We start from the raw sequence: 144179 nt of genomic DNA, 5'->3' as shown, positions 1-144179 counted from the left end.
GTGCTGTGTCTTCTCGGCGAGCCATGCTGTGCACCATAAACAAGCCACAAAGTGCAATAAATCCCAGACCAAGATGTATTTCCTTCACAGACGGCACAATCCTAATCTATCCTAATACACAATAACAATATCAGTACTGTGTAGTTTCAGTGTAATATAAAGCCGAGGGATGCAGCCTGAATGAAATGGCTAACAGTGTGTGTCTACAATATGAGAGTGCCTGCTGGGTTTTGAGTGACAGTGGACACTGGAAGGGGCTTGTTTGTGTTTCGTTTCTTGTTTTTTGGTTTTTAAATCTCAGCCTTTTTTGCAAAAGAGTAGCTCTCCCCCCAGCGTTTGCACAGTGTCGTCTCAGCTTAATGTTTGCTTCCAGCAATCCCACATCTTCAACACATGCTGCAAAGCACCAGGGGCTTCACAAAGTCATTTTCTGTTGCTTATGTTCCAAATTTTCAGGCGTGAGCATATTGTCTTGCTTCATAAGACACCAGTCAACCCGCATTTTCCAAGTGTCAGTAAAATAATTCAACTCATTAGGCTTCCAATTCTTATCAGTTGTTTATGGGATCGCAAGAAGCAGAACTTTATTGGTGGGTGATTCCCTCAGGCTCTCCCCTGGCTTTTTATCTGGGCCTGTATCTCTGTATCTTGTGTTCAGCTTACTGTCATCAAGGAGCCCTTTCTCATCTTCATCCACAGCAGTTATCACTGTCCCTATTAACACACAGCACTAGTGAAAGAAGCCAGCAGCATCCAAGTGATCTTATCAAGGTCATCCCCTGGATAGTGCTGAGGAAAATAAAACAGATAAGAGATCTTCCATAACTTAATTAGCTTTTTATCACACAATGCAATTACAAAATTGTCAAGCAGTCAGTATAAGAGGCCAGGAACACTTTGAAGGAACTAACAATAACAAAGTGGTCAATGCCACTGAGAGAGCGATGGCCCTTTTCATCTCCTCGGCAAAGGGGTTGTAACTCAGTACTGAAGGTAAATCAGAAGGAGCAATGTGGTTTACTTAGCATCTATTGAGTAATGGTAGCCCAATGCAGAACATACCATTCTGAGGCCAGAGCACCCACTGAGATGCTGATAAGAGAGATTAATGGTGTTGTCGGAGTGGCTGGCATACGATCAGTGCTTGAGCAACCCAAATGTGTCTGCTATCTAAAGCATCTGTATCCCTACGAAGCATTGAGCTGGATGAGGCAAAAGGACAAGATGTCACATGAATAAATAAAGCGCCGAGAACAGGGGGGGGTAAAACGGCCCCATGCCCCAACATTCTGGTCCATGCACAAAACCTGCATTAACACAACACATGAGGAAAGGGATACAAACGTGGGGAGAAGGGGGGGTGTATAAATGTATAAATAAATCAAAAGGTTAAGCAGAGAAAACACAGAGTTTGAATTGCAGTCATACTGAATATGGAAACCTTTTTGCAAGTGTGCTCAGAATTTGCATGGAAATTGCATTTTTGTCCCGTGCTCTGTGTGTGTGTGTGTGTGTGTGTGTGTGTGTGTGTGGGTGCGTGTGCGTGCGTGTGTGTGTGTGTGTGTGCGCATGTGCATGTGTGTGTGTGTGCGTGTGGTAGGTGGGCTTGAGGTCTATTATCGCCTTTGTAATCTCACCATTGCAGAGAATCAGGCACTGAGTTTTTGATGTGATCTGCCCTTTTTTTCCCCCTCACTATCATTGATCGTTCATGTTACCCCAGGCAGTTGTCTCATTGGCAGAAGCAACACCAAGTGAGGCATGATCAACTATTCTTATACACTAAAGAAGCATGGTGCGTTACACTATATGGCTGAAACTCACTTTTCATGTAAGATGAAAGAGAACCTCAACTTGCTTCTATGCATTAGTTCCTTCTGCACCATCAAGTGTAAGAGCAACTTCTTACAATTGATGAAAAACACGAACACTGTTTGTTCACCAAGAAGCCCTCTGTTTTCTGGTCATTGTATCCATCAGCTTAGCTTCCTGACTGACTACCTTTTGTAGTCAAACTATTGTTTTTCTCACACTGCTACGCTTTGAATTGATGTTTTCATCACGGTTAAAAGCAAACTTTCACTGGTTTGGAGGAGTGACCACCGACAACATCTGGGCCGACAGGAGAGCCATGTTCTTTCTCAGTGACAGTTTCAGAATGTCAGTACATTTTTACTAAACTTGACTTAGTGAGAACTTATTGTACTGCCACAACCAAATTTCTTAAGCGTAGCATCTCATAATGATTGCACATAATGGATTTAAGAGGATTTTCTTATTCTGAGAAAAGTGAAATAATTTAAATGTGTAAAGGATGAAATGTTTGATTCTATATTATGTCCACAAATGTATCAATTCGTAAATGAATGTAAGCAATATAGTACATGGAGTGTTCTTTGTAGTATGAGAAATATCACAGGTACTCACTCCTTATGTGGGCGTTTATGATCTCCCATGCCATTGCTATGGCTTTTGAGTTCCTGCACAAACAGACACGACAGCGGAGGAAGTGATGTCTGCTGCCATGTAAATGGACTGTGACAGCTGGTGAACAGAGTGACGTGAGCTCACTGTGCTCCACTGAGGAAGGTAGGTGGCAGTTGATTGATCCTTTTCAATTCTCATCTGTGGACTATGAGTGATGACGCCGTCAAGAAAACAGAAAAGAAACAACATTGCATTGGATTTGTGAAAAATGTCTCCCCTTCGTTTGCATAAACGAGTAAATGTTTGAATTATACAAAGTATCACAATATATACTCTTTTTTTTTAATGGCTAAATTTAAGTGAAAAAACACAACCCACTTTACACTGTGGTGCATTCAATGTTTAAGTGAAAGTATCATTCATTCATATGGCTTCTTTGACATGTGACTGGATTGGTGGGAAGATGGTTTGTTTCTTGGAAAATGACTTTGTCATACATGAATATTTGAATGGCGTTCCTACTTTGTGAAGAGATGATGGAGTTAACATAAGTAGGAACCAGTTCAAAGCATTGCATTGAATATTGGTTTGAAGATTTGCTGAAAACAGTTCATTTCGTGCTGCACAGTTATGGCTATAGAGAGAGTTGGTTTGATGGATAGCAGGTAACAGTGGCTTTATTTACTGAGAGAACCTGGGACTGAAATGCTTTGGCACCGTGTTTTAAAGCCCTTTCTTGTTTCTGGCGTTATCGTGTATCTGAGAGTTGGTCCTGTTATAACTGAAGTGTTAGTTGCACTGATAACAAAGTGTTCCACTGCAAGTAGCAGGAGGATGGGCTTTGTCTGTGATTGATCTTCAGTACAGAAACCTCCAATGTGCCTTTGGCACCCTGTGAATACTCTTGATTGATCACTTCCCAATGATAACAATACATTTTCTTCAGTACTGTAACTCCCAGCACATGTGGCGGGGTGTAATTTAATGTACATTAATAGCTCAGCTATTCTGTTGCCAATCTGCAGCCTATGGCAGCGATAGCAGATAGTTCAAAGTCAGAAAACTGTATGCTATCAATCTGAGCGAAGACTATAAGTGCTCTTTTCAATACATGAGACGTGCACTGCATTCAAGATGCTTCTATTTGCATTACTTAAAAGCTGCTTAATACACTTGACTGGTTGGATGGTTTCATAGTTTCCAGTGCTGTTTAAATTATTTCAGCTATGTTTTAAGCATACAGTATGCGGGAGCCAAATCTCTACCATATTTATCAACCCTTTCCATGCTCTGCGCATCCATTGAGAGGCCCTGATTACCCTGATGCATTATTCATAGTCAGCGGGTCTGGGATGACTGTGTAAAGAAACAGGGTATAATTTAAAGGGTGGGGAATAGAGGCTTGGCCTGTCTTGGAGTGCAGCCTGTCCCTCGGCTGAAACCAGCCTTTTTGTAATCTGCCTGGCATTTATCAGCAGGATTTGCTCTAATGGGGATGTCATTGGAGGATGAGAGGAACCGTCTCACTGGGCTTCAGAAGTGGGGCCATGATGGAGATGGAGAGTCATGTAAAGATTAACCATATCTACAAATGAGAACTCTAGTCACATTAGAAAAGGGAAATTGTTACTTAATTGGTGTCCTATTCATCATATTACACAAAAGAAGCCTATAGAGACCGAAGAGTTGTTGGCCTCACTTGCTAACTGATGCAGGATCACTCATTTTGAGTGTCCAGTGAATCAGCCCAGGATCACAGCTGGTATGTTACAGGGTGATGATGATGACAAATGGATTTGTGTTGGTGGTTAAAAAGAGGAAATAACACACACACACACACACACACACACACACACACACACACACACACACACACACACACACACACACACACACACACACACACACACACACACACACACACACACACACACACCAACTGATTGGTTGGTTTTAAATGGCTGGTGTTGCGACTCCTCCTCCATGCTGTACTTGGGACCCTGCAGTGGCTTCTGAACTTGGATCCTCTGGCCAGTTTTCATCAAAACTGAATTTTCAGGCTCAATTCTGGAGACATTTCAGACTTGGTCTTGTCCAGTTGTAGCCATCATGAATTAGAAAAAAACACGATGTTTGTAAAATATATGTAAAAGAGAAGAAAATAGGTAAAGAAATCATAGTGAAGCTTTCAGTTCACTGGAAATGGCCAAACATTCTGTTAGGCAGTCACAGATAATCCAAAGCTATATGCAACAAAGTCATCCATGGCAATATACAAACCAGTGAAAACACTCAGGTTAATCCTAGAAATGTCTACAACATAAATTAAAGGCCACTGTGAAATCTTTTGTTGGGAGATTAAAAAAACAGTGGCCTACTTCACGTGAATTAATTGAGGCGAAGCTTACACCTCTGGGCACATAAACAGTAGCTTCTCTACTTGGAAATAGGATTTTATGCTTAATACAAAAACACGCATAGAATCAAGCAAACACACGTGCTCTTAAATCCACACAAAATCACACACACGCACAAGCCTACAATATAGGCCTGCACAAACATAAGTAAACATCCCTGGGGCATATGGCAGACATTAAACTGTATGTTTTCTATGCAACTATTCAAAGGAGATATTGTGCCATGGCAGGTAAATCAATTCTTTCCACTTTGCCATGCAGTTACACCTCACCATGGTGTGTGCGCAAAAGTATATATATATGGCCTATATATATATATATATTAATGCTACAATACGTAAAATGTAAAATACAAAATTAGGGGATGTCCTAAAGTGCCCCCCCCCCCCTTTTTTTTTTTTCTAAATAACTTTATCCAAGTTAGTGTGAAGTCAGAACCTATTGCAGCCAACTCTTGGAAATTTGAAGGGCACACCTTGAACAGGTCACCAATCCATTAAAGGAAAAATACCAACATGCAGACTATCATTCCCACGTACACACTCACCCCTACAGGCCATTTAGACTCACTAGTTAAGTTAACAACCATGTCTTTGAATTGTGGGAGGAATCTGGAGTATTTAGGACAAACCACACAGGCACAAGGAGAATAGACTTGTTTAATGAATTTTCCTCACTTTTAAATTGTCTAAAGACACAATCTATCCATCTTCTTAACTGCTTTGTGCAGCTTAGGGTCACAGAGAGCTGGAGTTATTCCCAGCAGACGCTGGGCGAATGGCAGTGTAGTCCTTCGACGTGTCCCAAGCCTATCAGGCTCCTAACGCCAAGCGACATTCGCACACACTCACACTCTCATCCTACATGCAATTTAGAGTCACCAATTATCCTGTCTTCAGAGTGTGGAAGGAATTTGGAAAAACCTGGGTAAAAGCCAAGCACACACACACTGAGAGAACATGCAAACACTTAATGGACATTATAAATTAAACTGGCTACAGTGGTAACTCTTACAGTGAAAGGCGAAACACAACACTTGGAATTCAAGTCTGCAATGCCAGACAATTCTTTATGTGCAAATTAACACAGTTGAAGATGTATTTTCTATTGTCATCTATTTTAGCCTGATGATATTTCAGTTTTTTTAGAAATTAATCAGAATTTTGTGAATAATTTATCATCCGTTCTGACATTATTGTCTTGGTAGTGGCTGTCAGAGAGGATTTGTTCACTTCTCCCAAAGAAGAAATATTGTTGTAAATGAACAAACTGGAATTAAGATGAGAATTGCATCCCTGAAATTTTTAATTTTACTGACAGCCTGTTTAGTAGTCATTTAGGCAATCGTACAGTGCAGAAAGGCAAGCTGGGATTTGAATCATGTTAATATCACAAGATAAAGAAGTACAGTAATAATCTGCAGAAACAGCAGGCAGCTGCCGCCAAAGTTATGCCCCTATAGAGTGTACGAGCAAATGAGAGCAAGTCTGAAAACCCTGTTTGAAAAATGATCATATAGAAACTATAAGCAAACTGTGACAAGAGCTTAACAGTCATTAAGTGCTGACCACAACCACACTTAGGATGTCTTGATCTGTCTTAATCTGACACGGCTTGGTAATATCCCATCATTAGTACACTCCAAGTCCATCAGGCTTTTAAAAAAAAAAAAAAACCAACCCCCCCCCCCCCAAGAATTTCAGCCAGGCAAAAATATGCATGTTGCATTCTGAGTGAATCAGCTACTGTTGGTATGTGGATATGAAATAAAATGTATTAACATTTGTTCTGTTCTGTGCACATAAAAAAAGACAAATATTGTTGGATGGTTTTACTGTAATGAGGACTGCTGCACTGGTGATGCAGTCAAGGGCAATGTTGTGGAGCCAACAGACGGCTCCGTCGCTGGCAAGGGCCAAGTGACAAGAGTTTCTACACTGTTGGCTTGCATTTGGGCAGTGAACAGGACGAGCCTGAACGACAGAGGGAATTAATAAAAATCCCTCAAAGCGAGAGAGGATGCAGCAGAGAGGCTCTTGCTGAGAGGTGCTTCTGCAGAGGAGGATGCTCTACACATACTCAAAACACACGCACTCACGCACACACACACACACACACACACACACACACACACACACACACACACACACACACACACACACACACACACACACACACACACACACACACACACACACACACACACACACACACACACACACACACGCACATACACACAGACAAACGCATGTTGCGTGTGTTGTCTGTTTCTTTTGCTCATTTCAATGATGTGCATTTATTTCTTTTTTCCTGTCTTTTTTCCACCTCTCAATTATAGTCAACCGAAAAGGTAATGGCTTTTTTTTTTTTTGTGCACTTCAATTTTCAGCCTCAAGTTGATATGAATCCTCATTTTGTAAGTGAAAGCTTAGATCAGACTCCACAATAGTTGTTTCAGGACCCCACAAATAGAGAGATACAAAATCACACACGCTTTTATTTTGTATGGCATCTGTTATTTTCTTCGACATGGTCACTGAATGCGTGGACAGACGTTCAAAGGAACGCAAACTCAAACTCTATATGTTTCCGTGTCCACGGCATTATTTTCAAGATTCTACAACATGCACAATATACCTTCCATTACCATACTGTCTCGTTCAGGTACAACTTGACTGTTTTTCGACTGAAAAATATGTTAGTTTTTATCTTGTGGTACTTACTAATTATGAAAAATGGAAGCAATGCTCATATGTTGATGTATTGTATAACAGTGTTGACTATGAGGATTATTTGGTGAAACAAATAAATAGCTCATTTTCCATGGAGAGACTAATTGGAATTTACATTACCAGATTGTTTTGTGTCACTGCGTTTTCCATCATAATGGAAACCAGCCCATCCAACTCATGGTAATCATAGCTTTAATGTCTGGCAAACAGTTTTTTTTTGTTTTGTTTTGAGATTTCTTTGCTGAGCACTTTTTTTCTTTCTAATCCTGCTCTGTTGCTTCTGACCCCCAGTGCCAATCTGTCACAGCAGCCCACCTATCATTCCCTCATCTGATCTCCACGGCTTTGTCTGGCACACGGCCAGCAGGCTCTGTGATCACTGTCCTTTACTGTGGTTGTAAGAAAATCATGGTGCATCAACGGAGGATGAGCAGTTGTGCCTCAAACGCTCCCACATGAGTTGAAACGATCAAATTGTTATAAAAGTGCTTCACGTTTGACTTTGAATCGTATGTGTGGCACAATAAAGAACATTGATCTTGGCTGGCTTCCACCAAACTGCTACCTTGCGGTCAATTTCAGAAGAACCTATAACCAAAGGGCAGACATTGGCACTCGCTGATCTGCGATTCACATGTGGTCATCAATTACTTTGTGACCTGGGAGCCAATGCCGACAAATTATTAATTCATATGTGTTTGAATTGATAGAAATCACAAATTCCTGTATTACTGTGAGTATTTTATATAAAAGTAATGCATGCATGATTATTAACCCTTTGTCGGGCCCTCACTTTAAAGGGTATTTTTAACATGTCCTTAATGGTCCTTTTCTGCACAACACCTTTTAAAGTCACAAAAGTAATTAATTGGCATCATGTGGAATTTATTTGGAATAAATCTAGTGGGAAGAATACAAAGCTAACCCAAATTTACATAGTTCATCATTTCTAACTTACAAATGTGTTTAACTGAGAAATATTTGTTACTCTTTAAGACAAAGACAGTTACACATTCTCACTCGGCCCCACAGAGTGATGAGCTGTTCAGAACAAATGATGAGAAACATACACAGAATGTGACTATTGTCACTGTAGTCACGCATATCATGTTGTTCTTTATAGTTTATCACATTTTCAAAGTGCATGGACTCAGATTAAGAAAGGCAAAATATGCAAAATCACATCAGTGTTTACGTAAATGAATGACAAATTTCAAGCAGAAGCCTTTTGGTTTGTCATTATTTACAGAAATTATTTAAAAAAAAACAATACAAACAGCACTGATTTAATGTGTCACGCCACATTAAATTTCTATGATCATCATTAAGTCATCATTTTTAGTTAGAGAAACAAATTAAGAAGTTACCTATCATTTAGTTACCTATCACTTGCCTTATAAACAGTTACAATGGAAACATGCAATTTGTCCTTTTCTTTTCCTATAAACCCTTAAAGTCAATGTGCTCGATTAGAATGCAGCCCTCTGGAAGTGAGACGGACATATTTTGTCACAAGATGGTGTGTTTTAATTTTAAAAGGATGTGGAATTTATGCACACAATATCATTTTAATGGCTTAGCTTATTCATTCTTGCCACAAAAATCATCAACAAATCAGATGAAGGCCTGGTGCTCTCGAGGTTAACAGTTTTCTCCCATCTCATATCCCATTCCTGTAAGAAATTCACCCCAAATCCCTTCAGCAGCTGCAGCATCATTTTTTAGTCTCTGTCTTTATAAGTTTCTTAATTCTCTCTACATGAGAAACGAATCTCATATGTGGCCCTTTTTCTAAATCCTATTCACTCACTCTTTTGTGGCAGCTGCATCTATCTACTCTATTTGACTGCCTCGAGTTTGTCAGCCTCTTTCCAGCATATGTGACAGTCCTAATGTTGCTTTCAAGGCTCAGAACTTGGCAAATGCTGAAACAGATTTGCAGAGCACTGCGCTCGGCGATAGAGACGGATTATAAAGTTATGTTGCAGTCCAGAGCCTGACGATTGCATCTCAGGTCAACCTGATCTGAGAGCCAGCTCCTTGCCTACCCATCACTGCCAAGGAAGAGTTATGAACAACAAGCACCTGAGGCATAAAACATTGCGTCTTAACATAGTGGCTTGGCAGAGTGATTGAACCTCTTGTGCATTTAAAAAAAAAAAAAAAAACTAGAAGGAAAAAAAAACCAGCTGTTTGCTAAATCATCTATTAAAGAATCCATAGTGCCAAAATTCCATTTGAATACCAAGCTTTGATGCCTTTCATATTTAATCGCTCATTGAACAGATGCTGGCTCCTTTTAATTAAGTAACCTTTGAGTTTTGTTACTTCTCAGAGAGTGCGATTGCAATCTGCTTCACAAACCTGTAACTAGAAATGCTGAACATCCCATTTTCCACGTTGCTGAGCTGGTTCTAATGATCAGTAGATAATGGCCCATAACAATATAAGTCCTGGGGTGCTGTTATCACCAGTCAACAGGTTTATTCAACATTGGACTGCCAAAGTTTGTCATCTAAAACTTCAGTCGTTTGGTTTAACGTTTTCATGCTGCTACCACAATAACTCCTGTAAAATCGATTTACTACCCTTTCCTTTGTTCAAATATTTAGATATTTTAAAGAACACAAAATTCGTAATCACTAAATAGTGACAATGATCTCCAATTGGATCATAGTAGAAGAGTAAGAGTGTCTACTGAACCTCCCAATGTTTTCTTTGTAAAACAACTTGAGGTAATGGCATTTCTTTGGCATTTTAAGTTCCTGCACGGCTGCAGTGGCAGCACCTGTGGTCCGTGACATTGTTTGCAAGGTTTAATTAAGTCACAGCCATTTTTGATGGAGTTAGTTAAAGTCATGGGCCCCAGTTGACTTTGGAATGGCTGAGTGAAGCACATTCATCTTGCTGCTTGAGTTGTTTTTAGAAGTTAAATGACCGGGAGCTTTGAGAAGTTAAGAGAAGTTGTAGTGAATCCTGAAAACACAACAATTATCAGATCAATAGAAGCTGGATCTGAGCCCTGAGTTCAAAGTTGGAGTCGACTTTGCTTCTAAAATCCCATTCATGTTCATATTGTGAAAATTAATCTTTAATCTAAATGAAAATTCAAACACAAATGTCAAACGTTCACGAAACAACCATAAAGGAATGATGAATTAAAGTACAACATTACTGTGACCTCAATAAATTTGGTTGTGATTGATAATTTGACTCTTCTGCCATGAATTTAAACCACTGGCCTGATTTTAAATTACTTTCACCATACATACTCTTGCTGGCTGGTACATTAAACATTGTTCAGAACTGTTGTCAATCATGTTACTGTTCAACTAACCATCTTTATAGATTTATAGAGAGAATGCTTCATTATGCCTGCAATTAACCTTGACTTCAATATTTAAAAACAAAAAGTTGCCTGGAAAATACAAGCATTTTTAAATATACAGTAACTCATGATGTAATGCCACTACTTTATTTCAATAACTGGTAGTTGTAATAAACAACACTGTTCAATGAATAAACTGGGACTCCCCTCAAACTACCGGTAATTAATCAGACCTTCCCCAATATATAGCTTTTTTGATATGAGCAAGTTCATTAATGATCATGGTGTCCCAAAACAATGCTAAGCCAAATAAAATCTGCATTTTGTAATGCAGATTTTGTTACAGTCATGATATATTCAAACACAAAGAATAAACTGTCTCGAGTGACTTTTGTGACTTGACACCAGCAAAATGTGTCAGTGGTCTGGTTTTTTGGTTACCTCGCTTCCTTTTGAATATCCATCCTAAAAGTTTCTATGATTCCATGAGCCATCAGCTTCTATTGATTGTGACCCATTGTCACACAAAAAACCCAAACAAACAATGCAAGAAATAATCCTTTCATTGTGATGCTGAATAGGCTAACAGCTTAGCTAGTAAGAAGTGAAGCTCATGCCCAAGAAATGGCATGCAGGCATTGTGTGCAATTTTTGTGATTAAGGCCAAATCACATGACTATCATTTATACATTTATCATGTGATGTGTACTCATCCAAAAACATGTTTGTACTTACAGAGGTCTACATGCAAACCTTTATAACCTGCCCATTTTGTCTTTGAGCTTCACGATCAGTATGAAATGACTTTTCATCATCAAAGTTTAGATATCAGACTGAATCCAATAAAGATTTGACTAAGAAGGTTTGGAACAGCTGTGCAATCATATCAATTTCTCCCATTACTTTCAGCATGGAGCCCAAAGGAAAGCAGCCTGGCAGGCAGTGGTTTTGGATGCACGTGTTTTCAGCAAGCTCCACTGGAGAGAGATGCCGATGTTCAAGCTCCATGGGCCCCGAAAGTGCTTAAGTGTGAGGAAACCCTTTGGCAAGCATTGTTCGGCTTTCTGGCAGCTTACATGGAAATGATTTGGGTGCCATCTTTGAATGTGGAATCCAGTTTTATGAATATGTCCATGGCACTGCCAGCGAAACTTGTGAAAACCAGATTTTCATGGTTCTGTTTCAGAATTAAATTAACTTCTGTCAAAATCCTACTGATATTTGTAACTGCAACAATCCAATATCGTAACACACTTTTGCAATGTGCTCACAATATGTGTTCAGATACAGTAGTTTTTCTGCAGGAACATGCCTTTTGAGCTTGTGCTTCCCATCTTTCAGATCTTAGTGGCTGTGACAGGAAGTCTTTTTGTATCTAATGTCAACAACAGTGTGATTTCAGGGTAAAGTTACATTTCTGATCCCCTAAGAGGGACTGGGTAGCAAAGCTGAAAGATTCATGGTTTTGTCTCCTGCTGTGTCTTTTCCTATGTTTTATTTACATTTTGAGGACTAGATTAGGCAGATGGAAAGTTTCAATAATATTTTTTTTTTTCTCATACAGCATCTGCCTACCTTTTCAAACTGATGTTACAACGTGAGGCGAGTGGACCTAGACGTATAGGTCCTGTTCAGATCATTTCTGCTGTCAATTATGAATGCACAACAAGACTGTCACTGCATTCTGCTACTATTTTTCATCACTCCAGTGAATTCAACTGGGGAAAAATCCAAACCTTCAGGCCTACTATAATGGTTTAGTCCATAATAATGTTTTGGACCAGGCTCAATGGGATTACTATTGCAACAACACATCATCAGTAGGGTAAAACTAACCTGTCTCACGACAATTGAAACTCCAGCTCATTTTCCATATTAGTGGGTGAACAATCCAACACATGGTGAATCCTGCTTTATAATGATTGGAAGAGCTGACATCGAAGGATCAACAAGAAAGAGGGTTAAACATATCGTGACGTCTAATAGCCTTCCATTTCTACTGAAAGTACATGAATTCAGGTATTACGTACAGATACATTGTACTTTTTGCTTGAGAAACTGTGAAAACAGAACCAAGCATTGGCGTATTTCAAATTGCATAATTTATTCACATAATGCAATATATGTCATTTATATCACGGATGTTGGTGATAAATGTCATGAATATTCCAAGCTTAAAAAAAACTATCCTTTTGATCTGGTGTTTATTTGTTGTTACTTAATCTTTCACCAGAAGTTGTGGTTTTGATATCTGCACCAAGTGAAACTGTGACCATTAGATTAGGATTATTTCCATCACAACAAATATCTGATACAGCTGTCACTGGTGCGCTTTAACAAATCTGACTTTGATCATCTGGTACAAGGTTCAGCTGAACACGTCTGTGGTTGTGAAAATTAAACTTATAGTTTCATCATGTTTAGAGTGAACACAAAAGTACTACGAGTGTTTTTGCAGTTGATAAACCAACAAAGCGCTACTTACTATCATTGGGGTTTTCACGACTCAATTAGACGATATAGGAAGAACAAGGTTACACTGAAGTTGACAAACGTCCATATGAACTAAGTTTAGAAGAAACTATAACTTTATATAATGGAAGAAATACTGTCCAGCTAAAGATTTTGTGAGGCACATTTGTAATAAAGGAAGCAGTGTGGCTGCAGTATGAAAGTACGGTGGTAAAAAATGAACAACGTCCTGCCTTCCTCACAACAATCACTCTCTGTGCCGATACGCCCCAGCACAGCGGAGGCCAGTTGGGCTTTATTTGCAACACAAGCTCTTAATCCCTGGAGCTTCTCCTGTAGAGAGGGACATGAGGAGCATATGGAGGTCCTTTGATCCTTATTAGTACATGAAACAGAATTATATACAGTATATTTTAATATTTTTTGTCATAGGTAAATATAGAAAGGAGGACATTTTTCAAGCCTTTGTAGCTCATCACTATTTCTCGTCACACCTGCAGAAGTGTAAAATGTCTTTTCTTGTGTAAAAACCTCTTTACTGAGCAATTTGGTCAGATTTAACACGGGGAAAAAGGAACGATGAGAAACCCATTTACTCCACATTTCTCTAGTATTTCAAGTCAATCTTAAGCAATAACAATCGAAGTCTCATTTGTTCAAAGACATCTTCTGTGTATGTATTCCCATCTGGAAAAATGCCCTACTTTACTCCCACTGTTTATTCATGTGTTAGAACCGGCCACTAAGACCACAGTCTTTGACGGGAGGTCTCTAAATAGCTCCACTTAAGCTGTTGGGGTTAGGAAGAGAGGATTATTCATTCACTTTCAAAGCCCAGATTTTCTTGCTGGTGCACATTTTTGACCAAGCAACCTTCCAGCAACACATTTCCTGCCATCCAGTTCCTGGTCCATGATTTGACTTGCTCAGGCTTATAATGACAAAGCTGTAAAAATCTGAAACAAGAGACTGTCCAGCTTAGTGAGGCATTCTCCCAAACCACAAATTACTCCATCGTCTGGAATAAATCCTTCCACTCTGTCTGAGTGGATGGGGTGCAGCAGCCCAAACATCACCAATCTCTTTTCATACAGGCAATGTTGCATATTTCACCAGTAGCCCCACCTCACCTCTGAGAACAACAATCTGTGATTCATCAGGTTGGATTAATGCACTCCAGCCAGTAACAGAAGTGCTACCAACTGTGAGGTCTGATCACCAAGACTTACTCTGGCTGCATTCAAAGTCCTTAATGCCAGCACCTCTCAATTGTATTAGTTAAGTCAAACACTGAAAATTAAATGTCCCACGCCCCTCAAACACCTGTGAACACTTGGACTGATTAAACCACAGATGTATTTCTGATACGTAATGAAGTGTATTTATTCATTTAAAGTCATATTTCTTCTTGGTGAACACAAATCAAAAGACAATCCAATAATCATTGCAAGTAACAATGGTCAACGCTCTTATTTGTATGGGGGGAATTGTCATAACAGCTTTCTTTTAATACGATTTTTTTTTTTTTTTTTTTACATTTGAATGCAACAGTAGAACCATTTATTTCCCAGCACACCTTTTGGTCAGGTCTGCACGGTTTTGGTGATTCTGATCTTGCGAAGCTGCAGCAGTTTTGAATCAATACATATTTGGTCTACTTCTGAAGCAAGCAGTCATTTTACCACCCTGATCCTTACTGGGGGAAAAAAAGAAGCTTTACTGCAGCAGAATTGAGTACCGTGGTGTTTTGTGTTGACATACAATGTCCCAAGCCTCCCTGATCTTGGTGATATCCAACCCAACGAACCCCAGGATATATTGTGGTAATATGTTGTGCTGACATCCGTAGTCCCCACAGATTGAACTGTTATATGTTTGGTTTTTGCAACAAGGTTCTCCTTCATTTTTTTTAGTAATCTCTTGGTTGCACATATGCATGTTTCGCTTACAATTAATCCAAACAACTTTGAGAATTTTTTTCATCTAGGGCAGTCGTGAGGTTAAAATGCATTTCACCATTCATCTGGGATATGGTTTTTAATTCCATGAAAAGACTGGAGCAACAGAAGTAGTTTAATGTTCACATCGTATTACCAACGGTACAGGTTTACCATTCACCAGATTAATTTTTATAGCTGGCGAATGCACTTTTATAATCATCTTAATTCCCCATATGTACCCATTTTACTGGAATGGTGATTCAACTGACATCAATCATTTTCTCAAATTGATGCAGGTTTGAAATATTTCACAGGTCTATTATTATATGCTCTTTGAATTCATAGCTTAGATGTTTTCTGTTACACGGAAGCATTTTTCCAGCATCATTATTCTTTTTTTAATTTTGGAGGAGAAAAAAAACCAAGGAATCATAATATCATATTGTGGGGGGGGGGAAGAAGGTTGGCATTTAACTGGGATTAGGCAAAGTACGTGGAAAGGGCTGTAAGTTGAAAGTTGCTCTAAACAAAGGTATTAGAGATACATAGAACATTTCAGATGAGACTTTGTGTGTGTCGGCCGCTGACTAGTCTCACCCCCATTTTGTGTTTTTCACCAAAAAACCACTGACTTTGATTGGACAATTGTTTCCCGAAAACAGATTGCTGAATTGTTCACAAAACTCTTCGCAGACTATTCACAAATTTCCCACAGGTTTTGATGTTTTTTTCCCCACTGTACATACAATTCAGGAAGAATCCATTCATATCATGAAAAAAATATTACAGAATTACAGTACTTATATCTTCTTGTGACTCTCTGGGCTAAACCATGTGAACCCAATATATCTGCACACGCCTGATTTTATTCTAAATACACTCTGGTTCATATGGAGCAGATTGCGTTACCCAAAGTACATTTGTCAGTTAGAGTTTGTTGGAATAAATTGGATCGATTACTTAATTAGATTGAGATATGGCATTAAAAGGCTTTCTTTCTCCATAGTGTTTCCACCATGTTTTTTTTTTCTTATTAAACATTAAATAAAACATCTTGTCCCATGCATTCATAATTTCTGCACCCTCAGAACTTCCTAATGGGGGCAATGTATTTTTTTCCCCAGCGCTGTGATCATTTGCATAACTAATCTGGTATTTACATTCATCAATTGCTTCATTAATTAGGTCAGTGATCAAAGCAGAATTTTTCTATCACTCCAGAAGAGAGGGAAGAGAAGCACATTTTGGTGGCTGTCTGCTCGAGCTGTACCCAGTAACAAAAAAAAGAGAGAGAAATAAAAGCGGGGAGTTTGGGTAGAGATCTAACACATAATTTCTTATGGAGAGCCTGCTGAGAGATACTGCACTCTTATGTAACTCAGCAACATCATTATGAAGACAGTCACAGAAGGCAAAGTCTCCATCTTCAGCCACTGCCTCTGACAGAGCAGTCAGATCGCCCACGCCATCTACTGGCAGAGAGATGGAGGTATTTTTAACCACTACTAATGACCACCCAGGGGAGAGGGCTGGGGGCAGAGGAAAACTAAGCGTCCTTTCAGGGAGCGGATCCTCGGCTATTGAACACTGATGACACGTATGATCCACCATCGGCCGGTATCATTAGTCATGTGAGACAAATCCCGGCTCTGGGACTCACATTCCTGCTCTCCCTGCTCTTCTACTCCTTTGTCAGCAGTGATGTGTAATTTGTCTACCTTCTGCATTCATCTGACCTTCCTCTTGACAAGAGACCGTCTTGCAGACAGGTTTGTGTGTGCTGGGCATCGGCGGCATCTTGCTGACACACGCATTGTAACCATCGAGCAGTGCTTTAGGTCCCTGCTTCACTTCTCCAATCTCTCATCTGCTAGCAGCACTACATCATCATCTGGAGGCAGCAAGCACAAGACAGGAAAGGTACACAAATAGAAACTGCTGACCCATCTGGTTTGTACATGTGGAAAAAGGCAAGAATTATGAAATATGTACAAAATTGAAAAAGGCGTGATCAATTTGATAGGCCTGACTGCTTTGAAAAATGAGTGTTGCCTTGCTTTAATTGCACATATTGAAGTTTTTGCGCCTCACTGAGTTAAGTATCCTATTATTTCATGAATTCACTCACGATGTGCAACCTGCTTAAAATAAACCTTCAGCAATCGAGACTATAAGTTATATTAATTATATACAGCTCATGACGGCAAGCCATTAAAGGTAACTCACCAGCTGTCTAAATTAACTGCACACCAGTGGTTATCAATTTTTGTTTTTTTTTGTTTTTTCTATAAGTTACATAAAGGGAAATTTATTTAGCACCCACAAAAAAGTGCATAAATCATTTTACAAACCAATGTTTTGTTTTAATTTCTTCTAAATCTTTGTGTGCAACTCTTACCTAATTGTTCTTTTGCTTATCAGACACAACCAAACTCCCTAAAGGAAGCAGTTTTAGTAATTAGAGTGAGCAGCACAGTCTCTCCCTCATTTTCTCCAGAGCATATGGACCCCAGACATGAGCGAATTATTTAGCAGGCTGCCAGTTAATACATCCTGACCCCACAGAGTCACTCAGGTCTATTGCCGCTCGTCCAATAACCAGGCACCCTTGGCTTCTCCCTGAGGTCTTAACCTTCTTCGCATTCCTGGCCATTGTGATGTGAATGCTGACGAGACATGTGCATTGTATTGAAACACTGGAGGCAAAGCATAATGCAAACCGAATCTGCATGGCTTTGCTGAGTCAAGCTGAGGCCCTTGTTCACAAATGACCAACTTGTTAATTTTTAGCTGACCTTCCTCCTCTTTTCTCCTGAAAGGCATCCACGAATGCTTTCCAAAGTGTGAAATGTTCCTTACACATTATTATGATGAGCTTTGCAAACTGCACAGTCCTGCAGTGGTGAGCACTCACCTCGTAGCAGAATATATATACAGTTCCAAGTCCTGCAGGGTTTGCACATTCTCTCTGTGGAGTTTCCTCAGGGTTAACTTGTAAAGTCAATTATTTTTCCCCTTGGGAAGACTTCAATAGTATCTAGATATAATCTTTATCATTTAAACAATATTTGTTTTTCCACCACATTTCACATAAATTAACATTCAATCTGCTGTGTGCAGATGTGAAAAAAATATCTCCATAAGGTGGAAATTTTCCATTTCCCAGTTTAAAGTGATGGGAATGAGGCGTTATAAATGAGCACATTACTGTAATGACTCGGCAGTATAAACAAATTACTTTTAATTACTGATGTTTGATGGCTAATCTGTTGTATATGTAAATATATCGAGACCTGAAGAATTGCTGACTCTTTGTCCTGCTTGTTAAGTTGGATAAACGGTTACTGTTTCAATAAGCTCTTGTTGACTACAGTGAAACGAGCTCAGTCCATGTAACAGGAACAGAGATAGATTTCTGACAGTGAGACAAATTATAGGGGTCATATTATGCAAAATTAACTTTCTACGGGTTTTCAAACAGCAACAATTGTCCCCATACCTGGAATGATGCCCCAGACTTGCACTGAAAGGAAATACTTGAAATTTGAGCTTAATCTAATTCATTAAATCAAGTTAAGTTTAAGTTAAATAAGTTTGAATAACTTGATTCATTTAGATGTTACCAATTGAAACAATTAGTTAAGTTGGTCCAAGTATTTTCTTTTTTCAGTGTGAAGAACGTGTGTCCTCTCTCTCCCTGGTTTGTTTCAGTTTTTAAAAAGTGTGTTGCTCCAGCCAGCCAATCAGAAATCAAACCCTATATAGTGTCATCGGGGGTTTAGCCAATCACAATCAAGGAAGGCCCTCCCCTTTGACTCCTCCCACCATTAGGCAGCTCTGCTCAGGCACATGGCACCATGAGAGGAAGTACTTCCTCCTCTTCCTAAGATGGGCATGTGTGAGCGGAGCCAATCCAGCTCACACAGACACAGCAGATTCCGAATGCAGCTCCTATGATCCAATATCCAAATGGATGAAAATCGAGGAAAAGCTGGATTTGGGGCTCTAACCTTTAAATACAACGTTTTTGGACCAACTAGACCCATGGGAAAGTATTGAAAAGCTGTTTAATTTGACACTTTTAATACTATCATGCATCCATAGTGTATGTAAAGCACCCCAGGCCCTACAGAAACATGCGATTACCTTTATCAGAACCATGTCCTGCTGTCTGCACGCCTACACTTTATCACAGCTCTTTCAATGCTGCTGCTTCTTTTCGCCATCGCTTCATGGAGATGTTTCTTTCAAGATGAACATCCTCATTATAAAGCATTTCTCCCCAAATAACTGAGGTTACTTAAGCAGAATTCAATGAGTGAGTCAAGACACAGTTTGCAATTGTAATTTACAAATACTACAGCTTTTTTTCAGATTTATTAGACTCCATTTGAGAGATAAGTGTTACATCCCTAAATAACTGGTCACATATGGCAGTTATTAATTATTATTAGGTCACTCCACTTCTTTTCAAATAACAAGTAACTGCAATCAACCTCTAATTTAAAGTAACTTGCACAACACTGCTCTTTAACAAAGAATGACTTTTATGTTTCATGCAAAAGGAGTGCTTTTAAGAATTCTTCTAGTATTAATTTGTCATCAAAATATAATGTATCAAACTGTCTACGTATGTCATATGTTTTAGCTGCAGTAGCCATGACTAATCAAGATGAAATGAGCTGGATAGAGCCAAGTGTTAATACAGACACACTGAAACACCAAATATCTCCTTTAATTTTGTTATAAATCCCTCAATGATGCTCAAGATTCACAAGATGAAATCCAATCAATAGACAGTAAACTACACCTGCAGAATGATCTAATAATCTTTTTTGATGAAATACTTTTCAAAATAAAAAAAATAAAAAAATTTGGACAGGCTTCAATCGGTTTCTTTCGTATTGAGATTGTGGAAAAACTATTTGAAAGACAAAAAAAAAAACAAAAAAAAAAATCACAGATCAGGCGGCTTTGTCCATCACTGCAGATTTAGTGATGGCCTTGTCCCAACAGCATGCTACAGCGTCCAATTCTCTGGTGAGCTGCTGAACTGTAATTGCCTGCTGTTGCTCTTATCAAACCCCTGCCACTGTCATGTCGCGCCTCCTTTCGTTGCCCTTCTGCAACCCCCGAGGGACCTCCTCCGAGTAAACAAAAATTACATGAACAATGCTGGTCCTTGCCTGTGTGTGTGTGTGTGTGTGTGTGTGTGTGTGTGTGTGTGTGTGTGTGTGTGTGTGTGTGTGTGTGTGTGTGTGTGTGTGTGTGTGTGTGTGTGGCTTGTTTTTCTTTTTTCAGTTTTTTTTGGTCATACAATGGAAGAGACTTTTTGGAGCAGCTCCATGTGCAACCCATTACATTCATTCTGTTAGTATTGACTGTATTTCCACCTTTGGTGATGCAAGACAAGGTTCGGCGCCTGAGTGGAAGACAGCTCAGACAAAATATTCCAGCATGCATGTAAGTTAGAAATGCTTGGGATCATAATGCAGGTTTAGATGTACAAGCACTAAGTAAGGTGGGGGGGATTTGTGCTGGGAAAGAGGCAATATTGCAGAAATGGAAGTGAGTTTCGGGGGCATCCAGAGGGCCAAGGGAGTAAATAAGAGGGTGGATGACAGTGATGCACCTCACTGTAATAAGTAAACACATCACAACCCCATGTGATTTATTGTTGGGCCAGGATGACATTTTCAGCATCGGGACAAGGAGCTAGGGTCCTTTTTTTTTTTTTTTTCCCTTTAATGCGGAGGACAAATCCTGCATTCTTATTCTCACATTTCCCCGTGGAAGAAAGGCCAGTCTGCTTATCTCACAAGAAGGGGAGAATCCAGCTGCTTGGACTGAAAGAGGTGAGAGGTACGGTATTGGAAAATAGGGGTGGGAGGTTGCATACTGATAAAGACCCAAGAAGTCCACCATGACAAGAATAATAAACCATTCCTGTCATTGATTTTTTTTTTTTTGTATATTTATTGTTTGCTTCAGGATTGTATGTACAAAGAATTTAGATTTTGCTCAAGCGAGTGCACCAATAAATTCCTTCTTTCCCAGCTCTAAGTTGAGCTGAAATCAAGAGTCAAAGAGTCCGTAGCAGGTTGATCAAGTGAAAAGAGTCTTTTTTTTTTCATGGCACTCGTCCCACATAAACCAAATCAATGCAATATCCTTCTGATCTGGACACATGCTCATTGATACCAACAGATGTAAGAGCCATCTACAGAACATTTCAATTGTTTTTTTTAGGTTGTTTCTGACTTGATTTTGTGTTAAATTTTAATTTAATTTGATGGAACAATTCATGGTTGAATCAAATGTACATTACTGCATTTGCATCCAATATCACATTTTCTGAACACTGTTGCAACCGACTAGTACATTTCTAATGTTGCTCTTGGGCAGTTGTTCTTAACAGTGGATCTGAGACGTTGTCTTCTCTGATTCTGTCCAAATTTGATTTACTAAAATCAATGAAAACAACAATAAAACAGACATAATTCAACATAAAGGCAGCATACGCAGGAGATATAATACACAATTCACAAGTCCATCACAAGACAAACACAGAAATAGACGAACAATTACCCACATTTATATGCACGGATCACCATTGAAACAGGATTATTAAACAAATGTAACTTTGGATTTCCCCATGACCCTCAACAGGACAAAGCAGTACAAAAGATGGATAGATGAATGGACTTTGGATTTTGGTAGGACACTTGAGTACTATTAGAAAATTCACAAGCACAAGCACATAGAACTTTGCAAACTCCACACACAGCACAACTGCATCCCGGCCCAAAAGTGAATCTGGGCCGTCTCACTGTGAATTAAGAGCGATAAACAATACACCACCCTGTTGCCAAAATCAACTTGTTAATTGTACATTCTGGTAAGGGCAGCTATAACTTTCCAACTCGAATTCCTTAAGTAGTTCTGTAAATCTTGGCTAAATCTTGGCACTTAATCATGCGATTCAGTTGCAATGAGAAGATGTGAGCCTTTTGCGGATCAAAATTTTTACTGACACACTAAAACCTGGCTATGACATTTGCACATAATCTCTGAAACATCTGTTTCTTATCGTCCAAAGAATTTCACGAAAAGTAAACCATTTTGACACCTTGTCCAAATTGCGGTCATTTTGTGACCAATTTGGACTTTGGTAACAGCTCTAAAATGCTTTTCTCAAAAACTCTGACAATTTACCCTGCCACGAATCACATAGCTGCTCGGGTGTCTTCACAAAAATTGCTTTGAAGAAGCATCGAACCACCTTTTTATTTCAGTCTTTGAGATGAGAAGATTGTCTGGCGAAGGAGATCCCAAGTCAGCATTCCAGTGCTGTTATGCCTGGCAAGGGAAGCTCATATGCAGTAAAACCTCCAACATAAACAAGTTTGGAAGTGTGAAAGTAATGCACCATCTCCATGCTGAGATGTTTACATACAGTAGTAAACTGTAAACAACGTTTAGTAGCGAACACATAAAACCTGAGGGTTTAGTGATACTGAAGGAGCTCAGAGTGTACTGCGCTCCAGGCCACTGAGCCAGCACTTTGAAGCTGCACGCTATCGCCACATCGCAGCGACTTGTTACTGTCACGCCAACAAAAATCTGAGCGAGTCGTCTGTGAACATCAAGTGTGGCTTATAATGTCTATCAATTTATAGGACCCCTGCATTAGTGTTGTATTAAAGCCAGAATAACGCCAGTCTCCGTACATTCTGTATTTGCAAGAGCTCATGAGATTTGTGAATCTGTGTCTGCGTGAGAAACAAATGAGATTGACGTGTTATTAATAAACTAAAAATAAGCAATTGCCATCCTGCCATTCAGTTCTGTAAAATGCTGTAAAAAGATCAATGTCACTCAGACAACTTTACAACATCAAACACTCTTGGAAAACATGGAGGATTAGTGTCTTGATATGAACTTGCCCATTAACAGACCCACAAGGGGGCAGTAATTTGTCAATGTCCTTGTCAGTGTGTAACATGTGTCTTGAGGAGGAAGCTAATGCCCAGTTGCCTTTGACTCCGTCAGTAATGAGTAGAGACAGGAAACCATCATTGGACACTGATCGTTAGACCAGGCAGGTTATCGACATCTTGTGTCCTTGTCAATAAGCTTTTATCTGAAGCTCCACATTTCATACTGGAGGATTTGGCTCTGATCTATTGTATTCTCATGAGTGCATTAAGAAAGTCAATTATGTACTTTCACAACATACTTTCTTTGACTCGAGTTAGACTGTCCCACCTATCTAATTCTACAAGCATTTCAGACCACTGCTGCCAGCCTCAGTTACACACTGTGGTTGTATGAATTCTATAAGACCCTTGAGATCACACACAGTGGACGACAGGAGAGGAAAGAGCGTGACCTCATGGTTTCACTTCTATCAGGTCGCGCGATTAGGTCTGAATGGCAGCCAACATTTATCTGCCGACAATGTAATCGTCAGGAAATGCCTGGGAAGTGTTTTAACCTGCCCATCTTAATCCAAAATGCCAGAACACTAAATCAGGCACCACAGAAAAAACGTTCCAGTCGTTTTTTTGGCTTGGCCTCCTCAGTCGGTTTGCACAGCACTTTCCCTCTCTTTCTTCCTCTGTAGCAGTTTGGCATTGACCCTGCATACCAGCACACTTTACAGAAATACTCTTCCACTCCACCTGGCCAATGTAGCATGTATTTGTCAAATAGTTATTACATGCATATTTATCCCATGAGAAACTGCTTCAAGTTCCGTGCTCTTGAGCAAGTCACTTAACCCCCCCCCAGCTTGTGAAGCTGCACAGGGGTTTGTGTCTGGACTGAGCAATGTTTAGATATGACAGCATGTGACTGTGAGAGGTTATTGCAAAATGTTCTCAGCTCAACTCTCCCAGGATAAATAAAGGTTTGAAAAAACATGCTTAAACTTTGGCCCCTGACTGCAGAATGTGTAACAGAGATACTTTGTCATCCTTTTGGGACAATCCTGCATCTATTAGTTTTACATTTGTTCCACATGTTTGTATTTTCGGTCTAAAATCTGAAGTTTTCTGTGTATATTATGTGCTGATCACCCTGGAAACATTTGGTAGTTTAGGGTTTGGCCCGTGTTTATATGCTGAAGTTCAGTTCTTAGCAGTAAACCACAAGATGTCTTCAGTCACTTTTGGGGCGTTTCGGAATAAGATTCTGGATTCCTTCCAAAGGCTGAGAGTTAGGATGAAGCTCAGATTCCCACACGCACCATCCCAGCATGTGACTTTGAGCAAGGAGAAGGTTTTCAAGGTGGAATTTCAGGAAGAAGCTCCACATTCAACACTTGACCGCAGCGATTAGGATGCTTTAAATTTTTTAGCACTCCTGTAAACTGCATTCTAGAGGACACCCCCCACCCCACCCACCCCCAACCGCAGCATTATCTTTTTGAGAAAAAAGCAGAGCCAAAGCTTCAGCACTGACCACTGGTGTGAAATTTGTGAGCCTATAAAACGTAATCAGCGTACTCAAGGCCTCGGATCAAAATGAATAATGATATCTGGCCAAGGAGGCTAGTTCTCCTTTTAGAAACACAGCCTCTTAGAGGAGATAAGGGGAAAGAAAATAGTTGTTTCACTATTCTCTTATCAGTGAGAACTGCATAATGTAATCTGACTCAATGGCGTATCAGATCAATCACTCTGTCTCGGTGAGGCGGGGGTAGTAGAGAGAAAGGGGCAAAGAGACAAGGTAGTATAGATCTTGAGCCAATGTAAAAATAAAACTTTTTACAAATGGGAAAAGAATTGGGTACTTTTATTTGAATTTACTTATTCATTCCTCACTGAACAATGCAATATATTTTAATGCAGCCAAGTGAGAGTCGAATGAGTGACAGCCCTGATACTCCATATTAGACACAAATTATTGCAGCACTGGGCTGTATAGTGATGTAGGTATCACCACTGTCACCTCACAGTGAAAATGCAGGCTCAAGTCTAGGTTGGGCTTGAGGGTCTGTTATTTTTCCAGGTCCTCCAGTTTCCTCCCACAGTCCAAAAACATCTATTTGAGGACAATTGGTGACTCTAAATTGCCTGCAACTGCTGCGAGTGTCTGTTTCTCTCTGTGCTCTAATGACCTGTTCAGGCTGTACTCACCAATAGCAGGCTCCCTGTCAAACCGAGATGGATAAGTCCGTTAAGAAGATGAATGGATGTTCTCGTATATTGCATGACAAAAAAAATTGTGTTTCAGTTACAATTACTTGTGTTTGAAAGGCTCGTTGCCTGTTTTTTTGTTTGTTTGTGCATAAACACAGTGAGAGAGCCACAGAACTGCTGTCTCTCCTGGTTCTGGTTCCATGAGCTTTAGCGTAATCTGAAGTATTCTCTTGTGAAGAGACTCCTTTTTAGTGGCGGAGGAGCACCTCATTATTCTTGAACCACCTCTGTCCTTCTGACCAACTTTAAATGACTTACCATTAGCCTTATCTACAGTACCTGTGATGAATTAGCAGCTCCAAACAAACATTTCCTCAGCTCTTTAAGACTCTTCTGCTCATCTCTTCATTCTCATTACATGATAAATCCATCTCTTTTTAATTAACTGTCCATATCATGGAACATCTTCCTCGAACTGATGTAACTTCAGCTGAAATTAATTTTTAGATGGAACTTCTCTGTGCTGATAACTAAACTAATGTTTTACAACAGTACTTCAATAATACAGCAGTGTGCACTTCATTAACATTGGTCTGACCGAAGAAGACTCAGAAAGACACCAGAACTCTTTACTTTTTGCTTGCTCTCTTCCTTTATAAAGAAGTGACATGTAACTAAATATGATTATCATTAAACTGCAAAACACTGCACTGTGCAATGTTAGAATAATGTGAAACAACTGACTAGTTGACCAGAAAAATGAATCATGGTATGATATAGAATAACTCAATTTCAATTGGAAAAAAAATCTCGGTTTAGTGCTTGCATTAATTAGTTTTCTCAAGACTTACTATTTGAATAAAGCAAATATGGGACAATCCCTTTCATACCAGATGAAATGATAGTCAGCAAAGATCTTTTGTGATCTCAAGAATTGTACAGTTACGTCTGAGATAAAACAAAACAAAAAAAAAAAAAACACAATCGTGGTTACTTGAAGACATTGTTTACATGTGGCTCAGTTGTGCAGTACTGTGACAAATTATTGTTGAGTATTTCCTGTGTTCATACTAAACTGTTTTAAATAGTTTATATTAAAAAAATGTAACTTTTAAATATTATTGATAGCTGGTTGGAGCTAGAGAAAACACACCCTGGTTATATCACTACCAGCCCTGTTCAATCAAATCACAGCTTTGCTGGTTCATTTCCAAGGTAACCTTCAGTGTTCGAGAAAAACATGAATACTGTACAGAGATCCTGAAGAAGAATGTCAGATTATCAATGTATGAGTTGAAGCTCAAGTGCAACCAGGTCATACAGTAAGACAAAGAGTATATTTTAACTTCAAAAGGAATAACGTAGAGCTCCGGAGTCTCTTAGTCAAAGTCAGGACCTGAGATGCATGGACATGATCTGCAACCAGCAATTCATGCCTGTATCCTCTTGAGTGCGGCTGAACTAAAGCCGAAAGAGCTGAAATTCCTCTACAGCCACGTCAGACCCACTGCTCACTTACTGGGAGTATTTTGTGTGCGTTATTTCTTCTAAAGGTGGCATAACTAGCAATTAAAGTCATTTATGATTTCAAAGTTGTACTTCACGCTTACTTGGATTTTGATGAACATGAGACGGCAACCTATCATTTCAAGAACGATTAAGCACTTCCTGCATCAGTGTCACAGTTGGCAAGACAATGCAATATTATTTGTACAGCTCACTTCTAACCGCAAGACAACTTAGAATACTATAAAACGAAGAGAAAATGAAAGCCGAATTAAAAACGGGGGTACGATAACGTTGTTCTGCCCTACAACTCTTCACACCTTTATGGATCCAGTACACACTGGCTTTTCCATTATTTCTGTACATTTAGATGGTGGTTGTGTTTGAGTGTGCTTGCTTTTGTGTCTGCAAAGAGAAGGGCCTTGGATGACTCTTTCTCCTTGAACAATATCAAGCGGAGGTGTGAGATGATTTCAGATTCAGCCTGTTGTCTCTTTCTGTGCTCTGTGTACTGGCTCAGCCAGCATCTGATTACCAGGACGTTGTGTTGTCTCGAGAATGCAGCAAAAAGGGGAAAAGAAGGTTGAGAGAGCGAGAAAACCGAAGAAGAGTACTTCTCAACACACGGCACATCTGTGAAGATAATTCTCCCGGGACCAGCTGTGGATTTCTGCAGCTAATTGAATAGGCTGCTCCAACAAATTTACAGGCTCCCCTTTCTTTGGGAAACACATGACAAAGGAATTCTAGCTCTTGCATCACTTGCCCCCACCCACACCGCCTTACATTTCTCGACTTTGTTTTTTCTCTTTTGTTTTTTGCTGGATTTCTCCTGACAGTCTTCATTGGTGCCAAACACGTGCTTGAGGTGCCCACAGACAAGCGTCAGGCGCTTACTATGCCAGTCACTTCCTTCCATCGCTACATCCCTCAGAGACATAATTGATATTCCAAAGCAGAGTTGGAGCGGCATCTCGGGCTCACCTTAGTCATTAGTGAGCCCCGCAGGGCTGTTTGCATTATAATCTCTGATTTAGATTGTGTGTTGCCTCTGTGCCCTTCCCTTGAGGTTGAGTTGTGTGTGCAAAAGGCCATTTTCATGCGGTGGGGGGATTGAAACTCAAATCACACCCCGTATCTGACTCGGGGGTTACAGGTCACGAACTCCCACTTAAGCAGATAGAGAGGATGAGCAGATGAAAATCCCCTTGAGTTCGGTCACGATGTGTCAGGAGTGAAAACCACCATCCAAAGGTCCATTTGGACATTTGTATGGTAACAAGGGAAGTGAAAGTACTCATAACTCATCAGATCATGCTTTTTTATGGATGAAGGCTGAGAGGAATACCAAAGATCTGTTCCCTCCAGATAAACACTGTAGATTTTTGTACACGGTCATGTGGAAACTGATATATTAACAGGATGTATTGATGATCAACACACAATCTATGACCTTCATAAATATAAAATATCATTTCAGATTGGCCAAAATACAGTGAATTTTATGCTGAAAGATTGATATACATTGTTCAATGTGATTTACATTTGTGTAATGTATTATTGCTCCTGTTTTGAAAGTCGGTGCAAATCAGCTCAGAGAGAGTTGCACACCGTGACAAGCCTGAGCAGCACTTACCAAAAATAAATAAAGCAACCAAGATAGATACACAGGTTAATAAATTTGACATTTTGAGGAGTAGTGACAGACAAACAACAGCAGCAACACATCTAATTTGTGACATAGAGATAGCTGTGTGATGTTTGCCCAGTGAGTGTAATTGAATCTAGATGTGGAGGGGAGTTCACAGCACACCCCAGAACCTGGGGCAAACAGGTCTGGGCCACGCCGTCCTTCAATCAGCATCCTGTTCCCACTCTCACTCCCAATCTCCATTCCCCCGGGTAGCAGCAGGGCCAACACGAGATCCCAGCAGCCACCGATCCTGCCACGCACAATAGGAGGCACACCATCCCAATCCCCCTAATGGTGACCGAGCAGACCCACCCCCTTCATCGAGCCGCAAAAATCCTGATCGAACCAGGACCTTATCAATATATTCAGATTGTGCAGCAGGTTCATGGTATTATAATTTATTTTGGGTTTGCCAACAAGCTCAAGTAAATGAACACAGAAACAATACAGAGTCGACAATAATGTTCTTCTGGAAACAGACTTAAGACACACAAGGTTCTTGTGTTTTGTATTATTTGGTCTCATCCGAATGTCATCATACCAAATAGATCACCTGCAAAATGTACGTAAACCAAAAACACAATCAATATGCATGGAAACACTTCGTAAATCCAGGCCAATGTGTGTTTAAGTACTTTTGCACTTTGTGTTTCTCTCCTTTGCCCATGACATATTGCTCATACTGAACGACACCACAGACGTGTCCTCTACAGCTCCTGCTTCCCTTTGACCAACCAGAGCCACACTTGAACATTAATCACCTTCCTTTCTAAAGTGGGGAGGATTGCCTCGGTCGAAACAACAGCCTGTCAGTCAATTAACTCTCTTTTGTTCCCTCTCCTCCTTCATCCTCACTCTTCATTAGAGTCATGATACAATTTACTTTACAATTATAGATAATAATACATCTAATAATAATTCTATGCTATATATATATGCTATATTGGTTGCTATATACACACACACACACACACACACACACACACACACACACACACACACACACACACACACACACACACACACACACACACACACACACACACACACACACACACTAATATACAAGAACATACAAACAATTGTGCTCAAAACTACTCCAGATGGAGCCATCATGACAATTTTGCGAATTAATAAAATGATTTACCTGACATAACCATGTGAATACTGAGTAAAACACAAGAGCTTCTTGCTCGGCATATGCAAAATTAGATGTTTTGCTGTAATACGTATTATCAAGCAGATGGTGTAGTAAAACAAAACCCTCATCATCTAAGCTGCAGGATTATTAGCTTTTATTCTGTCTTGTGATGTTGAACTTTACATTACGCATATTAATAGCACTTGTTTAGGACCTCAAACAGGAATCCCGTGTGGTGTGGGATTTAATTTAATGACATTACAAAATCTGCTATACTACAAGAAAAGTTGTTCAAAGAAAAGATGTTTTGTTACAGTTTGATTGGTTTGAGCAGATCCAAGTATGGCTATAGCTCCAAAAAAAGGTTGAGGTGGTAAAAAGAACATAGATTGGTATTTTTACCACATTTCATGAGTCAAGTTCTCTTCTCAGTAGAACATCCATCAGGGGGTTATTAACTGATGTCACACAAGGACCAGCAGTTTCCTATCTTCAATAAATCGCAGCCCACTTTCAGAGATTTCATGTGTAAAGTTCATTTAAAAAAAAGATATATAAAAAAGTCAAATGAATGTCGATTATATAAGTAAAAATACACAAGTCTGCTACATATGACTTTCAATCAAATTAAGTTTCAGTTTAGGTTAACATGACAGGGTAGCTATTTAGAGATTGTGTGAATGACTAAAAATTGTGGACCAAATTCAAAAACTGTTACCCAAAAGAATAATGGCAAAGGTATTAAAGATCTTCACATCTACAATACATCTACAATACAATATATCATCTAAACAGAAACAAAGTCAATATTTGTGGCTCATGATCCGGTTGCATTGCATCAAAATGTATCATAATAACTTCATAGGCTTACTAACTATTCCAGATACAATTGAAGGTGAATTTGCAGCTTATCATGTTCCTGTCCTGACTTTTGTTGAGTGGAGTCCCTAAATTCATATTCAAAATGAGGCAATGTTTAGTAAAAATGTCAAAATATTATCACATTCAGCCTGTTTAGATTCTATTGTAGGTAAAATATTGGTTTAGAAGATTTAAAAATCCTTGCATCTGGTTTTGTTTTTACACTCTGCGTCCAAACATTTTTTGGAACTGAGGCTGTATTTAGGTCTTTCCAACAGAAGCCTTGCAGGGTTAATTTTAATGCTGTGCGAGGAGAACACGCTTACGTTATTCTGTGATTGAAGGAATTTTTATCGCTTCTGTCTCCTGGTTTCTTGTTACCGAGCCAAGAACAGAGTGCAGGTGCCTGATGACTCTCCTTGAATGAAAATGAAATTAATGGAAAGCAGGTGGGTACTTCAAAGGCTGACTGCTCCAGCGGTATTACCAAATGTGCATGCAATCGCCAACCTCAGCTGTTGTATCTGTGCTGCGGTGAAGAGGAAGTTAGGATTGTGAATGGAAATAATTACTTAATATTTGAAACGCTGTGAGTAAAGATGAAAGGGAAGGGATCTGATGTGTTCCTCGGGAGTCAACAATTATTACGGACTCAAACTACAGGCACCGCTTGTTGTTGTGCATCGCTGCGAGTGTTTCTTTATGACAAAGTGCATCGTAGCTTTAATTAACAAAACTATTGTGGCATCAATCAGGGAACTAGAAGTGTCTTGTATTGTTAAACTTACAGGCCGACTTTCACCACACTAATGAAACCCACTTTATTGCAGCAATGTTTAAATTATTTCACTGGCCTATTTCAATATCTACGTAACAAATACAATCAATGTTCTGAAACAACAAAGGCACCATATTCTCTAGTGTTTGAATTTATTAATAAGAAAGAAATACTCGACCTGACCCAAAAATCTTTTGCAAAATGACTGGAAATTTTCCACAGAAAATGCAAGGCGCAGCAATCTTTTATGTTTCTCCGGCAGATTACAGATGGGAAGGAAAGCTGCAGGACAACAACATGCTGAACGTGTCAAATTCTTCGCCGACTTCAGGAAGTGGTTTATCATCATTTCGGACATTGAATACACAATTTCAGCCATCACAAAAGACTTACTTCTCTGCAGCCTGTTTCACCTGTTTGCTGAATCGTTGCTGCATTCCTCCTTTCCTAAACACTAATACAGACACTGAGCATGAAATTTGTTTAGGTAAAAGATGTTCTACACTGACAGACGCTGGTACTCTTGTCATTCTGTATGTTTTTCACCTATATTATATTTGTGTACCCAACAGTTTCCTTGAAGGGATATCAGTGGATTAGATAACTATATTGTAAAATGCAATGTTTACAATGTTTAGCATCTGCAAAAACACATTTCTTGAATGTGAGAATTGGTTTGACTGTCCATACAGTTTAGATCTTATTATATGATCTTGGTCTGGAAGCTGTAAGAACTACCAATGAATCTGCAATGCGCAAAACCTGTCCCTGTGGAGAGCACACAGCTCTTTTAAACTAAAAAAAATGTGACCTGATTCAAAGGGGAAAAAAACAACATTTGGCTGTTTGATGACAAGCTCTGATAACTATTTAGTGGAGTTGGTGGCTTTCTACTTCTTCTGAGCATATGCTATCTGTTACAATTCTTGCTTGAGAAAGACTGATAAGTTTGTTGCAAAGTCAAATGTGAGAGGCTGTATCTGTCATCTGCATACGCTGACTCCAGGTATGAAGTTCTTTAGTGCGAGAGCATCCCTGCACTGATACTGTGAGCTAAAGGTTGTTCTCAGTGGGATGTCGAGTCCCTGGGCTTTCCTCCTGTGCTGCACAGTCACTGAGATCAATGCTTCCTTTCACTGCACTTCACAGGGTACATGGTGTTTCGAGCAGACAGCAGACGCACACAGCAGTCACACAAAAACAACCAACCTTTCCTCACAACTTTGACTAATCTCTGTGGAATGCTTCAGTGACAGAATTTCTAAGCAGCAAGATTCGTTGCTGGTCTGACCCTCTAAAGCAGCAATTTCAGTCTCTGGGGAAAATCCCCCAGGATCAATTTGTAATTAAGAAAAAAGTCTCAAAGGCTTGATATAATCAGAAGTCTAAGGGCATATGACACAAATGCAAGCCATGAAAACAGAGTTGATCTGAAAGAATTCCAGCTTTAACAAAGTGGGACAGCATTACCTCAGAGGATTCATACACTGTCCTTCTGCAAGGAATTTTCCCATGTTATGGTACTTTGAAAGTGTAACAAAAAGATCTATGAACCTTCTCGGGATACTCAACAAAACCAGAATAGACTAACCTGTCCACTTGCAGATTACTAGAATTACCCAATGTTTTATCGTTATTAGTTGTTAGAATGTCAATACAAATCAGTGCAAACAATTTTCATGCTGAAACAGCAATGTGTTCAATGTGAACTGATTTGCTTTGTTACATTCTCATGACAACAATTATCCCCAGATAATTGCACTATAGTTGCATGATATATATCTAAATCAAATTGATTTGCGAGATCCAGTCCCTCAGAGCCAAACTGACTCATTGACTGTTAGAATAGAAGAAGAGTTGTTTCGTATTACATCTGTTGCACATTGGTGCCTTTGCCCCTGCGAGCTATGCCAAAGAAAACACACATGATCTGAGCGTTTGATAACAGGAGAATCAGTGGTGGGGGTTGCACGTACTCTAAGAAGTTACCAAGCATATGTACGTTTACTTATAGCCTGTCTCTCAGAGCATATGTGTACATTAAGGTTCCTGAGAACAGCTGGGCTTTCAAAGTGCTCACAAACAGTGTGTGTGTGTGTGTGTGTGTGTGTGTGTGTGTGTGTGTGTGTGTGTGTGTGCGTGTGTGTGTGTGTGTGTGTGTGTGTGTGTGTGTGTGTGTGTGTGTGTGTGTGTGTGTGTGTGTGTCTTTGGTGGGAGGGGAGGTTTGAACACTGCCCTAATTGACCTCAGTTTGATATTTCCCAGGGTGTGGTATACAAAACACATTTCCAAACACCCCCACCACATAAGGACAGAATTGTGTTCAAAAAGTCACATTATTTCAGTCTCTGATGTCCACTGTTTATACAAATGCCACTCGAAATTACTTTCTACCTCCACTTTACTTTATGTAACCATAGCATCGAGTGGAATCAAACGTTTTGTTTATTGTGAACATTGCGTCATTGGTTCACTCTCACAAGACACCCCTGTTACCACTTAGGTAATTTAGCATCTGCTCAAGGTTTGTGTCATTTCCAAAGTTTTAAAGGAAAAGCAACAATGTAACAGTCCTTTGAAACATCTGTAAAAAAAAAATCAAGGTCATATTGTCTCGATGGATGCTTGTACAATTTGATTAAAAAAAGAAAAAGAAAGAAAAAAAAGAAAAGTGAGATCTGTTACATGGTATGTCTGAATACCAGTAATGTTGACTTTGACAACCTCATGAAGCCTTGGCCGCTTCAGGCCAGGAAACATCACTAGCACTAGGGCCATGTGGGACCTCTCCTAAAAAAGAGAGAAGAAGAAAAAAAAAAAAAAAAAAAGTTTGAGATTTCTTCACAGCCCATTGTAAGCATCAGGCAAATACAAGCTTGCAGTCGTGCAGTGCACAGGAACTTCTTTCCTGGAGGCAGAAAGCTATGCTTAGTTTACTGACAGGCAGGCCAGCAGACCGACAAGAAGTCAGGATATATTCTCATACCACTGGCAGATGGTAACACCACCAGTGGGTCTTCTGAAGCCCACTTTCACTCTCCTGGGTGGGATTGCTTCTGAATGCACATTCAACCTCATCCACTGCTGGCGGTTAAGAGCTGTGGATGCACTCGACCACAGGCTCATTTCACAATCCTGCTTCTGTCTCAACGCTCTCACCAAAGCTGTACCCGCGGGAAGAGGATACACATGTTTTTTTTGACAGGGCGACAGGTGCTTTGAGCTTGAACTGCTGGACACTTAGATTTCTTCCCATCTGTGGTGAACTGTGGCATCTTTGGAGCCGGTATGTTGCCAACTCTTGTAGCATGTTTGGCATTCATCCTGCTGGGCTCAGGCCAGGCTCAGGTTGGCACACAGACTCAAGGTCAGAGTCAGGCTCAGGGACAAGACAGTGCTTCCACCCCTTGGAGGCAAGTGATCCAGTGGGAGAACAACGGCCGGCTTTTCAGCCTGCTGAACAGTGGAGCTGAATATGTCCCCGCTGGAGTAGGGACCCAGGAGAGTGCTCCCAGAGTGGTTGTGGCAGATAGTCATCCGCGCTCCTCACGCAGACCTCAGGGAGGCAATGTCCGCAGACAGGCTCCGTCAAGAGGATCTTCCGAAACAGTCCGCAGACAGGCTCCATCAAGAGGATCTTCTGAAACAGTCCGCAGACAGGCTCCATCAAGAGGATCTTCTGAAACAGTCCGCGGGCAGGCAAGGCATCCATTTGGTTTTGGCCAAGTGCCTGACAACTGGAGACAAACTACAGGCAGCACAGGTAGTAGCCAGTTCCAAGGATCCTCCAGCAGCCATTTCCAGCCATCCACAGGCTCATCATCGTCATCATCGTCATCTTCATCCTTCTCTTCATCAGCATATAATATACCATCGTACCCACAGTATCCATTTCTTCAACAGCCTCCATTCCAGCCAGTTCCTTATGACCCAAGTTTTGTGGATGTACCAGTCAGGAACTATGAACCCCCATTTCAGCCTGTCGTCAGCGGTGGATATGGAGGTGGAGGTGGAGGTGGAGGTGGAGGTGGAGGTGGAGGTGGAGGTGGAGGTGGAGGGTTCTCTACTGGACTTGGCTATGCCGGAGCGGGATATGGAGGCGGTTTGGCTCCAGTACTCCCTGGATCTCCTTCTGACTTCACTGATGACAGCTACCGCTACTACCAGTCTTATGGCTATGGGCCCAATCCTGTGGCACCTGTCGTGCCCGCACAAGCCGCACAGCCACCATTTAGAGATGGCCTGGACCATAGATACACCCACAGTCTCTACAACGAGGAATCAGTTCCTGCTGTCCCTGCCTCCAATACAAACCAGGGCCCTCAAGTAATTGTGGACCGGACAGGATCTGTTGGTCAACCGTCAGTCAGGAGCCCTCAGTATGAGCAGTTTCCCCCATTAGGAAGACCCCAGCCTCCCTTCTTGCAGGCGATTCCCCCAGTGAGAAATTCTCCAAACTCTGCCATTGAGAATCCCAACGTTAATGCTGGAAGTGTGTATCGGCCAGAACAGAGAGGTACAGTAAGGTTTATTTCAGTTTTCATTGTCTTCACTATTGTGGTCAGGACACTGTTCTTTATGCTGACAATGACCTGGAACATGTGAGAGAAATGGCAGTAGATGCAGTTGATTCTCAAGGAAATCTTGAAGCACTTAAATGGCTGGATTTTTTTTTTCTGTGCGAGTGTGTTCACTTTTAGGCATCCATCCAAGTTACTTCAGTGTGAGAGGCAAAAAACATGAGGTCTGTCATCAGATCTGTGCTGTTGCTTCACACATTAATTTGAAATATGCAAGCGCCCAGGGGAGTTGAATACCCAATCTTTTAAGAACATAATCATGTTTTTCTAATATTCTTCCCAAAAAATGAAAAAAAAAGAAAAACTCCTCTGAAGTAATCAGATTGAAAAAGCAATGGAAAATTCCTCTTTTTTTCAGTTTACATACAAAGCAAAGTGGACATAAAGTTCATCTTTTTCCCACTTGCTTGAATATTGAAGCCAGGTGTTGAGCAAACTCTGCCAATGCAGAGAGCTGACACAAGAACCTCTGTGTTTTTTGTGTGCGGGGAATTTTGTGTTTCGACAAAGTTGGCTGCTTCATGAGGCGTGTGGAGTTCGGTAATGGTGGTGACCTCATAGGCTGGGGCTGGTGATGGGCTGACGTTGGGGGGTTGGGGTGCTTGTGCCTGCCTCATGGAATTGATGGCAGTGAAGGGGAGGTGGGATGATGGGGTAGGTTGGTGGGGGGATTCATGCCTTCCCAAAGGTGAAGGAGAGAACTGGAAAGTCCCTGCAACATATTTTTTCAGGAAATCAAATAAATATCAAGACAGGGTGTTGAAACATATAGAAGGTATAATGTTTATTCATCATTGCTGACCCTTTCCTTGAAATTGTTGATCACTGATGAATTTTATTCTCGTAACTTACACTCAGAAGGAAAGAAGGCTCTCTACAGCTTTTATTATTAAGCGGAAAATTAGGGCCAAATGCAAACAACATGTGGACCATGTTCCGGATGCCGCAGGCTGAGTCTGGTCTGAGCTGACGACCTCCGAAGAGAGTCTCAGACTCTAAATGCAGGTTTATCATTTTGTTTACTCAATACTCTGCCTCGTCGCAAAACAGTCTCTCCAGTGTGCCCCGTGCTTCGCAACAATCATTTATTAGACACTCCAGAGCTTGGAGGCATTTCTGCTGCACAAAAAGCCAACATGTGTGCAGATGCCTTAGCTCTCTCAGTAATCATTGTGATAAAGATCCAGCTATTGGGAGCTGTTTGGGGAAAAAAACTGACATTTTTATTGTACTGCTTCACATCAAGGCATTAAGCTCGTACAGTATTGTAGTACCTGTTTTGATCTATAGGTTGAAAATTGTGTAAAAATGTCAGGTGATAATGCTGTTTTGTTTTAATGCAGCAGTGAGTGGTATTAGAGACTGTGACGAATAAAAAACAGACATATGAACAAGAACATCACTTTAAATGGCCAAACTTCGTGTTACATACCAGTCAATCAGTTGTGTCTAATCATATGTGGCATTTGAAAATCATTGTGTAACAATGCATCAGTCTTTTAAACTCATTTTATTGCTTCATCCTGTCCCAGAACCACTATTAGCAGGTTATGTATCAACGCATTACCAACAGAGAAGGATGACACTCATACACACATCCATTCAAAAACACTAATTGACCTAGCTTACCAGCCGTGGTAATTGTAGGAGAAAGCTTAAGATCCCAGAGAAAACCAATGCATGCACACAGTATGAGAATGTAAAGTCAACATTGAAAATTCTCCCATCAAACGTTTGAGACAGACTGACAACCAAGCTGATTTTCACAGACAACCAATGCCAGGTTTGTTTGACAAACAACTTACCTTTTGACCTGGATAATAAACGGACATGCTGCCATAACATTGATAACTTAAAAAGGGAATACTTCTGCATAGGAACTTCAACCATTCTCGCAAATTGACATGAACTCCTGTTGACATCTGTTGATATCAGTCACATTTAAAAAGCTGCTTTGATTACTTTTTATTTAATGGAATTTAAAGCCATGGGATTTATAACACACATTTGCTTCTGCTACCTAGGTCAGGAAGTTCTAATTCTAGAAGTCAGACACTCTCTATTCTCACTTATGTTTGCGACTCCTTCCTGTTGTTACTCAAGAAAAAGCAACAAACAACAGACTGAGATGAAGTCTCCTTTGCAAACTGATTGAAAGGGCTTAAACAAATTGTTTCACCAGGATGATTCACCCGAACTCTGTTCGCTATAAAGGAGGCATTCTCATTTGGCGAAATTTCCCTCTCAGAAAGAGAACTCCAGCTTTTGTGAATACTGATTCATCTTTAATTAAGTGTAAGAGAAAGAATCTGACTATTGTACTGACAATACCCTTTCCAGAACATTGTCAGCTCATCTCAGTGTTCTCATATTCCCTGACAAAACCACCAGCAGTCATAGGTGAGACTAATTATGCCATAATTGGCACAGATTAATTCATCACAGCAGAGCTGCAGTTGTTTGACTCATTATTTTTCCCTCAATAGCTTCACATTGAAAGTCTTACCGCTGCACAAAATCTGTATAATATCAGCTGAAACATAAGCCTAAAAGGTTGACAACTACTGCTACTGATACATTAAGGGTCACTGTGAGATAAATTACATAGTTTCATAGTTTCCTTGAGGTGACACGTTGCAAAAAATAAAAATTATATATATATATATAGTGGATGAGCCCCCTCGCTTTCGAGAGTTCTCATCAGTCTTTAGTTCACGGCCTATAGCATGACATGCGACTGTCGAGAAAAGAGCCCTCATGTCGTTTTCTTATGCTATATCAGATGTATATAAAAAGCCTGGCAAGACTCTCTTCTCCTTGTCCCACTTAGACTGTAATGTGTGGCTTTGTCACATGCTGAGAGCAGATCGGCTTTAGTTTCTCAATACACTTTATCCCTCTGAAAGAGACCCACTTTCACATTTCAAAAGATTAGAGGGCAGAGAACAAAGCCTTCCGAGGGTGAGGAAGAAAAAAATTGGGGCTGAGAGTGCTGTTGGGAAAACCTCTGTGTTTCACACTGGTTTACAGTGTTTACAAGGTCCCTATCCTGTATGTTTGTCTCGGAGAAAGACCGAGAGATCTTGGGTGGGAAGTTTACACAGCTCCAACAAAGGGAAATACCATCTTTAAACTTGCAGCTGGTGAGGGAGGACTCACCTGGATGTTAAATCCTGTGCAAATATAAAATGGGAAAACTAAAAGTCTGTTTTTTTCCAGACTGTTCCCGAAAGATTTTATGTTGGTCCAAAAAGTATCAACTTCTTTTTTTAATGCCATGCTTGTAGGTCAGATTTTTTTGTGGCTTGAACAAGCTTGTATTGCAGTGTGTCTGCCCTTTGTGAGCTAAACAGAGAGCTGATAAGCAAGGTCAGAGACCCTTGCTGACATGGCCTTTTCTAGAAATGGGACAGACGGACAGACATTCAATCTGACAGGAAGTCAGACCTACTGTGTTTTTTTTTCTCTTGGCTTTCTGACAGACTTGGGCAGTAGCTCACTTTAAAAACAGCATTGGCGTGAGATCACTTGATTACCCTGGCACATACATTCCTCCTCTCAATGTCTCTGTCTGGGACTCACTCTGTATTTCTGCATACTGTCGCCTCTACATCTCCTCATTTCTGGCGCCTATTAGCAAAGTCCATAATATCTGTATTCTGCATTGCAACAAGGTTGGCTTTATTTTATACCGTAGCACAGAAATATTTCCCACTATTCCCCCACCAGATATGGCTCGTCTGTTTATCATTACAAAGGTCAGGTTGAAGTGACATATTCATGTTAAGAACTGCTTCACAGAAGATCATATGGGAAATCATTTATTGGTATAATTTCTCTCTTAATCACTAAGTGCATTTCATGGAAAGCTAGTTAGAAGTGACCGTGACAGTATGATCAAAGGATTTTTTCATAATTTTTTTTTTGCTTAATGGTTTTTGCAAAGAAGAGCCTTAGATTTAACCCTTAAATGTGCTCCTCCATGCCAGATTCACTTCAATCTGAGTCGCTTATACAGCAGGAGTGCATCTCTCAAGAACAAGTCATGTATCATATCCCCATCAGTGCCACTGTATTCACCATGAGAAATCATGTCTATGTAAATGTGTGCAATTGCATTGCATTCTGTCAGTTTAAAGCAGTGGTTTACAGGTGTAGTGTGGTTCTCCTCAAGAGGACATTTTACCAGCAAATTTGAGAAATCATGATAAAAGGCGAAAAGCTGAAGTATGAATTATTTGATCAAAAGTTACATTTTGAAAATGACTTCATGGCAAGTGCAATGAAAAGGAAGTGACAAGAGGCCCTGCCTGGCGTTCCCTTCCGGGGACACTACAATGATACAGCCATCCTGTGTGACACAACCTGAAAAGTTATTGATTTGGGCTCCCACAGTGGTGAGCCTATGCCAGTGAGATTTGAACCAGCAAGCTTGCTTCCCTCTTGTAATGGAGACAAAGTGAAATGATATTATATGTTTAAGTAAAAACAAACAAACAAACAAAAAACAAATGTTAAGAACAGCTGCAAAAGTTGTAGGTTATTTACCAATACTTATCAGATATTTCAAATCAGGAGCATCCCAACAGGCACCAAGAGACTGATGCTTGTTATTGCCTATGAATCCCAACAGCTGTTCCCAATGATATCTTATTATGTGAACAGCATTACTCAGTCTGACAGTCAACCAAATATTACTACTTGGTGTGACACAAAGCCATTGTGGCATGAGGCTCGAGGATGGCTGAGTAATGCAATGTGGTTCAAGTACAGTTAGGGGGCTTAAATCTTCCAAAATCTCTTATTTAAACAATAAATATGATTATTTAAAAAATGTTACATCAGTCAACGCTTTTGTTTCCAGTTTTGAAGAAGTGTTTGCTATTTCAGGTTTGCCTGATCTGGTTCCTGACCCCAACTACGTCCAGGCATCCACATACATCCAGAGAGCCCACATGTATTCGCTTCGTTGTGCTGCAGAGGAAAAATGTCTGTCAAGGTAAAGCAATTTTCATTCGTTGTTTATTCTGTGTGTTTCTCTTCATTGTGTTTCCTCTCGTGTCTGTGTCGAAACTGTTCGTGCCCCTATGGAGTCACTTTTCAAATTTCTGTCAGTGACAGATTTTTATTATGTTCGAGCACCATCATCACAGCAGCATTGTAGCTGAATGCAAAAACAATGCACGGAAAAACAAAATGTATGTTCTCTCTAAATACAACCCACTCACAAACTGGAGTACCATTCAGGGTAGACTGAAGTATGCATCAAAATCCAAATTCATTCTTTATGAAAGATTAACACTTTCTATGAGCTGATTCACCTTTGCATTGCATTAAAAAGAATATGAATCACACATAATAATACCTTAGCTTTGAGGATGACATGCATCCTGTGCAATGTTTTTTTGGGGGGAAAAAAAATCTTGCAAAACTGTACAACTTAAGTAAACTAAATCCTGGTTACAGACTATCTTTAGGTTAAGTTCTTCATGCTGCTGAGAAACATCTCCTGGGCCCGGTGCCGGGGCCCCTTTGACTTACACTGCACCGAGGACACCACTGAAATGATGGAAGTGTGCTGTCCCTGTGGCGGCTCTGTTTGCACTCTTCCCATCACAAGCACATCCATCCCTCAAAGCCCTTTCATATCCTGCCTGAGTTTGCGGCAATCACGGACAGATGGGCTGTTGTAATTTGCCATACACTCCAATGTCAACAACAGTCAGAAGACGAATGGCTTAGGTCTTCAGTGCTGTTGTGAACTCCGGTTGTGCCTCCTTCCTCACACAAAAACGTACATTTTATACGAATGTGGACCCTCTCTTCCCTTGCCCCATGTCGAAACTGTGTGTGTGTGTGTGTGTGTGTGTGTGTGTGTGTGTGTGTGTGTGTGTGTGTGTGTGTGTGTGTGTGTGTGTGTGTGTGTGTGTGTGTGTGTGTGTGTGTGTGTGTGTGAATGCGTATGGGCGGATGGTTGTAATGTGTACAATGAATTATTTAGAGGATAGACTGTTGCCTTCAAGCCTTCAAGTTTTTTTCCTTTTTCTCTTCCACTTGTCTCAGTTATGAGAAATAGACATGTCGACATACACATTCTGCTATTGCCACCACATGGCCTGGTTTCCCTCACTGTTTTTCTTTTGTCTTCATTTGTTTGTTTGTCATCCAGCTCTGCCTATAACCAGGAGACCAGTGACTATGACATACGGGTCCTGCTGAGATTCCCACAGAGGGTGAAAAACAAGGGCACTGCTGACTTCATGCCCAACAGACCACGTCATACCTGGGAATGGCATAGCTGTCATCAGTAAGTTGTTGATGTAAACTAGACAAACAGCAATTTCACACAATCAGCTATTCATCTTATACATCATGCATCTGCTGTTCGGTTACAACTGTGTTTAGTATGTCTCTGTACGTGCCACTCAATAAATCTCAAATCCTATTTTTTTTTACATGCAAAGATAGAAAATAGAAAATTTGGCAAGCTGACAGCAACATGTCTCCTTTCTATCTGCCCCCATTGTAAAGTAGATAGTGTCTTTTTGTCTTCTATATTCCTTTCAAAGTTATTTTTCCCTGTACTGTTAAACAAAGGTTTAGTATGCCTGAAAGAAATGTTGCTATTCCAACATGCAATCCAACAGGAAAACATCTGAATGGTTCCAGATTTATTTTGCAGCTTCACAATTGTACAATTATTCCAGTCATAAAGCCAAAGTTATTAAGAAATATTTTGGAGTATGAATATGAATTAGGAGTCCTGCATGTAATGTTGTAACCCCCCCCCCCCTCACTCACACAAACACACACACACACACACACACACACACACACACACACACACACACACACACACACACACACACACACACACACACACACACACACACACACACACACACACACACACACACATACTTCATACTCATCTCTCTTCTATATATTCACTATGCATTGCACTTGCATTGCTGTTTCATAAAAAGCAACAATCGCAACTTTTAATTTAAGAGCTTTCTTACGTTGCTGCATTTTGTCACTTTTACCGAGAACAGTAGCTGTTCTGGTTCAGGGATCACATGTGATAGACCACTGTCCTCGTGCTCACGACACTGGCGCTACTTCTGCTAGAACAGATTAGTTCCATTTACTTTATTTGCCTGTGGCCATGTAGTTAGGAATATTCAGTGGAATATACTAAAGCAAGAGACATGTTTGTCCCTGGAATTGAGGCAACAATATGTAACTCCCGCGGTAATGCATACTCTCAGTGATGGTGGTTGTGGCAAAGTATTTTTAACACCATTCGGGTTGGAAAGGTGTCGTCCAGGTCCATTAAACTTGTGCTATTTCTCTGATGATTTATTCAGATTGCGAGTCAGAGTGCTGTATACACATGACCTTTATTGTATCCTAAATGGTCATATTGCCTGAAAGGATCCACATACACTGGATAAAACCATAAACGCAACTCTTTTGTTTTTGCTCCCATTTTTCATGAGCTGAACTCTAAGATCTAAGACTTTTTCTACGTACACAAAAAGCCTATTTTCTCTCAAATATTGTTCACAAATTCATCTAAATCTGTGCTAGAAAGCCTAAGGCACACCTGTGCAATAATTATGCAGTCCATCCAGCATCTTGATATGCCACACCTGTGAGGTGGATGGATTATTTCAGCAAAGGAGAAGTGCTCACTAACACTAATTTAAACGCATTTGTGAGCGATAATTGAGAGGAATTGGCCTTTTGTGTGTGTAGAAAATGTCTCTGATCTTTGTCTTCAGCTCATGAAAGATAGGAGCGAAAACAGAAGTCTTTAGTTTATATTTTTTCAGTGTGTCTTTCAATTCCCTGGCACCAGAAGACAGAAAAGGAAAAAATATGTGAATTCAATTATAGAGACTTCCTTAAAATATAGGTTAATCCCTGAAAAACAAGAGGATATAACTGTAAATGTATCAAACAGTCCTTTCATTGTCTTCTTCTCAGCTCATTGATTTCTGTTGGTTCAGCCAGCCAGCGGAGGCTCAGATGAAATGTCTCAGGGGGCACTGATGATGAGGTGATTTTGGGGCTATCGTGATAGTTTATATTCCATGTAGGCTGCCTTTTATCTTGATTTCTACAAGTCTGCCCACTGATTCGAGAGCCAAGCTCTCCTTTACTATTCTCATCTTGGAGGAATGTTGACTGGCCGTTAGGAGATTGGCAGCGTTGTTGCTGCCTGACATCAGTCTACATTTACACAGTGGCTCCCAGGAGGCAGAACGCCAGCACAATCATTCCACTGGCTCTGTGATCAGAATGACAAATCAATCCATTTTTTCCTGTCAATCTGTGACACCAGATCACACAGCTGCTAAAGTGTGATGCCATGGATATGGGTTACTGGGACAGAGTGTTTGGGCACAAAGAAATCTCTTTAGGGGAAGAAAATCTCTAGCCCAGATTCTCACAATAAACTTTCCTGCCCTACATTTCTGTCAAATAAGCTGCATAGTTGACAGTTTTGCTTTCCATTGCATCCACCCTTATCTTCCATGCTCGAGTCTCAAAAGAAATGAGGGGAACAGCATTCTCCTGAGTGTGGTGAAATGTGAAGCTGTTGGATTTTTCTTTTTTTCAGCGTAAATGAGGACAACGAATCACACCTCAAACTTTCTATGCCCACCAATATGAAAAGCTTTGTGAGTTCACTTATTTTTCCACAACTTACTAAGAGAGGTCTTCAGCTTGTGTTTTTCTCGATCTCGACTCCCACTGTTGCAATTTTATTAAGATACTTGACCTTTGGCGCCAAATATCAAAGCTGATGTGTGTGCAGGTGCTTGAATGTATGTCTTAATGTTCTGGTTGCAAGTATCAGAAGGCAAATGTCAGGCCACTGGAAAATAAGGAAAGTAAGTCACCGGCTGTGTTTTACAACTCATGCTATGATCAGAAACAGCCTCAAAAATCTGGTTTCTTGTAACATGTGTGGAAAATGACTCACAACTGTGGAGGACTGAGATATTTTGTGCATTCCAATTACAAGCTATTCTTGTTAAAGAATCCCTCGTGTTCTTCCAACGCTACATTCCCCACAGCTGACATAGTCAAAGAAGGGATCCAGGAATCCAAGGAGGTAGAAGACCCGTCCACTCATGTCCCACCCCCATTTCTTTTCTTCTCGCTTGCTTCCTACATTATCCTTCTTTCTATTTTGACGTGTACATACATGACAGATAATCATCTCAAGGCTCCCACTGAAATGACCACCAGTTTTGGGAACAAAAACAAAGACTGTTTCGGCCATCCAGGCCTTCGGCTTCCCTCCCTTTTTGAGACACAATTGTGAATGTGTGCACTTACACATTCATTGCACAGATCACATGTGCACCCATGTGCTCCCTCGTAAAATAAGCCCATAAACAGACTCATGACTATTTGTATCTGAGACAAGAGAGTGCAGTTCATGCCCAGAGTTACAATAAAGATAGTGTTCAACCTAAGATAACAGCAATGTCTCTCTCTACCTGGGTCCAATTCCTAATTGGTGGCCTGGCTCTCCTATGGAACAAATGAGTCCCTGAATGGTCACTCGCTCCATCAATGGAAAATACGCACTTTTCCTTCCAAGTCATCCTTCAATCTTTAATGACTCTTCCAGTAAAAGCTGCTGTGTGTGTTGAAATATGGGCCATGAAATGAAGTAAGGCAAAAAGGGCAATATTTTTATAGCCTGACTTTGACTGTAAAGGCTCCAGTGCTTACCTCATGCATGGCAACTAAAGTCAACACTACTCATGTACAATGTCTAATAAAATCAGAGACATCACAATCAGACAAGAATCACAGATTATACTGCCCCAAATACCAGAAATCAGGTTGTCATATTCATTCATTCATCCATTTACTCGAGATACCTATGGAACCGGAGCTCAAATCTATATAAATGTACTTCTTATAGCCATTTGCCAGAGCATACTGTTGTGTTTGTCTGTTCAGGCAGCATTGATAAGAATTAATTTCCCCACATTCTGCTCAGATGTTTTTTTTTGTTGTTTTTTTTCTAGACCTTCGAATATTAACTGCAGTGAATGTGAAGACTTTGCTGTAATATGCTACGATTTAAAGTTAATTGAGAATACAATTGCGATTCAAAATGTGGGGATGTCCTCCATTGAGGAACTTCAAGAGGATATGCAGGAAAAACTTGGGGGCCAGGGGAATGCCTTACTTTCTCATCATTTATTATTTTTTTTATTATTTGAAATTAACAATGAAAAAAGATCAATAAAAGGTAATCCTGTGCATAATACTTTTTTGGAAATGCCCATTTTAGAGCTGCATTCATTGTCAATGTTGTGAAAATGTAAACGATGATAAACTTTCATGTGAACAGTCATATGATATTTGACGGTAAGAATTAAGATTCAAAATGAAAAGCATCAAAATGCAACGAGAGTTATGCCTTTAAATGCCTGCACTTCAAGATCCTTGCTCAAATCTATTTCTTTACTAATATTACTGAATAATATTACTCAAATAAAAGCAGATAATGGACATCCCAAAAAGATTACTTGGATTACTCAAGTAGTAATTGCTTAGTAACCTCTTTAACGTCATGAAAAATAGGAGGTACAAATTGAGATACAGGGAAACATCTTGAAATTGGAAATGATAACATCTTAATAAAATGACATATTAAAGAAACTTTAGACACATTAATATAGTTATTAGTTATTTTGAATGCATTTCATTGGGTTTGGGCCCCAACTCATTTCCTGTCATATAATCTTTTTCTTTACAATTTTGAAAACTTGTAAACGCAGCCCTGACTGCACAGCATGTACTTAAATACTGTCTAGTCATTTACATCAAGCAGGGACTCCGGATATGAATGTTAACACAGAGCTTCACATTGTTTAACTTAATTCACACAGTTAACATCACCCACTGTTTTATCATTTTCTGAACCTTGTGACCATACTTTGCTTATAAATTCATGGGAATGTCCAGTACGATTTTCAATGGATGTGAATTTGAATTGATTGCAAATAAGGGACTTTACTGCTTAAAAATCCTCTGAGATTATATAATATCTGACAAATAGATGTCAGTCTCGTCTGCTGCTCATTCTAGAAACTGGAAATAAACAAACTCATTCATTTTTTTTATTGTTGCAGTGAAAAACACTTCAAAGACAATTTGTTTTTCAAGTTTTTTTCTAAAACTGAAGTATTCTTCAGAACATTGTTTCTTTTATTTATTTATTTGTCCATTAAAACTTGATAAAAACCTGTTATTTTGTTAGAAAAGTGATTATTAGATCAGTTGTTTCACTCCAGAGATTGAAGTGAAAATTATGCTTGTATGATGGATTGAAGAGAGATTATTTTAGGCAAGTGACAACAGGTTGCTTACCTCAATTTCTGTCTGGTTATCAAGAGATACTATTTTTTGGGAATCAAAATATGATAATCACGGCCATATTATTAAATCTCAATGTAAATAATTTGGCAGCCCGAATCAAATCCTACTCAGCCCCATAAGTAATCAATCATTAATTGTTGCTGATATCAAGGTGTTTTTTCCTTCATGCAGAGAATTTGTGTTGAGTCGCATGACTTTGTGGTTTCATTTGATTGAGAATTTGATTGAGAAATCTCTCAATTAAAGCAAAAAAAAATATTTCATCATTTCAATATATTCCTGTTGAAAATAAAGGCAACGAAAGCATCAAGCTGAGTGAAACGGCATAATGATCAGACTTTTTCTTAAGAACTGTACTCAAGTAAAAGTATAAAATATATTGAAACTTCTCTCACAGGTACAATTTATGTAAAAAGGTACTCAAACAAATGTAACTTTGTAAATAATATTAGTGATTTTTCTCTTGAATACACGATTATACTGACATAACAACACTTGAAATTGCGGGGAAACAAAACAAACCAACCAAAACGGTAACCTGTAAATATGTGTCACATTTTCTTTTTAATCTTTGTGTTTTAATCACTCACATGTCTCCACCACAGTCCATGATCCCATCAAAATAATAGCATAAAATAGAGCTTTTCCCATCAGCTCTAAATGATGTTGTCACCATTCTCCACACAAATATGCTCTTGTTGGTTTTCAACCGCAATTACTTGCGCAGCAGGCTTGTAAAAAGCGAATAGCTTCCTGGGTCACTTTGACATTTGGAAGCGGTCCAAGCCATAGAGCAGCTAATATTACAGATGATTTCAAATGGAGCGGCTCATTGACAGTCACTCATTGAGAGTCACTCGGTTCATGTGGTGGTTCGGCTGAGATGATCAGTGGTCGCGTGCATCCAGGCTTTCCTAAGCTGCTGAAGCTGTGCAAACACACACACACACAGAAACACATTGCCTGTACGTGAAATGCACTCACACTGTGACATGCACTCACTGCGCACTCTTCAAAATACCCACACACACACTCACCGACTCGCACGCGCGCAGACACACACGCCTCTGATCTAGCGGATTGGTACAAGCTAATTAACAACATTCATACATCATTAGGGCGTTAATGCTTTGCTTCAGCAATACGTTATTGTTTCCATTAATTAGTATCCATTATCCACTGATGAATTATGACGGGTTCAGTCAAGGTGCTGCATCACTTACAAAAATGTTAACAGCTGAGGTCTGCAGGTTGAATACACAAAATATAAATCTACAATCTATTTTTATATGCTTTGATTGCACCACTTTACCAAAGAACCCTTTATATTTCTGACTAAATGCTTTTTCCCCCCCAACCATGCTCTTGTAGGCATTACCACAGTATGGACGAGTTCAGCCATTATGATTTACTGGAGGTCAGCACTGGCCGGAAAGTGGCCGAGGGACACAAGGCCAGCTTCTGTCTGGAGGACACCACCTGTGACTTTGGCCACCTGAAGCGTTATGCTTGCACCGCGCACACTCAGGTAATACAACAAACCAAAACAAGAGTTCGGGCACTGCAAGTCAATATGTCTTATCAGCTTATCAGTGCACTGGAGTTCTACTTTGTCACATCCTCAGCTCCTTTTTCATTCATTAGTTTTGTTTTGTTCAGTGCAAACTTTGGCCTGCTTTATACAGGTTCAGTATTCTCTTTGAGCCTGTCTCTGCTCCTCGGTGTCTTCAGGGTCTGAGTCCGGGTTGCTACGATACATACAACGCTGATATTGACTGCCAGTGGATCGATATCACTGACATCCAACCTGGCAACTACATACTGAAGGTAAGAGTTAAGTGAGATCTCAGTGTGCGTGGACATGGCTGCCGACAGCGTGAGGTCACATTTCATGGAGTGAGGGAGAGTTGAGGCCACCACAACAAATCTGTCCGGCTGGTTTTCTTTTTGCTTCTTAAAAAGGTTTTGAGGTGTTGCACTTCACGGCTCAGTGCCCACCGTTGCCTCTTTTTCATCACGATTCTTATTTTTCATGCACATTTGTTCCGATTTATCACCATTAATTTACATTGTGCTTTTCTTCTGCAGCTCCAGGTCAACCCCAAGTTCCTGGTTCTGGAGTCAGACTTCACCAACAATGTGATCAGATGTAACATTCACTACACGGGACGGTTTGTCACAACAACCAACTGCAAAATAGCACAGTGAGTCTGATGGTGAATTCATATTTGGTTGTTTTTATGGAAGCAGGGTTGGGAAGGCACGAGGGGTGGGAATAAAGACAATAATGATTGAAAACAAAACAAAACATTATTTTCATAAAGATACATATATTTTACTGAAAATAACCACACATATTGTTTGACGGTATGTTTAAGTACCTAGTAATGGAATCATTTTAATTAAACCTGTTAGTTGTAAGGCAAAACTATAGATTTAAAACATGAGAATGTTTAGAGGCAGCCTACAACAAACTTAAAACGTCTATGTCCTGAAATATAACATTAGAAAGTTGACATCGCATCAGAAATGATTACATGACAGGAGATAAATGTTGTGTGGTGGACAAAGTCTATTCCCGCACCTCCTCTATCTTTAATCCCCAATTGGAAAATGGATAGCTGATTATAAATAATGTGAAATTTTGATATTATCAATGTATTTAATATGAAATGCAAGTTGCTCACATGCAGTTGGGGGATGTTTGGGGTTCTCTCTAAAGGACACTTCCACATGTCGACGGGGTGAAATTGACCTGACAACCTGAGATGAGGAAACATCACACTATACCAAATGAACTGCAGCTGTCCCGTGTTGTTTAATCTGCATCCTGAATCTGTGGAGTTAAAGCCCGTCTAACTGTTGGCAAATCACGAATTGGGCTTTTGTCATTCTCCCTGCAATGACTGCACGGAAGGACATGATAGGCTGCTGACTGGATGCTGTTATCTGAAGGGCTTCAGTGTTTTCAAGTACTTAAAAGGCTCTCTGTCGGAAATATTTGATCATTTAATAGCATATATTCTCATTCTCCTGTTGAGATTAGCTGCCTCTGAAACTTTGATATCTTACCTCAAAGGGAGATGTAGGATGTTGAACTTGCTAATCGCACTATTAGAAAGTGTGTCATTGTACTCCAAATGATTATTACATCCACTTGAAAATATTTTGCATAAAGAGAGTCAAGTGCTCCTGCTAGTCTATCGTCATTTAACTAGCGCTGCAATGAATATATATTCAACCATGTGTTTCTAGAGAATATGAAAGCTGCATATGGTGCATATCTTGATTTTTACACTACTTCATGCCACAAGACAAACTACCATTAGTAAATATGTTAGCTAAGTAAAATGTGTAAAACTTTGCTTCGATTTTTAAACACATTTTTGTGAGAAAATCTTCATTTTGATTCTGAACACCAGAGGTAATAACAATGCCACGTGTAATCTTATTACCAATTATAGAATTCAATGTGTTGACAAGCAAAAATGTTTACTGACATGATATATTTGAGAGGAGAAACATATATTAGTATATGCTTGTTTTTATATGTTCTTATTGTTTTTATGTGTTTGTAACCTTGTATGGTTTTATGGAGTGCAACGAATGGAAATGAGCAAAATCTGCTAAATCTGCTATATTTACAGTAACCTCATGAAGAAGTATGCACTGTCCCTTACAAATATACAAATAAATTAAATGTTAAATTTAATGTGAAAGTGAAGCAGCACACTAAAACTTTAAAAATCCAAAAGCTAATTTCATAGATAAGATCATGACTTTCACCAATAAGGCATAAAATAAAACATTGGCGACCTGCATAATATTGTGTAGAACCAGTGGTTTGCTGCAGAGGCATGTCTGATATACAACACTTTATAAACACCTGTGAAGGTGTGCTGTGGCATCAAGATGGTACCAGCAGACCCTTTAACTCCAGGAAGTTGTGAAATGATGCCTCCATGGGCCCATGTGCATTAATGAACCCTAGCCACCCGCGACCCTTCAGCGGCTCACCGCTTCTCCTTCCTTGGATCACTTTTGATAGATACTGACTGCTGCAGACGGGAACACCCCACAAGAGCTGCTCTGACCTCCTCGTCCAAACAACACAAATTAGCCCCCGTCAAACTCACTCAAATCCTTTTTTTTTTTTTTTAACCTGAGTAGTAACACATCAACTTTGAGGACAAAATGTTCTCTTGCAGCTTGATGTCCCATCAAGCTGCAAGAGAACAGGTGCCGTGATGAAGAGTTTAATGAGCACTTCATGATTAGTAAGCAGAATCAGGCTTTGGGACTGTGTCAGCCACAGGATGTAGTGCTTAAATAAAGGTTTACCTCAGGTTCCTTGTCCCTGGCGAAGGTTGATGGAATACAAACCGACAAGCCAGAGCTCATACTTCCTCTGTCTGTGTCAACAGATTACCACAGAAATGACTTTGTTTAAGCTAAAAATGAAAATCAGTATTTTTTTGTGTTTATCATCAGACCACAGCTCAGATTGTGAAATTATGCTGCTGTTTGGTGATGCAAATAACCCCTTGATGGCATCCAAAGCAATGATTTTGATAAACAGTTTGTATAATATTGTATGATGCCAGTTTGAACGTCGCAATCAGAGTGTATTTGCGATATACTATATGTCTGATTGTGGAAATCGTAAAGATTACATGTTTAGAGGTGCAGGATGATAAGTGGCACCTGTTACAATCAACATCGAAATATGTGTTTGTGTTTGTAATGTGAGCGTTTGATATGATTCCAAACTGAGTAAAAAAAACAAATTGCTGCTTGGTAATGCTAGCATAATGTCTAATAGAGTCTAAAATCAAAAAGCTATTGTTGCCTTATTTAAAATGGACATCTGTTGAACTCTTAGAAACTCCACCTGGGTCTGTATCTGAACATAAATTGTAGTGTGGTAATGTTTATTTATAGTCATTACAACAAGCCACATTTATGAAATGTTGAACTCAAACTCGCAAACAATCCCAAGTCAACAACAGAAACAACCTGGTAGTGCTAAAATATATATATGTATATATATATATATATATATATATATATATATATATATATATATATATATATATATATATATATATATATATATATATATATATATATATATATATCTTTTCTGGAAATCATTTTTTCTCAAACTTGAAAGTGAGAAACCTCATGAAGATAAGTGAAGAGGGAAAAAAAGTCTTTACTGCACAGTATGTCACAACCTTTGATTTATTGAGTAATTGTAGAGTGAGCATTACATTGTGAACAACGATCTTCTATAAAATAGTTTGGAGTTGGCGACGGATATATTTATCATTGTAATCCAATGATACCTTCAACTGAGTTTGGAGTTCTACTTCCTCTAACAAAAGTGTCGCTGTTGTCGTCTTCTTTTCCAGGTCTTGATCGGGTGCCAGAAGAGCTGCCGCATTCGAGTGACCCTGATAGCGTTTCCATTGAAATGTGAATGGATTCCATTTGTTGTTGGTTTTGTTGTTGCTGTTGTTTGTCTCTACATTTCAGTGCTGTTGTGGGGAGTTCCAAACACAGGATCCACCGGCACTGAGGGTGTGGGTTGTTTTTGAAGTGAACATGCACACACGTCTTTTTGCATAATGCATATTGCCCACACACACACACACACGCAAAAAAACATGCCAATAATGAACTGACATTTTAAATCCCTACAATCCCCTAACACTAACTTCTCTCATACTGCAGCTCTTGCAGTCTGGTTTGGTTACGTGTTTGGACACACTGTTGACTTCTGTGAGAGGTGTTTACTGTGCAGCCACATAAACATCACGGACCCCCCCCCCCCCCCCCACCCCCCCCACCCCCCCACAACTTCCCCACAGAGCGACTTTGTCTGAATTGTAAAAAGACTGAAACGGTGGTAGTGCAGAAATGAGAGGTTGCAAACAAGTCAGGGTTCAGCTGCATTTCAACAAATAAAATTAAGGGACAAAAGCTTCCCAGGTGCATTCATCCATGTAGTGTGGGGACAGATGACAGAGATGCCCAGTGAATCAGAAGAACAATAATCTGTTATTTCTCTCTCTCTCTCTCTCGCTCTCTCTCTCTCTCTCTCTCTCCCTCTCTGTCCTGCCTCGGCGGGTCTAACTTGGATGAATACTGTGATTCTCTGGGCACATCCTGTTTAATGTTGTGTTAACAGCAAGAGGAAGACAGCAGGTCATATCTGTATTCGTCAGCATGAAAATCACCTTCTCGAAATCCTCACGTATTTCCGACGAGGACCCAATCTTTCCTTTCCTATTTCAAGAAAAGAGTAACAGGAAGCTCAGTTGGCGGAAAAGAGTGCCTTCCAAAACAACGAGACGTAAGCTGTGTGCTTAATTCGTTTCAATGTCCCTTCTTCAACTACCGACACTGGTCAGGTGGCACATAGGTCATCTACACCTTTTGAAGGATGTATATACAAATATTCCACTGATGCATGACTTCAATGATGGCGTTTTTTTTTGATGTAACGGATTGTACTTTGTTTATCCATTTTGACCTGTTACTGTAATTGTGATTGAGTTTATATCTCTATATTTTCTTGATAATCTGAACTATACAAAAAGAGTGTGTCGTTGGAAAAAGAAAAGAAAACACTACTACTAATGCTTAGTATTATAATGCAGAGTGCCACAAAGACGCTGTTACCTACCTCTTCAGTTAAGTGAGCTGTCTTTTGTTTCGAACAGACATCCCTGCAGTGATTTACTGTAGCCTCCCACCACTCACGTTTGGTAAAATTTTGAAACTTCAAGATTTACATCCTGGTTCTTCTGATGATCTCTGTTGTATGTTATTAGTGGATTAGGAGTGTAGCAACCGATAATGTAATACAATTGTATCCATTATAAATGTAATAAAGCCAATAATGTAATAAAATATCCTCAAAACATTTTGGAAAATGTTATATTATTGTCTGACAATTGCATTATTAAAGTAAAAATATAATTAAAAAATGCCATAACTGAAGCTAATATAATATTCAAATGAATTTCCCATTTTTGTGCAGCTTGCTTATCAAAAATAGGTACAGTGAATGGCAAAGTTACCATATTGATGAAAATGTGTTTTTATTTTTAATTATATTACATGATTTTCTAGTTATACTTTAACTGGCTTTGTCACATTTACAATGGCCAAAATTATTACATTACTGTCAAGTCTGTCATTGGGCATTACTACATTACTGGGTGCTACGAGGAGTATTACTTGAACAGCTTCTTTTGCAGAAATACAAGAGAAGCACAGGTAGTGGATTACAGTAAAGCCAAAAGAGCTGATGCTGTTTTAACTTTTGGTGGGTGGCTTTTTCATCTACCGAGCAATCACAAACTGACTTCATGTTGCACAAGGTAACATACATTTCATTCTTTGACTGGTACATCAGTCCTGTTCATATTTCAAGCTGAACTGCCCATCACAAATACAAAGAAAAACATTGTCTTGTTTCACTGAATAGTGTTTTATTGTTTGACATGCTACTATCAGAGACCAAACAAATCCCAGACTTTTCTTGTGAGACTACTTTACAATAAAATCCAGCCCACATGTTCCTGTTTGAAGCGTATTTATTTTTGCCATGTTTTCTTTTTCCATTAGCTTAAGATAACAGTCGTACAATGAAAGAATTCTGTAAACGTGTACTCAAGAACTGCAACTCTTATATTGCTTAAGTTGGACTCAGTTACAAGTAAAAGTACAATTATTAAAAGTACACTTTTAGAATAGAGGTTACGTTCAAACATAGTGATAAAAGCGGGCTCTTTTTCCTAATTTACATAAATGAAAATATCATCACATATATGAAAAAGACACAATGATAATTTGTGTTGTAAAAACACATGGATATAAAGAAGGATTTTTTTCCAACTATTCTTTCAAATTGTGGGTTTACACATTGGAGAGTTATAATAGAAATTAAATAGATAACATGGAGTAAATGTACCCCAGAATGCGTTTTTTATTGCAGTTTTGTTACTTTTTTAATGTGTTACTTCCACCCCTGGTGTTAGCAAGGACTCGTGCTTAGAAACACAGAATTATGCATATATATATGAAATTGCTTTTTTTTCTTTTTATGTACCGGTACTTGTTGGTTTGTTTTCAAAATACAATTAGTTTTTTACATGTCTGTGTTTGGCATATAAGCTATTTTCCACTCTTTCAATCTTTCATACTGTCCTGTCGATCATCACATCTACTATTCATTTTTGTGACACCCACTGAGAAATATGCAACAGTGTGAATGTGACACCCAGAGGAACAGGGGCAGCTCACTGCCATACAGCATCTTTGACATGTTTTGATGCAAAGATGTATATTTTTCCAACAGAAAAACCTGTCACAGAAAAAAAAGCATTTACATGTTTGTTGTGTGCACAGGACGGTCTGGGAACGGCACACACCACTCCCACAGCACTTGTTCACATCTGCAGGTTTACACAGAGCGTGTATCAGCTGATCCAAAGGAAATGCTGTATGACAGGTGTGACAAGTTACTGGAATCATCCCCTTCAGAAAAGATTAGGTCTGATATGTTTAATGTATTAAGGCATTTTCCTGGATACCGCAAGTGATTTCATCCCGCATGGCTCAGGCAGAGATGCAAATCTGACCTTTACAAATACAAACACATTCACACTACATCGGAGATAGTCGACACCGACACCGACTATTGTGTGATGCCACGAAATGAATCAGTCATGTTGTTGCCAGGTTTCTGCAATCTGACATGTTTAGAAGTCTGATTAGTTGAATTTTTCCATCTGTGTTCCTCACCATCAAGACAAACCTAAGGATCCCTTTTATTTTGACAAGTTTATATTTTAGTGTTTTGTTTTAAATAAACCTTTTGAGTACACCAAGCGAGGACCAATCACACCGTCCACAATGAATCATTTAAAGGAGCACATGTTGTAACAAAGAAGGAGGAGCTTAAACTATTAATGCCTGACGCAAAACCACATGAGAGATGATCTGAACTGCTTCGTATTTGTTTTTAATTCCCCAAAATCCTACAAATTAGAAGTGTTAGTAATGTGATATGTCGTTGTGTAAAAACTGTATTTGGATGTATTCGGAATTCAAATAATAATCTTTGCTTGAAGTGAGGATCAGTGAAGATGATGGCAGGAATCACTTCCCCAAACAAATCAGCAATAACACTACTGGTCTTAACAGGGACTACCAGTAATTTAAATGATAAGTCATTGCTGGTCTTCATTGTTTCACTCAATTCAGTTAACAGATCAATATTGTATCTGGATAAATGTTACCATCTCCTGGGATAGTCATAAATGGGATGAAACAGTAGGATGAAAAGATAATAACTTATTTACTTTAAATGCTGAACTTGAACCAAATATGATTGAGTAGTCTCTAACTTGTAAGTGAAACGTTTTGCATGATAACTGGGGAAATGCCATTGCTGGAGATCACTGAAGTTTCCAGAATACTAACAAACCCTGTGAGAGGAAATTATGTTCAGATGACCTCAAGCAAAAGGCAAATCAGTTCTTCCTGTGACAAAAGTAATATCTTCGAAGGGGTAATATTTGTTGCATGGCTTGTGTGCCTGACCTCATTTCATTATGTAGTATACCTAATAAGTTGCTAACTCTGAGCAGAGGGTTTCAGTTCTGAAGTGGGGCTTTTGGAAAACACAGACATTCCTCTAAGAAGTATTTCCTGCCCCCGCTGGAATTAGAATCCATTATCTTGTTGTTTTGATACGCAGTTCGCACTCTCATATTTGGTCTGTCCCAGCAAAAGCCTGACCCCCGTGATGGAACTTCCTCTTGTTTTTTTGGCTGTTCACACAGAAATCGGTCCATTTCAGCTCTCCATGCCACATTATGCTGTGTGCTGAAGTGTGCGATATCATGTATGCAGACTTGACCACGTTTCTAGGAATGTGCTCGTGTTGCAGCATTTATTTTGTTTGCATATGAGTGTGTTTGAAAGACAAAGAGTGAGACATATGAATAATTTTATTTGAATTTAGGGAGATATTCCTTTTCTTTTTTCGACAGACTGTACTTCTCTTGCTTCCTGTTGAGGAGTCGCACTGTTTTATATCTATTTTTCATAAGCCTGCCTCAGTGTTTGTTTCTGCATAATTCTGTACAGCTGCTATTTAAGTAGCATAAATGAAGTCACATATTCCTCAGTGGGGTATAGGCAGTAAGCACAATGTCCACCAGGAGCCTCTTTAACAGTGCAGGCTATGCTCTCGGTATTGCCAATGAAAACGGTGCACTGCAGCGCATTCCCTACAATAGAATAAAAATTGGTGGAGTTACATATACATAAATGATTTAGGGCCATCTCTCACAACAAACAAATATGCAATTGTGATTACCAGAAATGTGCTCGAGGATGTTTCCCAAGTGAATCCAAACAGTGGGAGATTCTGAGTGGAGCATATAAAAACACCCAAAGGGGTTTACAGAACAAAGCCCATCAGACACACGCTGTAACGCTGAGATATGGAAAATACATGACGCACAAGATGCCAACACAGCCACGGTTCTAAGAAAGTGGAACAGCAGCAGTGGAGGGACACATTAGCGCAACGTGCAGCAGGTAACTGGAGAAAGCATTGGTATAATTGGTCAGCAAAGCTTGTCAGATGACTGATTTGATGCACTTTTGGGGGGTAAAATAGTCTGTTTGTCGTGTTCAGTGATATGCCAGTCACTGAAAAAATGAATAAATTACAGTATCTCACAGATTGTTTCTAATATTGTCTTAACTATTCAACAATCTTGGGATTTCTGTTATTAATTCTTAGAGTGTCACCAGATGATAATATGGTGACAGTTTGAATATGTCCAATGTTATTACTACCTTCTCTATTGGGCTCAATCCAAGTTAGAATTGCATGGAGCTGATCCCAGCTGACGCGTCAAAAGCAGGACACATTCTGAACTCGCTGGCTGTAGATCACATGGCAAACACGGAGAAACGTGCATTCACACCCAAAAACATTTTTTAGTCACCAATTAACCTGACATCACCTCCAGAAGGGAGCCAGAGTACCTGCAGGAAACCTCCATGCTTACACAGAGAACATGAACTGCTGTGAGGCAGAGTCCTAAACACTACATCAGGGTCTTTTAAATAGGCCGTGTCATATTTAATTATAGCCCTTTGAATGTTCACATGCAGATTATTTTTTTCTCTCTGAATTAGTCAATGAAAGTTGCAGAACTCTTCTCATTCTGCACAGAAACTCTGCAAACATGGCAGCACATGTGTAAACGTCCTCTATGAAAAAAGAACAATCCTGGAGACTGCCCACGGATCAACTTGCAGGATTGATAGAGCAAGTCTATTACATATGTTAATACTGAGCTTTGGGCGCTAAAATGCTATGTCTGATCACTGATAAGCAGGAGATATGTAGGGGGAGCTCTTAAATCCCCCCAAGACAAATATTTCCCTTTACAAGAAGCCACATTTGCTTTACCAGAAAACCTATGTGAAGCAGTGCGCATTCTGCAGCTGCAAGCTTACAACCTAATTGAGGAAACAGATCAAGTGAAGTGAAGCGGGACTGATTAGATCTTCAAGCATTCTCAGTGGTGAGACGTCATTGAATACACAAAACGCCTGTGGGACTGGAAGCCATGGGGGTAGGCCGCTAATGAAAATAATACCAGCAAACACCTTTTCCAGGGTTGTCAGTCATTACCAGTTGCAATGAATGGCCACTGGATTTGACTTTCGGGCCTAGTTGGGCAGCATGACTTGGTTGATAGAGCGTTTGTCACCCAAACGGCAAGTTGCAGGTTCCATTCCCATCTCCACACGACAGTGAAAACCAAATTACTCCCAGTGGAATGATGTAAAGTGATGTTTAAAAGTGCCATATAAGGCCTCGTTCACACTGCAGGGAAATGGGCCCCAATTCAGAATTTTTTTTACTCACAAGTGATCCATATCCGACCTGTTTTGTGGCCGTGTGAAAGCACCATTCGGGTTTTTTCACTCCAGGCCCAGGCCTCGTTCAAATGCAGTACCAACTCAGATATTTTTCTGCATGTGACTGCTTCATTATTGATTTGTGATTGACATCACAGATAAGCCTCCGAAGAAGCGACTCTGCCAAAATGTTAAAAACTTTTAAAATTTGTGCTCTCTTTCTCCTTCTTCTTTTCCTCCTCATGTTGTCTAGATTTTGTCTTGTATTTAATAAACCACTTGACAATGGATCTACACACTGACCGGCATTGGCAGATATGGCAGTATCCCCCAGTTGGGGAGCCAAACTCTCTTACCTTTTAACTTTGTTTATTTTGTGCATTTGTGTATTTATGGTGTGTTCATTATTACACAAGCAATAGTTTTACGGTTTTAACATGATTACTACACAGGCTGAGATATGGGCTGGTTTTTATTGAGTTGTTTGGGTTTTCCGTTGTTTGGGCTGGAAACAGTGAGTCACATGTGGCAACCCTGGTGCTGACCAGCATGCCATGCATAAATAGCGTGCTCAACCTGACCTGTGTCGGGTCGCATTCAAAATGACCATGCAAAAAAAAAAAATCAGATCCCAGCAAAAAAATGGAATTGAGCTTCAAGATCTGCAGCGGGAACGTATCCGAAGTGAAGTCCATTAACTACTGGTTAAGACAGTGCCACATCACAGCTGCACTGGCTGCACTGTCATGAAGATGAAAGCAACCAAACTTTAATAGTATGTGATGAAAGCAGGCAGATTGAGAGAGATTAATCTACCATCAACTGTGTTTTTTGTTTTTTTGCCTCTCTGACTGGCCTCTTTACAAAGTTGACATTACAGTGCAGTCTGTGTGGTGCCCACAGGGAAGCTGTGAAAATTAGCTTTCTTTAAAAGGAGAAAAACACAAGATAATTACTGAAGCAACTTGCCATAAATTCCCCCTCGCTTACCTCACCTACTATTATGCTCCCTCCTCCTCTCCTGGTTTCCCTCCCCTGTGCACCGGATAGGTTGGTTGATCTGGCATTTTGCTCATGTGGTGCATAATTATTAGTTTACCCTGACACTGATGACAAGGTGACAACACTCAGCTTCGCTAATTTCATCACCCTCGATGCCCCCTCCCCAACCCTGTCCTGTTTTTAGCCACTGCCAGCTTGTACATCAGTTCACGGTGAGGTCACACATGAGTGAGCGTTTGTGCCCAAATTATAATTATTGTTTGTGTTTAATCAGACTTTTTGTTTGGGGCACTATGCCTCCTCAATTTAAAAGTTGCTTGTGAGAGAGCTTAATTAGGCTTCGACTGAATGCATACATCTTTAACAGTTCGAGTCATTTTGGAGGCAGCTTTGTATGGTGATTTGGAAGATTTATGTGTGACCTCAGTCAAATGCGGAGCAGAATGTTAAAACGCCCTGTTGGGACATCCACGTTCTCCAAGTTTGACTTTCTACATGAAAATGTTGACAAAGATTCAAACTGCTTCACCCTAATTTCACCTGCTGCCTCACAACAAGACATGGGAAGACATGAGTTTGGACTTGCACTCTTCACTGCAGCGGGTTTATGCAAGGCTAATTGAATTAGGTGCAAAGAGAGAATAGGGACGGGTCTGTAAAGCAACGCTTCCAAAAAGCCCACCTCCAGACTTGAGGTGTAATTTTTGCAGAGACTACTGTGTTGAGATTCTGTGGCACAATATCAAGGCCACAGGTAATTCATCTTCGGGCTCTTGCTCTGCTTTGCAACCTAATTAAATGAATAAAGATGTGAAGAAATCTTCATTTCCGTAGGGATAAACACATTGCTGCATAGGAAAGGTATGAGGAAAGGGTGGCTTTGTGAGGCAACAATAGAGGCAGATGAAAAACCACTGGCTGGAAGATAGTGAATGAGGCTGAGGACTTTCGAATAGCAAGGAAACAAACAGTGTTCTGATTTGCATGCAGCTACTGTTGCTGCCTCGTATGTTTTGATAATAGCTCATGGTGTGCACAGAGCTGATTCCACCATATACATCAGCGTTAACAAACGTTTCACTCCTTGTGTCAACGCACCACATCGAATGCGATGGGTGTTACGCGAGACAAAGAAGCGTCTTGTGTCACAGACACAAGACGCACATTGGCGCACTGACTGACAGTTTAAATACTGCCTGCCTCGTCACTGAAAAAGCTGGCTCGTCTTTGGTGTCTGCTACCAAAGTGTGCTCTCGTTCTTTCATCTCAGTTCCCTCACTTTCCTCACTCATCAATTTTAAGGAGTATGTAAATGGACAATCCGTCCAGCGTCCCTGGGAGTCCTCATGGTTGCAACAACAGGGCAATAAATTCTCATTATGGCTTTCCTTCCTTGAGAAGCAGAAATGAAGTCGGGATATTCGTGTTTATAGTCTTCGGCAATTGGAACAAATGAGGGGCTATAATGTGGGGAAGATAGGCGTCGGGGATTAGTGGGGTCCTTTCACAACCCACCCACCCACCAGCTCCATAGGTAGCGTCAGTGATTAAGTCAGCCACGGGGAGCGGCGGCCCCGCGCCTCTGTGCTCAGCCTCCCCTCCTTCTGACAGGCCATATTTCACCAGACTCATTCTCCAACCTCCACTGTCACTGTTTCCTGCGCTGTCAGGGGGACGACGCCCATCATCAGATCGGTGATTTCACAGCCTGGTGGCAGCGGCACTCCCTGCTGAAGCTGACAAAAAAGTGGCCCCGTTCCAGACAGCTGGGTGACCCCGCCTTTGTGGCTGGCTCCGATTCCTCCTATCGTGCACATGCAAAGATGATCTGGGCTGAGAATATTTACTGGGTGATGCCAAAAGCTTTGAGGAGCCGCTCATTTGGTTGTTGTGTACATTTGTGCCGGAGCAAACATGAAAATCAAGCTGGGAGTTCACCCTTGTATTCACAAAGATGGATAATAAAGTATTGCAGTGATTATGCACACTTTAACTCCAGCTTAAAGGTTTGTATCAGCCTAGTTTACATGATAAAAAGCCAATGGAATGTTTTTATTAAGTTGGAGAATTTTCAAGAATATAAGCGACACATTAAGTGTCACATACTGACACATATGTTCTCCACACCTTAAACAACAGACCTCACTTGGACATATAATGTATTAGATGCCGTAATGTGTATGTCTGTTATGCTAGTTTTTTTGTGTATTGCAGGCTAAATATATGCACAGTTACAAAGAAAAAATGATTTCCCCTTGAGTACAAATCAAAAGTTTCATTTTGGCAATCGAATTCAAGTTTTATGACTTTGAAGCATGAATATAATTGTCAAATACAGAAAGACAGTGTTAGATCTAAAAGATGCCCCAGACAGCCTCTTTTGTCTCATTTAGGCAATTATTAGAAAGTGCTTTTTAATGCACATAAAAGCTTCAGTAATTGCGAAAAAAAAAAAGTATTTTAAATTGTATAATAAAGCTGTCAATTTTTTTTCTTCTAATTTATCTTAGAAAAAAGTGTGATGATGGAACACCAGTGTTTTTCTTGGTTTTAATAGATACGTGTGAAGTGGTGTTTTATTCATGATTTGCCTACATATCTTGTGACCTATTTACTTTTTAGTGTATAAACTAATCCCTTTGATAGAGCAGTCGAGCCCCATATTGTTTTTTTTTATTCGTTCCTTTAATTCATTATTTCATTTTGTTGATTAATTGCACTCCTTGCCCAATCCGGGTTTTATCTGACATTTTAGCCCATGGTTGCTTCTAGCTTGAATGAAGGTTCATTTTTTTTTTTTTTTTTTTTTTTTAATAAAATGTATTATTGTATTATATTATTTTCGTCCAGCAGTCTCTGGTTCCTGTTTGATCTGGGTCTCGTACATTTATTATCACCGGGTCACACCAGCATGATGATTGGTCATAAGGGAATCCAATTTCCTGTTGGTTTTTTTCTGATAATAATAAAACCACACAATTTGACATCACAAACAGAAACATCGACACAAGCGGTATTCATACTGGTGCTTCCTGGTCAGGACAAGAGTTGACAAAAGAAAAACATTCTCACTCGGGCCGTATTGGCATTTATTTTATATATCAGCTCAAAAGATGCACACATGCCACACAGCCGCAGTGACATTTAAGCCCCATTTACACAACTTTTTCAATTGCAAAAAGTAAAACTTAAGTTGCATTTTGAGTGTCCATCTACACGACAACAATGCTCGGAGCCACTGAAAATGAAACTTCTTCAACTATTTGAAAGTGTTCTGACTCGGTCTGCGTGGAAACGGGGGAAAGTGCAACTTTTCTGAAACACTGCATGTGTAACATTGTCGTAGTAAAAGGCTTTTAAGCACAAGCAAGAGCAGACGGACGATTTATCTCCAGAGTATCATGATCCTCAGTTCATATTCTCCTGGGATTTGGTCATTAGTATTTGGTTTTATGTTTAATTATAGTATATAGAAATGTCTGTGTACTCAAAATTGTTAATATTTAGTGCATTTTTCTCTGCACATGTCATTTCATCACATAAACAAACGACACCCACCGACGGCCCTACATGAAAACTACGTTGTCTTCAGTGTAGTCATTATCAAAACATTGCCGTGTAATTGCGAAACTTTTCTGTAACAAAACTGCAACAGCAATGTGTTTTCACTTGAAACATTGTTGTGTGTTCAACAATTTATCTTCCCATTAAAACAGTGTGAAACTAAATGCAACATTATTGTGGTGGGATTTTTACCTGCCAGGAACTAATTGACAGTATCTGAAAATAAACGAGTTAAAACATAACATCATTATGAATATCAATTGCAAATTAAAAAAATAAAAACAAATTGAGATGTAGTTTTTAAATGGACTCAAACTTGTTTTATGTCTCCAACATGAGGATGGCAGATTTGATCATTCACGCCCGACGCTAACAGATCACTCTGAACCTGCTGTAACACGATGATATAGTTGATACCTTATTTCACCAATACGCCCAACACCGCTTCAGTTTCCAGCAAATCGTTGTCATGTAAACGGCGCCTAAAGCATGCAAAGCCCTCAATTTAATACTCCTGTTTGCATGTGATATCACTCATGGGGTAATTCTGAGTAAATCACTTGGAAAACGCACACAAACTGAAACCTCGATCCCGTTACACAAACATATAATTTAGCACTTTATGCAGGAACTTAGTAAATCAACCTTAGCGACCGACTGGCTGCAACGTAAAGTGAGCAATACTAATCTCCCCATCTAGCACTCCAGTCTTTCTTCAGATGAAGCAACTTCAGGGTTGAAGGGTAGTCGTGCGTTTTGTCGCAGTTAGCAGAAACATCTGCAGCCGTGACTGGACTTTAATGTTTGATATGCTAGATTCAAACACATTTGCTTTTTTTTTATGATTACAAAACTGCTAAATCACAAGTGGCACTTCTGCTAGAACGTGAACCCCACTGCCACAGTCATCTTCCCAACTTTGCCTTCTCCTTTTTTTTTAAAAAGGAGATATAAAAGTGTAAGTCCTGTTTTAAGTCACAGCAGCCCTTGATGATATTTGTAAAAATATCTATTTATATTTTTTTTTTTTCTTTTTCATAGCTGTTATGTTACTAATGAAATCCTGTAGTGAGCTCAGTTTGTTCTCAAAGTTCTATTCCTTTTTTTTTAGGTCACCGGCTCCAAGGGCCATCATTAACAGTAACCACTTCACAGCAAGGCAAACAAGACAATTTTTGCAAATAATTATGAACATGATTATTATTTTCTCCTTTTTATCTTTTACTCTGAGGAGAGCGTGATCATTAACAGTCCAATTTGTAGGCTGCAGTTGCACATTCACAGGGGCAGAGTTAAATGGCTCGCTCCCACACATCGACCGTATCTTGAGGTCGTTTGGTAAACTCTTTCTAAACATTTAACGTTTGTTTTGAATCCTGGCCAGGAGTTATATTTCCAGCCTTTTGAAGCAGCAGAGAACTATCTTTCATCTGTTATGTGTGAACCCTCATGTGTGTGCAACGTTAAGTGAACAGTCAGGGGGAAGCGCATTGGGAGCCCAGCCCCAGGTCTGCATCTATTTGTATAGTACATAAGCATAAATGCAAGCCTGTGTGTTTGCATGATTTCAGGTCCTTGCACCTTTGTCCAGGCCGAGGTGGTGTTGTGTGTGCATGTGCATGTTAAAGAGCATGAAAGGGCACTCTATATTCATCCCTCATGAGAAATTAAGCACAAAGGCCCACTGTTAGCATCAACTTTTGGTCATACCATGACCTTTAAATGCACCTCACTTCATTCCTTCCTGCAACTCTACAACACCCCTGAGCTTATTTCTGGTTAGTATGACTGACAATGAGGGACAATTGGCACATATATCCATACACTAACTGTGTACAGCATTCATGGCTCCCGTGGCCCGGAGTCAGTAGTTTGATAAGATTTTAAACACAGTTTAATTCAAGGCATGGACCTTCAGACATGTAATTTGCATACAAAATAGGTCTGTCCAAGCCCAAACTGCAGAGAGTAAAATTAGCAGCCCCCTGGCAACCCTAACTAGTTCCCTCACTGCTCACAAAGAAGTATTAGCATCAAAGCTATACTGTGATGGTGAGTTTGTTAAAACATGTATGCTGAAGGCTGCAGAAATCATGTGTCCTGAAAAGAGGACTAATGTTATGTTGCACCAGGAGGCATCATTAAAAGCAGCATAATGTTGAAATCGCACTTAATTTTCTTTCCAAGTATTGGACATGTTCAGCTTCCTTTTCCTAATGCACTTGTGCCGGTTTGCACTAAAACACAAGGAACCATTTATGTTGTTATCAATCGGCTATGAGTCTATATTTTCACTGGTGCGCCCACTCCAGATCAAGCTGGGCAGTATGTGACCCCTGACCACGTATGAGCTTGACATTTGTGATCTGCATTATACACAGATGCAGACACAGTGAGCGATATAGCCACAGCAGGGAGCGCTGAAAGACCTCTGTACACCCACAGAAACATATTGAAGATTTCAAAGCCATACACTGTTGTGAAACCCCTCATAGGTTGGTTTAGTTCTCTTTGGCAGGGTTGTAAACTCTCATACCCGTGCTGTGACACACCGACGTCAAAAAAGAGGAAACCTCTACTTCCAGATAAAAAAAATAAAAATAAGAAGAGGAGCTATAAATGTGTGAAATATGTGTAACTACTTCAGGATTATTCTGCTCACACATCTGAACATCACATCTTCATGTGTTAGTATTGCAATCGATCATTATCATGGAAACCAGGAAGTTTGGTACATCTCCGCTCAAACTAGGTCAGTTTTTATTTCATGACTGAGCCGCATGGTAGTCGACTGGTTTGCACCCTAGCCTCATGGCAAAAAAGCATGTTAGTTTGAGAGCAATTCTGAGTGGAGTTTGTATGTTCTCCCAGCATAGGAGATGGACCAAGTGTAAAGCTTTGTTTAAAAAAAAAAAAAAACAAGAACAAAAGAGCCTGAGAGAATTCAGGCCAGTATCAGGTGGGCTGGATTATCATTGGTACTTGTCAGTCTTGAATATACTGCAGGAAGATGAGTTCAGTTTGCAAATTATGAGCTGTTTAGCCATTTTAACTAACACAAGTGAAGCTATGAAAAGACGTTGAGTTGGAGATTTTACAGAAGATTTTATAGTAAAGAGCTTCGGAATCAGGCCAAAAGTATAAACACAGAGACAGAAATGAGCAAGTAACACTCAAGAGTATCGAGACATACAGTGCGTGTGTTGGTGCTGGTGAAGTGTCAATCAGGTGTACAATCTACTTCCCTCGAGTCTATTGCTATATTCATGTTTTCTGAAGAAGAAGAAGAAGAAGAAGAAGAAGAAGAAGAAGAAGAAGAAGAAGTAGAAGAAAACCGCTCCATTGTTCTAAAACAGGAGGTGTTTCCATGTTTTTACCAAGGTAGAGTGTCTCTAACAAGCCAGAAGCCACGGCAGCACTGAGGCTAAACAACACCCTGCTGAATACCACTCCTTTTTCTATCGGATTCATAAAAGTAACTCAACTTCAGCCCTGTGATAGCTTTTGTAACTCTAGTCCACTATAAACTTGTGTTTGGATGCATTTGGCAGTTAGGTCAAATCTGCCTGTTTTCTTTGCAGAATAATGTTTTTGAGCTTATGTTATTAAAGTAGGCAGGAGAGAATTTACAAAAGGTATACTACTGTTCAGCCTTGGTTTGTTGTGAATCAATGTCTATATTCTGCTGTTTGACATCCAGTTCTGCTCACCTGGAGGCGAGATTCTTGGCTGCCAGAGCTTGTTGCACAAGATTTCCATGTGCATGGCGATTACAGTGTTTGTTGGTGGCTTCTCGTGGGTCCTCTGGGCGTCTATATTGCTGTATGATTTCATCCCCCCCGACTCTGCAGTGTAATTCTATCACTCTTAGAACCCAGAGAGAGGCAGACAGCAGGGACAAGTGCATCCGCAGATAAATCCATTTAAAGTGTATTTTGAATCTAATCTGTGATGGTCTCCTGCGTGCAGAATGTCAAGGGAAAAATTGTGTTTGCTGCATGTAAGTTGAGAGAAAATACAACTTTTGGTGTAGCAAAGAAGTATCAATCATCTTAACTATCTTAGATTTTTTTGTGTTCTTGTACAGACTTTGTAACTACATTACAGGGAAGGAAAAACAAAGGTCGCACAGCGCCTCTGGTGGACAGAGACTGTAACTGGGGAAGTGCCACAGAGGGCTAATACTGCCATCTATAGGTGAATGTCAAGCCTCGGAGTTCCTACTTTCCCATTTTAACAGTGTTTAAATGCGGCTGTAGTGCCATTTGCTGTGTGTAATGTATTGGAAACAATTTAAAATCACATTTTAATGATTGAGTACAATGTCTTGATTAAATGGGGCAAATATAACAAAATACTAAAACGGGAAACAAATAGGCTGCATGGAGAGCCACCTCATCGAGTAACTGCAAAATAATAATATGAGGAACTCTTTGCAATTGAGGGGAAAAAAAATCTCATAATAAACTTGGCAGAATGTATAAAATATTTAGTGAAGCTGGAATGGTTGAGGCTCGAAGGTTCTCTTTCTTAAGTAAATGACTGTGTAAAGCACCCTTGTTAAAGAATACTTTCAATACGCCATTTGTGGAGCTTCTCCACAAATGTTATTCCCCACCAACATTAACATTCCCAACACAACTCAGTTCTATACAAGACCACCGCCTCTTTAAAACAGCACCACTGACTGGCAATTGTGTAAATTATAGCTTATAGTGGACACGTGACGGAATAATACCATAAATAACCACGGTGGCGTGTAAAGGATGAATGAAGGTAATCTGTACTCGTTGGAGCCTTTTTATTTCATACTAGAACCATCAGCGCCACCATGTGGTCAAACAGCCACAAAGCAAGAGGCAGGTCTTCTAGATATAACGTTTACCTTTCACAGATAAAGCACCCACTACATTGACAAGTACAAAACGTTCACTCCTCTAAATTAACTGCAAATTGTTGTTGTCTTATTAAAATATAATCCTTAAATAACAATATAAATTATCTATGAATCTGTGATGAAAATATGATACCTTCAGAGTAAAGAAGGCATGTCAAACAAGTGTACATGAAAGAGGCAGCTCCAGCTCAAGTTGGAGTTTTTTTTTTTGCTTTTTAAATCCACCTGGAGACTTGCAAGAATACTGTTTCTTACTGTAAGACAGATCGGCTTTTTTTTTTTTTTTTTTCCCAACGTTGCAACAGTCTTTCATTTCACAGTGCAATCATTGATAAACTGCATCGGAATATGATGAAATTTCGCTGCAGTCACAGAAAGTAGCATCGCTTCATGTGGATTTACAAAACTTGCATAAGATCTTTGGTTCAACCTTAAGTTTACCGTGCAATCGTAATCTATCAGTGCCATCAAAGACACATTATCACTCTCTGTACATTCATATTAAACCGCCAAATAAATGAATTGCTACAATGAAATACTTTGTATATGAGGAATAAAAACAAATATATTTCCCCGCATTAAAAAACACAAACTTACTGACACACAGCTACTACAGTAACATTTCAATATTTTCAACAAATCCACTTAAACCTGAACAACAGATATATTATATAAAATACTACAAATTTTGTATGAAGTTGTTTAACACAGGGAGGCAAAACTCACTTTCCCACAACTTTTGCATAGACAAAAGATTCTGTTCTCTCAGACACATGATTTAAATCCACAATTAACTCTATAATGTGAGGTGGTTGACATCTTTTATATGCTGTTGTTCAGATTTTGGCATGGCTGTTTCTTTGACCCCCCCCCCCCCCCCCCCCCCCCCCCCCCCTGTTGTTTGGTCTTTTGAAGATGCTACATCTGGTTGTCGTTGTACTGCGGGCTGGAGTACTGGTCCTGCATGGCTCCGGTGGCGGCCCCCATGGCGGCCTGTTGGGCCGCGGCCTGGACGTGGGGGTTCTTCCAGGCTCCTGTGGTCCATTCCTCCTGAGCTTTGGACATGCTGGCCCCGCTACCACGGTAGAAGTTATGGATCTGCGAGCAAGGTGGAAAAACCATGACAAGAAGCCACTACATGCTACAAGTGCAACTTCATGCGATGTGCTCTTCATTTCCTCAGCATTCAGTCTGAAGAAATTAATCTGTCATATCCATTTTTTTAAAAGCAATCTGACAATTTTGTGGTAAACCAAACAAAGCTGGGAGCAAAAATAAATCAATCTCAAATGTGTCTCTGATAACAACCTGTGAGCTAAAAAAAAATCTTTTAGAAAAGTGCATTGCAATACTTTGATAAAGTGATGTTTATTAGAAATAATAGCTTGTGCTCCACACAACCTGTCAACTTTCCTCCCACGCACAAATGCACCGGCTGAAAACTTACCCTGGTGAGGGCAATGAAGGACAGCGAGGCCACGGCGGTGAACATGACTGTGGGGACCAGCATGATGAGTGCAATCAAAATATTATAGCTGAAGAAGGAGATGGTAGCCAGCCAACCGCTGAGGAAGATGGAAATGAATGTTAACTGAATTAAGAAAACAAGAGAGCATAACAAGAGCTGGAATGATCTGTTGCTAGGTTTTCTGGAGTTCCTTCAAACGATCCCACCACAGAACATCTGGGTGTTAAATGCCAATAATTTTGAATGACTTGAAATCCCGTGGTATAAACTTTACAGGTTTTACAGCTCATACATGAGGATATCCAAATGCACATGGTGACATTTATAAACTTTATGGCGGCGGCTATAATATTAATTTCTGATCATCAGCCTGAGTCAGGTGACATTTTCAGGATCACCTTAACTGCCTCTCAAAATCTAATAACAGGAGGGTCATAAAAGTTATACGAGGGCAGTTCCTGATGGTCCATCACTGTCATGTTAATGAAAGTGGCAAACAAGGTCTTTAAAGAACACGCCAGTTCGAGAGAGGTGTAATTTTTCAAACGCGGATTTTGTGGTGTTATGAAAACAACTTTTGACTTTTATTGTTAGCTTTTGTCGCACAACAATGTATAAATCACTTTTATATGCTGGCAGAACTCTCTGTGAACTTTAATGTCCTGACTAAAGTCTCTGTGTGTCTTTGTAATGTCAATTAATTGAGATTTTATTTCCTCTTACCAACAATAACTGTCTGGTAATGTTAGATTGTGCTGCACTCACTCACATAAAATCAACATAATGAAGCAAAAACAAGAAGTCACCCTTAAGAGAAAACCCTCTGGTAAAAATATGAAAGGTCTAATTGTGAAAGATATTGAATAATATTTGGAGTAAATAAAATGAGAATTACAATCAGACATGTTTCAGACTCTTACCACACTCCCCATCCCGGGATGCCGATGCTTTGGATGATGCTGATGCCAACTTGGGCCATGAACACAAAGAAGAACAGCATGAAGTTGAAGGAGCTGTCACTCCTGGGAAAATACAGAAACAAAGAAGAATTTTACACAGTAACTAAATTTATTCTTCTCACTTGTACTTTGCTCTTTATTTTTCCCTCCCTGGAGCTCTGTGCGTCTTTATTTTGCATCGGTACTCCGTCGACTGTTGCGAGCGACATGCTGGCTTCCTCATGACTCGAGACAATGAAGGAGCTGTTCACCACTGCATGCTGGCACGCGCCTTACACCGCCCTTCAATAAACCATAGGAGATGTTCTGGGTGCCCTTCTGTCTACAGAGGAAACACTCTGAACATTTATCACTGCTGCCACTCAACCCATTCTGGAGGACCGGAGGACAAATGAACCTCAAGCCAAATGGACTATTGCCCAAGATGAGTGTACTCCCTAGTTAGCATTTATAAGCCATATACAAACATTTAATGTCCGTTTTATGGCACATTAAGATGTCGCTGTAGGCAGATGTGTGTACATTAGTGTATTAGTCGAAAGCCATAACTTCTCTCGAGGACACGCAGAAGTGGGGTAAATGATAATAGTAAAATAGAACATTTTATAGATCTGTGTTAAAATACTGTTTATTAAATGCTTATGTGCTCCTTATTAAAAGAAATGTGGGCAGAAGTGATTCAGCCGTTTGGTCTATGCAATGTTTAGGAATTGGGAAACCAGAAAACTAAGTACAAACTGCTGGAATCCACCCATCAAATATATCAAAAAGAGCTTCCAGGTTTGTCCTCCATCACTTTGGTTGACATCATAAAACACCAGCCTCATTTCAGGATGAGATGTCACAACTATGTGGCTGTAAAATATGTCATATGGCTACAGCAGCAGCATCACAAGTCATCACAGGATTATCAGACAAAAAATGGTTTACCATTAATGTATTCCATTGTTAAAGTCAATCATCCAAAAAGACAGCTCCTATGATTGAGGATTCTATTTGTACCAGAGAGTTGAGGTCATGTGATTCCTCTTGGGTTTTTTTTTTTTTTTTTTTTTTAATCTCAAATTGCTTAGCTTGAAATTGATATATGTCCTTTCTAATTTTGGAAGTGAAATCAATTGTTTCTGCCATAAACTAACTGTTTAAGTAAGAGTGAAATTGTGTTCGGCTCACTTGAAGGCCTTGTAGAGGGGCCTGAACCAGCAGACGTAAGAGCAAGGAGTGAACATCAGGAGCCAGATGATGGCCAGTCCGAAATTAGTCACACCACCTCCACCGAACATCCAGGCAAAGCAGCCAATGAGGTTAACAGCGAGGGTAGCACCATTCACTGCAGAGGCACAGCAGAGATATTTCATGCATTGAAATGAACCAAAAAAAGAAAAAAAAATTTAATTGAATACATGAAAACAGCCAGTGTTGACATAATATAATCAAAAAGAAAATTTGGTGCTCCCTGAGAAGTATAACATCATTTACACTTAGTTAAACTGAAACTTTGACTGTAGAAAGTGACAAAATGGAGAATGAATAAGTTTAGAACAATGACAAGGTTTCACGTTCTTTAAATTAATCCATGCATGAAAAGCATGCAAGTATAAAGAGTGCCATGCAGGTCGCCACTGAACATTTTCTATACATGTGACGTGCAAGACAAGCGCTGCAAAGAAACTGACAGAAAAAAAACTGACGGGGAGATTTAGTACCTGCGTATGTTTAATAAAAAGAAGCCACCTGCAGAAAGAAAAGAGGTTAGCTCATCTTAAATCAAGATGCTCCTGACCTTGGTTAAATTGCTTAAAATATGCACAGATGTTTTTTTATGACCACACCAGCTATATCCTGGAGATTTCATGTTGTATTTTTTTATTGCTGGTTGGCTTTGCTTTCCTTCCTCTGACTGCTGAGTTGGTATGACAGCCCATTGCAGCTCAGCTTTGACTTGTTTCTTGCTCTTCTTCCACCTGGTCCCTTGTTTGAACTCACTGGCAGGCAGGGAGCCACCAGAGTCAAACAATATCACAAACACTACTGTACTGCGTGTTTATAGACTCATAAACTTTGATGAAACGGCTTCTGGCGAAGATTGTTTTACACAATTTCAGCGTTAACTGCTCTGCTCAAACCGAGGCCATCTGGTCAGTGCTATGACTCATTAGCAAATAAACCAGTCATCAAAACGAAGCCAGAGAAATAAAATCATCTTTTTGGTCCAAATGGACTCCGATAAAGCATTACCCCACTGTTACATGTTCTTTTTTTCTTTCTTTTTTTTTTCACGAGCTGATGCCTGTGGAGATGACATGGACCTGCAGAAGAGTCGTATCATTCGAGATCATTTTGATTTGTTTATCACCTCATTAGATGAGAAACCCTATTTGGACACTTTTAAATTATGCATTTTATTTTCTCTAAACTGTCAAAGGTACTTTGTCAAAGGTACTTTGACAGTTGAAGAATACATGTATTAAAAGTTCAAGTCATCATTCAAATAGTTGTTGTACATGTGGGATTCCTGAATTGTGTGTGATTATAATTACACTAGAAACATGATATTATTACATAAACACAGACAATGTATCTCATAGCACTGTAGTCATGCACCACATCAATACTATGACACATGATGTGTTCATTTGCACCCCGGTACATGTCACACTAGTGCAAGAGAGTATTTCAGTATTGCATCCAATAAGTCATATGTAGGACCCTTATGATAAATGATATTGTTTACCAGTAGGATTCAGTCGTGTCAATGATGTGGAATAAAGGATTGTTCAACCTGTTTTAAAAGGAATGTGAAAAATGTATCCTTATTAGAAACATAATTCAGCTTGAAACTGTGTTTTTATGTATATTTATTAATATTAACAGCATAGTAAAGACTTTAAAAATACAAAATCGGCAGTTGGCCAACCACTACTCTTAAGTTTCAAAATAGCTTTAAACCATGCCTATGCATAAACACTTGCAAAGTGTTTCAGAGAATGCCACATAAAAGGTTATGGGTTTCTTTGACAAACCGATTCCATCTGACGAGTGATAGCAGTGGACACCCTGGGCAGGTCGCCCGTCAGTTACATGAATGGCATTCAAATTTAAAAACACCAAATAACGTCAAATGCATATTTTTTGGACTGTTGGAAGAAGGATGAGCACCTGGAGAAATACCATACAGACACATGAATAAGCATTCAAACTCCACACAGAAGACCTTGTGAACCTAAACAGCTATATGTTCTGGCCGTGAATGCAAAGTGCAACATTTACACACTATAGTCCTATCTAAGAAGTAGGTAAACAGTCAAAGGTGTAATCCAGCTTGACATTTGTCCACTTACACATCCACAGGTGGTACATTTTCTTGCACATGCTGCGGTGCTGCTCAGGGATTTCGTCAAAGTCCTGATAGAAACATGGCTTAAGTGGAATGAATCCAGGCAGTGGAGGGAAATTGGGCTCTGCAACAAACAGTGTGCAGATAACGGTAGTTAGACATGCCAGGCACCAAATCAGTTGCACGTCTCTCTTTTCTTTGCCCTGCATAATGTGTTTCCATCACTGACCAGCCATATGGATACAATGTAGAGTTGTGCTTCTTTTATGTTTGGCCCGCCAGTCCCTTCAGCCTGTCAAGAGAGGAAAAACTTCAGCTTGGTGCACCTGCAGCTTGCATAACTTTACAAGTTTGCAGATGTTTGATGCGCGTCGTCGGTGAAAGAGGAGCTCCTTTCCTCCACCCTTTCTCCACCCTAAGTGACATACTTTGCGTTAAGAAAGCGTTTTAACAGACGGTGTTATAAGCTCCTGCGTCGCCATCGAGACGTCGTGCGGGGGATTTAATGTGTGTGCGCCCTGCAGCCACGTCTCTCTGGTGCTGATAAAGCTTTAACGACTCGAGAAACAATAGAAAAGAAAGAAAAAGAAGAAGAAAAAAAACACCGCCGGGTGACTATTGCATGCAAACTGCGCTTTACCGGATGAATGAATTATCCACACATGTGCAAAGACACCTGAGGTATTTCGGAGCCGGCCATCACCGCCAGGAATTACGTCTTGAACCGGGAGAGTAATCTGCTTACCTTCCTGCACAGATCCGTCGCTCCACTTCTCCAAAGTGCGCTCCGGGATGATTCTCACCTGCACGAGGAGCCGAGCGATCAGGACGATCCGATACGACCCGCAAGCAATTTTCTTTTTTTTCTTTTTTACTCTTCTCGTACTTTGTTTTGTTCAGTGTGACCACAGTGGTAAATCCTGGCTGTCCTGACCAGTTCACCAATCACTGCCGCGGAACGTGCTGTCACGTCGATTCAGACCAATAGGCGGATTTACTCTAATCCCTGACGTCGTGCTGTCGACCCAATCACCGCCGCGCGCTCTGTCCATGGTGCTGAAAGCGGAGATTAAAAACACAAGCGTGGCCTCTAACTTGAAGCCACCAGCCCCAGAGCTGACATTTCTCTGTGATAAAACACCTTCGACGACATTTATGTGACTATGTCTTGTGGTGTGCGTTCAGGAGTAGCAGCACTATTAGGAAAAATATGCCAAGCCCACTACTTGAGGGAAGGAATAGGCCAGTAGGGAGTACTTTTATATTGTGCAAATTCAGCTATAGTGCACCCCATGGAGCAGACTATCATCAGTCAAGCGGCTGCTCGTAGCAGACCTGAATATGAGGCTGGGGTTGACCTAAATAGTAAGCTGACTCCTGCGCTACAGCTGGGGCTGCTGTTTCACTGCACTGGAATAATGACGCACTGGATGCTCTCACAGCGTCCAACACAATTCAGCAAGCGGTCGCGCATTAGAGGAAACAGTCTGACACTTTGTCCAAACAAATATTGAAGGGAAATGTGTTATTCCATGGTACCAGTGTGTAAGAATGACTTGTTTTTGTTGTTTCTCTTTACAGTGATTGTATAATCGACTAACTTCCTAATATAACATGAAGGCTTAAAAGGTTGTGGTTTTGTGCTTCACACTCTCCCTTCATTGTCCAGGTTCGGTTTGGATGCCTTTGTTAGCAGAAATGTTCCAGTTTCCTCTAACAGGCAAAAACATAAACCTGAGGTTAATTATTGTCTTGAAACTGCCTGCAGCTGTGAATGTGCAAATGTGTGATTGTCCCTAATTCTGGGCCCCTTCTGTAATGGACTAGTGAAGTGATAAGTCCAGAATCTACCCGGCTTTGATTCATAGCCATCCTCATTCAGCTGACCACTGTGACCCTAGAATAATATGGATGGATGATTTGAATGGCAGTAAAACATCAAAACGGGTTGGATGAGTCAACAAGCCGTGAAGTGGCACTGTTTAAAAAAACAAGCTGAAGTTTAATATTGTATAGATCTAAAAGAGCATTTCAGAGAGGCTTTTATAGTGAGTAAAGACTGATAAGGGTTCGTCAGTCAGTCAGTTCATCAAAAAGTTGTGAAGGAACTAAAAGAAACACTTCCTTAAGTTTGCACTTGTTAAATTATTTGAAAAAGGAGCTTTTCAAAACTTGAGTCTTGTTAAAGAATATGTCAAGAGCTACTTTTTGAAATCTGGCTGCGACTATATTCAGTCTTAAAGACATATAAACGTATATGTGATGGAAACCTCTTGGAAAGCATGAAGCTCAGAAAGTGAGATGGGATTTCACAATTTATGCTTTGTATAAAATCCATTCATAAATTCCATTCCATCTATAAGTTTAAATTCTCACTGGAAGCCTGAGACAAAAGGAGCATGAATACTATTCTGCAGTTTATCACTTTCACCTCTTGCTTTTGTACAGTCAACAATTCACCTCAATTGCAACTTCAGAATTGTGGGAGGAAACTGAGTATCTGGAAAAATCCTACGCATACACAGGCAGAATGTGTAAACTACACAGAAAGAAGTCCGGCCTAAATTTGACCTTAGATGATCTTGCTGTGAGATGAGAGTACTAACCACTATTAGATTGATGAAACTAACTAACTTACTTGCAGAAGGTGTTATTAATGCTGCAACTCAAATGCAATACATGGCCCTGACTCAAAATCATTTTGTTACCATATGTTTTACGAATAACAACATATTTACATTTCAAAATTTCTGCTATTGCGAAAAAATTATAAATTTACAAAAAATGATTTTTAAAAAATGGCAAAAGTATTTAACAGAAATGTATCCGTTAAATTTAGTTAGCTTGTGTTGGATCATTGTATCAATGTTCTAAAGTCTAAAACTGTCAAATAGTTATAGATGTTGATAATTCATGTTTTTTTTTTCTACTTAAATGACCATTGTCATGTGTCGTCACTGAAAAGGGGCCAGTTGGACCTTCGATAACTAATATCAGAATTGATGGTGATGTAAGGCTAGAAAGTCCAGTTTAAAATAAGCCTAAATCAGGCAAGAAAAAGGGGATCAAAAAATATTTTTAGGTTTACAATTTAAAACAGGCAGGCAAGAACCAGTGCGGCAAAAATAAATCAGCTATACCAGAAAGTGCAGGAACAGACTGGAGACAAAAACAAGAGCAAATGCTGAAGTCCAATAACAACAGCAGTACGACAAATTGGCATGAGATCAAACACGGAGCAGGAGGGTGAGCTTTGCGCAGCAGGTAGTGTTCAGGTATTGGTGGGGGGGGTCTGGGGGGGTGTCTGATGAGACGAGGTAACTTCAGGGCAGGTAGGGATGACCTGGACAAGAGGAGACTTGAACTAAATACAAAATACAAGAAGAAAAACACAACACATAATATTCAATTTGTCACTGACAAAAGTCATCACAAACCAAGAACTCTTTTTTTTTTTACTCCTCATCCTTGATGTGCTGCTCATCCACATAATTGACATGATGTGCCTGATCAGCTTCTACGGGTCCCTGAGGGGTGGTTGATCATGTCATTAAAGTCTGCAACATTGATTTAGTCCTGACGATCTTTGCTGGCAAGCAGCCATCACAAACTGTGCTGATTTCTAATGCGTTGCTTCCTCATGAAATAAAATCCACTAAAGTCATTTAAATAGTTCAATCTGTCTTTAACCATAACCTCAGTCAATCACCGGATTAGGATACAGAGGCTCTTTCTCTGGGGAGATTGAGAATTTACAAAGAGATTAAAAATTGTGTATTTGCAGGTCATTTCAATTCAAATCAAGGCAAACTACTTTGATTTGTCTCAAATTATGACACATTCATCCATAAAGATTGAAACAACTGCTCACAGCTTGCAAGGGTATTCTTGAAATCAGAGTCTTTCCATCCCAATGGCAGACAACAGTTCACCAGCGTATTTTTGAAAAGCTGACATTGACAGAAATTCCCCTTAAAGAAGTCTCTTCACAATCCTCTTGTCCAGTGGTGGTTGTCTATTGGTTTGGGTTTGAAGAGGCCATCAGTGAGATGGGATCATTCAAATGATGAATGAGTTAATATCTACTCTGTATTGAGCTAGAGTGATTCACCAATGAATCCTCATCCCACCTGGCCTCAGGGAGCTGCACACCCAGTTCGTCCCCTCCAAGTGTCCCTAATCCTCACAGCAGGCATCACAAAACAATCATGTAACAATCAAGTCCATGTGACTTCAAGAGCAACCGAGAACTCAGATGGAGGTGTGCAAGATTTGAAACATCTGAGAATGTACGTAGCTCCTGTTTGAATGCAGCAGAAAAAGTAATTGTCTGCGGTCACAAGTAACAGAGATGACAAAGTTCATTGCAGTGTAGTCCTTGAAAAAATAAATAAATAAAATCACTGGATCATGAAAACGACCTTTTCATTTGTCACCACTTGTCAAATCAAGGCCACTCAGAATGGAAAGCTGAGAAGCTGTCACTTATCTCATACAGTCACACCCCCCACCTCTCTAATTTTTCCCTCTTCTCTCTTCATTAATATTTATCTGAAGTAGTTTCAGTCTAGACGGGACTCTGACAGGTTGTTCAAAGGCCAACATGCCGCTGGTTGTGCACAGAAATCTACAGAATAGTGGGCTGTAAGTGGTCTCTCTGTCTTGTTTCTTTGTCTGTCTTTCTCGCTCCGATTCTCATTCCGCTTCTCATCTCTACCAAACAAGGCCGCCATTGACAGGACCATTGAGATAAGCTCCTTTCTCCAACGCCTTGCAATCTTCAACCTAGATTTGGATTCAGAATCTACTTTTTGAGCTAATTAGGACAAGGGCTGCTTCTTTCAGACAGTAATGGTCCTACTCTGTATTAACAGAGCCCACCTACTCCCTCCCACTCCAGCTCACAACAGTGCTTCACTCTGCATACATTAGAACGAGAATGTCAGATTTCCTCCCATGAGCTTTGCCAACAGGGTATTGATGCAACACAATGAGGCTTCTTTTTGGGGGGGCTGGGGGGAATTGCATTGAGACGTGCTTTGTCATCAACCTGGACAGGGTTGCAGATAGAAAGCAGGATATTAAGTGCTGAGGAAGATGAGAGAAGCAGCGGGGTGGGAGAGAAAACAAAAGACGATGAGCGGGAGAAAGGAAATGAAGGGTATGAGAGCATGTCAGCAACAACATTCACTAAATATCAGAGGCAGGAAGATAGAAGAGAGTGTTTTCTGTGAAAATGTCTTGTCGACTTTGTTTCTCTGCAGTTAAATCACTTAAAGTCCATAAGTGACTAAAGATCTGGAAATCAGCACACTTCGATAAATAAAAAGATGATTATTCATAAACATCTACAATTTTTTTTATTTCAGATGTTCAGCAGTCAGCTTTATGCTGTCTTGTGCTGTTGCCAGTTTGGGACTTGAAACTACTACTTGAATCATCAGGGGATATCTTTTCATAGCATTTCCCCTTTTTTAATTTTTGAGAGAAAATGTTGTTAAAAGCTTTAAAGTATTTCAATCAGATATACATTTCTGATCTGAAAACATCCTCAGTGCCATAGATGTCACTTAAAATATAAAATAATCTTGGGTGTCATGATGCTATATGTGTGGTTTAAGTCGTTTGGCTCGAGCTCTGAGTCGAATTGTACATCAATAATGTAATAATATTGCTCGTAGGGGGACTTTTCCTCCCTCAAGGATGACAAATTAACATAATGTTATTGTACAAACAGACGGAAGACAGACTTTCTGTGATTTCAACCTCTATTACTACTCGTTTAACTCTCGTGCTCACATTTAACTAAACCACTCTTAACATTAATCTCACAAAGAAATCATGTTTCACGTTAAAATGTGAATATATGCAAACACCCTCTGTGCAGACTTGCTGTTTTTGTGGGTCCGCACGTTCAAGCGCGCAGCAGTCATGAACCAATGCGCACACAAGTTCACTGATCTCCTTGGGTCATATTAGATGCTTGATTGCATGTATTTATCTCCACGCACTTTAAATGAGGTAAAAACGAGTGTCTCCGGTGTGACGCCGACTTTCCCCGCTTGGTGCTCTGAATCGCGGCCCAGCGCCAGTTCACCCCGGTGTCATTGTCCTCCCGGAAAGAAAAGCCATTTGCTCAGTCACCCTCTAAGACCATGTGCCACCGTTGTTTTAGTTTCTATGGAGACGCTTTACTTCGCATCGAGCACGCGGAGGGCTCCCCTCCAGCGGAAGGAGGTGGAATAACATTGTGGTAAGGCAATCATACACTAACCTCATTTACATGTCCAAACATGGACCATGGACCACAGCACAGTGTTTATTCACTCCACATTTCAGTGTCTGTTTGAACTCTCAAAATGAAACACACTATCAGGATTTTTCTATGTATTTATTCTTAATAATAATTATTAGTAGTATTATTTCGTCACAAGAGAATTTAGTTGATTCATAAATTATTTGGATGAATTGATGGGGGTGGGGCTCATCTGGTTAAAGTGTCAAATATAAATGCTGATCTTCTCAAAAATGTTTAATCTTCTGACCGGCTTTCTTTGTACTCCTGACATTATTGGTGATTCCCGAGCAGGCCCAGGTGGGGGCGCTGCTCTCTCTGTCAGTCAGTCAGTCAGTCAGTCAGTCAGTCAGTCAGTCAGTCAGTCAGTCAGTCAGTCAGTCAGTCAGTCAGTCAGTGGTATATCCTTACGGATTCAGGAGAGCCTCTGCTGTCAGATGGAGTTGGGTGTCTCTGACCTTGAAGAAGATGAAAGACAGCCACCTCTGAGACTACTATACTCCGCATTTCAATACACACTCCACAGTCAAGACTGTGGCCTAGACATAAGGACACCAACAATGTGAGGGGGGGTGACCATATTTTCTTTTTTACTATCATTTCTGACCACGTGTGATGATTTCTTTTCTGCTTTCTTCAATTGCACTTTATTTTTAAATACAATTTTCTTTCTTCAAAAATAAACTATTATGATTGAATGTAAAAATCATATTAAAACCTGAATTGTTGTCTACCTCCACATTTAATATCTATAAAAGAGAGTGTCTGCTAATGGATAGGCCAAACAATAATAAAAACCAAAGACACAGAATGGCAGCTAAACATCATTAACATATTTTACTGAGGCAGTGATTGTGGCAGTGACTGAGTGCCACACAGCCTCATTGATCGCTGAACATAATCCAGCTCTGAATCTCAAACAGCAGCATGCACCACTGCAGGGGCGACAGTAATAAATGTGACTGTTTTTAATCACTGATATGTTATCTTTCAACTCTTTAACTTGGTCAGAAGAACACATCATCATAAACAAATGTCAAATAAAGGCTCAGACCAACACATAAAATGCTATCTTGTAATGGAACATGTATCATGTTGGCACATAAGCATTTTCTACTCCTCGCTGCACAGATTCTCTAATGAACCTGATAATGAACCCATCAATACACATTCTTCCGAAATTCACTTCTTCCTATCTGAGAAATACCTTGTTTCCTGTTTACAGACAATATATTTGTGTTCTCAATGCCCTAATTGCAACAAATAACTAAAGACTATATATTTGTTCATCATGACGGGAGCTAATAAGTGATAAGTGCATTATCATGATTAGGCAGTTTTAATGAATGTACCTTCGACTGATGAAAAGAAAAACCAATCAAACTCATGTCCTTCCCTTGAAACTATTTCCTTTTCTTTGGGATATTTCTGCTGGAGATTTCCAAGGCTACATTAGTCACTGAATTTACATGGTGCAGTTACTCCAATAAATTCTATATTTGCACTGAGCTCATACACATAACACAAAGTGTAACTTGATAATGTGTTGGTGTGTGAAATATTTTGATTTAAGTTTGGGTTTTTTTTAACCCCGGCAAGATTTTTACAATTTATTCATCCATCTTTATTCATCTCCCATGCAACAATCATTTTATGTCAATTGTATATTTAAAGCATTCAGGAAATGCTATTTTTGCCTCCACCGACTGAATTTTAAAGACAACTCTTACAATAATGTTGACATTTAGAAGAAGAACTCAAACTGCATACCAGTAATTTAATTTAAAAGATTGCCACTTTACATGATTTCTGTTATTTGATCCAGAACCTTTCTGAGTTGTGCAGTTTCTCTGGAAACGCACATCTAACTATAAATGTATTTAATCTCAGCCCATTGCCCCGAGCAATTACTTCAAGATCTTTTCCACCCTAAGGTGACTGCATCCTTTACAGAGATAGAAATCTTCTCATGGGCTCTGCTCCACACTAACCAATTACAATATTGTCTGTAGTATAGAAATCTAATTTGTTTTCACAGGAAGAAAAAAAATATAAAAGCAAAGCCAACCTACCTCTTATACTGCCAAGAAAAACTACTAAAACCTCTTGCTGTTTGACTTAAGCCAGACAAGTTTACTATCCTAATTGGTCTCTGTGGGCAGAGCATCAAATGTGTAAATAATTCTCTCAGAGATTGGCCCGCTCTGTCCTTGGCAGTCCTGGCTTTGTTTCATAGTGAAAATAAAGTTATGCCTGTTGGAACAATGTTCTGTAATAATTTCTGGAGCACATTGTTGTCATCTTTTACAGAACTGCTTCAGTATGGTAATAAAAGAAAAACATTCAATCAGAGAGCCACCCGTGTCTTATTATGTATCGACCAGAGTGCGTGGTCAGTGGTTTCTGTCCGGGGTAACAAGGTGGAGGCAAAGCTGCAAGCGTATCTACAGCATGGTCTCTTCTTTGGTCTCTTGGTTTGCAGTTTAAGGGATAAGCTTACATAATTAAGAGCACAGCTTGACACGGGTCATCCGATATGCCACATTAGCTTATATTCTGATAAACCACAAATAATTTGATTTCAGTTTTATCAATATTGTTACATCTGTATATCTCATTGCACAGTCATGTTCAGTTTGCACAGGTTATTTGTCTAGACCTCCCTCAGAGCATACAGCACAGAGTGACAGAGGCGGGCACACAGCCAAAACTCCAAATTTGCAAGCAGCTGACAGTTTGTGTTCATTATTTTTACAGCAGCTGGGGAGGAAAAGGGAAAAGCAGGGAAATTGCAGCTTGACCACAATCACAGAGGACACAGCAGTGCTATTAGTTTTCCAATGCAATCACATAATCTGATGGGCCAGACATTTGCTTTAATCAGACACCTGGGAAATGCATCCATCCCATTTCATTTCATCAGCTCAAATCAATCCCCCATCAGTATTAAATGAATACACTGAGTCCAGAAATCTGCTGGACAAGATATTATTACCAAAGGGAACTCCTTCATTACAGCCTTTCATGATTACAGTCTTTCTATATACCCAGTGCAGGCTACATAAGAAATGTTCTCCTTCCTCATGTTGTCGAGTACGGAACAAGCAATGCATCAGAAGATGGAACTTCAAAGAACGGTTCTATTATTCCAGTGAACTGTAACCAGAAGTAGCAGGCCAGATGTGCATGTGCTGAGCGGTTATGTGCATGTCGGACAGGTTAGAGGCTTTGCTTTGTGTTTCCAGCCGCTGCACATCCCTGTGTGCTAGTGGATGTGAGGATGCTGCTGGTATCAGTGATGCTGAGAGCGCTGCACGAGGCGAGTCTTTGTCTGCTCTGGGAAGGCTGGGCTCCAGCTGGCTCCTGCTATGTGTTTGCATGCAAAAGTCAGTGGGTCCCTCAGCACTCTGAGCAGGAGGCAAGCGAGTTGATTGATTGGGATGCACACACCACCAACGCCCCCCCCCCCCCCCCCCCCCCCCCCCCCCCCCCCTCCTCCTGCTTTTGCCTGATCTTGCTTGGGGAGCACATGTGCCTCTCCATTTTTCACTCAGACCTGCTTTATCACACCCGTGCGCGCACACACACACACACACACACACTCGCACACACACGCCACTAGAATTCGTATAGCCATTAACAAAGGTACCTGCTCATCCACCCAAACAAGAACACAAATATATGCGATATTAAATCACAAGAATGAATCAGCGTAGGTGGTGCATGATTAAAGGAGCGTGTTTGCACAAGTGTATCCTGATGTGTGCGCGTGCTCATAAACATCATCATCATCATCATCATCATCAGCAGCAGCAGCAGCAGCAGCAGCAGCAGTCTCCAACATGGGTTCATTCAGGGCAACGCATTAGCAGTCATTACAGATAACCACTTATCAAGACCATTCTCCACACTTGTTTTTTATTTTGCTGTAGCCGAGTATGAGGTGCGACCCTAATGAATTCATCATCCCAGACAGACAGAGACGGCGCCTGGGGTAAAACACGTTTTTTTTTTTGGGGGGGGGACAATTTTGCTATAGCAAGTGCTTTCTGCAATGCTCTGAACGGGATCTAATAAGTATTGGTGGACAAGCGTGGAGTTGAACAAAAAAAAAACAAAAAAAACAAAAAAAAAACGGGAGGGGATGGAAGAAAGCGTGTGTTAGAATCGCCGACAGCTTTTCAGGACTCCAGCGACGACCAGCCAGCCAGCCAGTGTCTGGCGAACGGGGCGTGTGCGCGTAAAGTGGGCGCGCATGTGTGCGTCCATGCCTCCTTGTGTGTGTGTGTGTGTGTGTGTGTGTGTGTGTGTGTGTGTGTGGACTCACAGCCAACACACACTTAACATTCGTTCGCAACATGGCGTTGAAGCGCCGAGAGACACGGCTCTCCCCGGACTAATGCAGGCGCATTGTTAGGAACCAGGGGACTGTTGAGCAAAGAGACTGAACACTCTCCCAGACTCTTTTACGCACCGGCGGAGACAATAGCGGATTCCAACATATGCATGTCGCCGTGACGGTTTTGCTGGTTGTACAGACGCACGCTGCTACCCCACTGGTGGAAATCAAAGGCTGTACATGGCGGTGGAGAGTACAATTTGGCTGTTCTGTCTTCTTTCGCTTTTTTGTGGTCCATCCAAGCAAGGTAAAAAGCGCTCTTTCTTATTTATCTGCATGGATCTTTTTTTTTTTTTTTTTTTTTTGGTGGGGGGCATGTGAGGTAGCGGGGCACTCATATTACACTGAAGTGCAGTTACTCAGAACATAAGTAGGCTGCGATAGCAGATAGGAGAGAGCCTCCGGGTGAATCTGCACCTTGCACGATCCATGCCACATACCCTCCGTTATTCCGCCTTCACCTCATGTGGCCTCTCCGGTGCTTTGGATGTCGGGGGTGTATTGTTACTCTCTCTTCAGGACAAGCTGCAAAGGCTCCGGCGCTGCAAAGTTGCAGCACGTTTGCCCAAAGGAGCAGCAGTGAGTCTCGCCACAGGGCGGCCGCAGGGCTCTTGAACCGGCCGGAGGGAAGTTTGGGATCAAAACTGGGGAGCGCGGCTCACGATGAAGACGTGTAGGCTCAGCTTTCAGTCAGACCACAGCAACCCGGTGTCCTTTGTCTTACTAATAAACATAAATAACTTTTCCCCCTTTCAAAATTCAGTGAATCCAGGACGTCTGATGGGACAAAGCAAAGTTGGGTGGAAGGGTTTTGAGGAAAGTGTTACTGATGCAATCAACGGAAGTGCAACATTTTCTGTGGTGATCTGCTCTAAACTTGCAGAAGAAAGTGTCCTGGGGCTGAGAGTGGAAGACGCACAGCAGCAGCAGCAGCAGCAGATTTATTTCCCACTAACTGCTTGTGGCTCCCCAGAGTGGAGAGGAAAGTCAGCCCACTCAGGCAGTAATGAGTCAGTGAGAGACTGACTGGTCACAGAGCTTAGCTGCAGGACAAAAGACCTGTGCAGAACAGCAGTGAATGTTACATGGCCAAAGGGCTGCCAGGAGGAAACGCTGAACACAAAGCAAGTGACACTACTTTGCATCCATTTTTTACTACTAACTATTGACTGAAAATGTATCTGGCGTTCTGTCACATCGAACTAAAAACTGAGAACTTGTCTGATGTGGCTGGAGTGGGCTACAGGTGATAGAAGTAACATTACTGAAGCAGCATAGTTTATTTAGGATGTTTTGTCATTGTCTCGTGACCATTGATCTACCTGTGATGTCATTCATTGTCATCAGACACATATTACTTTCAATTTTAAGTAAAATAGTCAGGCAAAGTGCTTTTTGAGTTTTAAAAAACTTTGAAGGCTTCCGGTAACAGCCTCGTATGGGAACCAGTAAGAACTTCATGTACCCAAGGCTGTACTCCTGAGACTATGGATGAAAACATGTGGGAACTTCCCAGCTTATAACCAGTACACGTCTTTGGTGTTTTGCTTGAGGGTCGAGGATTCCCAAAGCTCTGCACAATCACTTCTGACCAAAATCAGATACAAACTCCCTTCCTCATAATCATAAAACAAACCAGCTCATTCAATACCCAGCATAACTTCATCCTTGGCTTGTGTCTTGAGAGAATGTTGCTGTTGCTGCAGCTGCTGCTGCTGTAACTCCTGTGTGCCTTGCTCTGAGTCTGCAGCCATGTCTACCAACCAAGATGAGGAATAAAACAATGCTCTACGCCAGGATTTCACGTAGGGGCAAAAAGTCAAGCGTGTTGGAATGAATGTGTCAGAAACATATGCATTTCCAGGTAGCATCACCTCCCTCTGAGCTACTGTAATTGTTCCATTATTCATTGCTCAATTACGCACATAAAGGGAGGAGAGTAGAAGTGCACCTCCTTCACCTCCATCTGATATCGCTGTGGAAGGTCAAAGGATACAATTTATGTGGAGTTAGATTACCATGCCCTACAGACTCCAGCAGAGACAGAATAAGGGATTACTCCCCTTGAGATGCTCCTGACAGGAGAGTGAGTGCCACACCGGGGGCGATCAAATCCAGATGATGAAATCTCTTGTGAGCAAATGCTGATCGCTCTGGTGCTTGTCTATGATAGGAGCGAGGAGGATGCTGAGTTATATTGCACGTGAGATGTTTATCATTGAAAGTTTTCTGTTTTGGCATTCGGTCAGCGTCTCAAAAACTTTTTAAAGACTAATTAAAAGGACATTAAACAGATAACATTACGCAATCTGCCAGAATATTTATTGTTTGGCCGAGAAGAGTGTGTTTATGATGAGAGAAGGCAGCTCTAATGACAGTGATGCTGTGCCTTGAAAGCAAATGAACCCATTAGCACTTATTTTTTTTATTAGTAAATAATTACATGGGATCATCATCAAGGCCAATTGAATAACAGTTATGTTTATGTGTGTGTGTGCATGCGCGTGTGTGCGTGCATGCATGGAATTAGTTCAGAAAGTGGAGCATGCATAAATGTTGTGGGAACAGAGGCTGCTGTGGCGAGGGGGTTGGGGGTGATTCTGGGACAGGAATGAATTGGCGGGTGCTGGTGGGGCGAATTTGAGGGCAAGGGCCATTGCCTCACGCACAAAGAACTTGTTTTGTCCATTCTAAAGATCAGATGGAAATTTGTCAGCTTCACTAAACACATAACGAGCAAATGAATGAAACAGAAGTGCCAGAGTGTCTGTGTTCATAGTCATCCAGTACTTCACAGTTATTCGTAGGCACAATGAAAAGCATTGAATATTCCTCAGAGTTGATTAGCAAATTAATCCGATTGGAGGAGTGCCTTTGGCATTTTTATTTGAGCATGAGAATGTAAACAAGAGGATAATTAAGCACTTCGCTGAGTGGGATTGTCATGTGAGTCCATTAAACCTGCAAGAAGACTAAATGTCTAATTTCACAGATCTTGTTACCACCTATTAAATATCTCCTCCTCGTCATCTTTTTTTGCATTTGCAGGTTTTGTCCTCCTTTCCCTGCTCCGTCAAACCTTAAAACTCACACGGTGAAATAGCAGCCTCCTGCAATACCAAAGGAGCAGCGCAGTGCGATATATTTTGATTAAAGAGAAATGTACTTTGCGTTAATTTCCTCCTCTGTGCTGGTACCAGCTATTCTCCAAACTGCTTATCCTGCATGTTCACGTGTTGCTGCAGAAAAGAGGCCAGCAAATACATGGAAGAACATGGAAAAAAACCCACAGAGCACTGACATGTACGCACACAAGGTAATGATGAATATTGTTAACAAAACCTGTTCAAATGTGACTTTCACGAATGTTTTCCAGACATTCATTCATTGCAACGTTTTGCAAACAAGTTTGAAGACAACAAGTCTGATATTATATTATAAAATAATATTATTACATGGTGCAAACTTGTTAATACACATTCTAAATAAATAAAAAGAATAAAGTCATGAGTAATTCCAATAGATTTAAACTTATATTGACTCAAACATAAATAAGATAATTAATTGGAAAAGTAACTGAATTACTGGTGGGTCACTTTCAGGGTTGGGAAAGTCTCTTCCAAAATGTACAAGTTTTATATTATTACTTACCGTCATTTGAAAGTAATTAGTTACATTGACTATTCCTGTATCTGACTTTTGAATGAAGTTTGAATTACTTTCAATAAAGTTACCACAGAAATATGACTGGACATTCTAAATTGCTGAAATCTAGTTTATTGCAGCGGATGATACATTCGGGGGAGGTGATACAGCATAACGACTGTGTACATCCCTAAAGCTAATAACAGTTTAATAATAAACACAGTAAAGGCTCATGGTTCAATACAATAAGTAACAGCGACCGTCAGAATCACAACAACAAACAAAGAATCACAGTCTGGTAAGCTATGAAAGAGATGCTGCAATTATTTAAAGTCTGAGTCCGATTCATATGAAAAACAACAGAGTTAGATCCACTACAATGTAACCGCCAGCCCAAAGACAGGACAAGACACGATATCTCTTCATCTGTTTGTTTATATTTTCTTTTCATTCAAGCTCACAGCACAAAGACGAAATGCACTGAATGGACATAACTTGTGCTTTGTCATCAATGAAAAAAGTTCTTTTCGAGGACGAGACGCGCCATTTTTACTGTAAGAATATAAATGTACAGTATCACATACATCAAGAGAAGTTCCATCAATGTGGTTTAATCATTAAATCTTTCAACTTCACACACACACTAACGACTATACATAGCTTTACATAGCAAACAAACGACACAAATTATATAAGGTCCATCAATCCACAGTGCAGCGGTTTGACCAAACACATGATTCTGTCCAGTAATGAAATTTAAAATCCACCACAGAGAGACTCAGACCACCAATATACCAATAAACTGTTCAGACTGACAGCTTAAGTTCTGAAAAATGGGAGGAAATAAAAATAGGCCACATTCTTACAAGGTTTCACTGTTAATTGATTCATTTAAACCGGAATATTTAAAAACATGGAAATGACAAGTGACGTTTGCAGTGATGTTGGTGACGCTGCAGTGAATACCAGCGATGTTATGAGATATTTTTGGAGTGTCCGGTTACTTTTTATTGCATGTTTTATTTTGGAGATATGATAACAGCATGCTCATAACTGTAACATTAGTTGAGCTATCGTTGGTGTGTCGGTCAGTCTAATAAGCGACACACTCATTAAGTTAATTTAAAATTACATGAGCTGATTGGAAGTCATATTATGGGGCACAAATGTATTTTGCTAAGTTTGACTTAAATGGCCATGATCAAGGTCCGGTACTTTCTAAGTGCTCCCTCAAGAGGGTTACAAGTTTAATCAGTCATGCAGAACTTGCCATAACACTCGTTCTTGCAAAAAGCAGATTAATGAACAAATTCATTCATTAGCCTTTATTTTTTCAGGAGAAACATAGAAATTAATAATCTCTTTTGCACAGTAGTTCTTCTCAAATATGAGAAGAAGGCCACTCGCTGAGATAAACTCGTGACATATCGACTGCAGCAGACAGCTCCGGTACGGGGAAAGTAGAGCCTGTGCCTCCTTCTACTACAATTTGGAGGCTGGCGTTCACAGTTAACAGACACTAACTGACATTAACAGACTCCTCAGTGGGTGGGCCACAAAGGGACAGCAGCTCTCTAGTATTTTTCACCGGTGAGAAAAGTAATGTGGAACAAACTCATGGAAACTTCAGTAATCATCAGTACGCCATTACTTCTCATGGTAGTTAGTTACTTGCATATTAATGCCAAAAATACAGGTGTTACAGTGAGTATTTATGAATATATTTCAAGCGTTATTGTGGTATTGACCTATTGCCAAAGCAGTAGTACGTGTTATAGCCGTACGAGATAAGTTGAAGTTAATCATGAAACGATTGAAGTTCTCATGCTTACCCGCTTCTCTAGTCTTCTTTCTTGATACATAATCCTGACTGCATTGAGTACACATTTACTCTGTTACTCTATAGAGACAGAAAACATAATGAAGATAACAGATTGCACACTGTATTCATAAACTCATAAAGCCATTCTTTTTTTCTTCCTAATATGAGCACACTGTTCCTCTATTTAGATAGATGAATTTGATCTAGAATGAACATGTTTAATTGAGCAGCATTTGCTCACAATCTCTTGACATGCCTTTGAAGGCTGCCGCCAGCCCTTTGGCATTAACACACTGTTGATGTTTTATTTTTAGATCACTTTGAAATCAGTGCAGACTACCTGTGTGTGATCAGTCCAAGCAATAATCTTCTATTTTAAAACAGATTGTGGATATTTCCGGAGATTTGGGATGTTAACTGGAATTTATCACTGGTAAAATAAAAACAAAAAACACTTTTCCTCCAATATTCTCGGGTCTGACAGGGTCATGTGTGCAGTTTGTTTCATGCAAACTTAAGATTTTATAGAACACCCGAGGAAGATTTAACTGTAAAAATACGATTGTGAAGGTGACCCCGTTCAGTGTTAGGCATGGTGGTGGGAGGGAGATGTTTTTTGTTTTTTTTTAGTCAGCCATTTATTCCTCTCACTGTACGATGGTACTGTGGTGCAAAGTCCATTCTCTGCCTTACACATCACATGGATGTGAAGTTGCACAGAGGGGAAACATTGCGAGCTTGGCGCTGCGTCAGACAAAGACAGTAAATGTGGTGAAAATGGCAAAGTGAAAAAAAAAAGAGTTTTAGTGTAAATGTACATGTGAAGTATTTCCCCTGCATAAATTGAGCTTGCAGCACAGTATATTTGTAGGTTTCACTCAAACTGGAGTTTCATTACAGATATGATTGAGTTGATGATATTTCGATATTACATTGCATGAATTGTGACAACTTCTTCCCAACTCACTTTTCGTACTTCAATAATTAAAGAGTTATTATGTTGTCGGTGCCTCCTTGTATTTTGTCTGTCAAAACACTGCAGTAACGATGTCCAAACCTGTTTTTTTCATAAATAATTGACTTGATTGTTGAGCAATCCAGGTGACTGCTTGAACTTAAGCAGAAAACTAAGTTTGAGATTTGTGTCATTGCAGTAGCTAGGAAAGAAGTCTATATACGTGTGTACAAGTACAGCAAAATCAAATGTGTTCAGACTTTTTTAGTTTTTTTAACCATATTTTGAAGCGTATTCTTTTTCGTCTTGTTAGCCTTGAGTTTGTGTGCCAAATACTGAAAATGTCAGACTGTCTTTTCACTTGGTTTGTTCCTCTGTTTTCTTCCCCCAGGTATGCATTTCTATCATCTTTTATACAATATTTCATACCAGCCTGGTAGCAAACAAACAACCTTGTGGTACTGTCGGCTGGTGCGAAGAATGGCACATGGAGCCAGGAGCCTTTTTAAAGAGGCTTTAAAGCTGCCTTCAAAGCTCACTTTTTACTTCCTTTTTCCTCTCGCTCGCTGTCTCTCTGATGATCTGCTGCATTTGTCCACATGCCCACGCCAGCGTTGCAGTGGCATCATTGCATTTAATCTGCAGTTTTAAACTGGTGTCAGGCAGGGAATTACGATCACGTACTGTATTGGGTTCTAAGCTTCATACCTCAAATAATATGCCTTTCCCTTATTTGAACCATTTCTATTGATGGAAGCAGATGGTGGTCTCCTCCTTTGGCTTCCTAAGTTGTCTGTTTTGTGTCCCCCTGAACCCTGCAGTCACCACTAATAGAGTATGTTCAGCCCCAGTTTGTTGTGTCTACACGAGACAGCAGCTCCAGAATATTAACCATGGCTCTGTTGACAGATGTATGCTGCCTGTAGAGCGACTTGCACCCGCTTCACTGTTGCAGCTTATTTATGTCAGTGCTCTGACAACACCAAAAAGGCCTCTGTGAATGTCACACGTCATCAGCTTTCTTTTGAAGAGCCTGAACCGTGAAAAAGAACAGAAAAAAAAAAAAACATTTGCTTTTTTTTTTACTCCATCCTTCACAACACATTACTCGAATGGCTCTGTGTAACAGCTTTAAGAATCTAATTGTAAATGATGCAGCGCTTGTAAATGACTCATGTTGTGGTTGTTGTTAGTGATTGCTTGAACCCTGGGCTCAAACTTATCTCACGCCGTCCATATTTATGTGAATATGGGAGGAAGGAACTTTTAAAAGAACAGCTTCCTGGACAGAAGTGCCTGTTGAGTCTAGCTAATTAGAGCACATTAGAGGTAAATGAAGTACGTGCATGTGCCCGTATGCCGAGGTACATACTGTACACCCGGTGTGCCTGCCCCCTTCCTTGTGTGTGAGCGTGGGCGTGTCAGCTGCAATTTGTGTGTGCATCTTGATCCCGTCCCTGGAGAGCCCAAGCTAAATTAGGATGCATATTATTTAAAGATGCCCTGGGCTGGGTTTCAGCTGGGTATATTTGTGCAGTGAATATGTTGATTTTTATGCTGCCCTGTGTGTGTGTGTGTGTGTGTGTGTGTGTGTGTGTGTGTGTGTGTGTGTGTGTGTGTGTGTGTGTGTGTGTGTGTGTGTGTGTGTGTGTGTGTGTGTGTGTGTGTGTGTGTGTGTGTGTGTGTGTGTGTGTGCGCGCAGCTCTATTCATGGTGCCAGGGAAGCAATCTTAAGCGCAGAAGTGTTTGCATGAAAGGAGAGAAAGCCTTGAGCTTGATTTTGTCTGCGATGAATTAAAATGATTTGCTCTCTTGAGTTGCTCAGAGTGTTGTGCTCAATTTATTTTATATGTGCGTTTTTCTCAGCATGACCCCTTAAAAATATCTGAAAATAAGACCTTGTGAGCTAATGACAATGTATACACCCCTCCACCAAATTTTTTTTAAAATACTGTTCTCATTGCTGCGGTAGAACAGTTGAGTTTCAGATGTTGCGAAAGTGATGGACGTGCTTTTACAGTGTACTCGTGTCCAGCTGCCAAGGGCTGAAGGTTCAACTATTCTTGCAAAAAAAACCAACAAAACAATAAAGAAAGGAAGGTCATTAAATCAGGACTTCTGGCCTGGCTTCTCCAGTAATTACTGGAGAGGCCAGAAGTCCTGATTTATTGGAGAGGACCTCTCCAATAATTTGGTTTACAAAAATGTAGGGATTGGGAGTGTTATGAATCCGAGAAATCCCCCCCGGTTTAGGCATCCCCACTTCTGTGGGTTTATTTTTACCTTTGAGGAATGAAATTCATCTCCGCTTCATAATGGTTGAATACTTCACCAGCACACCACACAAAAAAAGTTAAATAAATGTTTGTTTGTTTGTTTTTTAAATCAAGGTAAAGTGGAGCTTTGAACTGTCATGCCCTGATGGTGAAACTCAGCCAATTGTCTCTGAACTCACTGCACAAACATTATCTCATGTTAAGTAGTCATTTCTACTTGATTGCTGGGCTTCCTGTACTTCTACAATACAATATTGTACTATAAAGCTATTTGAGATCCATGAAGAATTAGAGTATCATTTGTATTGGTAATTTGTAATCCTTCTGTTCCGTTTAATTAATTTAGTTAATTTGTGTTGTTTGTTACATTTAGTTTTAAAATTTGTATCTATCTTATCAACTTTGAATCCTAATTCTTCATGGGAGAATATCGATTTAGGCCCTGTTTACATGATGTTATAAAAGTGTTACAAAAAACATAGTTTTTGTGTTTTTGGTTCAGAAAACTTTGCCATTTACACAGCAATGTTTTAGAAACGATGTCTGTTTACGCAGAAACAACAGCAATGCTGAACATTATTTAATTAGCATGCTGGGACACTAGTGGGAGCTGTTTTTTTTTGTTTTTGTAGTGAAACAACACACATGCATGCAGAGAACAATAAGCTCTAAACGTTAACAATGGTGAGTACATGAACATTCGTATGGACATGTGACAAAATTGTAATGATAATCCTTGTGACTCAACTATAAAACTACCAAGTCTCAGGAGGACACACACTGGGAGTCATGACACTCGGGAGGCCGCCATTTTTGTTATTGTCCGGCTGCTGGTGCATGTGCTGAAGGACTATTTACTATGGCGATGTTATACATGCGCAGTATTCAGAAAAAGTGTGTTCAACCGTGGGAGCTGTTTTCAAAAACGTGTGTTTTCATTGTCTCTGAGCACCAATGTCATGTAGATGGTTCCCAGAAATGATGTATAAAGATTAAAAAAAAACCAAACAAAAAAACACCATTACATTTGTTTGATAAAAGTCGTTCTTCCACTTGACAAATAAGATTTGTTTTCTTTCGATCTGTCTTGCAACAAGTCCATTGCTCTTCACTGAACATTTTATGTTGTAATCATTTTGCTTCCATCAAATGTGAAATATGTTTTCATAGTGATATTTCTGAAAATGAGTCAATGTAATGACTTGGTGGGTAACAGAACTGTCTGATAACTTCAGAAAATACACCTTTAGACTATAATGAAGCCTCTAATGGACGATATCGGTGTTGTGACTTCCGGTTGACCTGAATCAGTCACTCAGTGAAAACAAACCCATGTAGTTGTTGTTGTACATGTGCGACTGCAACTCGAATTGTCGCCACTTCTTACTGTTTCCAATGTCATCTCTGTACTTGTTCATTTGATAGTGTAGCACAATGGGCTTGAAGTTTGGTCTTGAATCAGACATGTCTTACGTCTGCTTTGATCAACCAGATGAAACAGCTGAGACAAGCGACAAGGTCAAACGTACGGCAGTAGCGACTGTCCTTACAGGTTACCCGCTAGACAAAGAAAAGTACAATTAATTTTGCTTATGCCACTTTGTGTCTTTGTGTGCGTGTGTGTGTGTGTGTGTGTGTGTGTGTGTGTGTGTGTGTGTGTGTGTGTGTGTGTGTGTGTGTGTGTGTGTGTGTGTGTGTGTGTGTGTGTGTGCGCGCCAGAAAGAGATTATGCATGAATGAATACCCATATATACCACCGCAATGGCATGTATAGTATGTATGTATGCATTAATTAAACTATTACAAAATATCTGCAGTTTTTATGACAAAATGTGCGCTGATATTTACTATGTACAATACGGTGAAGGCATATTAGAATAGTACATGTATTTTACAATACTACCATTTCAGTAACTATGCTTTAAATAATAAGCTGTTGATATGGCAACTTGAAAGATACTTTTTTTTTTTTATCAATTTGATTATTTACCCTTAATGAAATGTATCCCACACAAAGCTGCATGAGCAGACAGTTCTTGGTGCCACATTAGGATTTTTCCTCCGCAAAGCTTGAAATAAACATTCTCGTTGTTTACTGTCCTTCAGAAAGACACGAAAGGACTTTTTCCCCTCGTTTTTAATATTGTGGATTGAACAGTCAAAGGCAACAACCGAATTAGGAATATTGTGTCTTGTCCTTATTTAATCGTTGCTTTGTGTCCCTCGGCGACATCATGCATTTATTTTCACTGAGTTCTGAACTGGATGATGATGTGATATAAGCAACAAGATTCTTCTCATTTATCTTGAAAAACTGTTAAATGTGAACAATGTACTGTATCTGTTTTATCACATAGTGTTGATGGTCTGTACACACTTTTTCAGTCAGAATTTTGATATTTGAAGTGTTTTCCACATCTTGATTATTTTATCGCTGTCTGAATGGAGAACATCATTTCTTCGTGCTGGAGTTACTTCAGAATGACACAAATGTTGCAGAATTATCTTTTCTCAATGAAGCTGAGATATACCGAGAAGCACCAGGAGGTCTTTTATCCGTCACATGTCTTTTTTCACAGTGTTACACTTCAATTCCACACGTAGATCAAATGAAAGCATTCCAAGCCTTTGGTAGTGCTGCTATCTGTTAATACTTTGATCCCCGATGGATCAATAAGATCCCACTATTGCCATAATACAACTCAAATAGATTGTGTTATTTCATCCTGGGTGCTTACCAGGTCACAGATTTTTATTGCCATGCAGGGTAATGGATATGGGATTTGACCCACAGCTGAGCTGCACTGAAGGTGCAACTCAGTATATTAAGAAAAGCGGTGTGTGTGTGTGTGTGTGTGTGTGTGTGTGTGTGTGTGTGTGTGTGTGTGTGTGTGTGTGTGTGTGTGCGTGTGCGTGTGTGTGTGTTCACTTGGTCAACCAACCTGCCTCCACATTCCTCCCATACCTCTCTGCTGTCTGCACGGTCACATGAAAGCCGAGGAGGAACACTGAAGGTGGCCATGTGGGAGGCTGACCTGTGGAGGTACAGCTACCGATATGAATATAGGCTGTTGCGGCGAAATGTATATGCTTCTACAGATTCAAAGTTGGGCTGCATTCATGCCCCTGCATCAGTGAGCGTGCACATTCATAAATCTTTTCAACTGTGGTTTGTGCTTTCACACCGAGCGCGGGCGTCCCTGTCGTTCTCATTCAAACACGGCATACTATTCAAAGATCACATCTCTCACTTCTGTGATAAAAGCTGTATTTACTGCGAACCCCAGCGTGAGCATGCTGTACAAATCTCGCTCGGTGCATTCTGTCTTTCCTCAGTGCATGTACGGGAAAGTGTCACCTAACGGTCTCGTTCATCATCCTGGCATTGTGTGAGACGCTCAACCCTGATCTTTGTTACGTCCAGTACATGTGCTTCAGCTGAAAATGGAGCATCAAGTTAAAAAAAAAAAAAAAAAAAAAAAAAAAGGTTTTTTAAGCTGTTGTTGCTGATGTTTGCGTATGCAAAGTTTATTTTCCTGTAATGAGTTACACCTCAGGGAGAAGTGTTGTCAGTCAGTGTGTTGCTGAGGAAACAAGCTGAATGGGACTGGGGTCTCCTGCATCACCCCGGCGTTGGTTTTATTGCTTGGTCTGTTGACTCATACAAGTAAGTCTGGCACTTGACATGGCCATGTGGAGGCCCCATGCTGCTGGGAGGCCCCGCATGAAGGAGAGCGCCTCTGGGATTGGTCGGGGCCAGAGTGGGATGAATGAGCACTGTACATAGTGTGTGTGGGGAGGGGGTCATGAGGGACTGCACCAATATGCCCACCTCTCTCTCCACCCACCCTTCTCTCTCCCTCTCCCTCTCTCTCTCTCTCTCAGTCTCATTTTCTATCCCTGGTTTTCCATGAGGCTTTCTGCTTTGTCTCACCACAACACATTTTCATTTGTTTATTTTTTATTTTTTCAAACCTCATTGCCTGTGAGAAGAAGGGCACTGTATGATGCCTTTGAAATTAATTCATAAATGTCACATGCATTATTTATTACCTTCTAAATAACTTCACATTGCATGTTCCAGAGCAGAACTTTATTTGAGCAACGTACAATGTGACAAGGGCAAAAACACGTTGATTTGATGGCTTAAATTGAGAGCTGTATATGAAAACGAGTGTAGAAAAGAAAACACCTTTTTTTGTTATTTTAAGCAAAAAGGCTAGATACAACAGTCTTACTTGTAGAAGCATTTTTACTTCTTTTCTCATTCATATTTGATTACACGTTTGCTATAATTATGTTGTCATAGGTATTTAAAGAAGTACTGTAATCAGTGAAAAAAAATATGCAGCATGTTTTTTTGTTTTTTTCTGTCTTATTATAGAGCAAAAGCTAATCAAGTGGAAGACAAGAAGAATCAGTACTCAAAACTATTTACATTTGTTGCTAAATATTGTCGATGTGGTACAATTGAAACTTTGACCTGACATTCTGTTGTCCCTGAGCCCCAACAGAATAATAGTGAACTGTGAGACATGTATGTGTAACTTTCCCTCACATCTTTGATTTATTACATTGGCTCTCAGACCATGAAAGTGACAGTGTGTTTGTGCCAATAACTGGGTGTATGAAGAACTGTGGTGTACAGTCGTGGGAGGAAACACAGCTGGAACAGTCAACTCTCGACGCAGCAGCTGTTCACATTGTTGAGTGACTTGCAGCCTCACTTTGAGCAGAGTGAAATGATGTGCCCTCTGTGTGGAGTGTTCTTTAAGTAGGCAACAGTTTTAAGTTGCCATTCAAGGCTCACTAAACAAGGTTAATGGATCCTGTTTCAGGCATGGGCTTTATGCTTTCAATAAGAGACCCCAATGCACAAAGCAATACTGGAGATAAGGCCGTGCAAGATGAAAATGTAGATATTTAGACTGAAGTGGGGTCTGTTTGTCTGTGAGGTTCTTGTTATTGCACAGGCATTTTGACTTATACACCAAAACCCGAGAGGCTCTGTCTGCTGCTTCTCCTCTCAGATGATGGCATCTGTGGCTTCAAAATATTGATTTGCTCTCATGCTGGGTAGTTTTTGGCCACAGGCACGTGTTAGTAGTGAAGGTGTTTTATTATATTTCACTTTATTCTGTTGCTATTTTTGTAACATTGGAGAAAAAGAGAGTCACGGGTGAAAGAAAACAGCACAATCATAAGTAAAATGAAAAAAGTAGCAGTGTGGATGGAGAGGTTTTGTTTTTTTGGGGGGGGGGTTGTAATGCACGTGCACACGTGCGCACGTACGGATGCCAACATAATTCAAGAACAATTCATGGCAATTATCTATTGCTGCTGTGTCAATTTAACAGATGTAAAAGGCAATCTGGTTATCGCTGCTTTTGTGCGCTTTAGTGGTCCCTCTTCACAAAAGCGACTTTAATCACATTTCGCTGCTTTCGTTCAATGGAGTCTCAAGGCTGCCCTAATCCTATCGGCACTGGTTCAGTCCTCTGCTTCATTTGGAAATCCTGGACATCCTTCATTGTTTCATGTCATGTCTTTGCTTTTCTTACAACACATTCTCCACCTGTTTAAGCTTGTGACACGCTTTTGCCCGTTGGCACTGGTGAATATCAGTAATCAGTCAGGCTAGTATTTATGAATTGCAATTGGGGATGAACAAAGGGTTGAATATTTTGCAGCATTCAATCCTTAACTACTGCAGGTTATTTTTCTTCTCGATTCTTGTTTGGTTGGTTTAAGCCATTTTATATTCTGTCTTTGATGCTTGGCCTTCTGCAGAATTGTCAGCATGGTGCTGAAGTAGACCCCAATTGAATATAAAAGCATAGGTCTTGCTGGACAGGTTGCCGGTTGATCACAGGACAATTACAGAGAGACAGATCACACTTCCTGCCATTTTAGTTATTAATTAATCTTAAACACTTATTTTTTGGAATGTAGGGCAAACCATAGTACTTTGTAGAAAATCCATGCATGCACAGAGAGAACATGCCAACTGCACACAGCATGTCCCCAAATCTGGACTAAAACCAGACGTGTACTTGCCATGATATGAGACTGCAAACTATTACACTTATCTGTGGCATTTCCAAATCAGCTAATGATGATCCAACAGACTTTTTCATGTTTTAGTGAAACGCTGTTAAAACTCCCAGTAACTGGTGTAAAAGGGAGAATCATTGAGTTGCTCTGCAGCCTACTTTCTCCATTTTCATTGACTCTGATGAGACAGTAAATGTCACCACTGAGAGAAGTAAAGTATGAGTGAATGGATAGGACAGAGCACATTTTCATTTTGTCTTCTGTATTTGTTAAACCTATTTTCAGAATTGCAGCCGCAAAGAGTGAGCAGATATCCTTCAGGATGCAGCAAAATCCTGATGCGTTATTGGGAAATGTCAGCATTTTTAATTTTCCACAAAGCACTGCTTCTCAGACCGTTTTTAATCCAATCTCTTTGTTGGTATCTTTAAGTTGCTGAAAGGCTCAGGGTATTGTGTCGCTTCACTTTAGAGTCTGCGGAAACCTGAGCTGTGGCCTCGGGGTCATTGGGCGTCCAGTCTCTGTTGACAGTGAGCTGGGCTGGGTGAAATATTCGCCGTGCTGGGTCACTCTCCTCCTCTTTCTCCTTCTGTTGCCCCAAACGTTTTGTGAATAGATGATCCATTAACAGACATGGACTGGTGGCATAAGCGTTGACAGTATCAAGAGCACTGCCCTCCGAACATCTCCGTTTCACCCTGTCCCTTGTGTTTCTCTTTCACCGAGCAGCAGATAAATTCTGCTCCTTTTGTCAGTGTCTATTTTCCTATCAGCCTCTCTTTTCTGTGCATTTGCCTGTGAATAGAGCGGCAGCTCAGCTGTTAGTCTATCCATTTCTCTATTTATCCACCTTTAGCAGTTGTCAAGAGGTATATTAAACGTCTGGCTTTTAGTTCATCTCACCAAAGAATCTCTACATTATCCAAATTAATGTTATTGGTGCATTTATGGGACTATTAGAAATCCAGATAAGGTGTCAAAAGCATCAAGAGAGGCACTGCATCATTTGTGGGTGACATGTTTGCTCCTTTATAGCTGCCCTCGCTGTTTTATTGTTTCCTGGTGGATGCTGGTCTCCGTTTCATCCACTCTCCCTTTTGTAAACCACTGTCCTCTCTCTACTTAGAGTAAGCTATGAACCTCTTGGCTCAGTGCCATCACAATCCATTCACTACAGCTCAGCCAGACCGCACAGCCGCTACGGTATCCCAGAGTGCACCCTGTCCTTTCCAGCAGTTCCCACTTGTACAGTAAAATGGCAAAATGGCCACTTCACAGATCCCCCTCTTCACAACATTGTATCCTCGTGAGGCACTGACAATTGCTGTATCTGTGCGTGCACGCGTGGGTGTGTGTGTGCGCACATCTATGCATTGATCCATCATATTTATGTATCAAATATGTGTTTGTATAAGTTTGCATGTGTATTGTGTGGGTGACTGTGTGTGCATTTATGAATGTTTATATTCATGTTCATGTGTCTATGTGTTTGTGTGGGTGCATTTGTTGATGTTTGTGTGAGTGTGTGTGCGTGTGTGCGTGCGTGCGTTTGTGTGTATTTGACTGTATGTTTGAGCCTCACAAACTGAGGGCTTATCGATGTTTCTGACTCAAATGTGTGTGAATACTGAGCGTTTTATTCCCAGATGTAATGTTCCCCTCATGAAATATGCGTTTAGCTCATATTAGATGCTTCTTTGGGTCTTTGTAGTTTTTCTGTTTCATGTTTCTTACTTTCCCACTCAACTCCAGGTTTTTTTTTTGGGGGGTGGGGGGGGGTGGGGGGGGGGGGGGTGGGGGGGGGGGTGTAATGGTTTCCATATCTAGCTCAGATTCATCCCTACCTCTCACCAAGTGAAAGCATTGCCAGTGAGTTTGGAAATAGCGGCTAACATTTTAATGACTTAATGAGACCTAATTAGTTGAAATGGGAGAAGGGAAGCGAGGAGCGTGGGGTTGATCTGTGCCTGTGTGAGTGGATGCGCACATCCATGAGCATGTCTGGTTCAACACACGCTTGTTTTGGTTCTCTTTACATGCAGCACTTGTGTGCATCTGGCTTTGTGTGAGTTTTGGGCGCATGTGTTGTGCATGCATATTTATGCTGTCTCCATGGCAGATGTGTGAGAGAACCAGAGCGCTGTGCGGTGCAGCCTTTCTCTGCATTACCCAGCCTCTTCATCAGAATTTGATGGTGGGGGGGGTCAAGCCTCATTTAATCAAGGAAAAAATTCCATCTCCCATTAACTTAATTAATCCATCGACAAAGAAAAAGAAGCGGATAGACACCTGCTTCTGTGTGTGTGTGTGTGTGTGTGTGTGTGTGTGTGTGTGTGTGTGTGTGTGTGTGTGTGTGTGTGGAGCAATGAAAAAAATACTGTTTTTAAGTAGTATTTACAGAGACACCAAATGACCTATAGTGGGGATGTTTGAATTACATTTCATGTGCAAGTACACATGAAAACCTGAAAAGACTTTATGAAAAAGACATTTAAAGTGATGTATGTTTAATTTATTGTATTCAAACCATGACAAACCTGACTGGATTGAGGGTTTAAAAACCAATTAAATGTCTTTATTTGTCATTGTGGGAACAATAGGTAAAGTTGAAGATAAATGTGAGAGAGGCAAGCACTGGAGATCAGATTCCCATCGTGAAGCCATCATTAATAAGGAGGGTATTCCAGGAGCTTTGAAGTGATATTCTTCTTGAATTATGTCCCAATACACAATCTGGACACATAAAACAGCATTTAAAGTTATATGATCATATGATGTATTGAAAGGGATGAGACAGACAGACAGACAGTAACATAAATAGTGTAATGGCGACATTGGCTACGTACTTATAAAAGAAGCCTATATGAAGCTTTCAATTTGAAAGAAGGATTTTTAATTTGGTTGTTTTTTGCAGCTATTTACATCTTTTCCTGCTCTTGATCATTTATTTACCAACATTCTAATTATGTCGTGACAAAGACAAGTTCTTATTAGGGCTGCTCAATTAATTTAATTTTAATTGTGATTACGATTATAGCTCCAGATGATCCCCAAATTTCTATAATCGAGGGAAAACGATTATGATGTAGAGTTGATGAACGGGAGTCAGAGGCGGTGTGTTCAGTCAGGAATTCCAAACTTTATTCTCCATTAATCCACACTTCTTAGTAACTCTTCTTTTCTCTCTCTCTCCAACATGAGAGCGCAGAGCCACACGCTGTTACTACTACCACCAGAAACCCTGCCTCTCTACAAAATAAAGCTCTCCACTGTGGTGAACAGTTAAGGTCATAATTCACCCAGTTACTGTGGGGTAGTGGGGAACCTTATTTTGTTGTTTTGTTGTTATACCATATGTGCGCTCCCTTGGAGAGATGAGAGAAGAAATGAGAGAAAAGAAAAGCCTTTCAAATAGAAAATAAAGTTTGGAGTTCCTTGCTGAACAAGCTGCCTCCAACTCCCGTTCATTGGCTCTACACCACCACAATTTCATTTTGGGCCAATTTATCAAAGTATTTATGTTGGACTTGTTTATTGAAGTATGTCTATCTCTTATTGCATTTTATTTATTTCTTGTTTTCAAAAGATTGAGTGCAGTGCAACAGTTTATTTTTTTACTACACAATTACAAGATATTTATATATGTAACAGGTGTCTTTTGTTAAACATGTTCAATAAATGCTGTTCCAATTCAGCATTTTTTCCAAAAGACAATCGTGTAAATAATCGTGATTTCAATATTGCCAAAATAATTGTGATTAGGATTTTTGTCATAATCGAGTAGCCCTAGTTCTCATGCATCTGCCAAGGAGTTTTGACTTTGATGATGACGATGACGTTGATGATGATGATGATGATGATGATGATGATGATGATGATGATGATGATGATGATAATGTTGATAAAGATGAAGATGTTGCATGATGGTCTCGTATTAAATATGGACCTCCTTTCTGCTGCAGTATACCCCCCCCCCCACCATTAGATAATGGACCACCTCCCCACTATAAAACATATTTATAAATATTTTATTGTATTTATATGACATTAAATGTTCTTGACCCTGTATAAAATGTGTATTATCGTCTATAAATTTCCTATGATCGCTTTTACAAGTGTGTCCTGGAGAGCCCCCAGTGCATGTTTTTTTGAACTGTGTGGGAAACCAGAGTACCCCCCACCCCCCCATATAAAATGCGTATTATGATATTTTGAGTCATACTTCTGTTGACACTGTTTAATAGTATATCTATAACAAAATTGTTATTCACTACAGAGTGTATTTTGTTGTCTATGTTCATATTTATTTATGTGGTAAAAATGTAGTAACATTTCAGTGCAAATATTAGGTGGGGTCCATATTCCACTGCAGAAAAAAGGCCCTGGGGTCCATATTCTATGGGGGCCCATTAACAATCTTACAACGGAACTGATGTTGGCAGCACTTCAGATGAAAGATGGAAAGAACCATTAACCTTTGCTGGCTTTGCTGGATTGCAGTAAAGACACAACTTTAACCTTTTACAGCTGTGAAATTATTGGCTCATGGACCAAAGATCTAATTGTATTCACTGCACACTGAAGAGTGTAAAAGACAGAATTTCTGTTCAAACTTCGCTGAGCTGTGACTGAGAAACTCGGTTGTACACAGACGTAAACAATCTGCTGGTACTGCAGGGACACGTGTCTAAAAAACCTGTAGTTTAGGCTTTCAAATATTTTTCTTTCAATTAATCACATTGTTTTGTCATATTTAAGGCCGCACATTAATAGAGCCATCAGCTTGCTCACTGTCGTATTCCTCTTGCTTGTTGTTCACTATAAAAGCTCCATTTTGAAAGTCCACTTTGTTTGATTGTTGGTAGTGATTAATTCCTAGTTTTTTCTCAATCTGTAGACCATTTCAAGTTTAGCATTGAAAGATTGGAATCAGGCTTTTCATCATTGGAAAGCCTGATTAGTCTCCCTTTTTTATGATACCTTTGTAGGAAACATGCATGTGTTTGAAGAGCCGCAGGCATGAGAATATGAGCTACTTCCATAGAGAACCAATCTTTCCCCTCTTTTTTCTTTTGCTGTTGAGTCTTGTTTTGTGTTATTTGAAAGAACAGATGATTGAAGTTTGAAGAACCAAGGCATATTAGCAATGGAACAAATTATTAATTAAAAAAAATAAAAAAAAGGATCCTCAATTGCTTGAAGATAAAGTATGCACAGTCACACTTCATGGAGGAAGTGGCAGTGCCAGGCTCGTCATCCAACAGGGGACCCTACCTTAAACATTGGGAAGAAACATGATAAAACTCCTTTTTTCTCCCCTATACCCTTACAACAAATGGAATAGCAGAAAGCCTCCACCTCTGAAGCTGGTTCTGCAAAAGTTTCTACCCGTTAGAGGGTTTTTTTTCTTATCCACTGTCACTTATGCTTGCTCATGAAGATTTGTTGGGTTTCTCTCTGTAAACCCAACCACCTAAAAATATAAATATTACAAATAAGGTTGAATTGGCTGCATTAGGCCTATTCCAGATCATTTGGGCAGGGAGTCACCAATATAATATCAATAATCATCCATCCATCTTGGACACCATTTATCCTGTTCAGTGTCGTGGGGCTACAAGAACCAATTCCAGCTCACTATGGGCAATAGCATGGTGCACCCTGGTCAGGTCCCCATCACACAGAGAGGCAGCCACACAGACGCTCAATCCAAACAGAATCTGGGAGAACATGCAAAGGCAAAGTCGGTGTATGAACACGACTTTCTGGCTGTCATGCGAAAGCACAAACCACTGTACCAATCTGCGATTCCAAAACTGCCCACCAAAGGCCTACAGGATGAAAAACTAGTGTTATTGGTGTGTCTACTTCTTGGTACGTCCACTTTGACATCCCCCAACATACAAAACTTGACCATTAGTTTTGATTTGGTACAGGAACACACTCTAGAGAAGGCCACAACCTGGTTTCACAGAGCTTGAAGTTGCCCTATTGTATCATCCTTATCGACATCAGTCAAATGTAGCCTGCTAGTTCTTTGAGCTGACATAAATCGTTTGTGATACCAGAAGCTCAAAACAAGAAATAATGGCAACAACAACAAAAACCTTTTTGGCATTGGCACAGGAGATTGAGGAAACTCTCAAGGGTACAAGCCACAGGTCAGATTCTGCTCAGGAGACAATTGCGTGTTGGTTATAGATATGATACCATTCAAAAGGCAAATAATCAGCCTTGCCAAAGTCACAAGTTTTGTTGTCAAGAAGTGATGTCGTTGATCCAAAAAGACAAAAAAAGAAAGAAAGAATGTCACAAAGACATAAGGGTGAGGTTGAATTATAGTATTTTGAATTTGTTCAAATGTTTTTTACAGTTGCTTTTGTATTGACTAACTTTGAGGTGCACACATATCATTTTTACCTGTCAGAAGGAGTGACTGCTGCCAAGCTGCACTTTTCTCCATCACTATAAATGTGTTGAGCAGTAATGGCCTCAAAAGTGCCAAACATAAATCAGCTGTCAGGGTTGTCAATAGCAGAGGTCAGACAGTATTAGCTCTCTCAAAAAACAAAAAAAAATGACATCTGCTCGCACTTATATGATACTTCAGCTGAGCCCTGCAGTGGTTGTGTGAAATTGTTTCTGCCAAGTGAATAAATGTTAAATATGAAAAATGATTTTAAAGCAACATCAGACTCCTCATTCAAATCTTAAAGGTGCCCATTTGCCATTTGTGGATGTGAAGGTACTGTAGTCAGAAAAGTGAATCTAAGTTATTTATTATACCAAGAAAATGTCAAATAGCTTTTGCAAATGGTAACAATTTCCTGACAAAGATGAACTGGGTACACTCCAGTGTTGCAATGGTGATTCTTTTCCATCAGTGGGAGGGTGTGTGCATGGTCATGGGAATTTGTTGAGATGATTAGGGTAAGTAATTACAAATATAACAAATCCACAGCATCAAAATGTAACAATTATTATGTGTTATGTCACAGCTGAGGCATTACTTAACCAAACGCTGCACACAGACTTTAGTGAGGACATAGTTTGCAACATACTCATTATGCAGAAGCTCCTGACTGCCTCTCTGATCTGCAGGCCCTCACTTAAATGGAGACGTATAAATGCTTCACGCAATCATTAAGTTCTGTTTTACGGCACTTTTCAAGTAGTTTGCTCTGATATACAGTAGTGGGTGGTGGGCATTTACTGTCCACTTACAAGGAAATGAGTTTTCTCTCATCTCATACATATTACAAAACAGATGTTAATGCATAATGTATGAATACCTGCATATTAGGGGCATTAACAATAAATCATGCTTTGATACCTTTTTTTTGGTCTACTGGAAAGAGAGCATGGAAATGAGTTAACCATTACGTTTTATACATCTTTATCTGGCCTGTGGATGAATCTTAATTAAAAAAGTAATTTCTTGCTGTATTTGTTACAACTCCAGACTCTCATTTCTACATGATTAATTGTCATTAGGTTTTGCTGTAGTTAAGATCTTTCTTGTTTTCCTTGGTGTTTTTTGCAGTTTCAGGTTTAACTAACTAAATTCAGAATTGTTCTTCAGGATAAATTATAATGACCTTCTATTAGGAGAAAATGTGTGATTTGTGTTCACTGAAATTGTATTAGTTTACATTCACACTGATCCAATACAGTGCATGTTAAAATGTTCCCAAACTATAGCGTTGAAATAAAGTTCCCCATCAATGAACAGCGACATCGTCTGCAGTTTTTTCGGCTCACATCACATCACACCACCTCATCAAACTCCTGCTCAAGGATTCCCCCTCTTTTACTGACTTTAATGTCCTACTGCTGACATACGAATGTCGTTGCTCCCTTTTCATTTTCGGAGCTCCACCTCCTCCTCCGGCCTCCCCTCCGTCCCCAAACACCCCGCCTCTGGAATGCATCACCCCTATCCATCTGTGCTGCCAACATTATTGACTGTATTGAAGTCATGCTAGAAAATGACAAATTGGCAGTGAAAGTGGACCTAAACAGCAGCTTTTTCAAATGGCGCTCATGTGACATTTTAACAATGAGGCTGCAGAGAGCAATTTTGTATTTTGTGTTTTTCTGCATATTGTTACAGCGAAAACAGACATGTTGCTTTTGAATAAACCAAAACCCTGGTCAGTATAGACTTGCAGGTATGGATAACATGTAATACTGTATATTTATGTTATATCTCTTTGTTTGACACAGAAAAGCCTGTTTCAGTGGAGCTGAGCTGCGGTGCCGGGCCCAGCCATGTGGTGTTGGAGCCAGGTTCGCCCCTCCTGTTGGACTGCAACTTAGGGGCCAGCGAGACGCCGTTCAACGTCACCTGGCTAAAGGATGGACAGCCACTGCCGCTCGAGGGGGTTGACTATGTGCAGTATTTTCCCAACGGATCCCTCCTCCTGCTGCCCTCCGTTAAAGATGGCCAGGCTCCCCGAGGCGTGGAGGGGGGATATAGCTGCCTGACTGCCAGCGCCCTCGGAGCACTCACCAGCCGGACTGTCAATGTGCTGCAAGCAAGTGAGTGCACAGATTAAGTCACCAGCTACTACATATGTTGATATCCACAATCTTAAATATCATGACCGATTATTTAAAGGTTCAACTTTTTAAAGAAAGAATTCCCTAAAACAAGGATGTAACTGCTGTTTATAATTTCTTCAACGTGTTATTGCTCTGTTTTGGTGAGATTATCCAACAAAACAAAACACTGAAAGCCAAAACTATTTGACTGACTGCACAATGCAGAAATGAAAAATATTCTTTTTCTTTTTTTTTTATTTGGGAGGGGGGGTTTGCTAGTACTGTACTCTACTAGTATGAGTGAAATACCAGACTGAAGAAATGTCATGTGGTCACGATTATTTTCAAATTGCACTTTTTTAAAATGTAAAAATGCGTCAAATGTGTGAAAAACAAAGGAAAAGATTTGGAGCTCTTATTTTTAAATACATTGTTATTGTCATAAAATTTCATTAGTCCAGCCCAACAGAAATCAAACTGGGTAACATATAAACCCAAAAAACAACACTTTATTATATTGCTGAATAAAGTAACAATAGAAAGTAATTTATAATTCTGATAATAGCTAGAAATAAGTATTCATGACAGCCACTGAGATAAAACTAGAAACAAAGACAGTTGGAACTTTGAAAAAGAGTTGCTTGCCTGCATTTTCAAATAAATAGATGCTTTCTGTTGAGTAAATATTAATTATCTACTAAACTTCACAGAAAATGCTATTTGAGGCTAAATAAATAAAGTTTGCATTCAAATTCATCATACACATACAGTCTATAAAGTATTGCACTATGTGTGGGTGGACGACGCTGGAAAAGTTTTTTCAAAAAGTGATATGTTCATAGTTTATTTTTGTCTTTCAAAGTGATCTATCAGGAGAAACACCAATGCGGCATCGGTTGTTCTCGGCACATCTCCATACAGTTTTTATCGGGGCATACATGGAGGTCATTTTAAAACATGTTGGAGAAGCAAGCATGGATCTTTTGTGGACGTGGCGATCTGGTTCAGAGCCAGGAAAATGAAATGTCTAGGGAGAAATTAAAATTCTTTATGCTCTAGATTTTCTAGGTTTTATTAACTAAAATACATCTGGAGCCAATCAGACTCTTTCTTGCTGTTATTACTTGATGGATAGGTAGCATTATATTACACCTGGATATATCTTCAGCACAATACTGAAACTGGCATCAGTTTGAAGGTGAAATACAAAAAAGCCAAATTGATTCCCCTCAAAAATTGTGGTGTTGTAGTTGTGAGACAACATGTGCGGCACAACTGATGTTACAGAGGAGTTTAGTTTGATTCAGTCTTCCATTTATAGCATTCTTTTGGGTACAATTTGCATGCATACGCACGCACACACACACACACACACACACACACACACACACACACACACACACACACACACACACACACACACACACACACACACACACACACACACACACACGCACACACACACACACACACACACCGACCAATGTGATTTGTCAGTTTTGTTGGGGGGAATTTTCCTTCATAGACGTTGATGAACTAAGTTCTTGTCTGCCTCAGATACTGCTGGACTGAACAAGTGTCCCGGGGGCAGGTATGCTCTTAAATAACATTTAGCTCTGAGCAAGAAAGGAGCAGTTGGTGCAAATGAATGAAAGTGCACCGGAAGAGGGGTTATGAGGGATGAGAGGAAAGGCAGCAGCTCTGTAATCGGCCCTGTGAGGTGGCCTTTTTTTTTTTTGCCCACTCCTAAGTGGGAGTCTTTATTTAGTCATTAGCTTTGTGTAAAGTGAGACAGTATCCTCAGTGGATTCCCCTTCTTTTGTCAGCTGTCACATGCCTATTTATGAGGATCTCTTGTTTGAGTGACAATAAGGAATAAAAGGGAGGGAGGGGGAAGGCTGGATGAATGGTGAGAAGGCGGAAGAAGCTGAAGAGAGTTTGTGCTGATTGTGAAAGGAAAGTCTTCCTGAGAACGTTAAGAATGACCTTCAGTATGAGTGTGTGTGTATAGGTGTACAAATGTGTGTGTGCGGATTGTGAATTAAATCAGAGACAAACGGCTATGAGATAGATGTGACCCGTGTGTAGGAGGCCAGAGCCAAAGCGCCTCAGCATTGACATTGAGCGGACGTTCTCATTTCCTACTGTGTCTTGACGAGCTGGAGTGAGAGTGAAGAGCAAACGTTGCAGAGATCACATCTGTGAAAACACATTACGAAAGCCACCTGCTCCATTTTCTCTGTCGCAATATATGATGCGTGTGGCCTCAACAAACAGCATGCAAGTGCAACAGAGAGAAACAAGTGTGAGAGAGCTGCTCCTTAAATGCAGATTTATAGAAAAGAATCATTTCCATTTCTATTTCTAGCCCAGATTTGTCCTCAGGCAAAATAACAGAGGTGGTGTACAGAGATATTCATGGATAAATGATGATGACTTTAAGAAAAAAAAAAAAAAAAGAAACAGCTTTTAATGTTAATTAGTCCAGTTAACCTTTCTCATTATGAGGCTGCTAAGGTGTTTGTCAATATTTCAAATTCCAGTGAGCTTTTGTAAAGCATTTGAATCAAACAGCTGATGTCCTAACCATGAAGGGCGTACATTTTCCTCCAAGCAGACACAGCTTTCATTGACATGTGTGAATGTTTATTTCAAGGTATTACTTTTTTTCAGTATTTATTCTACCTCACAACAGTTACATAACTTTTAATAAGTTCTTATTATAATGTAAATTAAAATACACTTTCTAAAAATGTGCAGCTCTTTGTACCTCGTGCTATTAAAAAAAAAAAGATTGAGAATGGGAAGAATATCCTTTCAGATCAAGAAATGTTAATTAAAAAAAACCTCTAACAATTTAAGAAATTGCCCCCGTTGAAACCTTTTGACTTTGCAGGATTACTGTAAATTGCCTTGTTTTGTCAATGTTGAAGGGCATTCCTGCATATGTGTCAAAACTGATGGAATTGCACTTTTTTTTTTTCTGCGTTATTGCAAATATGTGCCGAGGCTGAGGGTATGCTTGATGAGTTTTCACAGTGTTACTCAGCCTGAAAGCTGGGTAGCAAAAAGGTCACGGGGTGGAATTATCTACTTGCAGAAGGGGAGGGGGAAAAAACGCTGCAATCTGATAGCTGTGGGGCCAAAGAGTGGGGCATAGATAAATGGACAGACAAAGGCAGAGAAAGAGTCGGGGTAAAGTCAAGGGCAGGGGTGAACCAAAAAGAGAAAAAGGAGGAAAAAGAAACAAGATGGAGACTTTTTTTTTTTTATTCAATACATTACAGGGTTGAAACTTTAGATAGAGCCCGAGGAGCTGTCTGACAATCTCCCTTGCATCGAGCAGTTGCTAGGAAACAATTGGACATATCTTTGACCCTGTGGTCTTGGTATGTCACATTTAGCTCGGAGTTGCCCAATGTGTCATCACAAACTTGTGTCAGCTTTGGAACATCTGAGACGGCGACCTGCATGGGGTTGAAAGGATCTGCCATGGAATTTCATCCGGCCTCTGGACACTCACAGAGTCCTGGGAAAAGACTAATATGATTATACTTTGACGGAGTGGAGGTGGAAGCCTTGCCGGTCACCATTGTTCTATCACAGCGTGAACACAAGCAGCCCCTCCGCGCATTAACGTCTGCTAATACGCACTCACTCATCAGCTGTTATCCACTGCTCACATGTTGGCACCGTCTCCACGGACACACGCACACACACACACACACACACACACACACACACACACACAGTGATCCAGAAATGTAATCACGGGCATCGAGGCACACACGTAAGTAAACAGTGAGGTACAAGTAGCTTGGTACACATTCACTTCAATTTACACATGTGCACACACTTACACACTCAAGCAGCTGGCATCCTGTCAAGCAGTCTGGCAGTGGTACAGGTTGTGTGTTTACTTGAGGGTGTCATGCTGTGTAATGGCAGGAAGTTGCAGGGGTCAATCATCAACACCTCTTGTCAAATTTGCTGCGCGACATCCGTTGTTTCTGAAATGATTCAAATGCTATGCCACTGCAGCTGAGCGCGTGAGCGTGTGTGTGTGTGTGTGTGTGTGTGTGTGTGTGTGTGTGTGTGTGTGTGTGTGTGTGTGTGTGTGTGTGTGTGTGTGTGTGTGTGTGTGTGTGTCCACCTCTGACAGACTCATTCAGGAACTTTGGTCCCTCAACTCAGAGTGGCCAGTTTGTTGCCATGACCAACAGGTGGCATGATAAGGGTTAGGGTTAATGTGTCCTGAAACTTGCAGCAGTTTCAACAACATATAGAGACGTACTGAATATTGGGAAAACTTGAACAAGGTTTTTTTCACTATTTATGACAAAGCTTTAGAAAGATTTTGCTCCCGACAAAAAAAACCTAAAAGCAAAACAAAATAAACATGGCTTCACATTTGTTAACAGTATTTATTCTTATCATGAAGATGAAAGTTCTTTGCAGTTATCGTCTGGATTCTTCATGTGTATTTGTATATATTGGTGTACTGTACGAGCTGGCAGGGAGTTATTATCCTTTGTGTGATTAAACAATGAGGATTTGAATCGATTGAATTGCTCAAAGCAGGTGATCTATGGATGATGTTTCCAGTTGTTGCATCAACTGGATAATTGTTGCGCCACTTTAAGCATGACCGAATTATTTTGACGGCCGTTAATTGGATTGAAGTTGCGGTTTTTGCTGGGACTTTCTGTGTCGTAACAGGATCAGCGCGGTTGAGCTTTCTGAAGTAAACTGTTGTGGCACCAGAGAGTTTTCATGATTGGTTAATCGTGTAGAAAATCGTCACAAGTAAGCAAACACAGTATAAATAATGATACAAATCTTTACAGTATCCGGGGTGTGATACATTTGATAAATGTGACTGCATCGCCAATAAATCAAAGTTTAGTTTTCAGTTTGTCAGTTCACTAAACTCTGTGTGGACATTATTTTTTTTCTCAGTTAATTTATTAACTCCAGCGATCCCCTTAATTTGCTTCTGGTGTAATTACAGTGCTGACATTTGAGGGGATGAGTTTAATTTCTCAGTAATAATTTAGGGATTACCAGTGAATTAGGCACAGACATTCATGTTCTAAAAAAAGTAACAACTTTTATATTCTCTTCACTCATCAGTTGGTGTTGTCATTATGTCACAATGGGATTTTTTTTAATCCAACATATTGATTAAAGCAGTGAGTGATTGTTGTAACAGACAAAAACAAAACAACAGGAAATGATATTTCATTCAGATATAAGAACACCAGACATTGACCTCTCTGCTGTCTGTCCTCGGCCAAAGCCTTTCTGTTTGAAGGTTGCATGTTCTCCTTTTCTCTCAGGCGCTTTGCTTTATTCCTATAATCCAAAGATGTGCTTTTTTTGTGAAATTGGTGGCTCCAAATCACCCATAGCTTTGAGTACCGTAGATCTGTGTGATAGAGTCAGCCTTTGTCTCAGCCCTGTTATTGACTCTAACCTTCATTGTGTATTCTACCATTTGTTAAATGTCAGCTGGGATCGACTCCGGCTCCCACAATCCCAACTTGGATAAAGTTAGCACTGGTACCAACACAATCTCCTGGAAAACGTCCATAGTAATGTATTTGTCTGTTGAGATGAAAGAAAAATATTAAGAACATTGTTTGATAAGTTTACAAAATAGTACACAAGTATGATAATAAGTTAAAATCCTGTTTTTACCTTCACGTAGCTTCTCAGCCAGGGAACAAAGCTCTTGTAAATGTTGGTCTATGGCTTCACATTGTATTCATCTAATAGGGATTAAATCTCTGTTAAAAGCTCTTCATGACTTACTGCTTTACATTGAGACACATGCATGTATCTCTATGCTTCACTCGTGTTTGTACTACTTCACTGTGCAAAAACATAAATGGTAATGACACTGTGGCCAGTGTAGCTGTCTTGTATTGTCCAGTTTTTCCATTTGGGATGGGACATCTTGTTTTCCAATACTGCCGTGGTTTTCCCTGCTTTTGGTTGCCTTCTCTGTCTTCTTTCCCTGCTCACTCCTTTGATCCACCCCCACACTCTACTTTTCAGTCAAGGCTACAGGCGAAGTGGCTGGGCCAGCCTGCCTGTTTTGTTCTCTCTACCAACAGCCTGTTGGGGTTAGAGGTCAGAGGCCCTCAGACAGTGCTCTATGCTGCCCCCTGGTGATCAGTAATGCCCACATAGTTGCTTTCACAAGTGCTTGAAAGTTTGGAGGCAATGGAGATTGGAACCATGCCAAGAGTTGACCTGAAGGGAGAAATGATTCAGCCAAGTCTGATTATGTCCCCAAATATTCTCTAATCATAACTTTCAAAGTAATTTTCAGGAGTGGGGAAAAGGCTACAATTGAATTACATAAATTAATGTTGCACCTGAAATATGATTTAATATTGCACCTTTTGTAAAAGATAAAATAGCTTCAGTGGACAAATCAGAAGTCTAAAATACAATGTGGTTAATTACCATCCACACATGAGTTTGGTCCTCTGTCTAAATTAAACCACTTGCACACAATTCGGTTGTTCAAACAAATGCTGTGAATGATGTGACTGGTGAGGTCACTTCTGTCTGTGCTCTTTTAAAGCCTTAGCTTATAATTGGGGTCCAGTCTGTTTTTGCCTTAACCACATCAGTTTATGTAATTAGGTCCACTGGGTATGCATTCAAATGCAAGACATGTGGAATGTAAACGAAGTGGAGTTAGGAGCTAGCAGAGGACCAGGATCATAATAATAACACCACTTAAAGAGTGTGTCACATCACGTGGGACATCTCATCCATCATACCTGATGTAGATGTATAGTCACCAGATCAAACAAAGGGTTCATTTCACAAGTAGATTTTCTGATAGTTGATGTGTGAAACACCAGTCTGACATGGATGACTAACCCATTGATCACTCTCATTTATGCGCTGACAGGTCTGTCTCAGTTTCATCAGGAGCCATCACCTCAAACAGTGCCCAACGGGGGAGCAGCTCGCTTTGAGTGCCAGATCGAGGGCGTACCCACACCTGTCATTACTTGGGAAAAGGACCAAGTCGCTGTCCCTGACGAGACAAGGTAACCCTGCTTTGTGTTTCCTGTCCTTTGTCTTCGTGTTGTTGCTTAACCCTACCCGACAACTTACAACTCTGACAGTGTGTAATCCCTGTACATGTATTGTACTTTTAATGCAATGTCCCCTGGGGGAATATGATGCTGATGCTTTTAACTCTGTTTAAAAAGACAATGTTCAGTCAAACTAGGTATGGGTCCAACTATGCTTTGTTTAGATCTGTGTCCATACCGTACTCAATCAGTCTTAGTCGTCCACCTCATATATCAATGAGAGATGTTGCTCTCAGTTTGTAGTCCATTTAAAGAAACTTACATGCTGAGTTCCACAAATTGAAGTGCATGGCACGCCACAATAATGTTTATTCTGCTTATTTAGCAAAAAAAAATTTTTTCTGTGAAATTTAAAAAAAGAATACATTTGTGTTTTCAATAATCAAAGTTGTGCCAGGTTTGTAAAGCTTAAACTGGAGCCTAGTTTGTCTTCTGTAATTGCTCTAATGACAATGCTGGTAAAAAGATTTGCTAGTTGCTTATAAAGAATCAATAAAAGGCAGTGTGTGGGAACTGCCTTTCAAATTACTTGAAAAAAGGCCTATAATTAAAAAAAAAAAAAAAATGGTCAAGAACTTTTAAAGCCTCCCATGCTGCAACATCCCACTAAATGTTTTGCTATTATTCAAAGTACATGGTAAATTGAGAGAAGAACTATTTTTGAAATATAAATTCAGGATTTCAGTAATAGCAATATAAGCAGCACTACAAATTCACCTTGAGTTTTAAATGAGCATCTCATTCTCAGCCCTCTGTGCTCTTGGAAGTAACCCAGAGACATATTTCAGACGTATAAGCCAGTGGCCACTTCCTCCACAGATCACTGTCAGTCCTCTGGTCACAAATATTCTCATTTAGTGAGCCACTTACCTATATTGACATTTCACTGTGGCTCCACTGGCCCTGGAATTTGTTTCCAGCCTTATTGTCCAGAGCTACGTGTTAATGGCTGCTGCAGCCCTGTATGACCTGCAAACAACTTGCTGCTTATAAGGTCTTATTGGTGGGATGTTGTTCTCCCACCTCAGGAGCTGCTAATGGCCTCACACCCAAAAGAATCTGCTAAAGGATGGATGATACATCAGTGGCTTTTTGCTCCCTGTGCTTTTGCCCACTTTAATGTTGCCTTTTCTCTCTATTAGACCCTCTGCTGTCTCTCACTCAGTCCCTTCCTTATTAACCCCCGTCCATCTCTATTTCTGCTGCTTTCTCGCACCACTTTCTCTTCATTTAGGGCTTGCTGTCTTTCTCTCATTATTATCTCTCTTCTTTGTTTTTCCCATCCACTGCCTGTCCTCACTCTCACTGGCTTATTTTCCCCGGTATTCTCCCCACTTTCTTTCGCGTTACTCCCTCCTGACCAGGCAACCAGTCATATGTTGGCTGGATTAATAGGCTGTGATAAAGGCGATAAGAGGCGAGATGGCATTACATTGCCTCTGCCCAGGGGGAGTCTGGCTTGCAGGCCAAGAGTAATATGTCTGGTACATGACCTCCATACTAAAGGAAGTACTGGTGATGTGTAAGATCAAAGCAGATACGGTGAATATCAACAATACATACAAACACATATAAAATGCACACACTCTACATAGTGTCCATGTTTGTTCTTTCAAACAGGCTTTACACTCAAAGGCTTGTCTTTAATGACAGTTCACAAAAAAACCTCTCTCCCGGATAAATAGGATGGAGTCTTGTGAGGATGCAGCCGGATCCCTGACGAGACGATGAGCCGTATGCTTGTTACTGCAGGACCCTGAACAGTGTATCCACTCTGTTCTCTGTCCTTTTTGTCCTTTTCTTCTCATTCTATGCCTCACTGTTTATTTCTCTGCCTTTTCTTTTTGGCCCCACGTGCAACAGGTTCATTTCCCTTCCTAATGGAGTTCTCCAAATTCTAGAGGTGACCAAGGAGGATGAGGGGGTCTACCGCTGTGCTGTATCCAATTCTGCCAGAAAAGACATCAGTCGTGAAGCCCGGCTCACTGTCACCACAGGTGAGGTCTGCTGTTGTGTTTGGACAGCCAGTAACAGTCAGTACAATCTGAAAGCAATGATTTTAGGACAAGAAGCGTTCATAAGCGACGTCAAGCGTTCATAGCGACGTCGCTTTTTGATACTTCGATGTCGACTCTTCCTATCATGGTGAAGCAGAATTCACCAAGCGTTGGATTGTTCACCCACCGTAGGGAACGTGAGCTGGGTTTAGACCGCCGTGAGGCAGGTTAGTTTTACCCTACTGATGATGTGTTGTTGCAATAGTAATCCTGCTTGTGAGGTTACGAGGTCCAAAGTGGCTGCATTTTGGTCAGTTTGCTGTGTTGTGTATGTGTGTATTTTGTATTTTGTAGACTGATCAGTACAACAGTATTCCCTACAAAAAAACAAAATATCTTCTAAAATGTGAATATGCAAATACTTGCTATATTTCAAATCTTCACATTGTTGGCCATGTAGGCTGCATATGTATTCCGTGCCGCCATCCACTTCCATATTTCATATAAAGTCACAAAACAATGATGGTACACGTCTCAAGGTGATCACAGAGAAAGTTTTCACCTCCAGCAGATGAATTTGAAAACAGCCTTCTCGTGTCAAACTGCACCTCCATCATTGTGAAGGTCAGACATTAAAGTGAAGCATGTTTGAGTGACACAGGCTTTAAACTCTATAATGGATTGCATTATACTGCATATGCATAAAGAGAGACAGCGAGGTTCTGTTCTGGTTGTGGGTGCTTTTTTTGCATTATGTGTTTTCCAAGTTGCTCCAGGATTTCAGTCAGCACAGCAGCAGGAAAATCACCTCTACCCTGCATAAACAAATGGTGACACACAGGCCACACACTTTACAAAGCAATTTTCAAAAATTATGAAATTATTGGTTTAAGGGATAATGGTAGATTCATGGTCATTGTAAACCCATTTGAACCAAGTATTTATTGCCATATTTTGAATTACTAAGCTTTTTTTATGGAATGAAAATGAGAATGCATCTTGATAAAAAAATAAGAGACGTGAGAGACAAGGAAAAAGACTACCATTAATCCTTTCAATGGAATTTGTTGTCGTAAATCCTTGTAAAACATATGTAGCAGAAGCACTATATGCCTTAACCATAGTGGTGGCCATGTGTGTTGTGGCTGATGTGTGAACATATAATTGTGTCCAAGATGTTGGTGATTATTGTCTCATAGAATTAAATACATTCTGAATGGTTTGAAGCCTTAGTGCTTATTTTAATGGGTGTCTGATACTTCTCACTGTATCTTATTCAAAGCACAGCACTGCTATTATGTAAGGCACTTTAACTTCATGCTGTGTGTATGAATTGTTGTACATTTTCCTCACTTGGCCTTCAGAATTAATTTCTTTCACTTCATACAAGAAACCTTTATTCTCACAGCTTACTGACTAGAGGGGTTTTGGCATTGGTTTATACTTTCAAAGTAGTTTTCAACAAGAAGCTATATTTCTTTTCCTGTCATTTTATGAAACTCGCATCATTTCAATCAAAGGTTTGACTTTTTTTTTTATTTTACTCACTCGCTATATGTGGGCTGAATCCCTTAATTTGTTGACCATTCGGTACTATTTTATATTTTACTCTGGGATGTCAACACTTGCAAGACAAGAAATTATATTTCCATGCATGTATTCATGCCCTGCATGTTAACATATTTAGCTAATCAGATGGATCCCTACTGCGCTAGATTGTTCTGTCAACTGCTCGTGTTGCACTTCATTAGTTCATCACATCATATCTGCAAACAGGCCAGAAGTCAGAGGCACAAAAATCAAGGAAAAATGACTGAAAACAATGTCAACCGAAAGGTCTGTTTGTGAAACACAGCTGGAGGGAAGATGAGTCTGTGATTAAAAATGAAAAGATAGAAATTCAAACTCAGCCTAGTTGCATCTGGTCAAATGTTGCGACAAGAAGAGAAGGAGCCCTGTGGTTTGAAAGCCTTCGGCCGATCTTAACACTTGACAACATTATTACATGTTTTGCTAATATTGTATGACCCCACTCACAACCCTAATCTTGACATACCAAGTTTTGGAAAAGAGGACACAATCCATTCATAGATGCACTTTCCACACCTGCTCTATTCAACTTGGAGTTGCAGAGCCAAACCCAGCTTACAGCTTACAACCAAACCCAGATCAATGGATACACAAATACAAACACTCAAATGCCACATGTCTTTGAACTGCAGAAGGAAATCGGAGTACCTGAAGGAAACACACAAGGATAACATGTAAAGTGTGCATATAAAAGCCTCTCGAGCCTGAAATCAATGCAGGGCCTCTCTCGCTGTGGGGCAAGAGTGCTCACCACTATCTCGTTTTGTCCTTCACATGTTTCAAACAGTAGCCGTGCTACCAAGCACCACACCCTCCTCTCTCAAAGCACTATTCCAGGGCGATGTAAAATTCTTGCATTGGTGGGTGGTGAATCATTGAATGCCACTGTGAGATGTGAGTTCACTGTCAGGCTGCCGACATTAAAGCCGTGTCATATTCCGTGCCTCTGTCACTTGCAAGGTGGAGATCAGTCAACTTTAATTGGCTGCTCTATGGAAATCTGTGTGTTCTTTTTGAATCACGGGCTGTGTGTCTTTTAACTCAAAGACAAAAGGAAAGACAGGCAGATGATAGATAGATGAGGCCATAGCTAGTGAAGCAAGGTCAAATCACATTTACACAAAATCCATCCTTCTAAATCCCTATTATTACTGTTGTTATATTCATTAGTTGATTTTTTATTTCAACATCTAGTCAAGTGTTACTTTAGATTTGCCACTGTGCCTCTTCCCATACTTCTAATTGTATTTGCACAGTGAATGCGCCACAGTAAAGTACCTTAATACCGTCCATCTTTCACACACAGGGCTGCATCAATTCAATATTAACCAGGATATTATTTGCAACAGAGCTAATGCACGGCGGTCATTGTTTAGTTAGGACTTCATCTCAAGTCATTACATGAAACAGATGTCAGTTCTAATACCATCACTTCACTCGCTGTCAAATAGAGTACCTCAACACCTGCACCAGAGCTTTGACAGCGTGTTTCTCAGGTCACCAGTTCGTGGACTCAACTTGAGAGGATGTCGAAAATATATAGACCTTCAACTGCTAAGCTCACAATTTTTCTTCTTGTTATTACTTCCCTTTACCTTGTTTATTAATATATTCATACTTGACGTTGCTCCCTCACCCACCACATCCACACAAGACCCTGATGAAGATGAACTTGACTGTTCCATCCTCCCCAAGACAGACTGACCCACTTTAAGCCTTGTGCATAACTAAGATTGGCTGTATGTAATCACTATGATTAATTTATAATGTGTTTGCAGAATGCTAGGCCTCCACTCTGTGATCATTAGCATTATGAGCTGCCATGGGCTTTGCAGAACTGAAAGAAGAAATGGCCCGCTCTCACCAGCTGTACCTCAGGGACTGATTCTTCACTATATAAACAATATACTTTGAATAACAGCCTTTGTCCCTGAAGCAGAGACATATTCATCAGCTCACGAGCGGAGTGTCACAGGTATAATGGAACATAAAAGTAGGTGGTGGCACTGAAGTTCAGTTATAAGAGAATTTACTATAAAAACACGGGAGGAAAAGGTTATCAGAAAGGGATTTTCAAAGAGGGTTCAGAAAAACACAAGCAAGGGTCCGAAAACACGAAAAAACAGGAGGAAAATGCAGAATGTCTTGATCCAAACAAACAAAGACGATCAGGCAACAGACACATGAGGAGAGGGGGTTTATATACACAGGGGAGGGGGACACACTGACACAATCACGCGCACAGAGGGAAAGCTGATGAGAAGGACAAATGTGCAGTGTGCCGTGGACAAGAGTACCAAAATAAAATGTGAAGACACAAAGCAGTTGGACTTGGACTTTAAAAAGACACAACAGGGGACCTGACACTGAGGCCATCCTATCAACTGACTTGATGACATGTCTTTTGCAGATAAAAGCAGTTACTTCTATCCAAACCAAAGCCCTGTTGTGTTATCAGGTGTCTTCGTCACTCAGAGACATTACTCACTTTCTCAGCCTAACCACCTTTTCTCTGTCAGACATGCGGTTTGTGGTTTTCTTTCCAGCTTTGTCCAGTATGTCTGCAGTTTGTGAGTAAACGATCCTCGTTGATGTACACAACTACCTGTGTTCTGAGTGTTTTCATTCTCTTTCCTAGTAAATGCCCCTGCATTAAACTTTTCCTCATCAAGTTACATGTTATTTCTACAGAGAGCTTCTAATAAGAGCAAGTTAAGCCTCAGACAGATATTGGAAAAGCCACTCTAGTTGTTCTTTAGATGGTGAAGTTGTTTTCATCAACAATCCCCTTGAATTGTCCTGAAAAGCTGTTGAAGTATCACTTTCTGTCCCTCAACTGAACTGCAAATAGGATCCATTGTACATGTTGTAAAATACATGACATTTATAATTTGACACGTGAGGTCTGCGCAAAATGCTGGCTGTCGGTTTTCTATTTGGAGTATTTGTTTGAAAAACACCCGATGGGAAAAATACGAAAAGAAGGCTTGTCACAAATCCGTTGTTTGTTTTTTTTCCCCCCCTTTGTCTGAACTGATTAAAAAAAAATGACATTTTGTTGCACTCATTTGTGAATAATAAAGTTTTTGGATCGCTTCCAGCCCGAGGGCTCCACACTACCTTACCTAATGTCTGCTGGTCCATGAAACTAAATCATACTCTTCTTTTGTTGTCATTACAGGCTCCACTGAAGCCCTGAACACGGTTGCGATTGTAGCACCGCCTCAGAATGCCACGGTCGTGCTTGGCCATCCCACCGTGATGGAGTGCATGGCGCAAGGCCAGCCAAAACCACTGGTGTCATGGAGCAGACAAGGTAGCACTCGCACATGTTTTCACTCTCTCTCTCTCACTCACTCTCTCTCTCTACCTTCTTTTATGCCTTTTTGCTTTCCTATTTTATTGCATCTGTCACACTTTCATTATCTGTGTCTCTCTCTCTCTGTCTGCCTCTCTTGCACCAAGAACAAACATCTACATGTCGGGATCGGATGCGCGGTACCTGCAGCTATGAAGTTATTTTGCTGATGATAGTCGTCCCCTCCCAAATTCTTTATTGTAAATTGAGTCACGCTTTATCATTTGTCACACTGATTTCTTCACACCTCCACAGCTTTGACACATACACACATGTGCACACCCACGCACAGTTGTGAGAACTCAGCGGGAATGATGTCATGGGATTCCTTCCTGGGGCCTGAAATCCTTGCAATTTTTTGTCTTGTTTGATTTGTCAGCTTTGCGAGTGTGGTGCTGCATCTGAAATCATATTTTCAGTCACTTTACATTCCTCTATAGAGAGAATTCTTTATTTCTTTAAAAGCTCCACTCCTCTATGCCCATAAGGTGAACTTCAAAGAGCGAGCTCTGCTTGTTTAGGAGTCTTGCCTCATCTACTCTTCCAAGTAGTTTTGTGCGATTTGCCAGTAATGATTATCTTCCATGGAGAATTCACACTCCACAAAATGGCGGACAAACTAAATAGGGTTCTATATAGTGACTAGTGAATGATTTCACACACACAGCCCAGGAGTTTGCCAATGCAGATGTCGCCATGAACCCAGATTGAAATGTCACAGAGCCACCTGTTGGTCAGCATGTGTGATTACAGGTCGAATCCCAGGCTGTTGGAAGCACCACCACCCTCCTCTGCACTGTTTCTCAGGCAACTGAAAGTCTCAGAAATGAAGCCCACCCTTTCTTTTCTGTTTTATCTTTCATTCATCTATATGATGTGGGTCTTTTCTTTGTTGTTCTTTGTGTTCTGATCAGACGGAAAGCCCATTTCCACTGATGTGGTCGTCCTTGCAACAAACCTGGTGATTAGGGACACGAGGCGTCACCATGCTGGCATCTATGTCTGCCGGGCCAACAAGCCCAAGACCAGAGAGTTTGTCACTGCTGCTGCTGAGCTGCATGTGCCTGGTAAGCACCGTGCCATGTTCTGTAATGAGGATCACACAGCGTAGCATATGATAGATTAATTACTTCTGAGAGTAGCTTCATTTAGATTTGTCTCCAGTTTCAACATAATTGAACGCAAAATAAATTAACTAAAGTCGTGAAGGTTACTCCAACTCAGCTGCTGTCAGAAATAAGTACTTTTCAGCATGCTCACATGTTGCAGGGTTTATGAAGCGGACTAGAAACTGTAAAATAATTTGTTCATTTCTTGGGCTGTGATTTTTCTCTCCTTTGTTTCCTGCCATGCCTCTACTGTGATTTTTAATTTAGGGAATTTGGCTTTTCCTCAAACCTGCATACAAAAGATGAAACATTCTGTCAACATTCATTGAAAGAGAGGTGAAGCCCTACAATAAAATAGAATATAACAGAACAGAATAGAATAGAACTTTATTTATATAGCACCTTTTGCAGACGTGTGTCACAAGATGCTTGACAGCACTAAAACAGGGGGGGAAATATATATATATAAAAGTGCAGTACTTGGAACAGCAAAGATACTGCGCAGGACCCTCAAGCTCCCAGGCCTCTGGTAGAGGACCCGAGCTTGGAATAGAAAAACAGGTGACCGCCCGAGGAGGGCGAGAGGGGAATTTTTATATACTGTACATATATATATATATATATATCATTAAAATTATAGAATCAAGAATAAACAAAAAAGCGAATAAGAATGTATTTAACTGCTTGATCAAGGTACCACAAGAGTCAACACATCTCAGCTGAAGGGGAAGAGCATTTCACTGCTCTGGAGCTTCAAATGCACAATCATCATGGGTTTTGTGCTTGGTGTGTGGGACTTCAAGCACCTTCTTGTTGGCTAGACCTATGCACTCTATTTGGGGCATATAGGTGAAGGCAGTTGAAAATATAAAATGGTATTTGACCATGTAATGCTTTAAAAGTTAGCAGTAGTATTTTAAAACAAACACAGAATGTGATCAGGGGTCAATGAAGGGAGGAGAGGACAGGGGTAATGTGGGCTCTCCGGGTTGTTCCTGTTAAAAGATGAGCAGCTGCATTTTGGACGGTTTGAAGGCGGTTTAAAGATGACTGATTCAAACAAGTAAAAAGGACGTTACAGCACTCTAAACGAGAAGAGATAAAAGCATGTAAAATCATTTCCAGCTCCACTTTAGCTTTCTGAAAAATATCAATTAATGCATCACGTTTGACAAGCTCTCTAGCAATTATGACCATAGCGAAAAAGCAGCAAAAGGAACACCGGCCCTCCAACAGGCTTCTCCAACCTCTGTTGTACGAGGTGGAGGAGGAGGATGAGAGAGGGTGTGAAAAATGAATAATTCAAACATCACACGCAGTCTCTGAAAATGTTTTTTCCCAAACATACACCTGCCAGTGTGGCAGGGCACTGCTTCAAGTGTGGTTTTAATGATGGGCAGAATGAGCTGGTGGACCCAGTAACTTTTAATGAATACGATTGTGTGCACTTCAAACACTAGTCATGCTTAGCAGGATGACAAAAGTGAAACACCTGTAAAGAAAATTTTAATATGGCATTGAATTGTAAAATAGCAACCGTACTATAAAACTGAAAGGTAGTATATGAAAACATGTTTTCTTTTTTCTATTTGACCATATTTATACACTGAATCTTTTCTTGTCCACCAGTTTCTTTCTCCAACAACTCAGAGCTTTGTTTTAAATTCCTACCAGCTCCTCCAGTAATTCTTCAGCCTCCAGAGACAGTGTCCCTCTCCCGGGGAAACACTGCCAGGTTTCTGTGCAACAGCTCGGGAGAACCTACCCCGGCGCTGCATTGGCTGAAGAACGGCCAGCCTATCAGGTCCTTCAGACGGGTGAAGACCCAGAACCCCGGAGTCCTGCTCATTAACCAGCTGGCTCTGGAGGACGCCGGCTACTACCAGTGCATCGCAGATAACGGGCTTGGCACTGCCTGTGCCACAGCCAAGCTGACGGTCATTGTGAGAGAAGGTTTGCCCAGCCCGCCTCGCCACCTGTCTGCTGCCCCTCACTCCAGCACAACTGCCCTGCTCACCTGGGAGAAACCCGAGTACAACTCCGACCAGATAATTGGCTACTCTGTTCACTGCCAGCGTGCGGCAGGTGTGATTTCTTTCAGACGCTAGTGTGTGAACAATCGCATGTTTTCACAGAGGAATTCTCAATTGTCAATTCTTAATGTTTCGCTTCTCCAGGCTCCGATAATGTGGAATATCAGTTCGCCATGAACAACGACACAACAGAGTATCTGGTCAAAGAGCTTCTCCCTCATACTGCCTACACATTCCACGTAGTGGCTTACTCTCCCATGGGTGCCAGCAGCCCGTCTCTGCCCGTCACAGTAGAGATGTTTGAGGATGGTAAGTATTTATAGTAATAACGTAGGTAACATAGAGCCAGCCTGGGATGCTTTACTGACTCACAGAGCAAACATTATTAGCTCGGCAGCCTTGTAACTCCTTAGGACTTTTAAGAGCTCATGAATCCTCACTATCAAGGATGTCATTTTAAAAGCAGTTTTCGTGTCTCACTGGAGACTTGAGACAGCATTTCTGCCTCCAGCTGCTCTTTAAAACCTGATGGACATTTTATATCCTATATTTATTCAAGACTCACCCCAAGAGTACTGCAGTGTTTATGTAATTCTTCAGGAAAGTTTCCCGGGCTATGATTGAGCCGTAGACACTTATACATTCTATACTGTTACTGTCTAGTGACTGTGCCGATCTATAGGGTAGACCTTGAATCATCAGATAAATCACCAAGTGCTTTCATTCCTTCCTGCAGTGCCGAGCGCACCTCCTCAGCTCTCTATAGCCAGCACGTCTCCCACAGACATCAGGCTGATGTGGCATCCATTGTCCTCTCAGCACAGTCGAGGAGCTGTTACCCGTTATCGCATTGAATACAGCGCTGTGGATCACGGTGGGTAACCCCTGCCGGCAAGGAGAGCCTTTAAGTGACACACTTGAGTTGGATTCAGTTAATATTAATGTCATAGCAAAAGTAATGCATGTGGAACAAATGTCAAACATACTTGACTATACTTGAACAGCCACCACTGTTCAGATGAATTCTTTGGGAAATAGCACTAACATTGTTGTTCATGCCTGTTTTATCACAACATTGCTTTCAATTATTCTTTCCATTGTGCAATATTTTCCACATTAAGAGAGTGCAACGAGCTTCCTGTCCTGTTAACCTTTTACGGGGCTTTCAATGTTAACTGAAAGGATTTTTAAGACATTAAAGTAGTCACTATAAAGATACATCATTCCATTGCAATTTTATAGTACACTCTCTTGAACTGTGGTTGCAAATGTTTCAAAATCACACATTTTGCTCTTCTCCTTCAAAAAGTCTCCAAATAGGATCTAGCCCTCTTTTAGGATATCATTGAGCATACATAATTAAGCACATCTCGCCTATAATACATAAAAGTACACCAAACTTAATAGATATTTTAGATGCATGTTTGAACTTGAATGCTTTTCCTTGCTGCAATTCCCAGTGTACAGCGCTACACAGTTTTGCTTTTATTGAAGGCATCAGTCAGATGCTGCATCTGGGAATAGGGCAGGCTTTGCTAAGGCAAACGAGCCAACACACTTTGTTGTTTGTGTCATAAAAAGAACAAGTCTCAATAATTAGGTCCATTGGACCATCATTGAACTAGAATCAACTTTCCATCCATCCAGCCATCATGATGTCTTATCCTGTTCATGGTTGCGCGGTGCTGGACAAAAAAAAGCACACACACACAAAGAGACAGAAAATCACAGACACATTCAAACATTTGTTTCACTATATTTTCTAAGGCAGAGGCTCTAAAACTGGTGTGAAAGGGTTAAGTCAGTCATACAATAAAAAAGGGTACTTACAGAGCACAATAACTTATTCCGATTACTTATGTCTCCGTAATGCACCAAGATATTAGGTTCATTCTCAACGGGGCCTCAGTTTGTTCCTGAGAGGCAGAAACATCTCTATGAGTTACTGCACAAACAGCACATTTGCAATCCAAATTGTGTGCTGAGTCATCATTTTCTAGGAAACATATAGCTTTGCATTTTCCCTCCAACAGCACTCAGCGTCGGCAAGATTAGACGCTCGATTAGTAGATATGTGCAGACGTGTGTGCTGTGTGTGTGTTCCTGCAGTGGACACTGTGTTCTCAGTGGAGGTCGGGGGGAACGAGACCCAGTTCACTCTGAAAGAGCTGCAGCCCAACCAGGCCTACAGACTGAGGATAGCAGCGGGGACGGTGGTTGGCTTTGGGGTTCCCTCTGAATGGGCCCGGCACCACACGCTAGCCCACTACGACCACAGCGAGCACACCATGGGTAAGAAAGACTCCTCACTGTGGTCACTTTCCGTTTGTTTCAGACTCGTCTGTTTGTTTGTTTTTTGATGCACTGTTCCACTCAGATGTGTTGTTATTCTTTGCAAGTGACACGTTAATCATATAGCAGGAGTAGAACTAAGAGGCAAAAAGTTATAATTTTAAGGTACTCTGTGTCCTGTTGTTTTTACACCGTTCAAAAAAACAACAATATAAAAAAACAGCAGTCTTGATAACATTTTAACAACATTTGTTCATTATGCCACACAAAATTAACCAAATAACAAGGATTTGTATTGGCTTGTTGTAGCATAAGTTTTCTCCATCCTCCATAAAACACAAAAAACGTCTGGCACTTTTGGTAAATATGAACTAAAAAGCAAGCTATCAGCATTGTGAGAGCTGGAATGATCATGGAATCAATTTTATTGTGGTCACCACCGCCAGGCTTTTAACGCAGAACTAGAAGAACTCATAGCGTCACATCTGTCCGTGCTGCACTGATTTCATCACTTGCTTTTAACGGTCAAGTCCTTACTTATTTACAATTTATTAGTAACTTCTAACTCGTTAAGAGCCTGTTTACTACCTAATATCCTGCAGTAGTTTAATTTGATGCAACTCAGTGGTTTTTAATATATCTGGCATTCCAGTGCATGTTTTTTTATTGCTTTATTTAGCAGTTCTTTGTTAATTGTGAAGCATTTTGTCGCCAATATTTTTTGAAACATCAATACAATACACTTATTTCTTAGTATTATCCCTGTTTTACTGACTATCTTCATTGTTGTCTGCTGTGGGTATAATGCAGAATGTTTGGCTCCACAGCTGCTCTGCACTGACAGTGACCTGCAGCTCACATTTACATGATGAGCGTTGGTAGTTTCCTTCCAGTTTGTTTCCCAATAAAGTGTTATGTCTTCATTTTAAAGGTACACCACTGTAATTGTGATATCCTTGCTGACATTGCACCACATCTGTTTGTACATTGTTCTAAAAATACATCTAACTTTAGGGTATGTGTGAACATCGAACGTTAGTACAATACAATACAATACTGGTCATGCAAAAGCCTACAGTATGTCAATGTAAAATGTAACCCAAGCCTAATTTGTCCATCTGAAATTCAGTGCCGCCGCTCCCCGAATGTGTGGGAGATATTCTAATTTAAATGCTCGTACTTAAAAATGAAGGAAGGAAATAAAACTATAAACTTATTTTGTGGCTTTCAACATATTCAGTGGAACCCAATTGGGTTTCAAAGAATAATGTGGATCTCTTCCACTTCACAATCTTTTTCAGTGATCTTTGCTCCCACTGAGCTCAAAGTTAGAGCCAGAGAGAACACGCTCAATGTGACATGGCAGCCTTCACCCAATCACACACTGGTCTCTGGGTACAAGCTGTCCTGTCGAGAGGTGGAGGCTGATGATTCAGCCAACAGACAAAGAACAGCACAGACCCACACCATCCGGCTCCGTAAGAAGGCCAGATATCACCTGCTCACAGGCCTTGGTAAGTTGTTGATTAAAAACCCTTCAAATGTAACTTTCAAATCCGTTTAATGTCACACTAATCTAAAATAAGCAATGTTTTATATAAAAGACACATCCTGATAACCTCATAACCTTTTTGATATTGTTTCAATCAAAGCCAATCAAAATCTTCTTTGTCTCTCTCCTCTGCACATTGTGTTCATCTATAACAGAAATAGACACCTCTTAGGTAAATTAGAATATTTCAGCTTTGTTTTTAAGCGGTCTCTCAGGTTGAGGCCTTGGGTAATAGGCATTAGTATGTTTTTCTTCCGTTTTCCATTTTCAGGATATGAGCGTACCCTATGAAGAAAACATTCACCTCAGCAGGACTCTATATTTTGTAATCTTCTGTCTCTTTGTGTTTGTATCAGCCCATGACCGGCAGTATGAAGTGAGGGTTTGGGCATTTAACAAGCAGATAGAGGGAGCAGCTGCAGTCTGGAAAGGAAGAACAGACAGATCCACAGAAAAACGTAAGACTTGTCTTTACATGGTCATATTTGATATATGAATCATATATATCGATGTAATAAAGGTTGTCACTTTTATTTGGTGATAAATATGAAGAAGTGACTAACATATTTCAGTGTTCCACCTTGAAGTAATGTGTAATTGTCTGTTAAAGCATCGCCACCGCCTTTGCGTCCGATCCCGCTGCCCCCGAGCAGCATTCAGGCTAAGGCCAACAGCTCCACCTCCATCTGGCTGCGCTGGGAGAAGCCACGGTTCAGCAACGTGCGCATAATCAACTACACAGTACGCTGCAGCCCAGCAGGAACTACCAACGCATCCTTAGTCACCTATTACACCAGGTCAGAGCACCAGGCTAAATATGAGTAATATAATCATGTCTGGAATATGAGTGGAAGGAGCTCAGGACAGAATTAATTCATTCATTAATTATATTAATATATACATCGATATTTGGATTTATTAGCCAGTGTGAGAATTTAAGACTTAATAATTGTACTTCTGTCTGTGATGCAACTGCTCCTCCGACTTTAACTAGGATCATAAAAGAATAGAAGTTGGATGACTGAATTCATAATTCAATATAATTTAATAATGTAAAATGTCATGCAGCTTTTCATAAAGAAAAGCCTGTGTTTTCTATTCCTCTTATTACCTTCGCCAATGAAAGTTGGGGCAGAAGCTTGTTTTTGTCTGGTTTTTTTATTACCTTCACCAAAAGTTGGGGGTGAAGGTTACATTTTTGTCTGCGCGTATTTATTTGTTGGTATATGTACATATGTTACCAACGTCTCACAAAAACTACTAACTCAAATTGATCATCATCCAAGGACCAGTCATTTAGATTTTGTGACATTGACGGCTAACCATTTCCAAATAAATTGCATAGAACTGTAGATACAATTCCCCATGCAAAGCGGATGAGAGAGGCATTATTTAATTTATTTATTTATTTCAAAGTTTTGAATACCTTTAATATACCTTTTATTGTGGCTTTCCTACTGAATAACCTCTAAAAATGTTTTTAGTTATGTGTGTAAACAGAAGTATTTGGAAAAACTCAATAAATATAAATGTGTATATAACATATTCTGCAAGTGATATAGCAAGTATGTGACCAAGATGAAGATGTTGAGATTTTCATTGAGAATGACCAGAATGAACAGGATTACAAAGTCAAGCTTGTGTTTAGAGAGAAATTAAAGAGATCAAGTTGAGCTGGTATGGACATGTGCTGAGGAGAGGTATCAGAAATGGATGTTGGGGATGGACGGTGCAGGAGAAGATGAGGAAGACCTCAGAGAAGGTTCATGGACGTTCCGATAGCCGGTGTGCAAGTAGAGAAGGCTCTGTGGGGGGTGACTACTGAACTGAGCAGCAAAAAGATGAAGAAGATTGGTTTTACCATTAAAGTGAATTGTCAATATGAGGCATTTAAAAAGCATTAAATACCACCATGCAATAATGTTATTGCATTGATGTTCACATCTGTCGTTTTAGGAAATAAAACATGCATCAATGAGTTAGGACTCTAACGGGTTTGTTTGTGTGTTGCAGTTCTGCACAGGAGGTTTTACTGGGATCATTGAGGCCGTTCACACGCTTTGAGCTAGCAGTGCAATCCAACGGGGTGGATGTGGTGGGACCCTTCAGTGGCACTGTGGAGGAGTCCACTCTGCCTGACCGTGAGTCTTCAACACCCCTGATGGTTTCCCTTCTTACCTCATGTGTTTCACCTCACAATAACAGAAATTCTGCAGAGTATGTGTCGAAGGTGGAAGCCTTTTAGCTCAAGCATTAACTCCCAACGTGCACTTTCAGTCTCTCCGTCATTCTGTTAAAGCTGATGATCCAGAACGCACCTCGATCACACAAAGACAGACAGTCTCACACCCTTTGCATTTCCCTTGAGCTTCAATCTTGTGTTCAAAAGCACATTTACCATTAGACAGTTACCAGGTGTAGATGTGCAGTAACCCATAAAGATCAATAAAGAATATAGGATATCAGTGGAGACTTGTGAGTAAGAATCAAAAAACCGAACCTTGTTAGTGTCTCAACCTCTTCTTGGTTATCATTGCAGGCCTTTTATGTCAAAAAAAAAACAAAAACATTTAATTTTACTGGCATTTTATCATTGTTCATCAAGTTTTATGTTTCTGTCTTATAAAAAAAAGAAGAAAAAACCACTGCCAACATGCAACATGAAGCACTTGTAATCGTGTGAGATGAGGACATGTAATGCATCAGTGCAGGCATTTTGTCCGGCTGCCGCTATGCCTGAAAATCTGTGACAGGCCGACGTCATCTCATACAAATTTATCTAAATCGAGTGGTCACAACCACCTGCAGTCTGAGGACTCTCTTAAAAGTGCAATACTCAGTATTGGACCTTTTTACACTCCACACTTATCTTTTTTATTATTATAACTATATATATATATATAAAAGTCTACTTGAGCAATCGATCTTGAAATCAGTCACCTGCTTACCTCATGATCTCTACCAGTATTACACTGGCCTTGCCCAACTCATTCACATTGTGAGATGGTTAACGTTATTATCCTCAATTAACAGACTGATTGTGTTTCCATTTATTTATTTTTAATTTCCTCCTTATGCGAGTGAGATGAATCGTTTAATCTAGTCTTCCTGAAATTTCCAGATGCTGCAGCATGTGCACATGAAGGTTAGGGTTACACACCAGTTTGTGTGTATGTGTGTGTGTGTGTGTGTGTGTGTGCGCGTGCGTGCGTGCGTGCCTCTGAATGTGCGCTCAATCATCATGTGCAGCTCTCGGTGTTGGCTGGACAGTGGCCAGTGAACGTGGGAATTTGCTGTTGGCAACAATGGCGGCAATAAAACACTCAGGCGTAGGTAGCAGTTTTCCTGTTGGCCAGCAAATCTATCCTGTCACTCACGTGAGGGCGGTGGGTGTTGAGTGGGCTGCTTTTGATGGTATTATTACTACCAGTCACCTCTATCACATTCCACGCTGCACCGCACTACTATGTATCATCACCTGAGCCCCGGCCCATTCCCCCATTGCTCGCCCCCTCGCCCCTGTTACCCAGGTGGCACGGACATGAGGACACAGATGGTTGTCACACAACATGTCGAATCCCCCGCCACGACAATATACATTCCCCAGCTGCGAGGCCTCGTTTCAGGGCTCTAATTACTGACCCTGTCCTCATTTCCCCTTCCAGGGCCCTCCACACCTCCAGAGGAGCTGCAGCTGAGTGCCCTGGACTCCTCGTCTGTGCTGGTGAGCTGGCGCCCTCCACTGGAGCCTAACGGGATCATCACCAGTTACAGGATTTTATACAGCGGCAACCTCAGTGAGCCCGAGGACTCGTGGAAAAACCTCTCTCAGGATGGTGAGTGATTCATGAGATGTCCAAACGTGAAAGAGGAATAGATGTTTCACATCTTTTGTCAAGATATGAATAAAATACTTTGGAGAGTAGACATGGTTTCACAAGTGTTTTTCTTCCTTGCTGTTTTTGACAGGGAGCATCACCAGTGTGGAGGTCCAGGGTTTGTCCAGTGACACTCACTACTTTTTTAAACTCGGGGCAGCAAACGAGATGGGACCGGGGCCGTATTCAGCCATAAAAGATGTCCACACGTTCCTCCAGAAATATGGTATGTTCTAAATACAGATGATTTAAGTGATGGTTTTGCTACTGACTGTACGCCTTTAGCTGCCTTATAAGTTTAGTACCTGCTTTACTGTGCAATATGGATTTGATAAACTTGTTTACTAAAGTACCGGTGCCTTCAGGAGATATATAAGTGAAGTGGACCAAGAATTGAGTTGTTCTAGTAGGATTTGTTTGCAAGGAAAAAGCTGTGTGGTTGACAGCTTTAGAATTGTACCTCTTTTGGAACCAGCAAACAGTTGTTCTGATGCTGCACTGGTGTAACATTAAGCATCACATTGTTTCCTGCTGCATTTCTACTAGTTGTTAGCAGCTGCAGCTTGTAGCAGTGGCATTTCTGACACCATCAGACATTTATGTCTGGCTGTTTGTGGTTTTTAAATAATGACACCATCCATTACTGTAAACCACAGGTTTTAAGGAATGATCAACGGTTTCATTGCAGTGGCCTCTATTTTGTCTCAAGACAGTGTAAAGATTGTTGATCGAATTGGAAAGTGTGAGTACAAATCACGCCTGCAGGCTTCATACTGAAAAGTGTAAAGATCTGAAATGATTTGTTAAAAAGTAATGAGACTTCCAATGGGACTGAGACATCTCCGAAGCTGATTTCCATGAAAGTAGAACTTCACTCAGAGAAGAAATCCTAATTCTCTTTGTCTATTTATCAATCAGAAAGCCATTGCCGACTAATCCAAACACAGAGTGACAAACAAATTTAGAGTCACCGATTCACTTTTTGTTTTTGAATAGTGGAAGGACACCGATGTACTCAGAAATTGAACAAATATGGAAACTCGATTTGACTCGATTCAAATGCATACAATTCTTGCCATGAGGCAAAAGTGTTAACCACTTCACCAAGTGCAGGCCAAAACAACTGGGAAAAAATCTATATCAAAATTATCAATCAATGCTTATCATCTTCATCTGTGTCCGTTTCCAGCTTCTACTACAAAATAATTTTTACTTGCATCCATAGTCAAAACTCTCCTAATGAGCACGTGTGTGAAATCCCAACCAGCAGGGATGACGTCGCTCTGCAGGCCATTATTATTTCACATTCTACTATACTGCATAACTGAAGATAATAACAAAGTACACATTTCAAAGGGGAGGTCTCAACAGCAACCCCCAGGAGAGATATTTGAATGACTGCACTGTATCCATTACCCAATGTGCTATACAAAGCACTTTCTTTACTCTCATGTCACTTTGTGCTTAAGTTTACAAGCTCATTAAACACTTTTTAACCGATCAGTCAGCATTTCAGCTTTGCCTATAATTTTGTCTTTAAACACAGAGCCATTAGTTTCCTGCTGTTCAGCTTTTGACATTTTATTTGCCACTCACGTGTGCTGAAGAGAAATTTCAAATGCACGCTATCCATTATTTTACAGTACTCGCACATAAAGTCGCTCATCCACTGCAAAAACATAAGCTAGCTTAAGACAATATAGTATGTACGTATATATGTGTGTATATATGTTTGTATATATATGTATGTATGTTCATATAGAGTACAAAGGTACAAATGACTGTTTGATGTGACTCAGGGGTGGGACTAAATAAGCTCTGCTTCTTCCTACTCCTTTTTGGATATGTTGGGCCATTATTTATTAGTTATGTTACTATTTTGTTTTATTTTCCCTTGTTGTTACATATGTACCAACATGAGATGAGATGAGATGAGATGAGACACAATAAGATAAGATAAAATAAGATAAGATAAGATAAGATAAGATACAAATTTCCAAATATTTTTACAGGGAAAGTGTGACGATGTTGGACTTTCATAGGTAAACAGGTTTATTGCAACAGGTACGAAGAAGTACCACAATTCAGTTTATTTTTTTCTTGTGGACTGTAAGTGTAGCGTAGAGAAGGAATTGAGCAACCTGTGAATGGCACTGAGGTGGCTGGTAGCTGAGTAATGGCTCATACCATCTGTTTGCTCTACTGTCAGAATCCAGACTGCCAAGTATGCTCAGCATAAATTAATATATATGAAGGTCTGCTCTCAGGAGGTTAATGTTTTATTTTGTATCTTTGGAAACTTGCATTGAATTATATATATATATATATAAAACAACACAACACAACTACTGTATTCACTATTTCCTATTGCTGTTTACAGAAATGTCAAGTAAATAATAATAGTAATTTTCAGTCCATCCTAGTTGATTATCTATGTTTGTGTTGAGGAAATGATTCTGTCTCTGACTTAAAGCTATGATACAATTGGACCCACAATGTTTGGTTTTGTTACAGAAATGGTTAAGTTGAGATTTTCATGCAGACAAACATAATATCATTAGTCAGTATGATATTATCAGTATTAAAATGCACTGTGCATTACTAAATGTAAACATTTGTTCTTACATTAAAGAACATATATATTTAATGTTATTATATTTACTTAAGTAAAGACATTGAATCAAGACTTTTTGTACTTGGATCTAAGTCATGGCTGTCTGCCCATCCTGCCTGTCTAATACAAAGAAGGCTCACGGCCAGACTGAGTATATCCCAGCTAACAGTTGATGAAATGCTGGTGATATATCAAATATCAAAATCAGTAAGGCATGTTTGGAATTGGCAACAGTGTCAACCCTGGATAGTCTCTGCATCAGCTGCTGTGTTTATTTGTTCTCACTATTTTCTATCTTGTCCTGTGTTCCACCAGAGCTGGACATCCATGCAGTGACAGGTATCATAGTCGGCGTGTGTCTGGGCCTGATATGCATCCTCCTCTGCATGTGTTTCAGCTTTCGTAACAGCAAATCCAGGTAATGCCACACTCCCATCAGCACATTTGTCTACCTGACGTCATGAAGCTTCTTGTCTATAAACAAAAGGAAAACAACTGTATTCATCTGTCTACACAATGAGTTTTTGTCATTACTGCTTCAAATAGGGAGATATCGGGAGGCCTGGACTCTGCAGTTGTGACTGCTCAGTATAGAAGAGGAGGCTGCCCCATTCCCTCAGACATGCCAGAGTGCAGCGATAGCCATGAGCTAGAAACACTGATGCCCCCAGGCAGCCAAGAGCCTTGTCAGCTGCCAGCAGACGTCCCAGAGGAACAGAGTCTGATGGCAAGTGCTAATCCAGGAGAAGGGGAAGATGCCCCGACACCTGAACCCAAGGTCAAAATCTGCAAGGAGGGAAACGTATTTCCAGATGGGCCTTAGATATTTTTTTCACACGTTGATAGACTGATTACTGTTCCTGTAATGATGCGTCTCTTGTCTTGTTCATTTTGCAGGCTGCTTGGAATGGCTCTGTAAGTCATGACTGGGCCAACAGAATCACTAGATACAGAGACACCATAACAGAAGACTCCCCAACTCTCATTAATGGAGCCCTCAACATGTTAATTACTGATAAGAGCATGGTAAATGAAGGAACCAAATACAGTGTCCTACATTATCTGTTTAGTGAATAATCAGTCTCTGCCAAAGGGCAGTGTCAAATTACATTTCTAATTGACAGTTTGCTAAAATGCTAGAGCTAAAGTTGAATATCAAAGTTAAATGTCAGCTCAAGTGAAAGACACAAAAATGCGGCTTTGAGGGACTAAGCTATAGTTAGCCCCAGTGCTCATTTATTTCTTGAATAAACTAATATATAACAGCTAATCATGTGCTCACTGGATTACTAAATCCTGCTGCAGACTCTGAAATAGTGAGACAGATATGCTAAAAAGTGGTAAAATACCAACACTAATCATTTCGTCACACGTGTTGTTGGAACTTTCAAGCTATCTTGTAACCCTGACATTGTTCTGTTGCAGGGCTCAGAAGATCGTCTGTGTGCATCGCTGTGCAGTAACCAGGTGGAGGCAGAAGTCATTGTTCATTCTGAACTGTCAGACCCTGAGAGGGAGCAAGATGAAGAGGAGGAGGAGGAGTGCAGTGACAGGGAGGGTAACACCACCAGAGGACCTTCATTATCTGAGGACAGATATTCCCCTCTGAGCGAGCCAAGCCTGCCAAGAGAGGAGGAACCTCTACAAAAACTATCCCTGGCTCAAAGCCCCTCGAGTCTCCCCTCGATAAAGTTGGTGGCTAATTACAACGGGGAGACAGAAGGCCTGGGACACCAGCCGACTGCAGACACGGAGGCGCAGCAGAGGATTGGGCTGACCAATGGCTTCCACTCTCCGAAGACTGTGAGGTCTGTGCTGAGGCCAGAGCCTTTGGAAAACGGGGACTCCAGACACTGCCCTTCTGCATCTGCGAAGGCCATCTCTGCTGGGCTGTCCCCTGCCCCCTTTGTCAGCTCCGGCTTTGTCCACGCTACCTCAGCAGCACACAGTTACCTGTGTCCATAACCTCCGCATGTCGGGACTCACTCTCCCATTGAGACATCGGACTGCTTTCCTTTTCATGTGCCCATGAAGAATCCCCAAGGATTATTTTATGCACCTCATTATTGGATTTCTTTTTCTTCTCTGCAAAGTTTTATACTTTGAACACATTGCTTAATAATGTGTATGTGTATATATACAATATACATATACAGTATATGTTTAGTGGTAGAGTACTGTATATGGGTCGGCAATTTTCAAGCATTGCAAACCATATTTTCCTTTGGATGTCTTTCCTGTCCGGAAAAAAAAAAAAAAAAAGATTTAACTTATCCAAGCAGATGGAAGTGTACTGGAGTAGGCTATTCCCACTGTATCGCACACGGCGCCATTCCCCGAGTGAGCGCTTGGACAGTTATCATCGATGATGGGCGGATCAACAGCAGGGGGGCGGGGGGGGGGGGGCGGGGGTCTCCCTGGGCTCCGTTGTGCTTATGCTACTCCATCGTGACACCTGAGGAATAAGCCTTAAATAGTATCTGCACACTCGGAGAGTGCAGAACACCTGTGTCTCTCTCCAGCCTCCTGCTGTCTCAGGGTCACACACACACACGCACGCACGCACGCACGCACGCACGCACGCACGCACGCACACACACACACACACACACACACACACACACACACACACACACACACATATCCTGACTGGAGTGTGGGGATCTCAGGTGCCTAATTATTCTAGGTGCATTTATAACCTGTGTATATTTCTAAAGATTGTTATATTCACTACAAGTACAAAACATGTCAACATGAAGGATTAAATACAGTCAAAATGTAAAAAAAAGTACACAGATTTGGTACATGAAGTGAAGTATTCTTTTCCAAATTGCCATATACCCAGTTGGTGTGATTTTTGTGAACCAGGGACACTCAGCTGAAGTGTACACGGTCGTATGTTTTGTTTAAACGATGGTGGATATCTCATTTGGAAATCAGACAGTTTCCATGATAATTTTGCTTTCATTACGTTGGTGGTGAAACAAACGGAGATTTTGCAGGAATCCATCTTGCAGATCCCTCTTCTGTTCAGCACCCAGTTAGGGATGCACCAATGGTCATACTGAGGCCAAGATAATGTGCAATGCAGTGAATTAATTCCCTTCTATGAAACGTTTGCCGGGCTTTTAATTTGAGATTCGACTTGATTTTCCAAGCCTTTCTGATTCCACCTTTATGAGAGAAATAAAATGCCAGTAACTCTACTCCCAGGACCATGTTAGAAATCCACTAAATCTGACTCAAAACTTCACCCAGATTGATCTCAAACAATGATGTATACTATACAGAAAGAAATTGTTCTGCAGAAGTGAGTCAGTAATTGGTTTAAGCCTTTGAAGAAGACAAAATGGTGCATCCCTACTCCTTATCAACAACACTACCTCATTTCTTTTCAGGACGGTTTCCAGTGTAGTTTAATTAGTTTTATGTAACTAGCGTGTTTTTAAGATCTCTTTCTTAACTGGTCAGATTTTACAGCCTTTTAGTAGTGATAGAGATAGTGATAATCATCCCGACACTGACTGTATGTTCTTGCATCATATCAAACAGGAAGTTATGTATTTTGTAGTGCATTGCAGCTTCCTTTGATACCAATCGATTTTGTCCTCAGTATAGTGTTACTCTCTCCCCACCACATACTCAAAACATCGCCACCAAGCAGTTTTGATGTGAAGCACCTACATTTATTGTCTGAAAAATCCGGCCAAAGTAGCATGGGAAGTAACTGCATCTGTAGTTTGGTACTTTGCTTTTCAACAGACACACACTGTAGCATACTGCATAGTGTAAGAGAAAGAAAAGGAGGATTTTTTGTTCTCCTGACAGTTTTGAGCTTTGGAGGGGTCAGAGAGCTGGGAAGTATAAAGTTAGCTCCCATCGCCTGTTAATTCAGGATAAACCGGTTGTTTAATTTCTCGTTGTTAGTTATCTTAGACATCTATTAACATCTGACCAGCTCCAACAAACATTCTCCAGCATGCAGAATTACCCCTTAAAGAAGTCTCTTGGCATTCAGAAAACAAAACACTTGATAACACAATGAAGTATTGCACAGGTTGTCTTCCTCTTTGTGGTGAATTCCAACCCACCATCTTCTTAATTAATTTCATTCATTTTATTTTATTGTGTTCATATCACAGGGCAGAACATGGTTACATCACTTATATAAGCACAGATAAAATGATGCCTGTGAGGCTATTATTTACATACTTATATTCTGGACATGTACCCACATGCAGCTGTTTTTCTTTAGCTGTCAAACTTCATACACCAGGCTAATGAAGTCTACTGTAACTACAATTTATTTCAAAGTGCATCATTAGGAAATCACACTACTCTTGTAGATGCTTATGAACTGTCATGTTGAAATTCCTCTCTTTTCCAATGAGACGTTTTGAGTCTAAACAATATAGAGAAGTATTTTTTTCCAGTTGGTTAATGGAGAGTTCCCACAGCTTGTTCTTGTAGTATCATTTGCACAGAACTTTTTTTTTTCTTCTATTGGCCGGTTGGAAATTTGAATTTGGAGACGTTCATGCAGAAAAGCAGAACCATATGAGTACTTGAGTTTCTAGTGAAGTATGAAATGTCCTGACTGGAAACTAACTTTGTTCTTGCACTGCCAGAACACAAAACAAACACATTTTTCTGTTTATGCAGTGTGTATCTACCTGAAGGATGCTGACAAGAAACTCCATGTCAAGTAGTTTTTTTTTTTTTTTTAATGGAATACACACAAACAATCACAGACAATACTTTAAAGTACCATCCAAGAATTGAATCCGACCAAGCATGCATCCTTCATATTAAACTGCCAGTGTCGCCACACCTCCAGTCTTGTTAAATACACCAGGTGGACAAGGACATGCACTTGGTGGCAGGACAGCAGTTTAACCTGCAGCGAGTTTGTAAGGTCGTTTTCATACTCGTAGGTGCTTCACATTAAAGAAAATACTTGAATTAGGCTGATAACAAAATTTCAGTCAAAGTATAAAAAAAAGTGGGCGAGCATGGCTTAGAATGATGATGGTGTAAACTGATGCTCCGAGTTGAGATCACCTAATGATAATCAAGCTGAGCATTCGTCTGGCCCTGTAGTTTGTTTTATTTCATCTTCTCTCAGGTGGTTTTTCTTCCAGTCATCCAGCAGTGAAAGAGAAGTGGACAAATCCCTTCTCTCCTGCCCATGTTTGTAACTGTCTATACAAATGTAAAACCAATCTCACCAGCTCAACTCAAATACATCAGCAGGAGAAATGTAGAAGGTTCCTCGTGGCGTGTGTGCGCAATGGTGTTTACTCTAAAGCTTACACTGTCCCAAATATTCTGAACACAATGCATGTTTGTTTGTTTATTTCTTTGGTCTGACATCAAGAACAAACTGACATGTGTTCTGTTTTTTACTGCAGCAGCTGATATTTGATGGACAGAAATGAACTTGTTCTGCTCAAACCCGGGTCAAATGTTATGTAGTAGTTCAGTCGGGAACAATTTTCCGTGTTTCAAAAATATATTATGTACCTTCAAGAAGTAACTCACAAAGGCCTGATACAAAATAACAACAGGCATTGTGCGAAAACCACGCTCAGGTGGTTCAGAAAAAGCTCCACAGAAAGCGCACGTGGAAAAGAAGTACTGCTGCATTACTCATTTCATCAATCTGAAATGGCAAGCACGGTTTATTGGCTGCCGAGCTGCAGTGACTGAAGTCACAGCAGGCTTCCGTCGCTGTTAAAGTGAACTACCTGCTGTGATGTCATCTATCCCGGCGACAAGTTGAATGTATGGAGAGCGATGCAGTTGCAGCCCTCTGCCCTGTGATTTGATTCTATATTTGAACTTTATATAAGCTAAAGCAAAGATCCAAAACAATGAGTGTATATTTTTTGACCCAGGTTATTTACCGATTCTGTTATTGATAATGTTTATTGTCATTCTCGAGAAAAAGAAAAAAAAAATTATAAATGTGTGTGTCCTCAATTTTGTAGAGAAGCATTTTCAAAAACATTCCATTTTGATATCACTAACATACCTCTTTCAGTCCAGGTCAGCCATGATTATCTGTTCTACCTTTGGGAGGAGAAGTGCTTAAATGCCCTGACTGTGTTCCTGCTGCTTCACTCAGACCTGAGTTCAGTTCCGACAGCTACCACACACTGAAACCCACGCTGCAGTGTTTTTAGACCCACTCGGACTGAAATGAAGTAGCACTGACAAACGTGAATCCAATTCAAAGTTTTATTTGAAAAGCAAATTTGTTGACACATCTCTCAGCCCTCACATGTCCACATAGCAGCAGTCCTCTCTGTGTCATGGCTTTTAAAGCTTCTTATAGAGTAGTTATAGTGTTCCTCTGTTAGATAAATGAAAAAAAGTATTCTCTGCTCCACAGCTGTGATTTATCCTCATAGACATTGATTGCATTTGAAAATGAGTGGTTGTTTGTCAGAGAATTGCAGTGTTTGGAAAGAAAACGTATCACATCTGTGATTTCATGACGTAGCTGCCAAAATCTCATTTGGACATACTTCCATGTTGGGTTTTTTTCCCACTGGTGTTACATTCAAAGCAGGTCTTTTTTTTAATGTTGAAGTGAGTTATTAGTGTGTAGAGTTCACAGATGATCTGAAACAAGAACAGCATCAAACATGCCTCCAGCATTAGGGATGTGTTCTCTTCCTATTGGAGCTGTATTTACACCTTTAACCACTTTCTCATGTCTTTCATTTTCCTCATTTTTAATTTTTATTTTTTTTGGCTAGAACAATCAAATATTTTGAAGGAACATTGTCCATGCTCTGTTTTTTTTGGGGGGGTTGTTTTTTTTTTTAAATAGAGATGATAGCTACATTATTTCTTCCTCTGTTTGTAAGGTATTTTTTTAATGCATACCTCATGTTTCTGATCAGATTCTTGAGCATCCTGTGGTTTTGTGAGCCAAGGTTTCCATGGAGGATGGGACGGTCAATTTATTTTACCTCAGTATGAGTTTCTTTACTCATCACAGTGACATGGATGGCCTGGTCAACACTGGTGCGGTTATCAAATGAGGGGAGGAGGGTTTTATAGAAAGAAATCAAAGCTGGATTTGTCATGCTGCAGTGCTAGCTGTTACCAAGCTTTTTTAAAACACGTATGAAACGTTTTGGCTGAACGGCAGCTTAGGGGTCAGTATTTGATCTTCTCGGGACATGGGCTGAAGGGACGCCCTCCCCCGGCAGGACTTACCTCCCAGTGCAGACAGCCACCAATAGAAATAATGGTCTCTTCTCTACTCAGGTGCCCCATCTCAGCAGAACATTGTAGTCGATCATGCCAGCAACTCAGTTACATGACATTTGTCAGCAAACATCAAGGAATCTCTTATGCATAGAAAATGTATTGTTTTGTACAAATCGCTCAGTGTATTTCAGTCTCTGACTTCTCTCTGTACATTCTGGTGCTTTATGGTGAGCTGCTTTGTCCAGTGATGTCACACTGTTATATTTCTTCTGTCTTTTTTTCTTTTTAATGGTTGCGTCTTCTCTTGTTTTTGTGTGCACCGGCTCAGTTCTGCTTCTCAGAATGTGTAAGCAAAGACTCAGACTCTGTGGTCATGTGTCACCAGCAACGCTCTGCAGCTACTCAGACACCTTTGCAATCGAAGTGTGCCAAGCAAGACCTCATTCATCACAGACACTAAAGTAGGAGCCAATTGTTGGGGCACTTAATAGATTAGCACTTCCTCTTGGGCCATGAGCAACTTTGGGCTGTCATCTTTACATTTCTAGAAGTGCAATTTTCTTAGTCTGTAAGACAGCAGATGGATTACTCAGTGTTAGTCATGGCGACTGTGGCCGTGATTTGTGATAGAAACATTGCTTGTTCAGATGAAACGGTCACACAAATAGGTAGTACTTGTGGTTTGTAGAAATATTTCCACTGTGTTACCATATGTGAAAATGTCAAAACTCACAGCAACTGTGAAAACTTCTCTTCTGTAAATAAACATCATAAGAAAGAAGAAAGTTGCTC

General features: G+C 40.3%; 3 protein-coding genes across 4 annotated transcripts; 2 read left to right on the top strand and 1 right to left on the bottom strand.

Moving 5' to 3' along the window:
• Window positions 1-34321: 34321 nt before the first annotated feature.
• Window positions 34322-55014, top strand: loxl1 (lysyl oxidase-like 1). Of its 2 annotated transcripts, XM_080496063.1 has the most exons (8): window positions 34322-35061; window positions 35101-35956; window positions 40911-41019; window positions 42190-42327; window positions 48810-48966; window positions 49170-49265; window positions 49527-49642; window positions 52853-55014. In XM_080496063.1, the coding sequence occupies exons 1-8, from the start codon at window positions 34729-34731 to the stop codon at window positions 52857-52859; spliced, it is 1812 nt and encodes a 603-aa protein (XP_080352189.1). In that variant the 5' UTR covers window positions 34322-34728; the 3' UTR covers window positions 52860-55014. The 2 variants fall into 2 exon arrangements, with proteins under 2 accessions (XP_080352189.1, XP_080352188.1); XM_080496062.1 differs by having other exon boundaries at window positions 34322-35956.
• Window positions 55015-69783: 14769 nt separating this feature from the next.
• LOC308148735 (secretory carrier-associated membrane protein 5-like) lies at window positions 69784-75681 on the bottom strand (the record flags this gene model as incomplete). Its single annotated transcript, XM_080520319.1, has 7 exons — window positions 69784-69963; window positions 70313-70430; window positions 71254-71355; window positions 72466-72622; window positions 74634-74753; window positions 75375-75432; window positions 75628-75681. 7 exons carry the CDS (start codon window positions 75679-75681, stop codon window positions 69784-69786), a joined length of 789 nt encoding a protein of 262 aa, XP_080376445.1.
• A 9822-nt stretch (window positions 75682-85503) lies between these two features.
• Window positions 85504-138128, top strand: igdcc4 (immunoglobulin superfamily, DCC subclass, member 4; the record flags this gene model as incomplete). Its single annotated transcript, XM_080498760.1, has 20 exons — window positions 85504-85570; window positions 108302-108616; window positions 115551-115692; window positions 117604-117737; window positions 122509-122643; window positions 123600-123752; window positions 125469-125879; window positions 125972-126136; window positions 126564-126701; window positions 127937-128119; window positions 129421-129633; window positions 130028-130129; window positions 130282-130468; window positions 131685-131812; window positions 133337-133507; window positions 133641-133775; window positions 136479-136581; window positions 136710-136941; window positions 137061-137189; window positions 137589-138128. The coding sequence occupies 20 exons, from the start codon at window positions 85504-85506 to the stop codon at window positions 138126-138128; spliced, it is 3783 nt and encodes a 1260-aa protein (XP_080354886.1).
• Window positions 138129-144179: the final 6051 nt, after the last annotated feature.

Source organism: Blennius ocellaris (genome assembly GCF_963422515.1).
Source record: "Blennius ocellaris genome assembly, chromosome: 1".
Taxonomy (NCBI): Eukaryota; Metazoa; Chordata; class Actinopteri; order Blenniiformes; family Blenniidae; genus Blennius; species Blennius ocellaris.
This window is presented reverse-complemented; position numbering and strand designations above follow the sequence as displayed.

Excerpts from the sequence above, each read along its gene's own strand:
- loxl1 (XM_080496062.1), top strand. The coding sequence starts at position 34,729 with ATGTTGCCAACTCTTGTAGCATGTTTGGCATTCATCCTGCTGGGCTCA. Across the intron at positions 35,957-40,910 it reads GTATCGGCCAGAACAGAGAG|GTTTGCCTGATCTGGTTCCT; the intron begins GTACAGTAAGGT and ends TTGCTATTTCAG. Across the intron at positions 42,328-48,809 it reads GAATGGCATAGCTGTCATCA|GCATTACCACAGTATGGACG; the intron begins GTAAGTTGTTGA and ends ATGCTCTTGTAG.